This window comes from Sturnira hondurensis, unplaced genomic scaffold, assembly GCF_014824575.4.
Source record: "Sturnira hondurensis isolate 20B ecotype Veracruz unplaced genomic scaffold, ASM1482457v3 Scaffold0011178, whole genome shotgun sequence".
Lineage (NCBI taxonomy): Eukaryota > Metazoa > Chordata > Mammalia > Chiroptera > Phyllostomidae > Sturnira > Sturnira hondurensis.
The window spans coordinates 1,525,115-1,650,028 of NW_028083809.1; the positions used below are offsets into that span (position 1 = coordinate 1,525,115).

The 124,914-nt window shown below is 41.9% G+C and overlaps 2 protein-coding genes, 1 non-coding gene and 1 pseudogene across 7 annotated transcripts; 1 reads left to right on the forward strand and 3 right to left on the reverse strand.

Moving 5' to 3' along the window:
- Positions 1-4,439: 4,439 nt before the first annotated feature.
- Positions 4,440-78,207, reverse strand: SEC24A (SEC24 homolog A, COPII component). Of its 5 annotated transcripts, XM_037059521.1 has the most exons (24): positions 77,735-77,823; positions 76,703-76,787; positions 60,169-60,648; positions 55,311-55,481; positions 54,581-54,658; positions 53,488-53,648; positions 53,039-53,211; positions 52,134-52,236; positions 49,708-49,834; positions 47,144-47,253; positions 42,479-42,591; positions 41,140-41,258; positions 35,387-35,442; positions 34,107-34,313; positions 32,807-32,927; positions 32,339-32,497; positions 23,425-23,598; positions 20,242-20,352; positions 18,233-18,408; positions 16,753-16,890; positions 13,113-13,217; positions 12,693-12,785; positions 7,572-7,675; positions 4,440-7,303 (listed from the first exon to the last, which is right to left on the reverse strand). In XM_037059521.1, exons 3-24 carry the CDS (start codon positions 60,626-60,628, stop codon positions 7,189-7,191), a joined length of 3,174 nt encoding a protein of 1,057 aa, XP_036915416.1. In that variant the 5' UTR covers positions 60,629-60,648; positions 76,703-76,787; positions 77,735-77,823; the 3' UTR covers positions 4,440-7,188. The 5 variants fall into 5 exon arrangements, with proteins under 5 accessions (XP_036915416.1, XP_036915414.1, XP_036915413.1 ...); XM_037059519.1 differs by lacking the exon at positions 76,703-76,787 and having other exon boundaries at positions 49,708-49,831; positions 77,735-78,195; XM_037059518.1 differs by lacking the exon at positions 76,703-76,787 and having other exon boundaries at positions 77,735-78,195.
- Positions 78,208-79,981: 1,774 nt separating this feature from the next.
- LOC118996235 (uncharacterized) lies at positions 79,982-80,077 on the reverse strand (annotated as a pseudogene).
- Positions 80,078-82,355: 2,278 nt separating this feature from the next.
- On the reverse strand, positions 82,356-82,458 carry LOC118996237 (U6 spliceosomal RNA). The gene has a single exon (XR_005068453.1). It is a non-coding gene; the product is annotated as a U6 spliceosomal RNA (small nuclear RNA).
- Positions 82,459-89,236: 6,778 nt separating this feature from the next.
- On the forward strand, positions 89,237-113,216 carry SAR1B (secretion associated Ras related GTPase 1B). Its single transcript, XM_037059526.1, has 7 exons — positions 89,237-89,386; positions 99,093-99,168; positions 101,050-101,169; positions 105,337-105,402; positions 106,235-106,338; positions 107,628-107,759; positions 109,640-113,216. The coding sequence occupies exons 2-7, from the start codon at positions 99,111-99,113 to the stop codon at positions 109,754-109,756; spliced, it is 597 nt and encodes a 198-aa protein (XP_036915421.1). The 5' UTR covers positions 89,237-89,386; positions 99,093-99,110; the 3' UTR covers positions 109,757-113,216.
- Positions 113,217-124,914: the final 11,698 nt, after the last annotated feature.

Genomic DNA, 124,914 nt, shown 5'->3' on the forward strand with positions numbered 1-124,914 from the left:
AAAAAGATATTGTTTATTTTTCTTTAGAGGGGAAGGGAAGGAGAAAGGGAGAGAAATATCAATGTATGGTTGCCTCTCATGAGTCCCCTGCTGGGAACTGGCCTGCAACCTAGGCATGTGCCTTGACTGGGAATCAACCACGATCCTCTGGTTTGCAGGCCCGCACTCAATCCACTGAGCTACACCAGCCAGGGCTGATGCTGTAATCTTTTAAAAAAGATTTTCCTTATTTTTAGAGGGAAGGGAGGGAGAAAGAAAGGGAGAGAAGCATCCATTGGTTGCCTGTCATGCAGCTCCGCCAAGAGACTGAACCCAGAACCCAGGCCCCTGCCCTGACTGAGAACTGAACCCCCCACCTTTCACTTTGCAAGTTGCTGCCAGAGCAAGTGAGCCACACTGGTCACGGTGAATTTTTTCTTAATTAGTTCATATACGATATATGCTTTTGGTGTTCATAGTTATTAACATTTACATGATTAATGAAGTGACTGTACCATGAGTCTAGTATTGATAGGGGATTTAAGAGTTGGAAATTTTTAGTTTAAATAATGGCCAATAAGCTTAGGAATCAATGCATGTAAAAGCTTTTGTTCCAGGAACTGAAGGTATGACCCACCCTGACTCCAGGAGACCATAAGCAGTTCCACCTTTGTTCTTCAGGGGGACTGTAAGCAATTCAAGATGATATCTGAGCCGCTGTACTCCAGGGTGAGATGAACACGCACAGGACACAGCTAAAGACCACGGCCCAAAGCAAGAATGCTGGTTTTTTGTTGTTGTTAAATCCATTTAACTCCTCCCTGAATTTCAAAACCCCTTACCACACCTCATTTATTCCCTGCAATAAAAACCTTGGCCTGAAAAGAAAAGACAAGATGAGCTGTTACGCCATCTTTTCAGGTCACCAGCCGTCTCAATAAAGCACCCATAAAGATTCAATCCCTGTCTCTGCTTATTGAGCTTGGTAGTGACAGGCAGCCAGAACTCCGATGGCTTTTCCAGTTTCAATACCTATTCTCTTATCTGCCTTTTTCTGCTCAACCCTTACAATCCACTCCCAAACTAAATTTATGTATGTATTTTGGGGACTGTAAGACGCACCCCCCATTTGGGAACAATAATGGTTGTTTATGCTGCTATCGAGTTCTGTTTATATTTACATCAGTGCAAAATTATGTTATTTATGTTATTAAATATTTTACCATATTTTTTACTTCAAAAATTTTTTTTCCTATTTTCTTCTAAAACGTAGGTGCATCTTATGGTCCGAAACATGTGGTACTTACTCTGTTGACTGTCTGCTTCTCCGTGAAGATAAGCCTTGTGTTGTGTTCATGGCTGAAACGCACTTCAGTGTGTCAACCCAGTCTTCTTATGCAGTGTTTGGGGGCCACAACAGTCTTAGGAACTAAAGAAAATGTTTTAAATTTCTTTTTTTTAATGTATTTCTTGATAGTGATTTGAGAGAAAAAAAGGGGGAGAGAAACAGCGATTTAGTGTTTCACTTACTGATGCATTCATTGGTTGCTTCTTGTATGTGCCCCAACTAGAGATGGAGATCTGATCTTCAACGTTTAAGCACAACCTTGGCAGGCTGGGTCACACTCTAACCAAGTGAGCCACCTGGCCAGGGCTGTTTTTTAATGAGTCCAGCCTGGATTATGGTCCTTATTCCAACACAGTCAAAACATACAATTTTGAGTATGAGGTTTTTTTAAAGATTTTATTTATTTATCTTTAGAGGGGAAGGAGAGAGGGAGAGAAATATCAATGTACGGTTGCCTCTAGTGCATCCCCTGCTGGGAACTGGCCTGCAACCCAGGCATGTGCCCTGACTGGGAATCGAACCGAGATCCTCTGGTTCACAGGCCTGTGCTCAATCCACTGAGCTACACCAGCCAGGGCTCGAGTATGAGTTTTGTGGAGATAGGAGACCATGAAAACAAAGTGCCAAGGGCCTACCAATGCAGCCCTGGAGCTCAGTAATGGCTAAATGAATGAGTAAATGAAGGAACCGAATTCCATGTCAACTTTTGATGGGAAACTGCAAAGGTTGAAGCAGCCTAGTGCACCCCTGCAATGAAGCCAATCATACTCAAAATTAGCAAGCAGGTGAAACCACTTTTAGAAGGTGATAAAATAATATATTAACTGTTAGTCCCATCTAACCCTGCCCCAGACCAAAAAGGGGTTTCAGAAAAAAGTGTAAAAAACAAACAAAATTTACCTTTTGAACTCAACCATATAAGGAGCTCCAGTATAAGCACAACTTTCCCTTTTTATTAACATCCCAAGTTAATCATTTTAAAGCACTAAAAGAGGTCCTGTGCATGTACATACCTACATCTCTGAGACTTAGACTGTGTCTTTTAAAAATTCTACAATTGAACAAATTGTTAAGTAGTAACAAATGGGCAAAACTTGAAGTTCAATCCTGATGAGTCAAGACCAAATAATGGTTCCAGCATAAAAGATTTTTTATTTCAATTTTTTTTATTTGGGAGAGCCTCTAGAAGCCAATTTAAAAATTAAAAATTTGTTTTATTGATTGATTGCTTGATATGAGAGAGAAAGACATCAGTTGATTTGTTGTTCCACTTATTTGTGCATGCCTTGATTCCTGTATGTACCCTCCTCAGGGATGTTTGTGGAAACAGAATCATGGACACAGAGAACATTTTGATGATTGCCAGATGAGAGCAGGGTAGGAGAGAATGGATGAAAAGGTGAGGGGATTAAGAATTACAAGTAGGTATTTGTTGGGAACCGTTTCAGCAGCCGTGACCTCGCCGACAGGCAAGAGGGCCCATGAGGGCTGAGACCTTGGGACCATAAATCACTAAGGAGACAAAGCTTATCCTCCTGGCAGGTGCGCAGCCTCTGCCCCTTTACTTCACCCTGCTTGGCCCCTGAAGGGTGGCTGGACAGCCAATGACGGGTAAGATTCCTCAAGGGAGGGAAGACCTAAGGCACAGTGTCAAAGGGGCCATCAGGGAAGGATTTAGGGGACTATAGAGAAGGGGCAAAAGACCCTTACCCCTTGGCTTCGCCATAGCCTGAGTCCTTATTCTGTCTGTAAAGTCTCTTATTCTCTTGGCTGCTTTGCTTCCCCCAGCTGACTCAGGCCTGAAACAATGCCGGAGGTGGGTGCAGCCCTGTTCTGGAAAGGGCAGTCAGGCCTGAGAAAGAATGCATTAAATCCTGTGAAACCTGCTTTGTTAAGAATGCCCTGAAGTTAATGTATACTAAATGTTTAGGGTCCAAGCACAAAATGAGTTTGTTTCCCCAGGTTTCATGGCCAACTGGCATCACTGTCTTCCAGACTCTGACTCAAAAGGACCCTCTGACCCCAGAAGTGTTATCCGTAAGCCACACCTCCTTTCTCTGATGTGTGTGTGCCTGTGCAAGCTAAACTCATCAAAAGCCCAGGGAAAAGATGCCCAGGGCTCTTCTCAGATTAGCCAGCCTTTTCTCCCCAAACAGATTATCTTGGAGTCTCATTCCATCCACCACTCGGGGGGACACTGCAGAACGGGGTTCCCAACAGGTAGTCACAGAGGTCACAGGGATGTGCAGTACAGTATAGGACATGGAGTAGCAGAAGGACTTAGGTGCACGACCCATGGACCTGAACATGGTGGGGGCATGGCCTGAGGGAGGGGGGGGTGCTGGTTGGAGGAGGGCAAAGGGAAAAGTCAGGACAACTGTGATAACATAATGGAAATATAACTAAAATATTTAAAAAGAAAGTAGCTGAGAATATTCCAGAACTGATGTCGACACAAGGATCACTGAATTAAAGTGTCCTCTGAAAACCAAAGGATAAATAATAAACTCAGACTGGTAAAACTATAGATTATTAAGGATACAAGAAAAATCTTAAAAGCTATCATTATCCTCAAATAAACAACAATTAGACTGACAGTAGGTATTTTGTCAGTAACAACGGGGTCAGGAAGTCAGTGTAGTCCTTAAACATATTTAGAATTAAAATTTCAATCTCGAATTTTAAACCCAGCTAACCTTGAGGAGCACCAAGAATTCACTTTATACCCTCCCAGTGACTTACATTTAAAAGCACCTTCGGTAACAGTTTTCCACGAACGGGGATGCACGGCACAGCGCTACTTGACGACTGGCCAGCCAGTGAAATTACTTCGCCTGACTGCTGTGGCTCGGCCGGTTGGGTGTCATCCCGCAAAGGGAAAGGTCGCCCGTCGGATTCCCGGTCAGAGCGCGTACAAGAGGCAACCAATACATGTTTCTCCCTCACATCAATGTGTCTCTCCCTTCTCTTTCTCCCTCCCTCTCCCTCTGTCTAAAAATAAATAAAATCTTTAAAAAATGATTCATATGACTTTAAACAGCTAGTCACTGTATGTAAACTCTTTCGATTACCTTTATTGAATAGGCAAATTGATTAAATTAGCACAGTTCAAACCATTGTTTGCATGGGTTACAAATGATTTTTTTTTACAGGAATAAAACTGTGAAAATTACAAACTGTAAAAAGGAAGACAAATCTTGTCCCTAACATTTCAGAGGAGCAAGATTTAACACAGCACATTGAAGATCAATACATATTTGGATTTGAGAACAAGAGCTTAATGTTACAATATTATACACTACTTTACAAAATTAAAATTTCTATATAAGGATTATATTTGTAATAGTTAACAAAATCTTGAAATCACATTTGGTGGTCCCCTAGATAATAGCTGTTACGAATCTCTGATTAGAAGAAATAAGTCTTTTATCCTAATTACTGTAAAACAGTCTGTCGGACTCAGTACATTACATTAAAGTAAAACAGTGCCAGCTAAGGTACAGCTTGAGTGACTACTAATATGTCAGACTTACAGAAATGTTATTTTAAAAATCCTAGAAATTAGAAAAATAGAGTGCTTTTTTATGGTAGAACTGCCATACTCTGATTTAAATACCAAGATTGCCCTGGTCTGTTACTTTAGTAGTTGTAGACCTGTAGAAAATTCAAGGATCTTTCATAATTTACAACTACAATAAAAAAAATATGGCATAGTGTAAATTAGTTGCTTTGCATAAAAAAGTAATACAAGATAAGTGCCCTACTGCAAAAAAAATCAAACTAAAAAGCACTTTATTATTGCAAAACATAATTGTTTAATATCAATATTTCCAAAAGGTTCATTTGTTCCCTCATTATCCAGAGAACAAATATTGTGAATCCTAACTGAAGTTAATGGTTTTTAATGACCTGGCTACTCTAAAACTGTTCTAGATTGCACATGTTACACAATATCTAAAATAACTTTTTAAAGTAAGACTTTAAAAGCAAATCTGTGAAACACACTAACAAAGCAGGGAGTAATAACAAGAGCCACACCCTCAAAGGGATGAAGTGAGGCACAGGAAGACCACTGTCCCCAGAAGCACAGACTTTTCCCTCTGGGCTTTCCTCACCACAATTAAGAAAGGATCTACAAATATCAACATTCAAAATTCACATTAAGAAGAGAATTTTAGTTAAGAAACATCAGTGCATAATAATGACTGTTTCTTTAAAAGAGGGGAAATATACATTTTTATTTGCTACAGTGGGAAAACTGCTTCCTAATAACTGAAGCAGCTTTCAAGAATATTTCCAGTTCAATGTACAACTTGCATACTGAAAGTAAATCGTAACACTGCTTAAGGGAGATGATACCTTTATAAAACACAATTCATTATTCTTGTCTGGCTAATAAATAGTAGTGTATACTCTAGTGGGACCTGCTTTTTCCCTATCCCAAACAACTCACTTAAGTCAGCTCATATTGCTGTAAACCTGATAGTTATCATTTCATTGGTGATCATATGAGACCAAGATTGTAAACACATTTTTCTAACCCATGAAAACAAACAAAAATCTTTTCCTCAAGTATTACACATGAACATCTTTAATAAGTTCATACAAGATATAGCTGTGAAAACTGAGCCAAACTCTTTTAAACATATTCCCTCACAGCACTTTAAATATACAGATGTATAATTTACCTATTTGTAAACCTATTTAATGGTTTTGACTATTTTAATGGTTTTGAATATTTAATAATATTTCTCTGGCTGAATCAAAAAAGCAGTCTCTTCTTGAGCATGTTTCGAAATCAAGTTCCTAACTTCCATCTACTGAATTTGTGTAATCTTAATACCCATCAAATCAAACAGCAGCATTCATGCTTTAAGAAGTTTCACTATCCAAGAACAAACACCTTCTGAGTGGCTTTCAATTTCATTATTAAAACTCCTCAGAAAAATGTGACTGATGTATTTTAGACAGCATTTAAGAAAACTTAATTTCTTTCATTCATATTCATTTCACCAATATAACACTTTTATTATATATCACAGAGCAGACAAAAAATACCCACTCAAAGGACCAAGGTAACTAAGGTTTCCCATCTCCCTAATGTCATCGCCAGTCCCAACACAGATAATGCAGACGACTCAGGTTCTTTTCAATTCAGAGTAAGACAGTGTGTCCAAGTCTTTTGCAGTCAAATCAGAAAACCACTGAATTAGTTTTCACATCAAATCAAGGTGATTTTGTTCAAGTACTGAGAATACTGACAAATTTTAAAGCTTGACTGTTATTTCATAATCTTCTTTTCAAGCTAGACCAGAGTTAGTTTACTCTTAGTTCAGTTAACATGATGATCCTTTTTCTTCCTTAGTTAAGAAAAAGACAGGTGTGAGGAAATAGATTCTAGTTCTTCTATATACTATTTACTTCTGACACTTTTTTGAAAGATCATTATCACTTGATTTGTAACTTCCCTGCAACATGTTGTCTTGTGAGGTTTTAAATGCAGCAGCCAAAACTTGAGAAAACAAAAAAGAGAGAGAGAGAAATATACATTTGGAACACAAAAGTCTTTATTTTACAAAATGCTCTTTGCCTCTGCAATATTGTCTCATCTTATTTCAATCCTTAACAACTTAAACATAATTGGCGGCAAAGAAAAAAGGTATCCAATCATATTTAGGTATATTCTGATTTGAAGAGTACAGTATTTCAGAGTTGCATGTTTGATGCTCTGCTGTAGTCCTTTACTTGCTATAGTTTGTTGAAATCACAGTGAGAACATGTAATCATCACATCAGTCCACAAACCTAATAGAATAGGAAGGTATTTCCTTAGAAATAACTAAGCCAAATATCTTCACCTGTTCATTTATTCACTTGCTGTTGTATATGCAAGAGGAATTCATAATATGATAATGCAGATTCTGTTCTGTCTTCCACCATGTTTTGGAGGAAATCTGCTTTCATTGGACTCTCATCCCTTAGGAATAGAAGGAAAATATTTATATACATTAGATAAAATATAATAATAAAATAAACACAGGATTTGTCACAATGCTTTCTGCACACTGTTTACTTACCATGGGATGTAAAGCATAATTCAGTAATGTTTGAAAATTCTTTTAATTTTTTTCTATACTCTTCTAAAGGGTTTACTTAAGCAAGAGATCACATATATCTATGACTCAAAGTAAGTATTTGCAGGGTAAAACACACTGTCACTATTAGCAAATGAAAATTCAACTTACCTTATTACATAAAGTATTGGGAAAAATGGTCTTTGTTCTCTAAGCCAAGAGATGAAAGCTATTGTTCTGGCAGATTCTGGTGTATCAAGTTCCGGAAGGTCTGTCTATTAAACAGAAACCAGCAATAGTCAACTTAACTCTTATCATATGTATCTTCTACAGTAACTCTCAAATTTTGTCATGTACAGTAGTACCCCGTTATCCATGGGCGATGCATTCCAAGACCCCCAGCTGACGTCTGGAATCACGGATAGTACTGAACCCTGTGTTTTTCACACACATACATACATGCCTTTTCATTTAAAGGAGGGAAGCGCTTTACAGCTTGTTTTTGGCATATCCAAATTGCCAGCAGCACTGCTCTTGCACTTTGAGGCCATTAGTAAGTAAAATGATGGGCTCCTTGAAAACAAGCACTCTCACGCCCTGACAGTGGATCTGATAACTGAGACAGCTACCACGTGACTACTGGGCAGGTGGTGCATACACCGTGGATGCGTCGGAAAAGGGATGATTCACATCCCAGGCAATGAAGAGAGATGGTGTGGGATTTTATCATGCAACTCAGGATAGTGTCCAACTTAAAATTTATATATTGTGCCCTGGCTGGTGTGGCTCAGTGGATTGAGTGCCGGCCTGCGAACCAGAGGATCCCAGTTCGATTCCCAGTCAGGGCGCATGCCTGGGTTTCGGGCCAGTTCCTGGCGGGGGACGCTCAGGAGGCAACCATACATTGATACTTCTCTCCCTCTCTCCTTCCCTTCCCCTCAAGATAAATAAATAAAATATTTTTAAAAATTTATATGTTGTTTTAAATTTATTCTGGAATTTCCTGTTCATGTTTTCAGACTGGCTGGCTGTGGGTAACTGAAGCCAAGGAGAGCAAAACCACAGATAAACTACGGATTGTGTATCAGAGCACCGGGGATCTTCCTGAAACTGCAGACAGGGATTCGGGAGGCCGGGGAGGGGCTAGAGGTTCTGCCACCACTACTTTCTAGTAAGAGATGGGCAAACTTCTTGAAGACTCAGCTGGTAAATATTTCAGGCCTGCAGTTCGTTTAGTCTCTGCTGCAACTGCTCAACCCTGCCACTGTTCCACTAAAGTAGCCACAGACAACATACGTGTGACTGAACACACTCTATGTTCCAAGAAAAATTTATTTACATAAACAGGGCCCTGGCTGGGTAGCTCAGTTGGTTAGAGCATCAACCTGAAAGCCAAAGTGTGGCTTCAATCCAAAGCCAGGACACATACAAGAATCAACCACTGAATGCATAAAAAAGTGTAATAACAAACCAAGGTTTCTCTCTCTCTCAAAAATAAATAAATTAAAAAAACAAAAAACAAGTGGCAGGCCCTCCTGGGCATAGATTGCTTAGCCCTGATCTACAAGAAGATCCTACTTCTTTTCATTTTATTATGACATTTAGAACTGGTTCCTTCGGGCGGCTGTCACAAATATGACAATAACTCATCTCCTCATTAAAATGTCCAGTCATTCAGACCACTAGTTTTACTCAAAGCCCAAAGCTCCTGCTAATCCTAGCTATAATCCTGACATATGTTTAAATTTTTTTTAAAGATTTTATTTTTATTTATATTTAGAGAGAGAGGAAGGGAAGGAGAGAAATATTAATATGTGGTTGCCTCTTGTGTGGCTCCAAGTGGGGACTAGGCCTGCAACCCAGGCATATGCCCTGACTGGGAATCGAACCAGAGGCACTTCTATGTTTTAATTTCTTAATTATTTTTTTTTAATTTATTGACTTGAGAAAAAGAGAGAGCACTGACTTATTGTCCCACTTATTTATGCATTCATTGGTTGTTTCTTGTATGTGCCCGGACTGGGCATTAAAGCCGCAACCTTGGCGTACCAGGTTTAATGATTGTTGGTGTTGGTTATGATGCTCTTACCAACTGAGCTATCCAGCCAAAGCCTGACATTTTAAAAAAATATATTTTATTGATTATGCTATTATACTTGTCCCATTTTCCCTCCTTCATTCCCCTCCACCCTGCACACCCCCTCCCACCCACATCCCCCCAACTTTAGTTCATGTCCATTTGTCATAAGTTCTTTAGTTTCTACATTTCTCACACTATACTTGCTCCCCCATGTCTATTTTCTCCCCACCGTCTATGCTACTTATTCTCTGTACCTTCTCCCCTCTTCTCCTCCTCCCACTCCCCTGTTGCTAACCCTCCATGTGATCTCCATTTCTGTGGTTCTGTTCCTCCTCTAGTTGTTTGCTTAGTTTGCTTCTGTTTTTGTTTTAGGTGTGGTTGTTAATAATTGTGAGTTTGCTGTCATTTTACTGTACATGATTTTTATCTTCTTTTTCTTAGATAAGTCCCTTTAACATTTTATACAATAATAGCTTGGTGATGATGAACTCCTTGAACTTGACCTTATCTGAGAAGCACTTTAATTGCCCTTCCATTCTAAATGAAAGCTTTGCTGGATAGAGCAATCTTAGATGTAGGTCCTTGCCTTTCATGACCTGGAATACTTCTTTCCAGCCCCCTCTTGCCTGTAAGGTCTCTTTTGAGAAATCAGCTGACAGTCTGATGGGAACTCCTTTGTAGGTTACTCCTTATCTCTTGCTGCTTCTAGGATTCTCTCCTTCATTCTTATCTTGGCTAATGTAATTATCATGTGCCTTGGAATGTTCCTCCTTGGGTCCAACTTCTTTGGGACTCTCTGAGCTTCCTGGATTTCCTGGAAGTCTATTTCCTTTGCCAGATTGGGGAAGTTCTCCTTTATTATTTGTTCGAATAGGTTTTCCACTTGTTGCTCTTCCTCTTTCCCTTCTGGTACCCCTATAATTCAGATGTTGGAACGTTTAAAGATGTCCTGGAGGTTCCTAAGCCTCTCCTCATTTTTTTGAATTCTTGTTTCTTCATTCTTTTCTGGTTGGTTGTTTGTTTCTTCCTTCTGGTCCACTCTATTGAGTTGAGTCCTAGTTTCTTCCCATAACTATTGGTTCCCTATGCATTTTCCTTCATTTCACTTAGCATTGCCTTCATTTGTTCATCTAATCTGTGACCAAATTCAACCAATTCTGTGAGTATCCTGATCACCAGTGCTTTCAACTGTGCATCTGATAGGTTGGCTATCTCTTTGTCGCTTAGTTGTATTTGCTCTGGAGCTTTGATCTGTTCTTCCATTTGGGCCTTTTTTTTTTTTTTGGTCTTTGTCGTGCCTGTTACTAGTGAGGGGCAGAGCCTTAGGTGTTCACCAGGGCAGGTCAACCCGCATTGCTGATTTGTGATGCTGTATGTGGGGGGCGGGATCAGAGAGGGAACAATGGCACTTGGTCCGCTCTCGTATTTCAGTCCCCTCCCACTTCCCACAAGCAAACTGGGCCCTTCTGGTGCTGGTTCCCAGGTGGGTGGGCTTCTGTACATCTAGGACCCTGTGGGTCTCTCCTATGAACTCTGTTATGATGCTGGGAGCACCTAGAGGTGCTCAACCCCTACAGGTGTTTTCGATCTGTGTTTGAGACTTTACTTCCTGTTGCTCGGACCCTGGGTTATGTGGTCTGTCTTGTCCCCTAGTTTCGCCTGGTTTATCTATGTGTGAATGAGGGCCACCTGGTCAGCCAGCCACCTTGTGTGCCATGCCCTGCTTCACAATCCATCCCCTCGCTGGGTCTGCTCACTGCCATCCCACACCTGGGGTCTGCCAGCTGCCGTCTTGCATGCCCTGGGCCTGTCAGCTGCTGCCTTGTGCGCCTGGTGCCACCGTTTTTATTGCTATGATCCCTCTCTGTCTGACTGCCCAAATCCGCCCCTCCTACTGGTCTGGATGAATGTTTCTATTTTAACTACTTGGTTGTCGGACTTCCATACAGTTCAATTTTCTGTCAGTTCTGGTTGTTATTTTGTTTCTAAATTGTTGTTCTTATTTTCGTTGTGTGAGGAGGCACAGTGTGTCTACCTACACCTCCATCTTGGCTGGAAGTAGCAGCCTGACATTTTTTTTAAGTACAAGAATCTCCTAATGACTTCTATGAATGGAGTTAAGCCCAGAAATATGAAAAAATGCTGACATAAAGCACATACTCCAAAGTTGCTGACAAACTGATAGGAAGTAAAAAAAAAAACAACATTAAATAAGACCATGTTATAATTAATTCTTTTTTTTTCAATTTAAAACTATCCAAATGCCATATAATTTAACAAATGACTTCTCATGGATTATTTCAATTACTCTTCTCTATGCAACAACATTCTTAATTTACAAATGAGACTGTTAGTTACTTGTCCAAGGTCACACAGCTAGTGATAGAGTCCGTTATTACTTTCTTCGATAATCAATAGTGATCCAGCTGACACTGATCACAAGTCATTTGCTTATGTGGCAATTGCCTTAGTTGCCACTCCAAAGCAGCAGTTAAGAGAACCCTGCCAGGCCCTGGCTGGTGTAGCTCAGTGGATTGAGCGCGGGCCTGCGAACCACACGATCGCGGTTCGATTCCCAGTCAGGGCACATGCCTGGGTTGCAGGCCAGTTCCTGGCAGGGGACACACCAGAGGCAACCATACATTGATATTTCTCTCTCTCTCTCCTTCCCTTCCCCTCTAAAGATAAATAAATAAAATCTTTAAAAAAAAAAGAGAGAACCCTGCCAAAGAACAACAGAAGCTCATGCCCAAAACACGCGCAACAAAAACAACAACAACAAAAGCCATGAACTAATGCTAATAGCAGCAAGCTATTTCCTTTTCTTTTTGCCATCAATGAAATCCATGACTTTCTCTGAAGAAATAGTCTACTACCAGACAGATAAGAACAGATAAGTCATCAGGATGACCACTCATAAATTATGTAAATATCTAATCACCGTGTTGTATACCTGAAACTAATACTGTATGTCAACTAGAACTCAAAATTTTTTTAAAATTGAAAAAAGATAAGTCTATGATCAAAATAACCTATAAAATGCCTTCAAAACACAAAATGAGTATTTTCAGTTGAAAGAGAATTCGTGGGAACATTTTCTTTCTTCAAAATACTTTAGTATTATGCTATGATTTCAAAATGGGAAATTTGAGTTTTTTGCCACATCTGAAATGCTCTTTAAGTGCATTACAATTACTCTAAGACGGTCTTACCATAGTATGTGGAATTGATGCATAGCTTTGAACTCCTAGAACTTGGCTGAGAAAATTGTGTCCACAGTTTTTTCCAACCCAAAGCATCAGCACCTGGGGATAGGAAGAGAATCATTTTGAGATGTAGATTAAGAGTGAGTTGTTGACCCACCTTTCCCACTGGTAATGTTTTAAAAGATCAAAATGATTAGTAAGTTTAGTGATAATGTAGAGCCTTCACCTGAACTAATTAATAACTACTATTTACCAAGATGAAACATTTTATGCTTGGTATGAAAGGAGGCTGTGGAGGCAGAAGGTGGCTAATACAGAAGTACACGGACTAAGCAGCATACAACCCACTGAGGGAGAGAAATACCGAGGGCTGCGAAGGTACGGCAGGACGCAGACCTAAGGGTCGGAATCTGACAGGCTACTCACAGAGCCGGCGTCCAGGAGAAAAGCCCCGTCCCTACTCAACTTCTCCACCGAAAGCTGAAGGACAGGCGGCTGAGGTACAGTTCGGTCATTGACGTTGAGTGCTCCCTGAGGAATGAGACAAAAGATTAAAGCGTTTAGATACAGTTGTAATGTGGAGTCACAATTTACCAAAAACTGTTTATGCAAGTATTCATACTTAAGGTGAAGAATATTTATCACTTATTGAAACAAAGCCACTGTGAAACCCCAATAAAGCCAATAGGACAACTTCTGATCTTCTATTACTTTAAAAACTAATACAATAAATGAAATTGGACTTCTAGCTAAGATTGAGGCATAGGTGGAAACGCTGTGCCTCCTTGTATAACCAAGTTTAAAGACAACAAAGTTTTAGTAACAAAAACGCAAGCAAAACACGGAAAATTGAACTGTACAGAAGTCCAACAACAACGAACCATTCAGCTAGACCACTAAGAGGGGCGGAGCCAGTGACTGGCGGAGCCGGGTCACGCAGGAAAAAGTAGCCAGACCAACCCAGGCGAGCAGGCCGTGGTTGGCATATCCCAGGTATGAGGTGGCAACGGGCAGACCCAGTGGGGGCGCAAGGTGGCTGGCTGACCATGGCCACACATTCACACTCAGATAAACCAGGCAAAGGATGGAGCAGTGAGACAGACTGTGCAGGTTAGGGTCCCAGTGATGGAAATTAAAGCCTAAAAGCACCAATTGGAAAAATTTTCAGGGTCGAGGTGCCAGGAGAAGTTCCCAGGCTCACAGAGAATTTGTTGGAGAGACCCACGGGGTCCTGGAGGGTGCACAGGCCCACACACCCGGGAGCTGGCACCAGGGGTGCCCAGTTTTCTTGCAGGAAGCAGCAGAGGGGACCAAAATCCGAGAGCGGAACAAACACCATTACCCCTCTATGACCCCACCCCCACATACAGCGTCACAACCCAGGGACTGGGTCACCCCACCTTGGTGAACACCTAAGGCTCCGCCCCTCACTAATAACAGGCACGACAAAGACCAAAACATTATGGCTCAAGAAGAACAGCTCAAAGCCCCAGAGCCAATAATTCTAAGCGACCAAGAGATGGCTAACCTATCAGATGCACAGTTCAAAATACTGGTGATCAGGATGCTCACAGAATTGGTTGATTTTAGTCACAAATTAGAGGAACAGATGAAGGCTAAACTAATTGAAACAAAAATGCAGAGGAAACCAATAGCGATGGAAAGGAAACTGGGATTCAAATCAAGGGAGTGGACCAAAAGGGAGAAAAAAATGACCAAACAGAAAAGAATGAATAAACAAAAGTTCAAAAAAATGAGGAGAGGCTTAGGAACCTCCAGGACATCTTTAAACATTCCAACATCTGAATTATAGGGGTACCAGAAGGGGAAGAGGAACAGCCACAAGTGGAAAACTTATTTGAACAAATAATAAAGGAGAACTTCCCCAGTCTGGCAAAGGCAATAGACTTCCAGGAAATCCAGGAAGCTCAGAGAGTTCCAAAGAAGTTGGACCCAAGAGGGAACACACCAAGGCACATCAGAATTACATTAGCCAAGATTAAAATGAAGGAGAGAATCCTAGAAGCAGCACAAGATAAGGGGACAGTCACCTACAAAGGAGTTCCCATCAGACTGTCAGCTGATTTCTCAAAAGAGACCTTACAGGCAAGAGGGGGCTGGAAAGAAGTATTCCAAGTCATGAAATCCAAAGACCTCCATCCAAGATTGCTCTATCTAGCAAAGCTCTCATTTAGAATGGAAGGGCAGATAAAGTGCTTCTCAGATAAGGTCAAGTTCAAGGAGTTCATCATCACCAAGGCCTTATTATATGAAATGTTAGAAGGACTTACCTAAGAAAAAGAAGATAAAAAAATATGAACAGTGAAAGGACAGCAAACTCACAGTTATTAACAACCACACCTAAAACAAAAGCAAACTAAGAGGACAGCTAGATCAGGAGCGGAACCATAGAAATGGAGATCACATGGAGGGTTAGCAACAGGGGAGTGGGAGGAGGAGAAGGGGGAGAAAGCACAGAGAATAAGTAGCATAGATGGTAGGTAGAAAATAGGGGGAGGGCAAGAATAGTATGGGAAATATAGAAACTAAAGAACTTGTGATACATGGACATAAACTAAAGGGGGGGAATGGTGGGGGAAGGGGTGTGCAGGGTGGAGGGGAATGAAAGGGGGGAAATGGAACAACTGTAATGGCATAATCAATAAAATATATTAAAAATAAAAAAATTTAAAAAATAAATGAAATCGGTATCCATATATCCTGAACAGACAAATGATTCGTGAGATTCACATAGAGCCTGGAATTTAGTTAATGAGCATGGCTGGTGGCCTGGCCTGGGGATGTGCATGTCTGGCAGGAAGATAAGAGCATAATACAAACAAGAGTTTAATAGTTTATTATTTATTGAGGCCAAAAATGGAAGTTTCTCATTTATAAGTGAGTATAATACTGTTATCTAAAAACACACATGCACCTTTAAATATTCATAACTATCTGTTTGTAAGACCTCTGGCTGCAGGATGTTTGGGGAGCAGGAGAGACTGTAAACCAACCAGAAATTCCCCCTAGAGGTTTTCTAATATGAACTAAGAAAAGAGAGCCTTTTCCTTCTCTGGTGGTAAAGAAGGGAAGGCATCAGTGGCTGTTTTCTAGTCTTGTAGAGAAGACTGATCTGAAAGAACGAGGCATCGCAGAGTCTGAACCAGAGCCAACCCTGAGACCAGCTCCGCCCTGCCCGCCCCTGCGGTTGGTGGCTGAGCGCCGCCATCTACTTTCCTCCCTAGGCCCTTGTCCTGACACACACAGGCTGACATGCTAATGGTGCTTGTCTCTGAATGCAGCTAATGGGTGTTTTTCTCCTCCTTCCTTCTGGTGGCTTCCATATGATAGACATAGAATACATTACATTTATATTTTTATGTGAATTTGTCATTTTAATGTGAAAAAACATACACCTAACTATTTGAACTTGTCAAACACAGGATTAATCTTGAGTTATTATTTTTGTAATAGAAACAGTGTTTTTAACAGTTCTCATTTGCTAAAAGTTACCACAAGTTTCATAGACAAGTTTTCCCTTCTATATGCAAGATATCTTAAATTCTTTAAATTTTGAAAGGTTTTAACAAAAATATCACTTGCAACATCCTAATTTGATCACAATTTTAGAAAGAAAAATTATGATTCAACATTTTTGTGCTTGGGATTTTAACTCAGGTAAATTTCCTATTGTGGACAAATAATGTTACAACTTAGATAAAAATTTTTCTTTAATTTAAGAACACCGTTACACTGAACATTGACCTGGGGTGTTTAGATGTATTTGGATTCTCAGGATGCTCCTTTCAGATCAATCTGTTGAAAGAAATGAATCCTAGGTTGCTCTGGTCAATCTGACAATCTCTTTATTTATTTAGATCTGCTCTAGAAATAAATAAAGGCACCATTTTCAGAACTTCCCCAAAACCAAAATTTCTTTCCATAGACCTAGTAAAGGAATAAAATAAAAACCTTAAAAACACTTTGCTCATTTTTGCATAGGACTGAATATAACTAGGTACATAAACCTTCAAGTACAGGTCATTAAAAGACTAATTAATCTTACCTCATCTGAAAGATTGTCGACTCTGTACAGACTGGGGTGAGTGGTCAGCATAAGGTAAACCAAGGGCTGGTTTTTCACTTGACACATGGCAAAAATGCGTTCATCTAGACGTGTATTTGTCCCAGTCCGGAATGATTTCTATAACAAAAAAACAACCCAACCAAAAAAAAAGGTATTTAAAAAATACTTGTAAAACTTCACAAATATCAGTTGTTAAAAAAATATCTTCAGACAAAATCAGCAAATTTGCTGTTAGTTATTCTTTGAGATATATCTTTTAAGAAGTGGCACACAGGTACTAAACGGGGGGTTTATCCCCATCTAAAAGTCTTGAGAAATTAGTGACCGAACACGGCAGTCATTCTATCTCTCTGGCGTGTGTTTCCTCATCAGTGAAACAGATCTAAACACTCTCTCTACCATGTAGTGATAGTGATATAAAAACAAACACCAGAAGAAGGATAACGTTACACTACAGACGACAAACTAAACACACCTATGAGAAAATAAAATAAAATAAATAATGTATGAAGAACCAAAGATCTAAGTGGTCTGCAAACGCAGGGTGAAGGTTAATGGTGGTTAACTACCCTGGTTTCTCTCACAGTTAGAGAAATTAAACAATGCACAAAGTTTACATACAAACCAGGGAAAATAATAATACACATAAGAACTGTTACTCATCAGAATAAAATTAAATAGGTAATTGTAAGTTTTAATTGATATATTAGCTTCATGGAGAATAATGAAGTTCTTTTTGTTAAATATTTTATTTTTTAGAGAAAAGGAAAGAGAGGGAGAGAAACATATATGTGCGGGAGAAACACTGATCTGTTGCCTCTTGCATGCCCACGACTGCGGACCTGGTCCATAACCCAGGCATGAGCCCTACGTGGGCATCAAACCGCCGTCTTTCAGTTTACGGAACGGCACCCAACCCACTGAGCCACACCAGGCAGGGCAGAGAATAATGAAGTTCTGAGGTAAGGTTTGAAGCATTCCTAGTGATGGAAAGGAATAAAAAGAGGCAGCAAGATAACAGTAATGAAATTATACCTTAAAACAAGCACATTAACTATGAATAAAGGGAGACTTTAAAAGGGTTTTAAGATATTTTCAATTGGTATGTGGATAGTCACTAACAAAGAAGAAAGAGTACTGCAGAAAATGGAAGAAGGAAAGTTTCATTTATACATTCAGGAAATATTTACTTAGTGTCTACCATGTACTAGGAACTGTTCTAGGTGCTGGAACAAAGTGATGAGTGAAGAAGATAAAAACCCTGTGCTCATGGACAAAAACCCTAGTAAGGGAGAAGTAACAAAAAGTGTGGTGTCAGGTGTTAGTAAGTGTCAGGGTCCTCGCCCTCAGAAAACTTAGCTGGCAAAAAGTTATATGTGCAATGTTTACGGGGCTCAGATGAAAATATTTTGCCTTTTGACATTTTCACTGTGTTAATTTCTGGTTTTGATTCTCTTACCTGTTTAAGGAGCGCCAACACAAAGAGTGGAAAAAGCCGCAAAGAAAAAGGAACCATGAGCCCCGGCTGCTGGCTACTGAGGACCGAAGAACGGAAGGCTGAGAGGGAGTCTATGACGGCGTTCACAAGGGCATCCCGCGCATCACTCAGACTGGCGGTCATGGACCTGTCCACAGCTAGCAGACAGGACAGGAACGAGAGAAAAATAAAATAGATGTTTAACTCCCCCACAGAACAGAAAAACCAGTTTTCAGTTATACAAATTCTCTCTCCAATTTATCATGTATGCAAGGAGCCAAACATAGCAGTGAAAAGCAGATTCTTCGGACAATCCAACCAATGGCTGTGGAAAAGCTGCTCTGCTATTTCCTCGCTGTATGACGACTTGGTAAGTAACTTAACCTTCATAAGCCTCAGTTGTCTTATCTGTAAAGTAGGAAACTGCACTTCATAGATTCTAAGATGTTATTAATTGTAATCCACTATTTTATTGGATATACCACTGAGAAAGAAAAACTCTGCAATTAAATATACATGCATTTTTATTTTTTACTTCTTCTTCTTCTTATTTTGAGAGACAGAGCAACATCAACTCGTTGTCCCCACTTCCCCACGCACGAATTCATTCATCCTTGTATGTGCCCTGACCCAGGATCAGAACCACAGCCTTGGCATGTTGGGACGACGCTCCAACCAACCGACCCACCCAGCCAGCACTAAACATACATGCCTTTTTAATAGAGAATTTTTCTTATATTTACTGAAAGAACTCTTCAAGGATTAATTATGTTCATCATCCATCATGCTATTCTGTATATAGTCATTCTGCACACTCACAAGTTTTTTCAACACTAAAAACACTACACTTGTTTTGAAAACCTCTCAAACTACTACTAAACTCAATTCATGTGACCCCAAAACTATACCCAATCAGGTGATGCTACAAACCGCTATGACCAAGTCTGTACACAGGCAGGAGAAAGGAAGAGCACTGCTGCCTAGTCAACAATAACTCTAAGACTTCGTCCATTTAAGACAACCTGATTTTGATAAAATGTGAAAAATGTGCATGTTGGAATCAACCAAATTTAGTAACAGTGAAGAAAACTGTTATAAATTTTTTTTAAAAAATCCATAATACTGTCTGATAATATATTATAGTTGTTGGTGATAATAATAAAGATACTTAAAATGATAATACTGTTACCAAAAAGTATTAGGTTAAAAAATAAATGCAGTGACTCTCAAATTCCTTCAGTCACAATCTCTAACTTTTAAATACATGAGAATACTAATGAGGGTTTGGACCCTTTACCAGGCTCCACTAAAGAAAAATTTTCCCAGTAAGAAATGAAAAAAAAAGGGGGGTAAATATCCCAATTATATGCAGATTGAAGTTTGAAGCAAATGCATTCACTGACTTGCCTGAAGGAGAAAAAGAGCAAGAACTACAATGATGTGAAATGCTATGTGTATGAGAAAGGGACTAAAAAAAAAAGAGTCAGGAAGGCAACCACTGTGAAGATATGAACACATTTTCTGAGGACCCACAGGGTCTGGCCACAGCTGCACACTCGCAGGTGAAAGTGGTGGGTGTGCAGCCCGGGTGCCACGGCTCTGGGCTGGTGACCTTCGCAGTGCTGTCTCTGTAACCTCAGTTACGGGGCTCATTAAAAAGCTACTGACTGCCAATACCAGATATGATGTGAAAAATGGTTGCTTGAAGTCCACAGTAGGCAGATTATGAGGCAGAAAGCAGTTCAGTGTGGCCTAAGGCTGATGGGGGAAGGAGGAGGAGGTGGGCTGTCAATGGACATGAGGCTCTGGGGGGTGACAGAAATATTTTTAAATTAGATTGAGGTGATGGCCACACAACTCTGTAAACATACTAAAAACAATGAATTTGTACATTTAAAATGGGTTAAGTGACAAAGTACGTAAATTATATCCTAATAAAGCTGGTTAAAGTCACCTGCAAAATATTCACAATAGGTGATAACAGTTCTTACCCATATTGGCCAATAACCCTGAAATTGCTTGAACGTCAGCTCCAAGAAAGACCTCGTTCAGAGTTGACACCACCGGCAGACACAGAGTGTGAACACGGATTCTCCTTTCACCTTTGGGGAAACACAGAAGTGATGGGAAGACAGCTGTATTTAAAAAGTTTGCATTAAAGTCATTTCTTTTTGATTCAAAACCAAATAGGGATAGATAGTAAGTACAGAGTACCAAAACTTTAATGTGAAAGCTAAAGTTTAATTTCTATTTACTGTGAAATTCTTTTGTTTAATGTATTGCTGAAAAGCCAACAGAGATGGTATTCAAATGATGGTAACATACTAGCTCTAAAAAATCTTTTCTGAACTTTTTTGTTAATTTATCTACTTTATAATAAAAATTGAGTGTGTGTATATCTACATACACACACACAGAGATACAAATATATATGAAAACCCTAATCCAAAATGTGTTCTGTGTCTTTTTTGGTTGTTGTTTTATTTATTTTTAGAGAGCGAGAGAAATATCAACTTGTTGTTCCACTTTATGCATTCATTGGTAGATTCTTTTTTTTTAAGATTTTATTTATTTATTTTTTTACCTGGCTGGTATAGCTCAGTGGATTGAGCACGGGCCTATGAACCAAATATTTTATTTATTTATTTTTAGAGAGAGGGGAAAGGAAGGAGAAAGAGCAGGAGAGAAACATCAATGTGTGGTTGCCTCTTGCCTCACTGGGGACCTGGCCAACAACCCAGGCCTGTGCCCTAACTGGGAATCGAACTAGTGACCCTTTGGTTCACAGGGCAGCACTCAACCACTGAGCCACACCAGCCAGGGCCATTGATAGATTGTTGTATGTGCCCTGACTGGGAATTGAAACCGAAACCTTGGCATTATCAGGACGATGCTTTAACCAACTGAACTACCCGGCCAGGGCCTTGAATCTGTCTTTTTTTTTTTTTTTTTAATGTATTGATTTCGGGGAGAGAGAGAGAAAGACTGATTTGCTGTTCCACTTATGTATGCATTCATTGGTTGATTCTTGTATGTTCCTTGACCGGGGAACAAACCTGCAAATTTGGCTTATCAAGGCAATGCTCTAATCAACTGAGCTACCTGGCCAAGACTTGAGTCTGTGTTTTGATATTCAAAGTCCAGAAATAAATCTTATACTTTCCTCTTTTTAAAAAAAAATATTTTATTTATTTATTTTTAGAGAGAGGGGAAGGGAAGGAGAAAGAGCGGGAGAGAAACGTCAATGTGTGGTTGCCTCTCATGTGTCCCCTACTGGGGACCTGGCCTGCAACCCAGGCATGTGCCTTACTGGGAATCGAACCGGCGACCCTTTGCCTCACAGGCCCATGCTCAATCCACTGAGCTATATTACTTTCCTCTTTAATCACAGAAAAAAAATTAAAAATCGACTAACAGTCATAATACTTTCTCTCTGGCAATTTAACCACAACAAAAATCAATAAATTTAAGAAACAAAAATGAAAAACTTTTGACAACCATCAAATATAAAACATTATGTTAACCTTTTAAAAATTCCTGATCAGCAAGACCTTGAACACCAGAGAAAAGAACAAAAACCTAGAGATTAAAATTAAAACCTAAGACTAATGAAAATACACATATGAGAAACTCATATAAATTACTTTTAAAGAGAAGAAATGTCTGCATAAAAGGGTAACACTGTTTAGAGCGCCTATTCTAGATAAAGGCCAAAGTGAAATGCACACTTGAGGGGACTACAAATTAGTAAAATCTTTCTGAACAGCCATCAGACAATACCAAGATTTTTTTAGACAGTTCATCTCCACATTCTATATTTCCAATTCTGGGAGTCCATCTTAGGGAAATTATTACAAATGACAGATCTGTGTACATGCATATAAATTATAATCACATTTTCATAAAACAACCTAAGCTTCTAATAGTAAGCATATGAAAATATACCCAACAGTAGTTATTAGGGAAACACAAAATAAAACCAAAAGAGATATTATACTTCATTAAAATGATTAAAAACAAAAACTGCAAATGAAAAAAAAACACAACAAAAAAAACCAAACCAAAAGAAAACCTAAACACTGAAACCAGCAAACCTGCGTCCTGGTGAGGACGCAGAGCAGCTGCAGCCCTCAGGCTGCTGGTGGGAATGCACAGTGGTGCAGCTACTTTGGAATTAGTTTGGCAGGTTCTCAAAGAGTTAAACAAATACTTAACATACAACCCAGCAATCTGTCTCCTAGCTATTTAGCCAAGTGAAATAAAAACTTACTATGCTCACACAAAATCTGTACATATATATTTAGAGGAGCTACATTTAAAATTGCCAAAAACTCGAAACATCCGAAATGGACCTCAACTGGAAAGTGAACAAACTGGCCACAATGGAAAACTCCTTAGGAATAACAAGGACCAAACTGCTAGTTGGTGAACAACACAGATGAACCTTGGATGCACTATGCTAAGTGAACGAAGCTAGGTACAAAAAAACGCCTGCTGAAGGACTCCATTCGTACGACATTCTTGCAAAGACCAAACTAGGGAGTCAGAAAACTGATCAATGGTTGCCAGGAGTTGCGGATGGGAGAGAGGCTGACTATGAAAACACGAGAAGGGGTGTGTGACTTCCTCATAAATTCTGGAGAATCAATAGGCAGAAAAGGGACTGGGATGTTCTCCTGTCATATAATAATCACATCAAGAGACAAAATCTATCTTTTATATTTATGGCGTGTAGTGGGGATGTAAATGTGAGTAGACAGAGCATAAAAACACTCCTGAAACTTTAAGGAGGTGAAACAGTAGGTGAGAGTGGTAAATCTTTAAAATAAAAAATTAAATTTAGCCAACCTTCACATCATTTTTAGGACAAAACACATTAACCTGCTTTCTAGTTCTCCTTACTTAATAACATATATAACACTATATAACTATATATATATATATCACTAATATATATAACACTATATATATATATAACACTATATAACATACTATTATCTCCAAAGAAGAGAGAGTTTACCACAAGCCATAGAATACATGACCAAATCAAAAAACTTATCTCTATCACATTGTTCTTAGGGTGAACAATGCTGGACTGTACACTTAAAAATTTGTTGAGAAGGTAGATCTCATGTTAGGTGTGTTTCGCTACAATGAAAAACCCAACAACGCACCTTTGCTGGACGTGTATAAGAGCGCCGACTGAAAGGAAACCAACTGAGTGTCCGCAAGGCTCTCTTCCACAGACATCTGCACCGCATACCCGGCATCAGGGTTTACGTTGGGCAAAGAGAGTAAGTCTGTTGACCGAACAAAGAAGTTCCCGTGGAAAGTGTGAATGGAAAGACCTAGGAGAAAAGAATTTATCAAAATGATTTATATACACTTGGATATTTATATTTTACTTTTGTCACTTATCAAACAGGCAGACAGTAAATAAAAAAGTTTAGATGTGATACTGTGGTTTATAATAAAAAATAGGTATTTGGTCTTTGCCCATTTGTGGCACAGAGCTCCTAAAACCCTTAGAATTTCCCGAGTAACGAGAGTCATGAAGGTATTTTTTGCTATGTTAATGAGGTGACGTTTAGAAAGCACCTAGATTATCTAAGGTTGGGGGCTGGTTGCCAGAGGAACCCACTATGTGATCAGAGGGTCGGAACTCTCAGTGGGCCCCCTTCACTCAACACACATCGAAGGGAGGGCAAAGAGGCTGGAGGTTAAATCAGTCACCAACAGTAATTTTCCAGCAAATTAATGGAACCCAAGTAGGGGTTCATTGGAACTGCCAATCTATTATTACCAGACAATCAGAAGCACAGGCAGCAACCTGGACTCAAAATTAGCTTCTGAAGTGTATGTGCGCATTTGGGTGAGGGAGTTCGAGAGCCTTAACCTGCGGGATCTGATGCTATTTCCAGGGAGATGGTGTCAGAACTGAGGCCATTGCTTGGTGGTATGGGAAAAAGCAACCCACACATTGGAACAGGGAGCAGAATGGCATTAGGAATACACAGTATTTAGTGAGGATGAGGGAAAGGTAAGAGATATCTTCTCAAATGAAGGCAAGGATTCAAATTTTCAAAAAACTTTTTAGAAGGGTAAGGTGGCAATATCTACCAAAATTCAAAATGAATACTTACTTTAACCCTAGTAATTCCATACCTAAGAATTTATCCTAAAGATACACTCATTCAAGTGCCAAATTATTTATTAAAAATAATTAAGCAGTCCTATTTTTAGATTATAATAAAAAAATCAGAAACATCCTCAGTGCCAATCAGTAGTAAAGTATTAAGCTGTGATTTGTACATTCTACTGAATACTAGTAGAAATTTAACAAAATGAGAGAAATCTATATAAATGAGTATTAATGGATCTTCAAGATTTGCTGAAAACATGAACAATGTCACATAAAAATCAGGAGTGATATCTCAGGAATAAGAGGTCCCAGCCCCACACCAGGCCGCCCAGCCCAGGGTTCCAGCGCCAGGAATGTGAGTCTACATAAATCCTGGCTTAAACACTAGTGGGGAATGAGGCTCTAGAAGATAGAAATTTCTGGAATCTCAGGCAGTTCCTCTTAAAGGGCCCACACACAGACTTACTTAGACCCATTCCCTCTGAGTGCCAGCAGACTGAAAGACATCAGAGACACATGGGGAAGGAACTGAATGGTCCAGCATCAGATCAAGAGTTGGGGGGGCAGCTTTCTCCCAGACAGAAGTGCTGGCAGAGGCCATTGTTCCTTTTCTGAGCCCCGCCACTACAGAGCCACAGAGCTGGTGGGTGGGCACCATATCTGAGATTCCGCCAAATTAGTTAACACTATTTGCCTCATGCTGATGATTCTCTGAGGCCCTGCTCCACCCAACTTCAAGGCCCAGCAGAGCTGTTTTCTGTGGCAGGCATGTGCCCAGAGAGTCCCAAACAACTCACCCCAAGACACATCATTATTAAAATGCCAAGGTTAAAAACAAGAAGAGAATCTTAAAAGCAGCAAGAAAAAAGCAGTTAGTTACCTACAAGGGAGTACCCCTAAGGCTGTCAGCTGGTTTCTCAAAAGAAACTTTACAGGCTAGAAGAGATTGGCAAGAAATATTCAAAGTCATGAAAAACAGGGACCTACAGCCAAGATTGCTATCACCAAAGAGCAGTTAAAGAACTTGCCAGACAAGAAAAAGCTAAAGGAGTACATGAACACAAAACCAGCATTATATGAAATTTTAAAGGATCCTCTTTAAGAAGATCATCAAAAATACGAACAATAAAATGGCAACAAATACATATCTATCAACAATTGAATCTTAAAAACAAAATAAACAACAAGCAGAAGAGAAACAGAATCATAGATGCATTTTGATGGCCGCCAGATGGGAGGGGGCTGGGGGAATAGGCGATAGAGGTGAAGGGATTAAGTATAAACTGGTAGTCACAGAACAGCCATGGGGATATAAAGTACAGCACAGGGAACGGAGTAGCCAAAGAAAATGTACGCATGACCAATGGACACGGACAGTGGTATGGGGACTGCCTGAGGGAGTGGTGTTGGGGGAACGCTGAGTGGAGGGTGACAAAGGGGGAAAAATTGGGACAATTGTAATAGCACAAATAATAAAATACAATTAAAAAAAGAAAAGTGATAAACGTGATGCAACATATTAACAAAACGAAAAAAGCCACATGATCATCTCAAAAGAAAGTACGTACACACACAAGCTAATGCAGGAGGACCTCAGCTTTATCAATGACGCTATTACTCTACAAAAGGAAGTTACTACTTTTCACAAGAACAGATGTGCAAGATGGAAGCATGGGTAAGTAAGTATACCTTGCCTCTTCATACAACCACAGCAAAAATTACAATTAGACTACATACCAAACATCACCCAGAATCACCAGAATATCGAGCCGTATGGAAGTCTGACAACCAAGGAATTAAAGAAGCTACTACATTCATCCAGATGGGTAGGAGGGGCCAAGACGAGGAACACGCAGTCACACACCTACGTAAGGTATGTAAATATTGGGAGGGATACCTTGGGAATGAGAGACCCCAGTCCCACACCAGAGCACCCAGCCCGGGATTCCAGCCCCAGGCAGATAAGCTCCCGTAACTTCTGCTGTGGGGGTTGGGGCAGCAGAAGAAACTGCAGGATTCTCAGGAGTCTCCTCTTAAGGGGGCCTCAACAGACTTAAGACTTATGCAGAGTCACTGCCTTTGGGCTTTAGCACCACAGCAGCAACTGGCAGGGCACCAAGAGCATATGGGGAGAAACTGAAGTGACTGGCATCAGGGAGTGAGCTGGGAGATATCTTTCTCCTGGGCAACATTTCAGAGGCCAGGCAGCAGCAAGGTCCCCTCTGTGAGCCCTCCCCCACACAGACCCACAGAGCAGTGACACAGGTTGCTCCACCTGGGTGATTCCCTAAGGCTCTACCTTATCAACTTACTGGAGTGCTTTCTACAATAGGGAGTCAAAGCAGCTCCACCTAATACACAGAAACAAACACAGGGAAGCTACCAAAAATGAGGAGACAATGAAATATGGCCCAAATAGAAAAAAGGCAAAACCTAATAAGCAAGTGACCACAAAGATGTATTAAATTAAGCACTCTAGCAAGAAGGCAAACAGTTGGCATGCTGGCCTGCTCTCAAGCTCTTTATGCAAAATTAAGTACATGTAAAATAGCTTATGTCCTACAAATAGAAAAAGTTTTAAAAGCACCCTTAGGATATATATTTCCAGGACTGTATAGCCAGTACCTGTAGAAATAAATCATTTTTGAGATCCATCAATCTTGAATGAATGGAATACAACAAATGGGCCCTTTAAAACATAAACACTAAAAACTATCAAATTATTAAACAAGTTCAGCAAGGCTGCAGGACATGAAATCAGTATACTATTAATACTTTATAGAAAGTATTAATTTTCTTTATATAAAGTAGCAATGAAATTTTTAAAATAATGCCATTTATAATACCATCAAAAATATTTAGGAATAAATTTAAAGAAATGTAAAACTTATACACCAAAAACTATGAAACACTGTTGAAAGAAATTAAAGAAGACACAGATAAATGGAAAGACATACCACAGCTGTGAATGGGAAGACTTAATACTGTTAAGATGGCAACATTCCCCAAATGGATCTACCTATTAAATGCAATCCCTATCAAAATCCCAGCTAGCTATTTTGCAGAAATTGACAAACTGAACCTAAAATTAATATGGAAATACAAGAGACCCAGAATACCATAACAATCTTGGAAAAATTACAAAGCTGGCAACTCATACTTCCTAATTTGAAACTGACTAGAAAGCTACAATAATTGAGACAGTTTGAAATTGGGTATGAACAGGCATATAAATTTAAAAAATAAACGTCAGAACCCAGAAATAAACCCTCATATTTATGATCAACTGAATTCAACAAGGGGACAGGGGTCACAAGATAATTCAATGTGGGGAAAAATAGTCTTTTCAATAAATGATACTACAAGAATCATATATTCACATGCAAAAGAATGAAGTCAAATACCTACCTCAAATGAAATACAAACATTAATCCAAAGTAGCCCTGACTGGTGCAACTCAGGGGATTGAGTGCCAACCTGAAAACCAAAGGGTCATTGGTTCTATTCCCAATTGGGGCATATGACTGGGTTTAGGACTAGGTCCCCAGTTGGGGATGTGTGAGAGGCAACCACACTTTGACGTTTCTCTCACTCTCTTTGTCCCTCCCTTTCCCTCTCTCTCTCTCTTAGAAAAAAATTAACCCAAAGTAAATCAAAGATTCAGAATATAAGAAGTATAACTATAAAGCTCTTAGGAGACAACAAAAGTATAAAATGTCTGTGATCTTGGATTTAGCAGTGTTTAATGCTATAACACCAAAAACATAAACAGAAAAAGAAAAATATTGATGGGCATCAAATTAAAAGCAATTGTACTGCAAAGAATACCATTAAGAAAGTGAAAAGGAAACCTACCAAATGGAAAAGTTTGTTTGCAAATCATATATCTGATAGAAGTCTTCTATTTAAAAATATATAAAGAACTCCTACAACTCAGTATTAAAAAGATAAACCAAATTTTTAAATGGAAAATTAATCTGAATAGACAGTTCTCCATAGAAGACATTGAAGTAACCGATAAACCTAGGAAAAGATGTTCAACATCATTCATCACTAGGGAAATATAAATAAAAACCTCAGTGAGTGTTGGGAACTGCTCTGGCTAGCTTCAGAGCAGCAGCGCCCCCATGGCTAAGGCTGAGTAAAAAGACCTTGGGACCATAAGGTACTAAGGAGAGAAAGCTTATCTTCCCAGAAGGGGCGCCACCTCTGCCCCTTTACTTCACCCTGCTTGGCTCCGGGACAGATGACTGGTTGGACAATGATGGGTAAGATTTCTCAAGGAAGGCAAGACCTAAGACAGACATAGTCTTGAGGGAGCCATCAAGGAAGGACTTGGGAGACTATAAAAAGGCGGTGATGGACCCTCACCCTCATCTTTGACATAGCCTGAGTCCTCATTCTGTCAGCAAGAAGTCTAATCTCTTGGCTGGCTTACTTCCCCTGTCCAACTTAAGCCTGACAAAATGCTGGAGGCAGCTGTGGCTCTGTGTTGGAACAGGCAGGTTTCTGGGGCAATCAGGCCAAGGAAAAGAATGCATAAAATCCTGTGAAACCTGCTTTTCTAAGAATGCCCCCCATTTAAACAATAAGGATCCAAGCATATGAGTGTTTCCCAAAGTTTTATGGCCCTTTAGCTATCTGACCCTGACTCAGAATAAGCCCTCATAGTTCTTTGAATGTTATCTATTGTTTGACCATTACTGCCTGACAATGATTGATGAGCTTTACCTATACATATACGCCTTTGAGGAACAGGCTCAAGGTCCTTTTCCTTTGAGAGATTGGCCACCTTTCCTCCCTAAGCAGATCACGTCTTGGTAGAATTATTCTTAACTGTGACAGAAGGGGGCTCTGCTGGACAAAGCTCCACCACAAATGAGATACCCCATCAAATACACTACAATGGTTAAAATAAAAAAAAATAGCCCTGGGTGGTGTGGCTCAGTGCATTAAACGCTGGACTGCCAACCCAAAAGTTACTGGTTCGATTCTTGGTCAGGGCATATGTCTGGGATGTGGTCCAGGTCCCCACTTTGGGGCATGACAGAGGCTACTAATCAATGTTTCTCTCCTTCTCTTTCTCTCTCCTTTTCTCTACCTCTAAAAATAAATAAAATCTTAAAAAATAATAATAAAATACAGGACAATAACAAGTATTGACAGGAATGTGGAGAAATCCGTACTCATTTGCTGCTAGTGGGAATGTAAAATGGTGCAACTGAAACCACAGTCCACACTTCCTCCAAAAAGTTAAACATAGAGTTTCCTTATGACCCATGTAAATACCTGAGAGATACAAAAATATGTCCCTGAACCTCCACACAAATGTTCATAGAGGTATTATGCATAATTCCCCAAAGGTGGGAACAACCCAAACATTCATCAACTGATGAATGGATGAACAAAATGAAGTAATGTAGCTACACAATGGAATACTACTGGGCAATAAAAGTACATGAAATTTTTTTTAAAATTAATGAAATACTCATACATGCTACATGAATGATCCTTGAAAACTTTTTGCTGAGTTTAAAAAGCCAGTCATGAAGGAACTCAATATTGTAGGGTTCAAGTCCTATGAAATACCCAGAAGCAAATCCATAGAAACAGAAAGACGGGCAGTTGCTGAGAACTGTGGAGTTTATTGGGGAAATAAGTGACTGCCAATCAGTACAGGTTTTCTTTTGGGATGATGAAAATGTTCTAAGATCAGTTGTGGTAATATTGTGGTAAATATATTTAAAACCAGTGAATTCTACACTTCAAATGGGTGAACTGTATAGTATGTAAATGTTATCTCAACAAAGCTCTTCTACATAAAAATGAAAATAGAAGGCTACTGAGATAATTCATTGGTTATTGTGGGTGACAATAATACTGTGAGTTGTTTGGAGTTGTGGCAACCTCTTAGGTGTTTATTGGATACTTTACATAAGAGATTGCGTATGTTTTCTTTTCCATTGTTTCACTCAACCACCTTTTTCTTTTGATTACAGTAGTAGATAAAAACCACTTACTTCATTTGGCACACGGTTTGACCAATATATTTCGACATTTATCTAATAGATTTGTAGATACTTATCATTTGGTATCTATTTTTTAATGCATATTTCATATAAACTTTCCACTTTAAAAATGATTGCTTCATACCTTCTTCTGAGCAATAATATTTTAAAATCTGAATAAAAGATCAAAACCATGTTGAGAATGTGGAGAAATGAAGTATCAAGAACTACAACTTCCTATTTTAATAATAAAACAGTCACCACTTAGCAGCCACAAAATATTTACAATGAGAACCAGCCGGACACAGACATTCTGACGCTGTGAGACTATTTCCAAAACAACACAGCAGACGCATCCGTGGCAGGTGCAGGGTGAGAAGGGCGGACGCGAAAAGGCCTCCTGCTGATGGGAATGGGCGATGGCAGCGGATGCCCAACTGAGAATGGGCTTGATGCCACGCAACTGTATACTGACAAATGGTTAAATGGTATAAATTTTGTTATGTACCACAACTAAAAAGATAATTGTTTAAGTGAAATAAAAATCCATCAGTAGTGTTTTATCTCCTTGGGGGACATAATCTTTTTTCATTGACATATAATTCATATACAGTAAAAATCACCTTTTTAAGTGTATAATCCAGTGGTTTTTAGTATATTCAAAACACTCTCTTTTAAAAAATATATTTCTTTCTTTCTTTCTTAATTAAATGATTAATTTTAAACATCATTGTGTGGTTGCCTCTTGTGTGCCCCCAACCAGGATCCTGGCCAGCAACCCAGGCATCTGCCTTGACTGGTAATTGAACCAGCAACCTTTTGGTTCGCAGGCCAGTGCTCAATCCACTGAGCCACACCAGTCAGGGCTATTTCTTCTTACTTTTTTTTTTTTTTTAAAGATTTTATTTATTTATTTATCTTTAGAGGGGAAGGAGAGAGGGAGAGAAACATCAATGTACGGTTACCTTTTGTGTGTCCCCTACTGGGAGTTGGCCTGCAGGGAACCTGCCTGCAACCCAGACATGTGCCCTGGCGGGGAATCGAACCGCAATCCTCTGGTTCACAGACTCGCGCTCAATCCACTGAGCTACACCAGCCAGGGCTCNAAACCATGTTGAGAATGTGGAGAAATGAAGTATCAAGAACTACAACTTCCTATTTTAATAATAAAACAGTCACCACTTAGCAGCCACAAAATATTTACAATGAGAACCAGCCGGACACAGACATTCTGACGCTGTGAGACTATTTCCAAAACAACACAGCAGACGCATCCGTGGCAGGTGCAGGGTGAGAAGGGCGGACGCGAAAAGGCCTCCTGCTGATGGGAATGGGCGATGGCAGCGGATGCCCAACTGAGAATGGGCTTGATGCCACGCAACTGTATACTGACAAATGGTTAAATGGTATAAATTTTGTTACGTACCACAACTAAAAAGATAATTGTTTAAGTGAAATAAAAATCCATCAGTAGTGTTTTATCTCCTTGGGGGACATAATCTTTTTTCATTGACATATAATTCATATACAGTAAAAATCACCTTTTTAAGTGTATAATCCAGTGGTTTTTAGTATATTCAAAACACTCTCTTTTAAAAAATATATTTCTTTCTTTCTTTCTTAATTAAATGATTAATTTTAAACATCATTGTGTGGTTGCCTCTTGTGTGCCCCCAACCAGGATCCTGGCCAGCAACCCAGGCATCTGCCTTGACTGGTAATTGAACGAGCAACCTTTTGGTTCGCAGGCCAGTGCTCAATCCACTGAGCCACACCAGTCAGGGCTATTTCTTCTTACTTTTAATTGCATATTCTATCAGAGTAAAATATCTTGGAAGAGCCAGTTTTGAGATAAGACTAGGTAAAAGCATGTATATTTACTGGTGGTATCAAAAGCAATTTACTCTCCTATGTAAATGCAAAAAATAGTGCTCCCACCTTTGGTGCTTCGAATCCTCATGACTGCCTCAAAGCCAATCTTCCGAGTGAGGTATCTCTGTAGCTCCTTCTGCAATTTCTGTACTTGGACTGGGTTGTGCTGATGGTGGTAAGAGGGATAGTAATAGACACTGCCTGCTGAATACCGAGAAATACAACCTGGAAGAGAACACACACTCCTCTGAAATGCTGCCACTCACTACTATTACTACACCAAAGTAACCACAGGCACTTGAATCAATCTTTCTTTAACTTTCCCAGGCACTGTCAAATAGAATATTTCATTTCTTTAAACAGCACAGAAATCTCTCTATCATAAATTCTTAAAGTAGAAGACTATAGGGTTTATATTGACTAACTCTCCCAAGGAAATAAAATTTCTTTCACTTTGTCTTCTATTTAGAATCCCATTATACAAATAGCATTTTGACATTCACTTGAAAGAAATAAGCATTAGGAAAAACTTACACAGAGAAGCCAAGTCAGAATACTGTCCACTGAGAAGAAATAAGTCAACAGCCACCTGCTGACCAGAACAGTCCAAGGCTAATTTCTTATAGAAGTCAGTAGATGGTGTCAAGTGAATTTCCTATTAATGATAAATTAAAAACAGAAAAAAATTTAAATAATTATATTGTCATAAAACTTAAATTTCTATCTATATATACCCAGGTGTTAACAATTACCCTTGGGAATTCTACAAAAATCCTTGTGCTTTGGAATGTTTTGGGGTTTTCAGTAAGAAACATACGGCTTAAGAATTTTTTCTTTTGATTTACTTTTAAAAAGAAATAAATCTGCTCTGGCTGGTGTGGCTCAGTGGATTGAGCGTGGGCCTGTGAACCAAAGAATCGTGGTTCGATTCCCAGTCAGGGCACATGCCTGGGTTGCAGGCCGGTTCCTGGCAGGGGACGCATGAGAGGCAACCATACATTGATGTTTCTCTCCCTCTCTCCTTCCCTTCCCCTCTAAAGATAAATAAATAGTAATAAAAAATCTTTTAAAAAAAGAAATAAATCTATTATACTAATTTCAATAATCTATTAAATTCTTAGTATGCTGGAAATGTCCTAAACAATCCACAGGTAATACCTATTTAGTCCTTTTAACTACCATTAATAGGTGGGAACTATCATTATTTTCACTTTATAAATATAAGAAAACAGAGGGGCAAACAAATTAAGTAATTATTCAAGCTCACACATCTAAAAGGCAGTAGAATTGGGGCAGACTGACTCCAGGACCAACACCACAATCATTATAATGTATGGCCTTTCATAGTCTTTTAAGAACTACACATCTCAAACCAAGTTTACGGACATGAGGTGCTCAAAATCAATCCACGGCAGTCATGTACCAAACTGTGACTACTTTGTAGTGGTTACCCAGGTTCTACTTGGTCCCTAGCAAGCTTATTCTCTCATCCAAGGCAGGCTGCATTGCTAATGGCCTGCTAAAGATCAAAAAAATAAAGCAAGAGTGAATACTGTAATAAAATAGAAAAGTCTACATAAAAAAAGAAATGTTTTATCTATTTCCTCATATTCCCTCCTCTCCACAACTGAAATATAAATAAAAAACAAGCTGGGGGGGGGAGAATGGGGGGTGGGATGGGATGGGAGTAATAGACAGAAAACTGTACTTGAAAAATAATTAAATAAAAAAATTGGAAAAAATAAAATAAAATAAATAAATAAAAAACAAGCTGTTTGGTCAAAGAGACAGAGTGCCAGCATAAATTTTAACATGGATCTGATGACCTTCTAACCTTAGCAGATGACCTATGGTTGGGTTCTTCTCGCGGTTTCAGGGCTCCCACACCTAGAGTTGGGAGTTGTGTTTGAAAGACAGACATTCGACCACCACTTGCGGACATCAGCTTAAAGGCAGCCTGAAGCGCAGGACCCAAGGCACTCTGGGTCTCCAGGGTCTTGGTGAACATTTGTGGCAAAGTTTTCAGTAAATCTTGGACAAGCTTGTGAAATAAAGCAAGAAAATGCAAGAGTGTTACAATTAAAATTTTTCTTTACAAAAACTAATACAATAGACAAGACATTGAGTCATGATAATGGTCAGAGAATGTACAGACAGTACAGTAAACAATGAGGTTGGTCAAATGACAAGAAAGCTCGTTCATTATCAATTGGCAAGCAAGACAAAAACTGGGGCCTTATAGTTCTTGCACATGCAGTAGTCCAGCAAGACTATAAGTCCAAAATGTATCTAAAAGAACCATCGCAGATGAGAGATTTATTTTAATGCCATGAAATATGGCCTTCTCAATCACCCCTACACACTGTATTCTTTTGAGTTCCAAAGAGAGTTTAACTCTTCCCTATCACAAAATCTAAGATATCCAGTAAATTTGCCAACTAGTAATAATCACAACAAAAGAAAAACAAAACAAAAAACAACTACCTATTCAGGTTAGGTTGTACAAATAAAGAGAGTTAATGGGAAAAAAATACATCGCACCATGGCGAAGTCACCATTGCCAACAGCTGAGACCATAGACTTGCTAGTTAAAATGTTACCCTACGGCATATATGCATGTACAGGGTAGACAACATCCCCCCTTCAGACACATTCTGTTCACCTCTCACTGTATTATGTCATGGCAATTTCCAGGCAGGTAATAAGAGTTTCTTCTGAACTGACCCCAATGACACTCTGTGAATCAGAAAAGCAAAGGGCACTGAAAGCAGCCTAGCTAAAGTGCTTCTATGCAGTGAGCAGAAGCTATCTCAGCAACCCTCCCAATTTCCCAAATGGCTGGCAAGGCAGGTTTCCTTCAGGTTTTCCTCCTTAAAGGAGTAGGCTCATCTTCTAGTCTACTACAAATCACTTGCTACATTAGACTTAAAAGCAATCAGTTCAAGGGCAAACTCAAGAGTGGTTCTTCTGATGAGTTTTAATTAACAGCAAAATATAAAATACTACACATCTTAGAAATGTCACAGAAAGAAGCAAAATTTACTTAATGTCATTGCAAAAATATATTCCTTCAATATTGCAATTCAACATGTCAGATAGGAAAATGTGCCTTACCTCTTTACTTTCATTTAAGTTTACTAATAAGTTCTCTGGCATAGGTATAAAAACATCTGAAAGGAGAAACAAATATTTTTTAAACAAAACTTAGTTGTTAAAGGTGATTCAAATGTGTAAGACTGATATAAGTCACCATGCCCATACTTACAGAAAAGTTCTTCCTCCACTATAATAGCACTGTCTACGTGTGTTCAAAGATACCCACGGAGCACTGATTTGGGTATTTACCAGAAGCTGACTCTTACTGTGTAAAAGGTAAATAGCCTCCCAATCAGAGAATACTGATCTGTAAGCACTCCGTAAGGGTTTGCACAAGTACTCTGCTTATTAGGTTAAAGACAACAATTCAGAACCCTGCTTTATATTCTTGCTTAGCCCTGGAAGCCATTCAAAGGAACATTCACTTAAAAAAAAAAGGGGGCTGACTCAAATGACATACAAGAATACCACGTCTTTACATAAACGTAACATAGTCCACTGGCAGACTGTCACCCAAAAAGCAGGTGCTTTCTCATACAGAAGGCCCCCACCAGCGCCTCTATTTGTGGAACTACAAAATCAAGTGAATCAGAAGGATGCTGACCAGACACCACATCACGGCCTGCTCAGGATTCAAGTCTATTCTTGCGTAGGAATTAAATTCCTTTGCTGAGAAGGAAGAGAACTGGGAAGGAAATGTGGTGGTGGTGGAGGATTATGAGGGGTCTCCATCTACATCAGTGTACTGTTTGGTTTTTGTTACACATATTTAAGGTTCACTATGATGTTTATAAAAATAAACCACCAAATAATTTGAATCATTAAATATTGACTTTAGCTGTCATACAAAAATTCTGTTTCGATTTCTCCCCTTCTTTAAAATGAAAAATACGTTTTATTGAGATATACCTCACTCTTGTAGAAGACATAATTAGCGACGGTCAGCACACTCAGAGCTGAACGGCCATGAGCATTACCTAATCCCAGCTCCGCTTCACCACCCCCGAGAGAAAAGCCTCTCTGGGCGGCAGTCGCTCCTCATACCCTGCCAACTCCCGCAGCCCTAAGCAGCCTCCAGGCTTCCTGTCTCTGCATTCGCCTATTCTGCACATTTCATATCAATGGAGTCACAATAGGAGTTCCTTTTTGACTGCTTTCTTACACTCAGCATATTGTTTTCAAGGTTCCTCCATGTGGAAGCATTTACCAGTACTTTATTCTTTTCATTCTGCAGATATACCACATTTTCTTTATCCAGTCATCAAAAGGTGGGCCTCTGGGTTGTTTCTACTTCTTGGCTACTTTGCTATGAACATTCATGTATACGTTTTTGAGTGGACTATTTAATTGTCCTGAGTATATACCTACTGAGTGGAACTGCTGAGTCACACGGTAACTCTAACCTTGGAAGACCTGGCAGACTATTTCCCACGGACGCCGAACTGCTTTCCATTCCCACTGGCAGTATATGAGAGTTCCGGCTGTTCTGTATCTTTGCAAAACTTATTATCTTTTTTACCCCTATTTTAAAATCATTTTTATTTTTCAATTACAGTTGACATATATAATTATATTACTTTCAGGTGTACAGCCCAGTGATTAGACATTACATAGCTTACTTACTAAGAGAACATCCTAGAAATCTCACACTCATCTGACACCATAGTTACTAGAAGATTATTGACTATATTCCCTATGTTTTACTTTACATCCCCATGACTGTTCTGTAACTACTTATTCTGTAAATTTGTACTTCTTAATCCTTTCAACCTTTTTCACCCTTCCCCCAAAGCCTCCTTCCCACTGGCAACTGTCAAAAGGTTCTTTATACCTATGAGTCTATTTCTATTCGGCTTCTTCATTTGTTTTTTTCCTTTAGATTAAATTGATATGTATTATTTATTGTCATCTTCTTGTTTATATATTTTCTTTAATTTTTTTATTTTATTATTAGAAAGGAAATAATATTTCTAATATTTTCCTAATATTAGAAATAATATTAGGAAAGGAGACAAACAGGCAGGCAGAAAGTGAGAAACACTGATTTGCTGTTCAATTTATTTACACACCCAATGGGTGGTTCTCATATGTGCTCTGACTGAGGATCAAACCCACTGCTTTGGTGTATCAAGACAACACCCTAACCAACTGATCAATCCTGTCAGGGCTCTTTTTTCTTTTCTTCTTAAAGAAGAGTCTTCAACATTTCTTATAATACTGGTTTAAGGGTGATGAACTCCTTTAGCTTCTTCTCATCTGAGGAGCTCTTTATCTGTCCTTTCATTCTAAACAATACCTTCTCTGGGTAGAATAATCTTGGTTGTAGATCCTTATTTTTCATCACTTTCAATATTTCTTGCCAATCCCTTTTGGCCTGCAAAGTTTCTGCTGAGAGACATCAGGTGACAATCTTATGGGAGCTCCCTTGTAGGCAGGTAGCTGTTTTTCTCTTGCTGCTTTCAAGGTTCTCTGCCTTTAACCTTTTGCATTTTAATTATATGTGTTTTGGCATGGGCCTCTTTGGGTTCATCTTGTTTGGGACTCTTGGGGCTTCCTGGATTTGTATGTCTATTTTCTTCACCAAGTTAGGGAAGTTTTCTGTCATTTTTCAGATAGGTTTTTAATTTCTTGTTCCCTCTCCTCTCCTTCCAGCACTCCCATCATAGAAATTTGTACACATGAAGTTGTCCCAGAGGCTCCTTACACTCACTCTCCTTTTTGGATTTTTTTTTTGCTGTTCTGGTTGGGTGCTTCTTGCTTCCTTTTATTTTAATTTTTTTTATTTGTTGCTTCTTTATATTTTAAATCACTGATTTGATTCTCTGCTTCATCTACTCTACTGTTGATACCCTGTAAATTATTCTTCTTTTCTGACTGGTCTTTTTTATACTGTTGAGGTTCTCATTAAGTTCACTGAGCATCCTTATAATCAGTGTTTTGAACTTAGCATCTAGTAGACTGCTTATTTCGATTTTGTTATTTTTCTGGAGTTTTGTTCGTTCATTCCTAAATGAAAGAACAAACACTTGTCTCCTTGTTTTGATGGCTTTCCTATGTTTGTTTCTATGTATTAGGTTGAGCTGCTATATCTCCCAGGCTTGGTAGGTGGCCTAATGTAGATGGTATTCTGTGGGATCCTGTAGTACATCCTCCCCCATCACTCAAGCTGGGCACTCAAAGTGGGCTGTGTACACACTGCTCTTGTAGTCGAGCCTTGATTGCTATTGGCACATCAATGGGAGGGATTTACCCCCTAGGGCAATCACCTGCAAAGACTGGCTACAACCACTGACCACTGACCCCCCAAACAACATGGAGAAATCAGCTGTGCTGGGGCCCACCATGCAGAGCAGGACCTAGTTTACTGGGGCACTTATGCCTGCTGAGTGTGTCCTTTGAGTGTGCTGGTGGAGGTGGTTGGGTGGTAATGCTTCAACGTGATCTAAAGCTGTCAACTGGGTGCGAAGGCTCTGCAGCCTCATGAGAGGTGCAGACCAAGGTCAGCTGCCACCTGTATTCTCTGCGTGGGGCCACCTGGCAAAAGCTACAAAGCAATCTGCAGAGAGCTGCTACTTGTGCTACATTTGAAGGTGCCCAGACGAGGCCAAAGCCTACTATTGCTGGCGCCAGGCCTGAAGCCACACAGTGAGAGGTACAGGGCACGCTGAGGCCAGGCACTGCTTGTTCGAGAGATTTCAGGAAAATCTGAAACATGAGCCAAGACAGGCCATTTGTATGAAAAAGCCACTAGAAACAGCTTGGGTGGGCCAGCTTTTTGGGTGGGGTAGAGCCTCAGGGAATCACCGAGGGGAGCAAATAGTATCAGCCAAGTAGATGGAGTCTCAGATATGAAGCCCACCTCCCGGATCTGTGGGGGGAGGACTCGCCAAAAAAACAACAGCCTCTCCTCATTTTTTCCTAAGCCTCTCCTCATTTTTTTGAATTCTTGTTTCTTCATATTTTTCTCTTTGGTCATTTTTTTCTTCCTTCTGGTCCACTCCCTTGATTTGAGTCCCAGTTTCCTTTCCATCATTATTGGTTTCCTGTGCATTTCCCTTCATTTCAATTAGTTTAGCCTTCATATGTTCCTCTGATTTGTGACTAAAATCAACCAATTCTGTGAGCATCCTGATCACCAGTATTTTGAACTGTGCATCTGATAGGTTGGCCATCTCTTGGTCCCTTAGAATTATTGGCTCTAGGGCTTTGAGTTCTTCTTGAGCCATGTTTTGGTCTGTTCGCACCTGTTACATATGAGGAGCAGAGCCCTAGGTGTTCACCAGGGCAGGGCAACTCAGTTGCTGGGTTGTGATGCTGTATGTGGGGGAGGGGTCCAAGAGAGGCAATGGTGGTCCCCTCTGCTGCTTCCCACCGCTGGGGCCTGCTCGGTCTGTCTCACTGCTCGCTCCTTTGCTGGTTTATCTGCACGTGCGAATGTGTGACCGCAGTCAGCCTGCCATCTTGTGCCCTCACTGGGTACGCCCGTTGGTACCTCACACCTGGGATCCACCCACGGCTGCCAGTGGGCCTGGGTCAGGAGATCTTTTCTGTCCGACCCTGCTCTGCTGCTGGCTCCGCCCCTCTTACTGGTCTGGCTTAATGGTTCGTTGTTGTTGGACTTTCGTATAGTTCAATTTTCTGTGTTTTGGCTACGTTTTTGTTACTGAAACTTTGTTGACTTTAAACTTAGTTGTGCAAGGAGGTACTGTGTTTCCACCTACGCCTCCACCTTGGTGAAAGTCCTTTGCCTATTTTTGATGTGTTATTTTGTTGTTGTTGAATAGTTCTTTAGATGTTTGGGATATTATTCTTTCCTTAGATATATGATTTACATATATTTTCTCTCATTCTGTGAGTTGCCTTTTTAGTCTCTTGATAGTGTTCTTTGATGTACAATAGTTTTTAATATTAATGAAATCCAATTTTTTTCTTGTTGCCTTTGCTTTGTCATATGCAGAAAATCATTGCCAAATCCAATGTCATGAAGATTTCCCCCTATGTTTCCTTCTGAAAGTTTTATATGTTATAGTTTTAGCTCTTTTTTTAAAAAAGATTTTATTTATTTGTCTTTAGAGGGGAAGGGAAGGAGAGAGGGAGAGAAATATCAATGTATGGTTGCCTCTCATGCGTCCCCTGCTGGGAACTGGCCTGCAACCCAGGCATGTGCCCTGACTGGGTATCGAACCGTTATCCCTTGGTTTGCAGGCCTGCATTCAATCCACTTAGCTATACCAGCCAGGACTTAGCTCTTAAGTCTAGGTCTTTCAGCCACTGAGCTAGTTCTTTTAATCCGGTGTAAGATAAGGGTTCAACTTCTTTAATTTTCACACTCATTATTGCCATAACTACTTGTTAAAAACACTGTCTTTTCCTACTGGACGTTTTTGCATCCTTGTCAAAAATCAAATGAGCTTACATATAATGGTTTATTTCTGGGTTCTCTAATCTATTCCACTGGGCTCTAAGGCCATCCTCAAATACTTTTTGAATGAATAAAGGAAAAGAGAAAAAGAGCTAACCTAAGTTTTAGCTTCAATATTTTTGTTGCCTTATTCAGAATTCACTTTACTTCCCTATTTCCTCCTCTATTAAATGAGGGGTTGGACTAAAGGACCTTTGCAATTCCAACAACCTTATGATTTCATACTCAAGGTTTTTCTCAATATAGTGGAATTATACCATACACTCCTAATTTGTCAAATAGACATGAAATAGTTCTAGAACTGAAAATGACTAAGATAGTTCAATTACTTCAAGTGTATAATATATACCTTCAATATCTGAAACTATTAGCATCTGAGGTTGGGAGAGACCTTCTTGAAGACTGTAGAAGTGGATTGTACTATCGAATGTTATGAAGCCAATTTTTGTCCTAGTGTTGCCAGGCAGCCTAAAAATAAATTTAGAAGTTTATTTCATCAAGTTTTCCCATATACATATATATGCATTAAACATCTGCTAAGAGTTACATGCAAACATCTACTTTCACATTATATGAATTGTCTCAACATAAATGTCTAACCCACCCTATATTTCATCACCATGAAAACATACCCAACTTAAAGTGAAAACACTACAATAAGCCCATCAACAAAACGAAGCAATAATATAGCAATTCAAAACTCAATACATCTGAACAAAATTACATAATCACTTGGGAAATGGCATATAAAAACATCAGAAAACGTACCCAAAATTTTGTAGATAATTTTCATTTGTAGAAGTACATGATCCAATTACTATACATCCACTCTAAAAATGTAATATAAATGTCGGTACTGCTCATCTTTTAAAAATTTTACCCTCGCCTGGGTGAATCGGCAGACTGTCCCACAACAGACAGAACCCTACCCAACCTGCAACGTGAAACTGCGAGTGCAGGCAGGACACGGCCGCCCCTGATCGGCAACGTGAGGGGGTTAGTCTGCTTCTGGTGAGATAGGTTTTCCGCATTCTTCCACACAGCACAAGAACACCGTGGTTCAGTACACTAAAAGGTCACACGAGCTTTTATAGGTTACATTACGTATCTAAGCACCATGTAAAGTACAGATATTTTAAGGGACTTGAGAGATAAGACAACCAAATTCAATGTGTAAACCCAGTTAGGTTCTTATTCGAACAAAGCTACAGAAAAAACAAAACAAAAACATGACATTTTTGAGACAACCAGGAACAAAAACTGAACTGGTTTAAGTTCACACTATGAAATTATTGCTAATTTTGTTTGGCATGGTACTTGTATTTTAGTTAAGGCCAAAAATAATTCCAAGTATTTATAGGGAAGATGACAGGCTGATTGGGATTTACGTTAAAATACTCAAGGGGGAAAAAAGTATGTGTGTATGATTACATGAGGCAAGAACAGCTGAATGCTAAAAATGCTGAAGTTGAGGAATGGATATCTGGAAGAACTATTACTATATGTTTAAACTTTTTCCATAATAAAAAGTTAAAATAAAGTTTCTCAGAGAAAGCAAGGCCTAAAGTTCACAACTGATTTATGTAAGCTTTTAGAACATAATTACAAAGCTTTTGTTGTATTTTGAAACTACTTATCCATTTTGCAAACACTGTTGTTTCGAATTTAAACTGAATTAAGATACTTACAAATCCAGATTGTTTAGCAAACTCTGGCAAACTGAATTCAAGTATCCAGTTTCAACTGCATTATGAGACACGTCAAAGACAAAGAGGTACACTGGAGGCTGAGGTGGTCGAACCTGAAGAAAGAAGGGATCTCATTAAATACACTTAATAGGATTAAGTTTAAATTTAACATTTGTCTTGTCCACATACAGTAAAACAATAAAATAAGCATTATTTAGCCCTGGCTGGTGTAGCTCAGTGGATTGAGTGAGGGCCGTGAACCAAAGGGTCACCAGTTCAATTCCCAGTCAGGGCACATGCCTGGGTTGCAGGCCAATTCCCCAGTGAAGGCCACGCGAGAGGCAACCACACATTGATGTTTCTCTCCCTCTCTTTCTCCCTCCCTTCCCTTCTCTAAAAATAAATAAATAAAAATCTTAAAAAAAAAAAAACGAGCAGAGAAAAAAATTAAAAAACAGGCAGAAGGATATTATATTGCTTCAGATGCACACTTAAAAAAAGGGAGGATGTGACTGCCATAAGTCAGAAGAGTGTTTTCTCTAGGACAATAGGGGTGGAAAGGTAACAGCGGCTTTGGGGTATTAGCAGTGTTCAATTTCTTGACCTGGGTGGTGCTAACAGAGCATTTACAATTATTTGGTATCCTATATATTTATATTTTATAGACTTCTCTGTATATGCATTATATTTCAAAATTTAAGGGAATTACAGTTCTGAAAGGTATAAATTCCTAAGTTGTCTGAGCTGGTTATTTAACCAACACATTTCAGCCAAGTTTCTTAAAAATGTACAACTATATTTTTAAACTTCCAAATTCAAAGATCTGTTTTTAGTTCAACTAAGGGCATCAAATAACCACAACCAGAACTGAGCATATAGTGTACTATACTAACTTTTATTTTACTTTTTTGCATACTTCATTTGTGGAATCATAGAAATTATTGCCCAAGAGGTAAGTCAGGAAAAAGCAAAACCTCTTGCTACAGGCAAGTCCCAAAATTAAAGAAAGCCATTTTTGCAAAACCTGGAAGATTAAAGAAAAGAAACCCAGGAAGGTCAATTCAAAAGAACAAATGCTTCTGCACCTTTTGGGTTTAATTCAGCAAAGGGACAGCTATGCTGCAGAAAGGTATTTACCAACCATGTAAGCGTCACAAAAATGTTTTCTACTCTGAAATTTCTTTGTGGTGAAAACATACGAAACACTCATAATTTCTATACTAAAATGGCCCCAATGGCTCAGGTACAGAAAGACTATCTCACAAAAAAATACTAAAATAAAACATTAAAAGTTGGTGTTAAGGCCTATCTTCATACTCCCCTTTCCTTACAGGCAATTATGGCATGGTGAAAGAACAATCAGATCAAAAGACCTGGAATTTAATGTAAGCTCTACCACTTATTAAATGCTATTTCACAAGTCTCTTAGCCTACACTTAACATAATAAGTCTCTTTTCACATCTGTAAAACAGGACTAATTGTATTTCCTTAGCTTAGCTCAGCGACCTGTTTGTGATAAAAAATATAGTGCTTTGTGAAATGTGAACTGCTAATTAAACATTAGGCTAATTAAACATTAAAAATTATTTTTTTCAAGTATAGAAATGATTTATTTACACATATACAAGACTATTGCAGTTTATGTAAAGCATGCACTCCTTACATAATTTAAAGAAATGAATTCTTTAAGACTAATTTTCAAATATAAATAAATACAAACTTTAGTTGGTGTAGTCTCAGGGCACATAATTATATAGCTATGATAGCAAGTTGTTATTGAGATACTTTTTAAATGTTCTCATTATTATCTCTAATTTATTTATTATTTTTTAAATGTATTTTATTGATTATACCATTACAGTTGTTCTATTCCCCCTCTTCATTCCCCTCTACCTGCACACTCCCTCCCCTACCATTCTCCCCCCCTTAGTTTATAACCACGTGTCTCAAGTTCCTTACATTCTATATTTCCCCCACTATTCTTGCCCTCACCCCTATCTATTTTCTACCTACTGTCTATGCTATTTTCTGTACCTTCTCCCCTCTTCTCCTCCTCCCACTCCCCTGTTGCTAACCCTCCATGTGTTCTTCATTTCTACGGTTCCACTCCTGATCTAGCTGTCCTCTTGGTTTGCTTTTGTTTTAGGTGTGGTGGTTAATAACTGTGAGTTTGCTGTCCTTTCACTGTTCATATTTTTCATCTTCTTTTTCTCAGATAAGTACCTTTAGCATTTCATACAATAAGGGCTTGGTGATGATGAACTCCTTGAACTTGACCTTATCTGAGAAGCATTTTATCTGTCCTTCCATTCTAAAGGAAAGCTTTGCTGGATAAAGCAATCTTGGCTGTAGGTCTTTGGATTTCATGACTTGGAATTCTTCTTTCCAGCCCCTTCTTGCCTGGAAGGTCTCTTTTGAGAAATCCGCTGACAGTCTGATGGGTACTCCTTTGTAGGTGACTGTCCCTTTATCTCGTGCTGCTTCTAGGATTCTCTTCTTCATTTTAGTCTTGGGTAGTGTAATTATGATGTGCCTTGGTGTGTTCCTTCTTGGGTCCGACTTCTTTGGAACTCTCTGAGCTTCCTGGATTTCCTGGAAGTCTATTGCCTTTGCCAGACTGGGGAAGTTCTCCTTTATTATTTGTTCAAATAAGTTTTCCACTTGCTCTTTCTCTCCCCTTTCTGGTACCCCTATAATTCGGCTGTTGGAGTGTTTAAAGATGTCCTGGAGGTTCCTAAGCCTCTCCTCATTTTTTTGAATTCTTGTTTCTTCATATTTTTCTCTTTGGTCATTTTTTTCTTCCTTCTGGTCCACTCCCTTGATTTGAGTCCCAGTTTCCTTTCCATCGCTATTGGTTTCTTGGACATCTCCCTTCATTTCAATTAGTTTAGCCTTCATATGTTCCTCTAATTTGTGACTATAATCAACCAGTCTGTGAGCATCCCGATAAACAGTGTCTTGAACTGTGCTTCTGAGAGACTGGCAATTTCTCGGTCGCTGAGAGTTATTGGCTCTGGGACTTTGAGTTCTTCTTGCGCCATCTTTTGGGCTGTTCGTGCCTGTTAAGTAGCAGGATCGGAGCCCTAAGGTGTTCACTAGAGCAGGGCAACTAAGTAGCTGGGTTGTGACGTTGTATGTGGGGGCGGGGTCAAAGAGGAACAACTGTGTCCCGTCTGCTGCCTGCCGCCGTGGCCCCCACAGGTGCCGCAGCCACCACTGTCACCAGGCCCATGTGTTTCATTCCACTGCACGCGAGTGTGCCACCGCTCTCAGCCCTCGCCCCCTGGGGCCTGCGTGGTCCGTCTCACTGTGCGTGAATGTGCGACTGTGGTCAGTCTGCCCCATACCCTGACTGGGTCCGGGCCACTTGCGTGCCTAGGTTGGGGCATCTGTCCTGCCTGACCCTGCTCCGCTGCTGGCTCCGCCCCTCTTACCGTCCCCGTTGAACGGTTGGTTGTTGTCAGACTTCTGTATAATTCAATTTTCTGTTCTTTGGCTGTGTCTTTGTTCTCCAAACCTTTGTTGTATTGAAACTTGGTTGTGGGAGAAGGCACAGTGTTTCCACCTATGCCTCCATCTTGGTGGAAGTCCTAATTTTTTTATTTTTTAAAAAATTTATTTAATTATTCAAGTACAGTTTTCTGTCTTATACTCCCACCCCTCAGTGCTCCCCACCTCCCTCTCATTTCTGCCCCCTCTACCTTAGTTTTTGTCCATGTGTCCTTTATACTTCTTCCTGTGAATCCTTCCCCTTTTCCCCTGAAATTCTCTTCCCTCTCCCCTCTAGTCCTTGTCAGCCTGTTCTGTGTATTTCAGTGTCTTTGGTCATATTTTGCTTGCTTAAACATTATTATTATTTTTAAAATGCAAGACCTCAGACATTTACACAAGTGTATAAAAGTACTTGCAAGAGGATGTTTATCACACCATTATTTGTAATAAACCCTGGCTGGTGAGGCTCAGTGGATTGAGCACCAGCTTGTGAGTCAAAGGGTCACTGGTTTGATTCCCAGATCAGGGCTCATGCCTGGACTGTGGGCCAGGTCCCCAGTAGCGGGTGCATGAGAGGCAACCACACATTGATGTTTCCCTCACTCTTTCTCCCTCCCTTCCCCTCTGTCTAAAAATAAATAAAATCTTTAAAAAAATTGGAAGTGACTTAGAAGTAAATATGGTCCCAATATGATATTGTAAATTTCTGGATGAACACATAAGAACATAAATGGAACTTTACACACACTTTTCAGACTTACTCTCATATACTAATTAACTATTTTTATAATGAATGAGTCTAATGCCTATGAATTTTTTTTTCTGTTTGGAGAGTATGTGTATTAAAGTTGGGGCCACTGACACAAGGAAGGAGAGAAGTGACAGGAGAGCACAGGCAGGGCTGCTGTGACTCCCCAGAGAGTCAGAGAAAAGGGGACCCGGAGACAGGCTGGGGGTGGTGGGGCCGGGAAGAGCTACCGCTGCCCACTGCTCCCCTGGTTGCAAGTCTCGTGGAGATGCACACCTGAGGGGAAAAGAGGGGAAGGAAAAGGCACAAGCATGCTACTTTTATCAATTTAAAACCATAAAATTCCATTAAAGGACACTATATTGTCTCATTTAAAATCCAGTATTATCAGATGAATAAGCTGTACTAAAAACTGAAAACTTACCATGTATTCTGATGGAGCCATAAACTCAATAGTGGCATTTTGAACTTCAGGTCTTTTGTGAGGTTCTCCATAGATTCTGGTCAAAGGGTTGCGCATGAATTCTTCAGGAACTATGTAAGTAAACACCATATAGTGATAAAACTAAAAGATTAAGTTTACTAAACCCTGCATTTGGCTTTTGTCTTCATTTAGTAATTTATAAACACTTCAATATAGACTAAATATTAAGGGGTAACGCATACACCTTGTTTTGAAGATTCATTCAAATTCCGCATATACTGAATGGCCCTATGTATACCTTGTTTTTGTAACTAAATCACTTTCTAAGTGTCTTCCAGCATCCTCTTTGTCTTAATTCTTGCTATAACAGCTTTTCTAAAATAGCTTGAAAAATGATAAAAACTCATTAAATGCCAATTATTTTCTTACATGCAAGACTAAACTTTGTCTTAAATTTCAATGGTACAAGAACATTCACATTTGACATATAATATTCATGTATACAGACTCTAACTGCTCCTACAAAGTCTAAGGGTTTGTCGAATTTCATTAATTAGTGAGGCCACTGTGGAACGTCAGCTGCCCATCACTTATTATGATAAGGCTCAGATAGTGTCTTCTAAATGAATTATCATTGCATCTGTCTTCCCACTGTTTAGAAATTCAAATTCCTATGTAAGCTATGGTTCATGAAATGGTCTGGGCTACTCTGGGCTATATAAGAGTGACTTCAACCTTTATTACAATTTCATTTCACATACTGAAACACATACACATAAGATTTTAAAGGTGTATTAAACACTGTATACAAATTTTCTGAATTATTATAGAGAAAAATGAGTACTCTTAATCTATCCTCACTTTCCTCCACTCTTTTTTTTTTAAGAGAGGGAGAAGGGACGGGGAGAGGGAAACACTGATGTGCAAAAGAAACATCAATTGGCTGCGTTCTACAGGGGCCTCAAACCCACAACCCAGGCACATACCCTAACCAGGAATCGAATGGGAGACCTTTGTGTTTGTGGAATAACACCTAACCAGCTGAGCTACACCAGCACGCTCCTCTACTCTTAAAAAATGCAAATAATAAAAATGGCTTTTAAAAATATCTTAAATTCCTTTATTTCCCAATGCTTAATGAAATTTCCTTCCAAGCAGAGACTTAATTTTCTTTTTTTTTAAATGACTTTATTTGTTTACTTTTAGACCAAGGGGAAGGGAGAGAAAAAGAGGGAAAGAAACATCAACTGGTTGCCTCTCACATACACCCCAACCGGGGACCCGGCCTACACCCCAGGCATGTGCCCTGCCCTGACTGGGAGTCCAACCAGTGACCTTTCACTTTGCAGGACCATGCTTAACCAACTAAGCCCTGCAGGTCAGGGCCAGAAACTTAATTTGCAATGGATATCAGCATACCTTTTTTCTTTTACAATCCTATTAAAGTGCTGTTGGTTGGATGATATTCCTCAAAAATAAATTATGAGTTACTAAAAGAGATCTCCTCCTCCCTAGTTACTGAGAAAACTACATTTAACTAACCTTCTAACACTGCCCACATCTGCCTTTATACAGCAGTGAATGAAGCTAATGGCAGGTATTCTGTGGATTTATTTTCTTTTACTCTAGAACACCAATTTTCAACCTTTTTCATCTCATGGCACACATAAACTAATTTCTAAAATTCTACAGCACATCAAAAAAATATATTTTTTGAGGATCTAGTAAAAAAAATAGGTGTAATTTTGATTCATTCACACCAAACAGCTATCACTGTGTTGGCTGCTGTCATTTACTTATTTGACAGTCTAAGGAAAAAGAGGTCAGTGCCCATGATTCAACAGTTAGGTAGCGCATGTTTTAAAAATTCTTGTGGCACACTGTTGAAAATTGCTGCCCTAGAGTAAAGGCATCAAACAATTTTTAAATAAAATTTTTTAAAAAATTTTCTTATTGTTGTTCAATTATAGTTGTCTGCATTTCCCCACCCCGCCACCCCGCCCACCCCAGCCAAACCCACCTCCCTCCCTTGCTCCCACCCTCCCCCTTGGTTTTGTCCATGAGTCCTTTATAGTAGTTCCTGAAAACCCTTCCCCCCAATGTCCCCTCCCCCACTTTTTGGTATTGTTAGATTGTTCTTAATTTCAATGTCTGATTATATTTTGTTTGTTTTTGTTGTTGTTGATTATGTTCCAGTTAAAGGTGAGATTATATGGTAGCTGTCCCTCACTGCTGGGCTTATTTCGCTTGGCATACTAAATAAAAATTTCTTAAATTATAGTCTTAATTAATACCATAAAGTATATCACTTATTATCTACCTTATAGAATAAAATTTAAAAGTGGTATCAAAGTAACATTACCACTGTTTTGCTTTGAAAGTATGTAATTATTTATATGTAAGTATAAGTGCATAGAAGAAAAGGTAACAAACTAACTCTAAGTGGAATAATTGTAGGTAAATAAGACAGGGTTTTTTTTGTTTTTTGTTTTAACTTTACATCTGTATTATCTGATTTCCCTACAATGCAAGTAGAAACTTCTAAATGTTTAAAAAAAACATACCATCATTGACTTGATAACATATGTTACACTTCCATCTTCTTTGATCGAGAAAGCTGACGAAAGGGTTGATGTACGTCCTGCACCAACGGCATCGCACAATTGTGCTGGATGTGACCACAGGTGGCTGCTGGTGAAACAGAATTAATTGTTTAGCAGCAGCGATCATCATAGCTAAAGGTGAGGCATTAATTGTACGTTCCAAATTGTGGTTGGGATATTACAATTTTTTGAGAAAAAACCTAAGGTAAGAAGATATGTCCAAATTACCACACACAAAAATTACATAGCGGAAATGTATTGATTTGAAACCCTATTGCTTTTCTTCAGGACTAGGCTCTTAAAGCTTACCTTTTATTTACTTATTTTTTTCCTTTTTTTAAAAATTTTATTTATTTATTTATCTTTAGAGGGGAAAGAGAGAGGGAGAGAGACATCAATGTATGGTTGCCTTTCGTGCGTCCCCTGCTGGGAGTTGGCCTGCAGGGAACTGGCCTGCAACCCAGGCATGTGCCCTGACTGGGAATCAAACCGTGATCCTCTGGTTCGCAGGCCTGTGCTCAATCCACTGAGCTACGCCAGCCAGGGCTTATTTACTTATTTTTAATATGTATTTTAAAACGGATTTTAGAGAAAGAGACAAAGAGAGACAGGGAAGGAGGGAAACATCGATTTGTTGGTCCACTTGTTTATGCATTCACTGGTTGCCTCTTTATGTGCTGACCAGGGATCGAACCCATGTGTATCAGAACGACACTCTAACAACTGAGCCACATGGCCAGGGTTTAAAATCTACCTTTTAATAAGTATTTACTTTCTTATTAAACATTTACATTGCAAAACCAGCATAGTAGATTTTAAAAAAATATTTATTTACTTTTAGAGAAAGTGGGAAGGAATGAGAAAGAGAGGGAGAGAAACATCAATGTGTGAGAGCTACATTGATCAGTTGCCTCTCACACGCCCCCAAACTGGGGACCCGGGCCCCACCCCAGGCATGAGCCCTGACTGGGAATCAAACCAGCGACCTCTAATTTCATGGGCCAGTGCTCAATCCACTGATCCTTGCCAGCAAGGGCAGTGAACTTACAATGTATTTTTGAGATGGGTGGCAAAGGAATGATCAACATTCTAAAACAAAGAGCTAATGAAATCATTCAGAAGTTTCTTCTTGTTACATCAAGAGGCTAAGTTCTCATGAAAGAGGAGTCATATTTAAATATTCAATTTAAACTTTGCAATTATGTTCCTACTTAAAGTTTATCCTACACATTAAAAGTTGTAAAGTCTTCATATAAAAAAGTCCATAAAGGCAATACAATCTCCTCATCAAAAGGAGATTTGTTTGGGGAAAACTAATTTACTTACGCACTGATCCTCCCAAGAATATGTGGCCATATGTCCAGGTACCAGAGCTTTAGGTCGAAAGTGAAAGGGCTTGCCCTGGCCTATGTGGCCTGGGTGGAGCACTGTCCCATAAACCGAAACACTGCCGGTTTGATACCCGGGCAGGGAACATACCTAGGTTGCAGGTTCAATCCCCAGTTGGGGCATGAACCAGGAAGCCACCGATTGGTTTCTCTCTCTCAGCAATGAAAAAATGCTTCGGATGAGGATTTGAAAAAAAGCCCTTTAATGAATAGCTTTTTTTTTTTAAAAAGATTTTATTTATTTATCTTCAGAGGGGACGGGAAGGAGAGAGGGAGAGAAATATCAATGTATGGTTGCCTCTCATGCGTACCCTGCTGGGAACTGGCCTGCAACCCAGACATGTGCCTTGACCGGGAATCGAACCACGATACTCTGGTTTGCAGGCCCGAGCTCAATCCACTGAGCTATACCAGCCAGGGCTCATGAATAGCTTCTTAAATGAACAAATTTTACTCCAAGAATGGGAGAATGGGTAAAGTACATTAATAGGTAAATAATTTTACATCTTTTTTCAATGATATGGTTCATTTATTTATTTTCTTTTAGTATCTTTATTATATTCAGTACTTCTTGGATTCATCAACAATATGCTTATTTGACCATACTTCAAGAGTTTGGTTATATATACCATGGTTGAATTACAAACAAAAGCATCTGTCAACAGTCATATTCCTAAAGATAGTTTGAATCCTAAATAATTCAAACAGCCCTGGCTGGTGTGGCTCAGTGGATTGAGCGCAGTTCGATTCCCGGTCAGGGCACATGCCTGAGTTGCAGGCCAGGTCCCCAGTAGGGGACACATGAGAGGCAACCACACACTGATGTTTCTCTCCCACTCTTTCTCCTTCCCATCCCCTCTCTCTAAAAATAAATAAATACAATATTTTTTAAGAAAGAATTCAAACAAATTCTACATGTGATTCTTGCGCTACTACAGAAAACTCCTCATCACCAAGACAATTTTCTAAGGGACATGTACTTTCAGGAGTGAAGCATACCGCCGAGTCTTTGAAAGGGTGGAGCAGCAGTCCCAAAGGAAGCTTGGCTTTGTTCAGCAAGGCCTGAGTCTGGGGGATGTTACTCAGTGTGCATCGAAATAACCTGCATTGATGTAAAAATGCCGTGTCAGTTGGTGCTGTGACCATTTTTGAACCACAACAAAAAGATTTAAAAGGTACACATTTTAACACTGGATCAGATTACAGATAAAGTACTTCAATGGGCCCTCTCAAATTTTATCCCAATTGAATGTTTAAGTCCTATTCAGAAAGAAAGGGTAGATGGTCCCAATCTCTATCATATAATTAAGGAAAATCTCCTCTCTGCTGTGTGTAAGAGAGTCCAGACTATCAAATGACCTATTTCTTTATATAAATCTAAATATGTACATGCAAGTTAAGTTTATTAACAAAAAGTTCAGCTTTGCTAAAGGTTCTAAAAGACTATTTATTACAATTTATTACTATTTATTCAATTTATCAGAACATCTTCACTATATACATTTAAACCTACATGGTCAACTTTAGGGGAGAAAAAGAGTACTATAATCGTATGTGTTATGAAAACAATTTAAAATGAGAGCAAATAAAGGATTATATAGAATCAAATCTCCGTACTTTGTGCTGAAGAAATGGTACAGCCACCGCAATGACAGTGAATGCCGCACTCCCATTGGAGCTGGTAAGGGTAGCAGTCACCTCAGGTTACAAACCTATTTCTGAACTTAGGACATTTCAAAGACCCATTAAGTAAGCAACTAACAGAGTTGTTTTCTGCATGCAGAACCACTTTAATAAATTACTGTATTTTACAACTTGTTCATAATATATGAAGCTCAAGAAATCTGGAACATTTTTAGAATGAGTAAGAAGTCCTATTTAGCAAGAACACACTGAAGCCTTACTCTGGGTTACAGTTGAGCCTCTGGATGTCTTCATGCAGATTTGGAGCCGGAGGCTGCACAGGGGTTGATGGAAGGATGTTTCTTTCTTGAAGAAGATTCACGGCTCTTAGCCCCTCTGGATGTAGACTTAACCCACTCATGCTTGCAGTTAAATAATTAGCACCTAAGGGAGTCTAAAGATATATAATTTCAAAGTAAGCAGCCTTTATAATGTCTTCTGCTGAAGAGAAGTGCATAAGAACTTAGTTACTTAATTTCTCTCTAAATAAAACCATAATCTAGACTCTGGTCAACTTTTTGGTTCTAGAGATATGTAACAGAACCAAAGTCCTATGAAATACCCATTGTTATTATTCTAATTGGTTATACGCTTCCTAAAACTTTTTCATGTGCATATAGTTTAAACCAAAAGATGAAAAATAAGTAACAAAACAAAAGCAAAACTTTACCTGAGTAAAGGCCTGTGGCCCAGCTGGGAAACTCAGGGAAGAGGGCGGCATTCCGGCCGCACTAGGCGCTGTGGCGTTCTGATACCCGGGTGGTAAGGAGGGATACGAATACCCGACATTTCGGCTCACAGTGGTATTCTTATTAGTAAGCTGTGGTGTTGCTAGAAACAAGGTAACTTTTAAGTTCTATTTTATACTCCAGAATAGTTGCAATCAACACAGAGAGCCATGGAATTATAACTCCAAAGTCCTTTGGATAATATAGTGCTTTCACTTACTAGTTTTGTAAAATAAGTCAAATAAACACTAGTAACAAAGTAATAGCAATGATTAAATTCCATTTAATGTAGATTACAGCTATAAACAAAAATAAGTTTGGTACAGTTAATTTTTTATATGTATTAAACTTTGAATTCAGAAAAAAATTCTAATTCAAAACAACTTTAATGAAAACGTATTTCCCTGGCTGGTGTGGCTCAGTAGATGGAGCATTAGCCTGAGAACCAAAGGGTCGCAGGCCAGGTCCCTGGTAGGGGGCAAGTGAGAGGCAACCACACATTGATGTTTCTCTCCCTCTCTTCCTCCCTGCCTTCCCCATCTCACTAAAAATAAATAAATAATATCTTTAAAAAAAAACATACTCAGCCCTGGCTGGTATAGCTCAGTGGATTTAGCTCGGGCCTGCGAACCACACGATCGCGGTTCAATTCCCAGTCAGGGCACATGCCTGGGTTGCAGGCCAGTTCCCAGTAGGGGACTCACGAGAGGCAACCATACATTGATACTTCTCTCCTTCTCTCTTTCCCTTCCCCTCTAAAAGATAAATAAAATCTTTAAAAAAAAACATACTCAATGTTCAACTGCTTAAATAAATTTTAATAGCTCTAATTGATTTAAAAAACCCTATAGTCATAATGCAATAATAAAGCCCACAATCCCAATTCAAAGGAGATAAACTAATAAAAAAATCTATATGCATGGAGATAAAAGAAAACCAGAGTATATTGCTGAGGATCATGATTATGAAGATTTCTTCTTTGTTTCCAGGAATGAACACATACTTAGGGGAAAAAAAACTTTCATAGCATCTCACCCAAGAAGCCACCGCCTTCAATTTCATCATAACTATTGTGAACCACCATAGATCCATTATTGGTACTTGATGTAATACCTAAGAAGTAAGTTTACCAATATTTACATTAGAACATTGTTACAATATCTGCAAGAGTGTAGCTAATTTCAGATAACTTTATGAATGACAAATAAGGTTTCAACCACAGCCCAAGAAAAATGTCAAATGTTGAAATATAAATTTCAAACACTGACAGTTGTTAAATATACAATACACAAAAGTATCAAATAACTTTATAAACTTCTAAAAAGGATGGTCCTTTGTGGAGTTTATAAATGTATAGACTATCTGAAAGATTCCAGCATTTCTGAGAGCAACATTAAAAACTTCCAAAGTGCCCTGGCTGGTGTGGCCCAGTGGAGTGACTTCTGGACTGCGAACCAAAGGGTTGCTAGTGTGATTCCCAGTAAAAGCATATCCTTGGGTTACAGGCCAGGTCCCCAGTTGGGGACATACAAGAGGCAACTGAGTGATGTGTCTCTCACACATTAATGTTTATCTCCCTCTTTCTCTCTCCTTTCCCCCTCTCTAAAAATAAATAAATAAATAAAAATTCTGAAGGCCAACCCTAACCAAACAAAACAACTAAATTTCTGGAAAAATATGATATAGATGCACAGATTTCAGATAACATTCATCCTCCTACCCTAAGTCAAACTTTTAGGACTTGACTTGGTTTTGCCATGCTTACCTTCTTGTCTGACAGCTGAACTGAATGAGGGCTGGGGCCCAGCCCCCTGCGATGATTTCTGAGTAGTGAGAGCCCTCACCAGAGGTGGTCCTCCCATTGGAGGGGGTGCAAGAGGAGCTCCTGGTTGAAAAGTGGTAGGCAGAGGTGAATTCACCATGGGGGGTGCCGAACCTATGGAAACATTGGTTTTTCACACATTACTTAAGAATTTCAAGCCCTGGCTGGTGTAGCTCAGTGGATTTAGCTCAGGCCTGCGAACCACATGATCACGGTTCGATTCCCAGTCAGGGCACATGCCTGGGTTGCAGGCCAGTTCCCAGCAGGGGACTCATGAGAGGCAACCACACATTGATACTTCTCTCCTTCTCTCCTTTCCTTCCCCTCTAAGGATAAATAAATAAAATAAAATAAAAAAATTTCAGACAAAGGCCAAAACAGCCTTTTACCAAATCTGAGTAACTTTAAAATTTACATTTTAATTATAACTGCCAACAAATTACCAGAAATATATTAACTTCTTAGGTTTATGACTTAATTTATATGCATATTTTACACATTCCAAACTCTTTCCTACAATGCTTCTTACCTCTCAATTATTAAAGCAGTGTAAGTATGAACTCAGCATCAAATCATTTATAGGGCAGGTATAGTGTCCATCAGTAGATGTGTGGATAAAAAAACTATGGCTGCCCTGGCTGGTATGGCTCAGTGGATTGAGTGCCAGTCTGAGAACCAAGGGGTAGATGGTTTGATTTTCAGTCAGGGCACACGCCTGGGTTACAGGCCAGTTCCCCAGTAGGGGGCGCACGAGAAGCAACCACACATTGATTCTCTCCCTTTCTCCTTCCCTTCCTCTCTAAAAATAAATAAATATTCTTTTAAAAAGATAAAATATATATAAAATCTTAAAAAGAAAAAGCATTAAAAAATATATATTGCTTCCAAATTTTCATTTGCTAAAGAGGAGAAACAAAGTCTACAAAGTAAATTAAATACTATTGATAAGTATGTGATTTAATTTTGACCCCAAGACTTTTTTTATCCTTTGAATTTGTAAATAAAACAGATAATAAATTTTACGTATAATATATTCTATAGTTAATTCTGTATTTTGCAAAACTAAAGGAATAAAGATAGGCAAATACAAAAATTTTCAATATGCTTCCTCAATAATGTTCAATTCTCCAGGGCTGAATTGAAAAATTATCACATTACTAAACCTTAGAGCTCCTAACAAGACTAATCAGCGACCTACTGACAAAAGAGAAGACAAAGATTACTACCATGTAACTCCCTTATCAGAGAAGCACCCACACAGACCTTTGGCAATACAGACAAGTCAAAGGAACAAAAGGGCAAGGTACATTACCAACTCAACATGAACAAGAATGTATGGTACATCTGGCCATAAAAATGGAACAACCTAATGTTTAACAGCATGCAAGTGCACTTACAGAGATTTCTCGAGCTTTGAAAGGAGTATTTTTGAATCCAAATGTATGCTACATTTAATGGAATAGATATTATTTTTTCAAGCTGCATAAATCTTATTCATAACACTAATAACTAGAGCTTTAGAATCTGCCTTCTGAGATCCCTACAGCTAAAGTAAGGGTGGGGGAAAAAAGAATTTTAATATGTGAACTAGAAATTTAGTGTAATCTAGATACACAGTTTTGAAGTCAATCAGGCACCTACTATCAATGATTGGTTGAAAAACAGAGGTTAAAAAATGAAGAGCTTTTTTAGAGGTCTCATAATGAAAAAGGGTAGTCATACATTTATTTTAGGTTCATTTTATTAGTTTATATATCTGTCTCCTTCTTTTACATGGAAACCTTCGAAAATAAGTTTGACGCTGTGTCTCTTTCACCACACCTGTGCTGCAGTCAGGGCGCTCTCCCTGCAAGTTTCTGTTACAGCCAGAAATATTTCAGATTATCAATCATGTGCATTTAAACAAGAAGCTATACCTACTTTTAAATAGTTTTTAGAGACTACCTGTTCCCGAATTATTTTCTCGTGGCTTTGGGTAAATTATTCAAGCCTCAGATTTCTTGCTTGTAAAAGAGACTGTTGTGAAAATTAAGTAACATAACACATATGAAAGGTTGGTAAAGTGCCGGAAAATAATAAATATTCAGTAAATGTTACCTTTATTAATAATGAAGTAAATATTCATTATTTTAAGTGATTATGCTCACTCATGGTGTCAAATGAACGAGAATAAAAGTAACCAGAAGAACTTGGTGCTAACAATTGTGGGTCAAAAGATTTCTACAAAGAAACTAAATTTCTAGAATTAGCCTTAATGTTACAAGGCCAACATGCATTTATCAGGGCCAATGGCTAGTCAAGAAGCTAAGAGGTAAGAAACGTAAGTAGTTCAGCAGTTAACAAACTACAAGCCTGATGAAGGGTATATAGTATATCAATGCAGAAATACACATGAGTATAAAAAGGTAACTATTGATATTACTATTTAACTTGAATGTTCTCACTAGTTCATTTCCATAAGGATATCTGCTGAGCAGAATCAACCTGCAAATGCCAATACCGGATTTTAAATGCTTTTCAAAGTAACACTACTAATGTTGGTAAGTGTATAAGACAAATTTTAATAGTTTAAATAAACCTTCTTTTGAAAGCGATATGACCAAATACTGAGGTTAAAAATAAAAAGATCCAAGTCAATCCAAGAATATATAGATTTCTTCCTCAAGTGATATAGTTTCAACATATTTCCTTGTCAAAATCCCAGTTGTCTTTCTTTCTTTTTTTTTTTTTACAAAAATGGACAAGTTGATTCTAAAGTTTTTATGGAGAAAAGCAAGGAACCCAGAACAGCCAAATCAATCTTGAAAAAGAAAAAGCAAGTTGGTAGAGTCACACTTCCCAAATTCAAAGCTCACTACCAAACCTCAATAATAAAGATGTTTAGTACTGGTATGAAGATAGACACATAGATCAGTAAAATAGAACTCAGAGTCCAGAAATAAACCCTTACATTTAGGATCAACTGATTTTCAACAAGGGTGCCAAGATAATTCTACGGTAGAAAGAATGGCCTATCACATAGTCCTGGAACAACTACATCTTCACACGCACAAGATGAACCCCTACCTAACAACATACACAAAAATTAACTCCAAACTTATCAAAGAGCCCTGACTAGCATGTCTCAGTTGGTTGTGCAATGCCCCACAAAGCAAACAGTTGCCGGTTCAATTCCAGGTCAGGGCACATGCCTGGGCTGTGGGCCTGGGCCTTGTTGGGTCATGTGGGAGAGGCAACCAATTGATGTTTCTCTCCCTCTCTTTCTCCCTCCCTTCCCCTTGCTCTAAAAATAAATAAATAAAATTTCTTAAACAATTGATCAAAGACCTTAATGTGGGAGCTAAAACTAATGGGCTGACCTGAAAGTTCCTTTAGTTTTTTTCTGTACAGTGGCCCTAGAAATGCTTAGTTGTTTTCAACTTCATTCAAAATTATTTTGTTAGATTGTATTGTCACAGCTGTCACATCAGCGTGCATTAAAAAAAACTTATCAAAATTGGTGAATTTGTGTGCAGACATTTTAATAGTGAATATGGAAGAAGATATACAACATTTCAGTATGTTATGCTTACTATTTTATGAAAGGTAAAAATGCAAGTGAAACACAAAAAAAATATTTTGAGAGAAGGGGCTGTGACTGATCAAACGTGTCAAAAGTGGTTTGAGAAGTTTCTTGGTACTTGTGACATTCTGACCAAATAATTCTTTTTTTTTTAAAGATTTTATTGCCCTGGCTGGTGTAGCTCAGTGGATTGAGCGCGGGCCTGCGAACCAGAGTATCGAGGTTCGATTCCCAGCAGGGCACATGCCTGGGTTGCAGGCCAGTTCCCAGCAGGGGACACACAAGAGGCAATTGTACATTGATCTTTCTCTCCCTCTCTCCTTCCCTTCCCCTCTAAAGATAAATAAATAAAATCTTTAAAAAATATTTTATTTATTTTTAGAGAGAGGACGGAAGGGAGAAAGAGAAAGAGAGAAACATCAATGTGTGGTTGCCTCTCACATGGCCCCCACTGGGGACCTGGCCCGCAACCCAGGCATGCACCCTAACTGGGAATTGAACCTGAGACCCTTTGGTTCGCAGTTCACGTTCAATCCACTGAGCTACACCAGCCAGGGCCTGACCAAATAATTCTTTGCTGTGCAGCTGTCATATGCACTAGAAGATGTTCAGCAGCACCCCTGGCCTCTACCGACTAGAAGCCAATAGTGGGAGATAGCTGACATACTCAGAATATCCAAATTAATAAAGTTATTGGTGAAAATGAAAAATGTGTCTTTTATTTTACAGAAAAAACTAGCAGACTTTTTGGCCAACCTGATATAAAACTCTCAGAAGAAAACACAGATACAAGTCTCTGTCCTCACTCCAAAAGTATTACCTGTTTTGACATCCAGGATCCTACAGTTTCTAGGGCCAAAAACTGTTTATGCCATAACGAAAAGATAACCCAAGCCTCAGATCAAGACCAAAGAGAGACCACAGGGATTAAGCTTCCCTGGAACATCAAACAGAACCCAGCTACGAAAAGTGATGACCAGTCCTTAAGGAAGTGGTTCCACACGCATACCTCAATCCCTGAAATATCGGAAGCACCTCAAAGAAACAGAGGATAAGAAGCAAAGCAGGAACAACTCGTAATTTTAAGTTATCTTAAAGGTTAGAGAAGCAATTTATTCAAACGTTAACAATGGTTTAAAAAAATCAATAGTCTTCCATATGGTTTTAAGGCTTGAAGTATTAATTCAAACATCTGAGTAAGAAAAAGTTTCCCACTTCTATATTTTTGAAAACTCTCACCTGATTTTATGAAGTTGTTTTGAAGAGAAGGATCTCCAGAAGAAACGTATTGATGACCTGTTGTCAAATTTGTATTCCCGGACCCAGCTGGTCCGGATGATACATGAGGGCCGTGATTCGTCTGTAGTCCTGTGGGTGGGTAGTTGTATTGCCAATTCAAAGGCGGTGATACATTGGCTCCAGGATGAAAGCTACCAGAAGGCACTGGGGTAGCAGATGGATTCTGAGATGCATGATGTGGCATTCGGGGAACAGGACCACTATGGAGTGAAGGTGTTACCGGGTTAGAAGCCACAGGTGGTCGATGAAGAGTCTGCCCAGGTCCCTGATAATTACTTAATGGAGAAACAGTCTGAGAACCACCATACTTAGACTGTACAGAGATGGGATTCAAAGTCTTTGCTGGTATTAGATGAGAGTAGGACCCTGGGAGCTGAGAATTATATCCTTGTGAAGACATCAGTTCATTTTGGATGGGACCTTCCAATAAGAAGAGAAAAAAAACCCTCATTTTTGCAAACAAATAAAGCAGTACTTTAAAAATACAATAAAACATATGGTATTCTTACAACTCAACAATAAGGCAAATAACCTAATTTAAAAATGAACAAAGTAAATAGGTATTCAAATGCATTTCCAAAGAGATATACAATTATATGGCCAGTAAACACACGCAAAAAACACTTAATATTAGTCATTAGAGAAATGCAAATCAAAACCACAACAAGGGGGGAAGAGGGGCACAAGGGGACCAAATGGTAATGGAAAAATAACATAATATAGATATGTTTAGAGAAAAAAACACAGAATTAGAACTCTGGCCATAAGTCAGTTGGTCGGACTGCTGTCCTCATGTGACAAGGTTGTCGGTTTAATTTTGGGTCAGGGCACATACAAGAATCAACCAATGAATGAATAAATAAGTGGAACCATAAATCGATGTGCCTCAGTCCATGTAACCAACGTACAAATGTCATCAGACTAATTCCAATGCTTTCATAATTATACAACACTTATACAAACACACACAAGCCTATATACATGCAGCGAGAGATAACTCAGGAGGCCCACAAAAGCATACGTAGATATACAATGCAAGTTGGAGGGAGAGACTTAGTCTATATACATTGCTCTCTCTCAAAAAAAAAAGTATCCTTCCAGGACAAAAGAAAGAGATCCAAATACGTTAGCTGCAGCATTGTTTAAAATGATGAAAAACTGGAAACAAATGAAATATCCATCAATAGTAGATGAAACTGTACATCAGTCACACAAAATAGACTCTTTGTCAATAAAATGGATAAACAAGATGTACATCTAACAACAGGGAAAAGTACAAAAAGAATATTGACAGAAAAAAGAAAGTTACAGAAATAATTATGAGACCTTTATCATAAACCTTTTTATTAGGAAAAATTTCAGATATACACAAATGTATTAGACCACTTAAAGCAATCTCCCACAAAAATTGAAATGTTGAATGAAACTGCATTTGATTTATATCTTAATTTTGGATTATTGACATTTTTATGATAGAATACATTTCCCATTTAGAAACATGGTATAGTTCTTCATTTATTAGAAACTTATGTCTTCTAATTATATTTCATGCTTTTTTCATAAAGATGTCATACCTTATTTAAATTAAATTTTGTTAATTTCTTGGTATTTTGTAGCTTGCGAATAGTATGAATAGCATACTTAATTCCATTTCTAGTTAAAAGAAAAAAACTACTAATTATTCAAAGTACCACAAATGTCCAACTATAAGGTAAGATTTTCCTCAAAAATTATTTCTCAAAAAAGAAGTCATCATATATATGTCTGCACAAAGATTTTCATTATACAAGAATGCTTTGTCATAGGGGATTAACACTATTTGTCAAACAGTAGGTAGCAATCCATTACAATCCATTACATTACATGTAATGGGTCATGAAATTTATGACTTACAAACTGTTTTACAATGAGACAGAAGATAGTTAACAATTAAAATTATCATGACCTATTACATATAATAAGAGCAAATATTGTAGTTTCACCTATAAAAAATATATATATGAATATATTCACTAGGTCACAATTTAAAAAATATTTTTATTATAGAGCACACAGTCTGAAAGCCACATAACCACTGAGACCTTGAGTCCTCCCTTACCTCTCTATACACATTACCTTTTTAAAAATTATTATCGATTTTAGAGAGGGGGTGGGGGAGGAAGAGACACATGGGTCTGTTGCTCCACCCATTCATGCATTCATTGGCTGAGTCCTGTATGTGCCCTGAACTGGATTCAACCCGCAACCTCGGTGTGGCACATTGGGAGGATGCTCCAGCCAACTGGGGAACCCAACCAGGGCTACACTTTACCATATATTTTTTAAGGTTTTATTTATTTATTTTTAGAGAAAGGAGATGGAAGGGAGAAACAGAGGGAGAGAAACATTCATGTGCAAGAGAAACATCGACTGGTTGCCTCTCACACACCCCCAACCCAGGACCTGGCCCACAACCCAGGAGTTTTCCCTGATCTGGAAACCAACTGGGGACCTTTCCATTTCCAGGATGACACCCAACCCATTGATCCAAAGGGTGCAGGCTACACTTTACTTTTAAAGCACAGGTCATGCCTCACAGGCTTGGGTCAGTGGGTTGAGCGTGTCCTACAAAGCGAAAGGTCACTGGTTTGATTACCAGTCTAGGGCAAGAGCCTGAGTTGCAGGCCAGGTCCCCAGCAGTGGACATACGAGGGGCAATCACACACTGATGTTTTTCTTCTTCTCTTTCTCCTTCCCCTCCTTGCTCTAAAAATAAATAAATAAAACCTTAAAATAAAAAAAAACAAACCCATGAATCAACCTGGCCACATGGCTCAGTTGGTTAGAGCATCATCCTGATACACCAATGTGGTAGGTTCAATTCCTGGTCAGGGTACATAAAAGAATCAAGCAATGAACACATAAAAAAGTAGAATAACAAACTGATATCTCTCTCTTTCTCCCCTTTCCTCTCATTCTCTAAAATCAATCAATTAATTTTAAAAAACCAGATCTTATTAATTCCCTTAGTCAAAAATTCCAAAGTCCCTGGCTGGTGTGGCTCAGTGGATTGAGTGCCAGCCTGAGAACCAAAGGGTCACCAGTTCAATTCCCAGTCCAGGCACATGCCTGGGTTGTGGGCCAGGTCCCCACTGGGGGACGCCTGACAGGCAACCACACATTGATGTTTCTCTTCCTCCCGCCCTTCTCTCTTCTCTAAAAAGAAATAAATGCAATCTTAAAAACAAACAAACAAACCAAGTCCTTATCTTAAATGACCCTCTATGTCCTTGGCTTCTTTTCTGGTCTCATCTCCTACTTTCTTTCTTTCTTTTGTAAAAATATTCATTTTATTTTAATAGTGCCAAGATAGTATTTAATAGTATTAAGTAGTGCTAGAATAATACATATGTTCCTTCTGATCTGGAAGTAAGTATACTATATTCTTCTGATTCTATTTGTTTCTTACTCTCTAGGCAAATTTTAGTATGAAGTTCAATTTTTCTGTAAGGTTAGGTTTAACATAGAGCATGTCAACTCAGACAAGAAAGTGGCCAATGTTTTAAACTAGAGTCCCTCAAACTATTTTTGTTGTATTAATCAAACATGGCTTTTCTCTTATTAGGCTCCTCCAGTTCCAATCTGATTTTATTATCAGTTAATATTTGTTCATCTGTATAGACCATGGAGTTCTTTTACGAACCTCCGGTTCCGGAGCGGTGGCTACACTGCTGCGCTACAGGATGCCAGTGCCATTTGTCACTGTGGTGCCATTTGCCGAGCAAACCTATGACCTCGTTAAACAGGACTGCCATTTTACTCTTTGGAGCTTATGTCCCCAGGCCTGGAAATTACTGGGAACCAAGAACAGAATGTGACTAACCATCTTTCCCCACCTCCCACAGCCAGAGACAGAAGATAACACTGGAGCAAAGTATAGCTAATGCAAAACAAACTGATACCTCCTGTGTTACATCGCCCCCAACAGCCCAGAGGCCACCCAACAGCAACCCCCACATCCTTTTATAAGCCAGTAACAGCTCAAAGCTGGTGTCTCTCTCCGTACCACACTTTCCACTCCTGGAAAGGGAATAAAAAACTGTGCTCTCTGCATCTGTACTCTGGGAACTCTTTCACAGCCCCCGAGTCATCGGCCACCCTGACACTTAAACCAACTTGGAGCAGACTTGCAGTTCCAAAAAAATATATGCCTTTATAATTCTACCTTTTAACAGTTTGCAACACAATATAAAATGGCTTAGGAAACACTTTCCGCCAAAGACTTGAAAGTTCCTTTTAAATATGAATGTATGATGGAAACTGCCTTCTTTGAGTTCAGTAAATGCCTGTTGTGAGGTCACTGTGTCAGCTGACATCAATTACTCCACTTCATGGCTAAAAGTCTTCACTAGCAAGCTACCCACAGAATGTCCTACTCCCCTTTCTCTCTGCTCAGCTCCGGCCACACTCACCTCCTTATAGTTCCTTCAAGACGCTTAAATATGGGCATGGGCTGGGATGGAAGTAAAAGAAAACTGTACTTGAACAACAATTAAAATTAAAACAGCAAAAAAAAAAGAAGAAGAAGCTTAAATATGTTCCCACCTTAGGACTCTTTTATTCTGCCAGGAGTACTCTTCCCCTAGATACCAACACTCTACCCATTCAAGTCCCTCTCAGAAATAACCTCCTCAAAGAGACATTGCCTTAAAATATCTGCAATAGCACCATGTTCATTCTCTTCCCCTCTGACTCCGCCCTATTTTTCTTTCTAGTGTTTATCTGACTACATTATTTCTTTGTAGTCTGTCTACCCTACTATTATATAAGCCCCATGAAGGCAGGGGCTTTTTTGTTCATTACTGTATTCTCAGTGTCTAAAGTGTACCTATCACAGAGTTGGTGCTCAATAAATGTTTGTTGAATGAGTCAAAGAGTAAATACTACAGCGCAGTCTCTCATGTCAAACAATAGAGTACTCTCTGGGGAAAAGTGAGAATCAACTTGAATAAAAGCTCGTTTCAACCTGATTGATACAGCAGTCACCTGATGGGACCCTTCACATGATTTCACAGTACGGAACCATAATTAACTAAAGGAGCAAAATAGTCTCTTATCTGAAAAATTCAGTCCTGAAGACATGAGGCGGGATAAGCATCTATCAATCAACTGGGGGAAGCTGCAGTCGGATGGAGGGGGCAGCACCAGCAATGGGAGAATGGTCACATGCAGGGGAGCTGACCAAACAAATACACATAGGGTAACGGGAACAAGGCCTCTCCGGCTCAGAGAAGAGTGTTACAAACATGGAAAGAAGGAAAAACCAGAACGAACCTAGTGGTGGTGGGCCTGCACTAGGGGTTACAATCAAGACTCATGGATTTCCATATAAATAGGTAGATTCCCTAACTCTGTCTGCTGAGACTGTGCGCAGGGACACACTGATAGCACTTATGATATGTAGTACAGAAATCTTGGTCTCTGAATACTATGTTCCATTAAAAGGGATCATGGCTAATTCCTGAGCTCAGAGAGTACAAGATGAGCCTGCAACACCTTATGGTGCCAGAAAGCAAGAAGGTGCCCAAACATGATGAGACATGACAAGAGGACAGAGAGGGCAGCTAGAAGGGGCACCCACGGGCCCAATCTGAGACACAAGCATCAAAATACACAATGAATTATAACACAATGAATACAGAGTCTACACCAATATAAATAAATGAATCAAAGTCTAACAAGAAATAAGATTATTTACCTGGTCTGAAGGTACATCCCCATAACATATTTATTAATTACAAAGGGAAAAGAAATTTTCCCATGGAGAAGCTTGGCGGATACTGCCTTAATCAAGTGATTAAAGTGAACATCATGGATAATGGAAAAAAACCAAATCGGGCCCCACTGGATAGGACGGGATGAGAACTGAGCATCTCTTCTGTAACAGCCCTGCTCCACCCCACCGCCTCATCACCACAAAGGTCAGACGGTCAGAACTGAGGAACATACTACAGAGTAACTGGCTCGTAAACTTAAAAAGCTAAGGAGGGACTGGGGAACTGTTCCAGACTGAAGGACACCACAGAGGCATGGCAATTAAACGTTAAATGTGACTCCAGACTGGATTCTTTTGCTACAAAAGGGGTATATTAGGACAATTGGTGAAACGTGAACGGGGGTTTGAGGATTAGCATTAATGTTAGAGTTCTATTTTGATAGTGGTGGTGTGGTTATTTTTTAAAAACATTCTCATCCATTGAAAATACAAACAAACTGAAGTATCTGGGAGTGATGAAATATCCTGTGAACAACTTACTCTCAAATACATGGTTTAAAAACATGTCTTTGTAATGTACTTGCAACTTGTCTATAAATTTGGGGTTGTTCCAAAATAAAATGTTTAAAGCAATGCTAAGTAGTTATATTGCAGAGACTACAAATCATACCCACTTAATAAGTGAGAAAAGCTACTAAGAACTTAGTGGCTTAGGGTGAAATTTCCAAAGACAGCAGCTTACTCAAACTCAAACTGTGATATATCAAACAACTTTATTTCTCATTTATTTATTTATATTGTTTAAGCCGTTACAGCTGTTCCCACTTTTCTCCTCTCCCACTCCCTCACCCAGCCCACACATAAGTGATCTTTGGTTAACCCCTCACCACCTTGCAGCTCACTCCCCCTGCATCCTTTCAGGGAGCAGTCAGTCTGTTCTATGTACGAAAGCATCTGTTACTATCTTGTTTGTCAGGTTATTGTGTTCATCAGACTTTAAAGCGAGGGAAAATTATGCACTCTGGAAAGCTGTTCTAGTAGTACTGACAACGCTGATGTCAAAGGTTAACGTGAAAAACCATAATGAAATACCAACTCACACCGATTAGGGTGCCTATCATCCAAGGCTGACAATACAAAAGTGTTGACGAGGATGTAGAGAAACTGGAAACTAATACATTGCTAGTAAGGAGCTGCAGCCACTTTGGAAAAGTTTGCCATTTCTCAAAATGTTAAACACAGATATACATGCTCCATCAATTCCACTCCTAGCTATATATACTCAAGAGAATTGAAAATGGTAAACACTACCCCAACTACCTATCAACTGATGAATGAATAAACAAAATGAGGTATATCCATAAAATGGAGCATTATTTGGTCACGAAAGGAAAGTACTGACAGAGAAAAACAATATTTAGGGGATTATAGAAGGTCAGAAAATCAAAGACTGGCAGAATCACAGTCATCTGTCCAAATAACAGATGGTTTTTCCCAGTGGGGAAAAACCCCACCGGGACCAAAAGGAACAGTTAAAGTCATTTAGTTCTGGCTCCTGGCAAATGCATTGTCTCCACTAAGTACATTTCAGGTTAATTTCTTAATCTTTCTATGTTAATTACGCTTTCTTTTTCCTCACCAAAGGAAATGTTTTTATTGCTTTTAAAGAGAGAAGGAAGGAGAGAGACACCGATGTAAGAGAGAAATATCGACGGGTTGCTTCCCACATGCACCCTGATTGGAAACCCCAAACCCAGAATACAGAACCCAGGTATGTGCCCTGACCATAATAGAACCCGTAACCTTTTGGTGTGTAAGGGACGATGCTCCCACCAACTGAACCGCCCGGCCAGGGCTTAATTAGGGTTTTTCACTGATACCTGTCTAAAGACTGAAGAAAGCAATATATTTATAAAATGTGAAAAGTGACAAAATAATCCAATGGAAAAGCATTTAAAGTATTTAAATAGTGACCGAGGCCTGGAATCATTTTAAGATAAGCAGAATAAAAGATTGGCCAGAGAGAAAGAGACTACTATTCAATGGCACTACCAATGAAAATGCTAAATCTGTACTTTATTATTATTATTATTTTAATAACTATTTTTAAATCCTCACTCAAGGATATGTTTATTGATTTTTAGAGAGAGAGGAAAGGGGAAAGAGAAATATCAATGTGAGAGAGAACCATCAATCAGCTGCCTCCTGGACATACCCCAACCAGGGATTGAACCTGCAACCTAGGTGTGTGCCCTCACTTGGAATTGAACCCACAACCTTTTGTTGTACAATAATGCTCCAACCAACTGAGCCACCCAACCAGTGCCTAAACCTATACATTAGAAACGAGGGAGCATTCTGGGTACCATTACACTGACCCTACTCTTCAATATAATCAGAAAGCAGCTAAACAATGTGACTATCTTACCATACACAGGTTTAAAAGGTTTCACTTTCCCTAAATTTTACCCCCTTGATGTTGATATAACCCATTTATACAGTCATCTTGAATCCTTGGAATACATCGAGTAGGGAAGAGAGAGAAACCATAAATAAACTATATCTCTCACTGATCTGCAAAATATCAAATCGGAGGGATATATATGCTCTGGGAAATTAACTACTTAGGTTTTCCAAGAATACCCTGCTTATATATGTATGATTTATCAAACACTAATAAATGAAATACAGCATCTAAAGATTCTGGTACCCTGAGAAACCAGAGGCTTACAGCATTTAAGCAACTTGTCCCAAATCACACAAGTCAATGTAGTTCACTGAACTCAGTCATTTTCTATATAGTCAAATGCCATACTGTGGTGCATATCTGATTTCTGGGACTTAACTATAAAACACTATCTTCAAAAATGTCATAGCCCTGGCTGGTGTGGCTCAGTGTATTGAATGACAGCCTGTGAACTGAAAGGTCATGGGTTCAATTCCCAATCAGGGTACATGCCTGAGTTGCAAGCCAGGTCCCAAGTTGGAGGTGTGAATGGTGAGAGGCAGCTGGTGAATGTTTCTCTCTCACACATGGATGTTTCTCTCCCTCTCTTTCCCCCTCTCTAAAAATAAATAAGTAAATAAATAGAAATTCCACCAAGATGGAGGCATAGCTGGAAACACTGTGCCTTCTCCCACAACCAAGTTTGCATACAACAAAGGTTTGGAGAACAAAGCAACAGCCAGAAAACAGAAAATTGAATTTTACGGAAGTCTGACAATGACGAACCCTTCAACCTGGACTGTAAGAGGGGCGGAGCCAGCAGTGGAGCAGGGTCCGGCAGGACAGATCCCCCGACCTAGGCGTGCAGGTAGACCAGACCCAGTCAGGGTGTGGGGCAGACTGACCGTGGTCACACATTCGCGCACAGTGAGACGGGCCACACAGGCCCCAGGGGGCGAGGGCAGACAGCGGCGGCACACTCACGTGAGGTGGGATGAAATGCGCAGGCCCTGGTGACGGTGGCAGCTGCAACACCTGTGGGGGCTGCGGCAGGAGGCGGGAGGCGGCAGACGGGACGCCATTGCTCCTCTTTGACCCCGCCCCCACATACAACATCACAACCAAGCGACCGAGTTGCCCTGCTCTGGTGAACACCTAGGGCTCTGATCCTGCTACTTAACAGGCACGAACAGCCCAAAAGATGGCGCAAGAAGAACACAAAGTCCCAGAGCCAATAACTCTCAGTGACCGAGAAATTGCCAGCCTCTGAGAAGCACAGTTCAAGACACTGTTTATCAGGATGCTAAGAGAACTGGTTGATTATAGTCACAAATTAGAGGAACATATGAAGGCTAAACTAATTGAAATGAAGGGAGATGTCCAGGAATCCAATAGCGATGGAAAGGAAACTGGGACTCAAATCAAGGGAGTAGACAAGAAGGAAGAACGAAACATCCAACCAGAAAGGAATGAAGAAATGAGAATTCAAAAAAATGAGGAGAGGCTTAGGAACCTCCAGGACATCTTTTAAACGTTCCAACATCCGGATTATAGGGGTACCAGAAAGGGGAAGAGGAACAGCAACAAGTGGAAAACTTATTTGAACAAATAATAAAGGAGAACTTCCCCAGTCCGGCAAAGGCAATAGACTTCCAGGAAATCCAGGAAGCTCAGAGAGTCCCAAAGAAGTTGGACCCAAGAAGGAACACACCAAGGCACATCATTACATTAGCCAAGACTAAAATGAAGGAGAGAATCCTAGAAGCAGCAAGAGATAAGGGGACAGTCACCTACAAAGGAGTACCCATCAGGCTGTCAGTGGATTTCTCAAAAGAGACCTTCCAGGCAAGAAGGGGCTGGAAAGAAGGATTCCAAGTCATGAAATCCAAAGACCTACAGCCAAGATTGCTTTATCCAGCAAAACTTTCATTTAGAATGGAAGGACAGATAAGGTGCTTCTCAGATAAGGTCAAGTTCAAGGAGTTCATCATCACCAAGCCCTTATTATATGAAATGCTAAAGGGACTTATATAAGAAAAAGAAGATGGAAAAATATTAACAGTGAAAGGACAGCAAACTCACAGTTATTAACAACCACACCTAAAACAAAAGCAAACCAAGAGGACAGCTAGGTCAGGAGTGGAACCATAGAAATGAAGAACACATGGAGGGTTAGCAACAGGGGAGTGGGAGGAGGAGAGGGGGATAGAAGGTACAGAAAATAGCATAGACAGTAGGTAGAAAATAGATAGGGGGGAGGGCAAGAATAGTGGGGGAAATATAGAATCCAAAGAACTTGAGACACGTGGTTATAACCTAAGGGGGGGAGAAATGTGGGGGAGGGAGTGTGCGGGTGGAGGGGAATGAAGGGGGGTGGAATAGAACAACTGTAATGGTATAATCAATAAAATATATTTTAAAAATAAATAAATTCTAAAAAGAAAAGTCATAAATCCTACACAATAAACTTCCTGATAATACAAGGTCACTCTATATCAGGGATTTTTAATAGGTGTGATACAAGAATTTTTAAAACATGCAATATCTGACTAGTCAGGGGCACTGACCTCTTTTCCCTTAGACTGTCAAATTAAAAAATAACAGCCAACACAAAATAATGAATGAATGAATCAAAATTACACTCAATTTTTGTCAGACTGGAAAAAACATTTTTTGGTGTGCTTCAGATTTTTAGTAATTAGTTTATGTGTGCCCTGAGATGAAAACGGTTGAAAGTCGCCACTGTCTATGAAATGTTTATAGGAAGAGGCATTATAAAGGTGGGATTAAGAACACAGACTGGAATAACTGAGATCTAATTCTGGCCTTGAAATTTAGTAACTGTTTGTCCTTGAGCAAGATATTTAACCTTTATAGACCTTGGCCTCATCTGCAGAATGGGAATAGTAATAGGACCTACACTACTGTGTCAATGTGTATGGTAGTCAGAAAAATGACGCCCCTAAATATGCATGCTGTGTCCTAACCCCTGGAACTTGTATCTGTTAGTTTACATGGCAGAAAAGGAATTAAGACTGCAGATAGAATTAAGGTTGCTAATCAACTGACCTTGAGCGGGGAAGTCTGGGTGAGCCCAATGTGACGGCAAACACAAAAGAGGAAGGCAGCAGAGTCAGGGTCAGAGTGGTGCCAGGTGAGGAAAACCTCACAGGGGATTGCTGGCTTTGAAGATGGTAGGGGTCCAGGAGCCCAGGAACAAATATAGCCTCCAGGAGGTGGAAAAGGCAAAAACCATATTCTCTAATAGAGCCTCCAACAGGGAAAACAGCCCTGATGACCCACCTCAGACTTCTGACCTCATAACTATAGGATGATAAATGTGGTTTTAAGTCACTAAGTTTGTGGTAATTTGTTATAGCAGCAACAGGAAACTAATACAATGTGACAATGAGATTTAGTGAAATGTTTATAATGGCATTTCTCCTATAGTTAGGACTCAGTAAGTGTTTACTACTGTCATCACCTAAAAAACACATATTTGTATTCTTAAACAATTATAGCACTCACCAATTTTTCCATTACCAGTAAACCAAATAATTTCATCCAAACTATTGGTTTTTTTCCTAGTCTTTTATTTAATTAAAGACAGATCCTAGCTCTGGCTGGTGTGGCTCAATGGACTGAGCACCAGCCTGTGAACCAAAGGGTTGCTGTCTCGATTCCCAGTCAGGGCACATGCCTGGGTTGCGGGCCAGGTCCCCAGTAGGGGGCGCTTGAGAGGCAACCACACATTGATACTTCTCTCCCTCTCTTTCTCCTTCCCTTCCCCTCTTTAATAAATTAAAAATGAGCCCTGGCTGGTGTAGCTCAGTGGATTGAGCGCAGGCCTGCGAACCAGAGGATCGCGGTTCGATTCCCAGTCAGGGCACATGCCTGGGTTGTAGGTGGGTTCCCTGCAGGCCAACTCCCAGCAGGGGACACACGAAAGGCAACCATACATTGATGTTTCTCTCCCTCTCTCCTTCCCCTCTAAAGATAAATAAATAAATAAAATCTTAAAAATAAATAAATTAATTAATTAAAAATGAAAATAAAAGACGGATCCTATATTTAGGCTAATTGCTCACTGTTTTCCCCAAATGGTTAAGAACATTCTATTTTTCCCTGATTGAAAAGACAAATTTTACTATCTCCTGAAACACAAAGGTGAGACAGATCCACTCTATCCCTGCTCACAGTCCAAGGAAGACAAAATTTTGATTTAGGGAGAGCACCCTTTTAGTCTAGTTGCTAGAAGGTAGGGAGAATTTTCTTTCTGGAAAATTCCAGAAAGAAAAAATGCTTTTGATTCATGAATCACTTAATAAACCCAATTAGGAAAAAAAATTCAATTTAGAACCTCACCTCACACATCAAGATCTCTGATCTCTTAAAGAGTTGACTAACTAAAACTACAAATACAACAAATGGATGCCACCGCATGAGTACAATTTGTAAGTCAGTCACTAAAAAGAAGGGCTTTAAGAAAGCAATGGCCCTGGCTGGTATGGCTCAGCTGGTTGGAATGCCAACCCGTAACCAGAAGGTTGAAGGTTTGATTCCCAATCAAGGCACAAGCCTAAATTGCAGTTCAATCCCCAGGCCAGGTTCACTCAATCCCTGTTCTGGGCACATATGGGAGGCAACCAATCAATGCATTGATGTTTTGCTCTCTCCCTTCCTCTCACTCTAAAAGCCAAAAAAAAGTCCTCTCCTGGCTGGTGTGGCTCAGTGTATTGAGAACACTGGTTGGATTCCTGGTCAGGACACATGCCTGTGTTGCAAGCGGGTCAGGTCCCCAGTTGGGGGCGTGCAAGAGGTAACCAATCGCTGTTTCTCTCCCTTTCTTTATTCCTCCCTCCCTTCTCTCTAAAAATAAATAAGCAAAATCTTTTTTTAAATGTCCTCAGTTGAGGATTTAAAAAAAACACAGAAGGAATTAAAACAGAGGTAAGAGGCAATTTCAGGATCCACAAGACATTTATGAAATGTGATGTTGAAACAGCAAAGAAATGGACTAAATACTAAGAAAAATTAGGGTAAGGTCATGCATTAATTATAATCCAAATAAGCTAGGTGACAATTTCAAAAAATACTAACCAACATTTTCTGTAATGATATGTATCTATCCACACAAAGAAACCAAAGAGATCTTTGATTCAGGCACTCATTCAAGGAACTAAATCCTGGGATTGAGAGATAACAACCAGATATATTGAGTAACAGTGGTTAAGTGAGACTGCCTAGGTTTAAATCTAGGTTCCACAAATCTCAGTTATTAGCTGTGTGACCCTAAGTAGCTGCTTGACCACTCATCTCAGTATTCTTGTCAGTAAACATAACAGTTCTTTTTTAAAAGATTTTATTAATTTATTTTTAGAGGGAAGGGAAGGGAGGGAGAAACAGAGGGAGAGGAACATCAACTGGATGGATGCCTCTCCCACCCTCTCAACTGGGTCGTGGCCTGAAACCCAGGCAAGTGCCCTGACGGGAATCAAACTGGCGACCTCTCAGTAGGCAGGCCAGCACTCAAGCCACTGAGACATACCAGCCAGGGTCATAACAGTTCTAACCTCATAGGGCTGTTGTGAGGATTAAATGAGATGACGCATATAATGCAGCCTAGAACAGCGACTGGCCATAGAGTAAGTAAACAGTAAACATCAGTTCTTATTGCTAACATTTCTCTTTCAGGAGCTCCCAGTGTACCGGCAGAGACAAAAGGGAAGCTCAGTGCAGGAAGTTCTAAGGTTACAGATGGTATTAGGGTTGGGAGTCCAAAGTTACTTGTCCCACTGAAAACAGTCACAACAATCAGTGTTACAGACCACAGGCTGATTTTATTCACAGCCTGCTTTGGTCTTAACTAAAGATTTCCTATATTAAATATACAATCCTAAACATGGTTCACATCATAGTGAAACTAAAAGAGAGCTATACTTCTATCATGCCTAAAACAGACAAGTCTGTTTGAGTACAAGTCTAGTATTTCAGCTGATGACTAAACCCCCTCACACACATATTCTGTTGAGTGTCTGCTGACAGTATTATTCAAAAATTCACAGAAAATTTCACCAGAAAAAAAAGGTTGGAAGTGAGCTCTAATCTTACAATGAATAAATCAATACATGTTTAGTGACCTAAATTGCAAAATACCCCAATCTAAAACTTTCATTCAATAAAATCAGTAAGTCCTAAAAGACACCATGGGGGGAACTAGGGAGAGAATGATGCACAAAAGCAAATATTCTTGCCCTCGAAGGATTTATAGTCTAGAGGCAAATCGGATATTATTTTATAAAATTACAATATAATGAGAATCTGGGAAGAAGAGAGGATTGGGAATATTCTTCTCACCCCTGATCTACATGGGAAAGTATTACATAAATATTACCAAAATAAATTTATTAAAACTGCAGTTTCCAACTGCCTTGGCAAATGGATTCAAACAGTCAAAATAAAGCAGCTAATTAACAGTAGGAATTATGATTTGCTTTAGCCGTATTACATGGTAGTCAGATGAAGATGTGCCAGTTTAAATAGTTTTAGTTTCACTATCAATTTTTGCAAAGGAAATATACGTAGACAAATCTACACGGAAACAGAAAAACCTGTCTTGGCAATTTTGTTTTTTCTTTCTTTCTTTTTACTTTTTTGTTTCAATTTAAAATTATAATGCAATGTAACAATCTGCCACAGAAAGAAATGTCTCCATGTGTGAGGAATTGTGTGATATAAAGACACCATACAATACCATACGAAAGCAAGTTACAGAAAAGTGAAAAAGGTGATTACAGGGGTCCCCCTCATTCAGTTTCGTTGTCTGCAGTTTCGGTACCTTTGGTCAACATCGATCCAAAAATACTAAGTGGAAAATTCCAGAAAGAAAAAATTCCTTTGTTTTAAATTCCACGCTGTTCAGAATACCTCACTTCATCTTATGTGAGCACTGTATCATCTCTCATCATTACAGAAAGAAAGGTGAGTACAGTACAAGATATTTTGAGAGACCATATGCATGTAACTTATTACAGTATATTATTTAACTTTTCTACTTTATTACTGGTTATTATTGTTAACCTCTTACTGTGCCTAACTTATAAATTAAACTGTTTCACAGGTACGTGTGTGTAGAAAAAATATGGCATACACAGGGTTCAGTGCTATCCACAGTTTCCGGCGTCCACTGGAAGGCACCCCCCATGATGGATACGGGGGACTACTGCATTTGGTCTTTTGATTACAATCTAAAAATACCTGAAGACCCAACTGAACCATAATATGTCATTTAAGCAAGCTATATTACATCTGAAACTTAAGAGTATTTGCCCTGGCTTGTATGGCTCAGGGGATTGAGTGCAGGCCTGCAAACCTGGGAGTCAAGGGTTCAATTCCCAGTCAGGGCACATGCCTTGGTTGTGAGCCATGTCTCCAGTTGGGGGCGTGTGAGAGGCAACCACATGTTGATGTTTCTCCCTCCCTTCTCCTCTCTCTAAAAATAAATAAATAGAAATTTTTTAAAAAGAGCATTCAATAGATTATTTAAGGAGCAATAACTGCCTTGAAAGAGTTAACCAAAAAAAACACACGAAAAAACACTACATTCCAGCATTGAACTTCTGTTCACCTAGAAAAATACCTTCCCTTCTAATTCTCCATATCAGTACTCTCTTTGTTATTACCAGGATGTACAAAAAAGTAATCCAATCCAGGACATTAGCAATTTTGCTGAGACTACCTCTACAAAAAACTTTAGAAATGGGAGTATAAAAAGACTGTCAGTTATAGCTTTTAAAAGGTATGTATTCATGCGGTTCTATAATTTCCTTCCCTATATGAATTCCCATTTGTCTCTGGGTGGCCTGTGTACAAGCAGCAGGCTGTACCCTGGGTTTTATTTTCCCAAGGACAGAACTTAGAAGGCATGCCACAGATGTCTGGACTGTATCAAATCAGTATCATGCCATCTCCAATACAAATATCAGTGGCTACACACCTTTGACATTTCAAAATTAACAGACCTCTAGTTTCATATCAGCTTACAAGCATACTTGCAGTATTTGCCATTTAAAGTATATGTAAAATTGTAATTTATAGATAAAAAAGCCACAGCCACGATACCTTAAGTTATTTCTTACCTTAAATTTCTTAAAATGATTTCATCCTCAGTATATTAGTAAATAGTCTAAAGTAAATGTAGTTTTACACAATGTTACCATAAATTTGAGAAAGAACAACTGATTCATTCAATTTAATGCCATTTCAATGCTTACCCCTACTTATTCTTGCTTCTGCCCCCACACACACATTTTTTAAAGTCTTTTAGAGCCTTCTTTGTAAAAAAGACAGCAATCTTCCCTAAAAATAATGTAAATTAGCTATTTTAGTCATTGGCTACATTCTCGAACTTCACAGCAATTTTAGATTCCCAAGGGCAATTTAAGTATTTTTTAGTATTATTCTACCTTTGTTTCCATGAACCAAAAATGTATAGGTTAACTGGTAATTTGGAAAGATGTAGGCAGACAGTCCATCTTTATTATAACATTAATAATAAAATCGCAACACAGGACAATTTTTAAAATCCTAGAAGAGGTAACAAACGACTCTCAAATGACACCAAACGACACCAAATGACAAATTATAGTGCCACATGCACACTCCTCAGAGGTTCGGAAAGTTGGGTCCAACCACTCTCCGAGTGCCGTCAAGACCTCTGGAAATCAATCAAACAGGAGGTGCTCCCCTCTATGTGGTTCTTCCAAAGCAGAACTACTGAACAGGTGGCCCAAGTACAATTCCAGGGAAGTTCTAGGAAAGATGAGCGGGCCCTAAAGGGATCTCCAGAAAGCACAATCATTCATTCATCTCTGTATATTCCGACTGAGTATGACCCCCATCACATTGCAGGCCCAAATGAATCAGACCCCAAATTCTGATGTCTAGAAGACAGGCTAGGTGGCGCGGAGTGGGAAGGCACATAAACAACTATGAGCTTTGTATGCGAGTTTTGCGGTACGGGTAGAATCTATTTTTCACCCAGGTATACACAGGCGTTGCTTACAGCAAGTGCTCACTGTCTGCTAAACAAATGAATAAATAAACAAACAAATATGAAATGCTAAAATAATCCGGGGGTTGCGGGGGTATCCGCCTGGGTCTCTGTGGCCCAGCGGCCCACCGCCACGGGCCCCAGGTCGGGAGGTCACCCTCTCCTCCTCTTGTTTCAGGCAGCGGTAGCAACCAATCTTCAGCTCCAGCCGGCCCCAGGCTGCGCCCTCCCCGCGCCCCGAAGCGGCACCTACCATTGGTGTAGGGAGACCGGGAGGCCGAGGCGGCCCCGTTTTGGGCCTGGAGGCCGGTTAGGGCACCGCCGGAGGCCGGTATTCCCGGCTGGGACATGACGACGGTGGTTATCGGGTTGGAAGGGGATGGTCGGGATCTGCCGACAGCTCCAAGTAAAAAGGTGAAAGACGCCTGCTAGAAGCAAAGGGAAAGAACTAACGACTCAGGACTGAAGGCGGGGAAGAGAGACTGCGGCGCATCAAGCCCTAGGCCTGGCACCACATTGTCCCCAGCCCACCAGCGGCCACCGGTTGGCCTGGGAGCGGAGGGTAGAGAGTCAGCCGTGGGGCCGGAACGCCGGGCTGGAAGGAAGCAGCCAAGCTGAGACAGGGGAGAGGCCCCCACCGGAAGTGTCTGTCAGCCCCTGGCTGCGCAGGCGCAGTCAGGACACGTGGCACTTCCGGCTCCGGGCCGGTGCCTGCCACCGCGTTCAGTACTCTCCCAGCGGGGCTGCCCAGGGCCCACCTGACAGCTCTGGGTGTCCTGGCCCTAAGGACTGTGCTCGGCCTCCTCTGCCACGTCACTGACTCGCCCCACCAGCCGGAAGTGGCGTGTGTCACCTCTACGGAAATCCCCGCCGTAGACGTCATCTGGCCCATCTGGCCCGCAGGGTCAGAATCTTAGCGCAATCAGGGCTTCACCGGCTGCTTTCATGGACAGGGACTGACAGTTCCTCTCCTCGGGTTTTTGTGAAGATTACCTGAAATTGTAGACGTCATCGTCCTCTGTTGAGACTACATCTCTGGTAGCTGAGCTGATTAATGTTCATCGCAATATTTCATTACACATTTAGTCTGCATATCCCAGATGTAAGTTATAAGGGAATTTTTAAAAAGAGTTGGTTAATTATGTACCTGTGTTAAAAATGTATTCAGCGTGAAGAAAGCCTTTGCTTTTTGGCCTGAGAATTCAGAAGTAATTTTAATTGTGAAACTAAGATGTGAGACTATGATTCATAGCATAGTCACGCTAAGTTCATTGATAGCACACTAATCAGCATGTTTAAATGGCAGTTTTATTTCCTCATCTAAGAGTTTATATTCAAACTTCCTTTCTGGGCGAGTAGACCTTTTTTTTTCTTTCTTGTTTTTTTTCGGCCAAAGGGAGATAGAAACTGGAATGATTACTCAATATAGTTAATGGATGATCTCAATAATCAACTTAGCTATCTCCATTCTAGGTAGATTTTTCCTGCTCTGAGCTAATGGTAAGGTCCTTTAAACTACAGATTTGAACTGTTGATTAAAATATATTGTCAAAGTTTTCACAATCTCTGAAGTGCATCTTACTTTAATATCCAATACCTGCTATAAAATGTTAGATTACATACAAAATGAGCAAGCCCTATACCACTGTACAGGTCTGAAAGCAAACAGTAAGAATTCAAAAGTATTAAATTTTACCTAACCCTATTCAATCATTTGTGTGAGAACCTATCTAAAAATGTGTTTGCTCTGTGTGCCATTACACGACTCCTTTGTACAAGTTACAAAGTCTTAAGTTTTCTTTGGGATGAAGGTGACACTTTCCATCACACTGTTTTCATCATATAGCCCGAGAACACTGAAAAAGATGCACAAGCACAAACGTCTCAATCTTTTAAAGTGAAAACAGACCTCAAAGAGAAGCTGAACCTTCCTGAGGTCAGACAGAAAATCAAGTGACTCTTCAACTAGGCAAATGTTTAATTCTGTTCTCAAATTTGCATTAGTTTCTCTCTTTTTTTTAAATTTTATTTATTTATTTATTTATTTATTTATCTTTAGAGGTGAAGGAGAGAGGGAGAGAGACATCATGTATGATTGCCTTTCGCGTGTCCCCTGCTGGGAGTTGGCCTGCAGGGAACTGGCCTGCAACCCAGGCATGTGCCCTGACTGGGAATTGAACTGCAATCCTCTGGTTCGCAGGCCTGTGCTCAATCCACTGAGCTACGCCAGCCAGGGCCAGTTTCTTTCTCTTTTTTATGCAACTCCTTAATAATCTGGGTTTGTTGACCTTGACACAGGAATTTGATTTGACTAAAACAAGCTTCTTTGAACTTTGTTCTGTTTAAGCAGTATCTGTGTTCAGAGGAGGAAAAAACCCTGCTGGAGAGGATTAGCCATTTAAAAAAGTAAATAACCTCATTGGTTAAATCAGGTTAAATATACAAATAATTTGCTAATAAGTAAACATTGTTTTTCTCTAAAATTTTTTCTACCCTTGTTGCTATTACTCCTCCCAAAATTATAGTTAAGTTCCTTAATTTTCTGTTTACATTTTTAGTAACAAACTATAGAAATGATCCCTGAAAGTATAGTCTTGTTTACATTTTTAACATAGTCAGCTTTGAAATATTGAGAAGAAAAGCAGCATTTGTCATCCTCAGGGACAATAGGAAATTAAGTTTAAGTATCTGAGGTAAGACAGCATATTTTTAAAGTTTAGTATTGTCCCCACATTGTCAAATCCTCTGACTTCTAAAATGTGGTCACACAAATCTCAATAAAAAAATTGTAGTGCTATTACCAGTTGTTAAGGGCACTGATATTTCTTTGGTCAACTTCCTGTTCTACCCCACACTACCCTACACTTTTCTAAACTGATGTCAGTAATATGACAACTTTTTCATCTGTTTTCCAGAACAACAGAACCATTCTGCCACATCTGCACCCTTCATATATATTATATGTGTCAGATTTTCTGTACATTATTTTCAGAGCCTTCATCTCTGTCTGGATAGCTCAGTTAGTTAGCATGCTACCCTATGCCAAAGTTGCAGATTTGATCCTTACTCAGGGCATATGCAGTAATCAACCAATGGTCCTAACAGGGTGGCTTACGTGGTTGGAGTGTCACCCCATACACCAAAAGGTTGGGGGTTCCATCCCAGGTCAGGGCACATACCTAGGTTACAGGTTGGATCCCTGGTCCAGGCAGGGCACATATGGGAGTCAACTGATCACTGATGGATGTTTCTCATATCAATGTTTTTCTCTCTCAGATCAGTAAGTATATACCCTCAGGGGGGAGGGATTTTAAAAAAAGAATCAACCAATGAATGCATAAATAAGTGGAACAACAAATAAATGTTTCTCTCCCCACCTCTCTCTTTCTCTAAAATAAATAAAAAAAGAAAACAATAAAGTGACATCAAAGTGTTTGAGTCAGGAGACAGCACTACGCAAAGAACATTCCATTAAAGGTTATTATTAATTTAGACCCACCAGAGAGAGAGAGAGAGAGAGAGAGAGAGAAGTCGCTGATACACGAAAGTGGACTTAGGCTCACAGCAGGGCCCCTTTGCCTGCCTGCTCATAACTGTTGAATTGTCAGCTGATAAACATAACCAATGTGTTTACTTTTCAGGGCAGGGAAATTATTTTAAAGCCTTTAATTATTTTACTTTATTTTATTTTTAAAAAGATTTTATTTATTTTTAGAGATGGAAAGGGAGAGAGAAAGAGGAAGGAAACTTCAGTGTGCAAGAGAGACAGTGATCAGTTGCCTCTCATCCCTGCCCCAACTGGGGATGAAACCTGCAGCCTAGGCATGTGCTCTGATCAGGAATCCAACTAGCGACCTTTTCTTTGCAGGACAGTGCCCAACCAACTAAGCCGCACGGGTCAGGGCTGGGCTTCATTACTTTTGAACATTTTGTTCCATGTCAAGCAAACAAAAAAATGAGTTCAATTATGAACAGCAGGTTTGTTCTGAAACTCTCGTGGCTCCCTGTTATGAACAGTTCTTTTACCCTCATTTGCCTCTGAGAGGATATCTGCTTGTATCTGAAGTCAGCAGCTCCAAAGCTGCAGGACAAGTACACTCATCTCACACCACACCAGGCAATCCTTTTGCTTTCTTTGAAAGCCTCAGTTTTGTGTAGTTCTTGCCTTTCTCTCTGCCCACTGATTGCTTTCATCTTGCACTTGAACTGTTGGGATAGCCTTTCTGGTCTCCCTCTCTTGATATATCCTACATGTTCGATTGAACTCCTCAATACTGATTCTGTTTATTTTCCTGTAGCCCAAAACCTGTTGCTTCATGTGCCTGCTCCATCAAGTTAAAGGTTGTCTTCATGGCCTTTCTCATCTCATACTAAGGAAAATCCAAGTCCTACCCATGGCCTTCAAGGCCCCACATGACCTGGTCTTGTTAACCTGCTGTACTCATCTTTTTCCATACCACTTCTCACTCACTCCACTCCAGACACACTTACTCTTTCTCTTGCCACCCAAGTAGAAGCCTGCTTTATATATATATTTTTAGGTATTCTTCTTTTTAATTATATTTTATTGATTATGCTATTACAGTTGTCCTGATTTTTCACTTTTTGCCCCCTCCACCCAGCACCCCTCAGGCAATTCCCCCACCATTTTGCATGTCCATGGGTCATGTGTATAAGTTCTTTGGCTACTCCATTTTCTATACTGCACTTTTCATCTCCATGGCTCTTCTGTAACTACCTATTGTACTTCTCGTATGTATCTGTGATTCCATAAGATTAGTTTTTATTTTAGTTTTTCTCCAGGGCAAATTTACCCAATCATTTTTATTGATCTGTGGGACATAGTTGTCATTGTCTATAATAGTCCAGTTACTAAAAATATGGAATGCTTCACGAATTTGCGTGTCATCCTTGCGCAGGGGCCATGCTGATCTTCTCTGTATTGTTCCAGTTTTAGTATATGTGCTGCCCAAGCGCGCACCCTATTGTACTTCTTCATCCCCTCACCTCTTGACTCATTCTCCTCCTTGCCCCTCCCACCTGGCAACTTTCCAGTAACTAAATTTTCTCTTGCTTTTAAGAACTTCTCTTTATCTTTAACCTTTGGCCTCTTAATAATGAAGTGTCTAGGAGTGGGCCTCTTTGCATCCATCATAATTGGAACTCTCTGTGCTTCTTGGACTTGCATGTCTATTTCCTTCACCAAATTAGGGAAGTTTTCTTTCACTATTTTTTTCAGATAGATTTCCAAATTCTTGCTCTGTCTCTTCTCCTTCTGGCACCCCTATGAGGCAAATGTTGTACCTCTTAAAGTTGTACCAGAGGCGATTTATACTCTCCTCATTTTTTAAAATTATTTTTTCTTTTCATTTACCTGTATGGTTGTCTTTTGCCTCCTTATGTTCCAAATCATTGATTTGATTCTTGGCTTCATCCACTCTACTGTTGTTTCCCTGTAAATTGTTCTTTATTTCAATTAGTGTATCCTTCATTTCTGACTGAGTCTTTTTGTGCTGCTGAGGTCCTCACTAAGTTCTTGGAGCATCCTTATAACCAATGTTTTGAACTCTGCACCTGATAGATTGCTTATCTCCATTTTGTTTAGTTCTTTTTCTAGAGCTTTGTTCTGTTCTTTCATTTGGGCCATGTTTCTTTGTCCCCTCATTTTGGCTGCCTCCCTGTGTTTATTTCTGTGTATTAGATAGAGCTGCTTTGACTCCATGTCTTGGTAGTGTAGCCTAATGTAGTAGGTGTCCTGTAGGGTCCAGTGGCACAGCCACCATTATCACCCAAGCTGAGTACTTGAGGTGTGCCCTTTGTGTGGGTTGAGTACACCCTCCTCTTGTAGTTGAGCCTTGGTTGCTGTTGGCAGATCAATCAGAGGGGTTTATCCAGGCCAATCAGCTGCAAGGAGTAGCCATGAACGGTGACTACCAACCTCTGCCCTCTGTGGAGGATCAGCTTGTACAGGGGCAGGGTGGTATTCTGATGTGGTCCGTAGCTGTCCATTGGGTGCATTGGCCCTGGGTTTCCCTGGGTGGTTCAGACCAAGGTCAGCCCACATCTGTATTTTTCCTGGGCCACCCTGCCTGAGTTGTAAAGCAATCTGAGATGGTGACTGCTTGTGTGGAGCTTGGAGATTCCCAGGTAAAGCCAAGATGTGACTCAACTCTGGCTGCCACTAGGGCTCACTGAAGCCAGCTATTGCTTGTTTGTTAGGATTTAGGAACCAAGGCCAGCCATTCATATGGAAAAGCAGCTTGGGTGGGCAGGTAAATTGGGTGGGTTAGAACTTCTGTGGATTTCCAAGGCGGGTCACATAGCATTAGCCAGGTTGATTGAGTCTTAGATATGGCACCAGTCTACTGGCTCTGTCGGTGGGGAGGGCTTGGCAAAGAGATAATGTCCTCTGCTCACCCTGATGCCAGACACTTCAGTCTCTCCTTGTATATCACTGGTGCCCTTCAAGCTGCCACCCTGGGGCTGCTGAGTCCATGTGTCGGTTCCCCAAGAGGAACTGCTTAGGGCTCCAGTAGCCTCTTCTACTGATTCAGTCCCCACTGGTTTATACAGCCATACATTGTGGGGACTTATTTTCTTGGCACTGGAATCCTGGGCTGGGGAGCCTGATGTGGGTCTAGGATTCCTTGCTCCTGAGATATCTCTTCTGAATTTTTATCCATGTTGGTGAGGGACGAGCATGTTCCATGTCTGCACCCCTCCTACCAGTCTGGATGAATGTAGTTTCTTCAATTCCTTAGTTGTCAAACTTCCACTCACCTCGATTTCTGACGTTCCTGAGTGATGGTTGTTCTGTATTTTAGTTGTCATTTTGATGTGGCTGTACGAAGAGGTGAGCTGTGTCTGCCTACACTGCCATCTTGACCAGAAGCCCCTGACTTTTACACTTACTTCCATTATCTGGGTTCCTCTTCCCCAAGACACACATGTAGTTCAATCTCTCACTCCCTCTGCCTTTATTCAGGTGTTACCTTATCGAAGAACCCTTCTCTGAACACCCTGTGCAACAGCGTACTCTCCCTGCTCACTATCCCTCTTACCTTGCTTCCCCCATAGCACTTCCAATTTTGTTATATATTTGCATCTATGTTTATCTTTCTTCGGTGGAATACAATTGTATTCATATCCCATCGATTCTACAGGCATCATTGTGGTTTCACATCTGCCTCCTTGTTTAGATGTTACAGAGGAGAGGCTGGGTACCGTGTCCTCTTTACCTTTGTGTTCTCAGCCCTTGGCTCGGGGCCTCAAACTTCGCAGGTGCCCTATGAACACTTTCAAATGAATACATTTCAAGCGTGATCTCTTCTAATCTTCCATTCTGACTATTTTGACCTTCTTCATTCACTACGATAAGATCATATTGCACTTAGAGTCTAAACCACATCACCTGCACTTGTTACTAAACTATGTTAGTCTCTTATTCTTTTAGGTTTTTAATTATTAGGCTACCTGGTGTCCCATCTGATGCAGACCTGGCAGTGTCATTGGAACAGTGTCAACCCCTGGTCAGGCCCTGTCTTTCCTGGGCGGCACCGGAGGCACAGTATTTGGTACAACATCGAATGCCAATCCTTTTTCCCCCTTAACCCTAGATTCACCCTTTTGCCCCCACCTCCTCTACAAGCATTCTGGCACCCGAATAGCAGAGATCTGAGATGCAGCATCTCCTCTAAACTTACCTTTCAACATATTTTCTGCTGAATGTCCTCACCAGCTCTTTCATTCATTGATTAAGTAATTCATTGATTAACTAATTCATTCAACAAATATTGACTAAATGTCTTTTATATGCCAGGCACTCTGCTAAATACCAAGCAAAAACAAAACAGAACATACAGGGTCTCTTCCTTCTGTGTAGTTTACACGGGAGGAAACAAAATTAAGTTGTAAATTAATATACATCTTAAATTTAAAATTGGTAAGAGCTAGTGAGGTATTTGTTACTAAGATGGAGACTAGCAAGCAGAAATCAGGTTTGGATAGTATAGTTAGGACAGGAGGGGATATTTATTTATTTTTAAAAATATTTAATTCATAAATGTTTAGAGAGAGGGGAAAGGAGGGAAAAAGAGAGGGAGAGAAACATCAATCACCAGCAACCTTTCAGCCCACAGGTCGGCGCTCAAGCCACTGAGCCACACCAGCCAGGTCAGGATGGGATATTTAAGTTACAATCTAAAGTAAGAGAAAGCTGAGCCCTGGCCAGGTAGCTCAGTTGGTCAGAACATCGCCCTCATACACCAAGGTTGTGGATTTCATCCCCAGTAAGGGCACATACAAGAAGCAACCAATGAATGAATAAATAAGTGGAACAATAAATTGATGCCCCCCTCTCTCACTCACCAATAAATTTAAAGTTTTTTAAAAAATAAAAGAAGGGAAAACTAACTATCTACACAAAGAAGATGGGGAGGAGGAGGGATCTGGGCAAACGAAACAGCAGCTACAAAGGCCCAGAGGCAGCCCTGAGCTTGCTGTGGTGAGCAAGGCAGAATGGCAGGATACGTGACTGCGGAAGAAGAGCTGGGCAGAGCAGTGAGAGCCTTATAAGGCAGTGCAAGGGGAGTAATTGATCCAACTCAGGCTCAGAGATGAATCCATTTTTCCAACAGTTAGTCCAACGGCTGTGAGAACAATTGAACGGGAGGCAAAGGACAGAACTGTTGTAACCCAGTCCAGAGCCGACGATGGCCTGTGGTAAAGTGCGTAGTGGAGACAGTGGACTCACTAATCCAAGTTAAAACTTTGACCTTTGCTATCTCCTTTACGGCAGCTACCAACATGCACGCTGCCATAAAATCGTATAGGTTCCAGCCTTCACCCTTTCTCACATGTGACTCCTTACGTCTCTGTTCCCACCGGCCCAAAGCAGGTCCGTGTAACCGCTCACCTGCGTGACTGCAGCAACTTCATTGCCAACCTCAGCTTTCACTCTGGACTTGTTCCAGCCCAACCTGCACAATGTTGCCAGAGCAAACTTTCAAAAATGCAACTCTGACCATGTTTCTCTTCTGCTCAAAATCCTCCAAAGGCTAATAAATAGTCTGGGAGTCAAGGTCCCTGAGAGTTCAGCCCAAATCCAGTCAAACCTGGTGCTTTTCCTGTCTCTATTCCTTTCTGCGTGTTATTCTCTCACTATGATACATCACCCTTTCTGGATATTAATCCCCAGTTTACAGCCCACTGTAACTTTGAGTGCCTAGTAATGTTAGAACCAGAGTCTCAAGCTAGAGATTGTACTCTAAACTATTATACTCTATTTAAAAATGCAGCCATTAAAATTCATATTTAGAAGAATACTTAACGTATCGTATAATACATTGCGGAAGTGCCCATCTGAAATAATTAAGATTTAAATTTTAAATGTGTTGCAAAACTATGTGTAGTATAATTAAAATCTTATAAAATTGATTATATTTGTGAGGTGTAACTGGGGGTGATTTTTGTTTCCATTTTATTTTTCTTGTCTTTCCAAATGTTTTATAATTACTACGTGTTACTTTTATAACAACAATAATGATCAAGACAATTAGGGAAATATCCCATGTATCCTTTCAGGCTTTTCTCAAACACTGGCATCTCCTACCTCTCCCCTCTCTCACCCCCACCACCACTTGTACCTTCTTGCCTTTTCTCTCCCCTGTCGTCTTTTATAATTGTGACCTAACACATCTCCCTGCCAAACCACGAGGTCCTTGAGTGACGACACTATGTCGTGCGTATTGTCACATTCCTCTGTTCCCAGTTATCATACAATACATTGCTGAAGCCAGTCTGAACCATAATTTAGATCTTTAAAAGGCTGACTAAAATGCCAGAAATGCCAGGAAAGAAAGGCTGTCCAGATAAGAACTACAGGATTATCTCGAGAAGCCCAGTGAAGTGCCTCAGGCCACCTATTAACCCAAACTGACTATAAAAGTAGGTGAGGGAAGGCAGACTAGAACAACAGGATCCTATAACTCAGATCAGTGGACTCTCAGAAAATTCTTCTACCCCTTGAGGACAAAAATGCACCTAAGAGTTCTTCATATTATGAATAATCACTTGCTCACATGTACTGAGCACCTGTTGTGTGCCAGGCACCGACAATAGGTTCAAGAGGGGAAAAGGCAGGTAGTGTTCTCAACTTCAGGAAGCTCACAGAATGTCTGTCGAGGCAGAGGTGATATAAATAAACATATATACAGTGGTACCTTGGTATTCATCGTTAATTCATTCTGGAACTAGTGACACGTTCCAGAACTAGTGACAAGTGCCAAAAGTGATGAGTACTGATCGATGAAGCATTTTCTCTAACAAGGCGGTGTCATGACTCATGAAAGTCCTAGCAAGTGCAATGAATCCCAAGCACACACCAAGTACTGAAACCTTTTTTTTCTTGTCAAAATGGGATGAGTGGGGGGTTTGACGAGTTCTGAAGCCAATGAGTACTGAGGTACAACTGTACTTAGTTGTGCAATTAAAAGATAATTTCAAGGATAAAGAAAGCTGTCCAGGTGCTGGGGAAATCTGTAAAAGAAGACTTAACCAAGTCTGAGAGAGAGGCTTAGATGAGAGAGGGCTGTCTGTGCTGAGAGCTGAATAGTGTTCAGGAGAGAAGCCTGGAGAAACCTTTCTGGCAGAAGGAATGGTAAATGGTAAGGGAGGAGACATAGAATGAAGCATTTCCTGAGATCGGAGCAGAAAGGAGAAAATCTGTCAGAGCTGATTATAGGCCTTGTTGAGAATCTGTTGAATGATGTGATTTGGTCTCCAAACAGCTCTTCCTTCTGTTCCCATCACTTAGAATTCTAGGCTTGAAAATTTAGATGAAACGGGGGTTTTATTGAAAGTAATTTCATAGGATGATGTAATCATAAATTCCTAACTGGGAAGGTCAAGGTGGGTAGTCACAGCCCAGGCACATAACCTGTTAGTATAAGGTTTACTCTTTGCCTTATGCAAGCAAAGGTATTCTGTTTGCTCTCCTTGTTCTTGTATACCTAGGTTAACACACTTTTAAAATGCCAGAGTAGTCCTTTTTCTTTCAAACACCTAGGAGGCATAATCACCCTCAAGGGAGATTCTTGCAGAATCTTGCTAACTACCCCATAATCCAACCCTCACCTTGCTTTCTCCCACTTCATTTAATCTTCCTTATGTCCCCTTCTTAATTCCAAATTCAGGAAGGAAACTGTGAACAGTCATTCTCGAAAGCATTTTTTCCCCTCAATATGTTGAGAACTTGCTTCTAGTTGTATCCTGTTTGGCTCAAATATATAAAAATACAAGTTTGGACTTTGTTACAAGAGCAATCTTAGAAGCACTGTCATCTCACCTTCCATGCAAGGCACCCAAATATTCCCATTTTACACACATTCAAGGAAGGTAGTGGAACACTAATCTATAAACAATGAGCTGCAGAGCCAACACAGTCTTGTTAAAGCTCAATATCCGGCATCCAATGCACTGCCTGGCATTTTGCTACATTTTGTAAATCACTTGTGGATTCAAGAAACAGGTATACTTTAAAAGCATATTCTTTAAAAATGATGTCACGGATAATTTCCCCAAGTTACAGGCTGGCATTTCCCTCTCTGCTTAGGCCCGTTGGCCCCTGAAGCCCCTGAAGCCCCTTTGGCCCAGTGTGGAAAGGCCAGGTTGTAGGGAGGCACTCCCCCACGCACAGGGGCGTGCTCAGCCTGGGATTTGGTGGCGGAACCCTTTTGAGGCGGAACTTGGGCCGCGCGGTGCCACAGTCCAGCGGACAATCAAGAGTGAAGCACCCCGCCGGTCGGGAAGGAGCTGACGCCAGCTGGGCCCCGGCAGCCATCAGCCACCGTGCTTAGAGGATCGGTTTCGACTCCAAGCTAAGGAATTGCATTCTCTCCAGTTGCAGGTGAGTGATGGCCTCACCTCCCGGGAGAACCGGCGGGCAGCAGCTTGGATCCCAGGGAAGGTGCACTTTTGGGGGTCCTGGGCCCACCCAGCGCCGCTGCCCGTGGTGGGGCGCCCCTTTTACAAGAATCCGGAGGCGTGAGGCAGGACGCGTTCCTTTTCCGATGTGTGGGGGCCACTGTGATGGTCCTCTGAGCAGGACACGGCCGCTGTCCATCGGTGGGTTAATTCAGGAAGAGCAAGAAGGCTCTAAACTTCAGGCAAGCCCTTCCTTCCCCTCGGCCTCAGTTTCCTTACCAGGTGAGGTGAAGGCGGCGGGAACCTTTGACAGCTCGAGAGGCTGTGACTTGGTGGGTGGCTTTCAGGTCTCCCAGTTAGTGTCTTGCCCTAGCCCAACGCCCATTTTAGCGGGGAAAAGATACAGTACTGGGGAAAGCTGTAATGACTTGTAAATTGTTCCAGTATTTTACAAAAAGACAGAAATTTGTTTTGACAGCAGCGAAAACTCTGACACCGTTGGCTTAAAGAACCACACTCGTCAGAAATGTAGGGTATTTGGTACATGGGGCAAAATTAGGTGAAGGTAAAAATTCTTTTATCTTGAAAAATTAAGACTAGTATCATTGGCATGTTTGTATATCAAGATCTGTATTACTACACACCTTACTCTGAAGAGTGTTCTCTGTTCAGTGCTAAGTATGAGTTAAGAGTAAGTCACACTGATACAAACGAAAGAAAAAGAAAGGAATGCTGACTGTGTGTAAGGCGCTACGCATACAACAATGCAGTAAGGAAGGTGGTGGTATCACTTCCATTTCACAGACGAGGAGTGAAGGAAAACGTACAATTTGTCAATGATTAATGGTGATTATCAAAGGAATTTGTAATTTACGTAATATATGTTTAGTGGATTTGTGTTTGTTACCAAAATATTTTGAACTTTAAAAACTTTAAGATTGTGTAGTTCATGGGCATTTCTTGAGTTTGCAAAAAAGGAAGGTATTACCTTTATTTTAGAAATGCTAAAGGCGTGTTTTCAATAATTGTGAAGATTAGCAGTTTAAATAAGGAACACTTTTAACTTTCCTTTCCCTGCATTTCAAGCAAGAATTGAGTCCAAAGATTAGGCTATCGGAAATAAAAGTCACTGCCACATCATTTGAATCTTACAAATCAAAATTCTATAGTAATGATTCATTATTTCTCCACCCTCTTCTCTTGGCTGACACTCACTTAGATTATTTCTACAAAACATTGCTAAGCAAATCGTTTTAAAATTGCAACGTTGAAAAGTTTCTCTTCCTTGTGCATAGCTTTTAGAACTTCAATTAAAAGTATTTAAAGGATTTAATTTTTCATTGCTTATGTCAATTTTCATTTTATTAATTTAGAATGAGCAAGTTCAGTCTCAGACTCACAGCTTTTTATCATAATGTAGAGTTTTTTTCCCTCTTAAAAAAGGAGAAAAAAACCTATTTCTATTTGTCAAAGTTTTAATCATCTTTCAATGGAATGCCACTTTTCCCTATGGGAAACTTGAGTACTTGTTGTTACTTACATGAGCCAAAAGGTCTTGTTCCATTATTGTGAGTGCTATGCATTCAATGCTAAAATACTTTCTTGAGTTTATTTGCATCACTGCTTCAAAACTTTAAAGGCCTTAGAAAGGAAATCTAACAATTTTAGGGGAGAATATTGATAAAGTAGCAGTGTCTTGAGACATTGAACGTGGTTACCGTCCACCCTTGGTAATGCATAGGGCCTTGCTGAAATTTTGCAAAACATGGTCAAGAAGAGTTTCTGGCCTCTTTTTTAAAACATTTTTATTTATTGATTTTTTTAGAGAGAGAGAAAGGAAGAGGGAGACAGAGAAACATTGATTCGTTGTTCCACTTATTTATGCGTTCGTTGGTTAATTCTTGTATGGGCTCCGACCTGGGATTGAACCCACAACCTTGGGGTATTGGGAGGGCACTCTAACCAACCGAGCTGCCCAGCCAGAGCCAGATTTTGGCCTTCTTTGTCTTCTGGTATTTCAGTTCGAGACAGAGGTGTGCATAATTCCTAAATTAGCTTACAGAGAGTATACCTATCTTATGAATTTTGTACATGTTTCAGTCATAAATCTGGTACAGTTATGTAGAAAATTATAATTAATCTCTTGTAGTGAAACATTTTTTTAAAACTTGGAGTGTAAAGAAACTAGTCTAGTGCCTTTTCTGGAGCCAGTCAATGACAGTGTTGTTTGGAGTAAAATCAGAATATCATTACAAATTTTTTCATATTAAAAGTTGTTAATGTTGAAGTTCATTAAAAATTACATTTAAAGTTTTGTGCATTGAATTTAGCCTGACTGAGTTAAACTACCTTATATTGTATACTATTCAAGGTGTTTTCAAGTGCGTTATCATATTTAATCCTTCTTTCCACTCGGTAAGGCACATGGTGTTCCCATTATATGTAGGGGGAAACTGAGGCCCAGAGAGAGTGACTTTCCCTGAATGAAATAATAGTATTGATACTTCAAAAGACACACATTAAATTCATATTTTTTAAATTCTAGGATATGTACTCTGTCCATTTTTCCTCAGCTCTACCATTCTTTCCTTCCCAATTTATTATTAGTTGTATAATCTACTCTAATATTGCATTTGTTGTATTTAGACTACCATAGCTTTCAGTTTCCCCCAGCCATACTTTCTGGAGTATTTGTATCTTGTTTATGTGTATTTTTTCCCGTAAAGTACATACCTAACTGGTTCTGCCTCATTACTTGTATAAACCTGTTGTAAATATTAAAAGGTCATGTAAATTTGACTTTAATTTTTTTATAATAGCTTTACTGAGATCATATATCATAAATTCACTCTTGTAACCCCAGTGCACGGCTCTCCATGCACGCAGAACGTTGTGCGACCACCACCACGTGTAACCCAGAGCATCTTGTCACCCCCAGATCGGACCTAGGGCTCCGTAGCACTCACTGCCAGCTACCCCTTCCCCTCCTGAAAAACACTCTTCTGTTCATTCTAAGGATTTGCCTCTTCTGGACATTTCACACAAATGGAATCATCCACATAAGTTTAATGGAATGAGGCTTTGAGAAGTTATTTTTAATCTGAGAGGTCTGTTCCATTATACCCTTAGCACTGATTTTCATGTTACTTGAGCAGATCACCTTTCTAACCTGCATAGGGCCTTTTCCTGTTTGGTGTTCATGCAATAAATAAATCTGCTGACGTGCATGTGTTTCCTTGTTCTTGACCTTTGCTCTTCACATGTCTTAATATGGTGTTCATGGTGTTGTGTAACCTGTGCTCAGGGCTCGGGTATCTGTTTGTGGCTAAGTAACTTGTATTCTTAGTTGGGCATTTTTACCTCTATTTTAAAATGACTAATGAAAGCTCCTAGCTTGTTTTAATGTTCTTGGAAGCCACGTTTATAGAAATATAAATATCTCGTTATCTTTTAAAGCAGAGTTGCCCCATATAGGTTATTAAATTATTTCTCTTGGGATAAATGTTACAGCAGCCAATAGCCACCATTCTTATACAGAGAAAATCTTTTTTCCTCCAAGGTTTACCCCATTCTACCCTCTCTATAGTCCTCACCCACCAAAGTCCTCTTTAGTGAGGACCTGGCTACCTGATTCAGTCTTGGGTTTTGGAGCAGAGCCCTCCCTTCTTCTAGGTGATCCCACTGGCCATCAGCGTGGACAGTGAATCCTATAGTTTGGCTTCTCCATCTTTTGCCCCAGCTCTCCTCAGCTGTCTACGCCAGTGCCAGGCCTTGGAGCTTGCCGCCACCCAGACCTCATCCTCTCTTGAATTCTTGAACCCCACCTTCTCCCCCACTTCGCTAGCACAGCTGTGGCCCACCTTTCACTTCTCTCACTCCTTTACTGCCCCTGGGCCTGCTTTCCCACTAAAGGCTTCCCCCCTTTCTCCCAGTTCGGTGTTGTGAGAACCCCACTGTTGATCCCCATCCCATACACCTTTGTCCACCAGCCTGAACTTCTGATTAGATCACATTAGTCTCACTCGTACTCCCAAATTCCTGTTCTCCTTTTCTTTTTTTTTAAGATTTATTTGTTATTTTTTAGAAAGAAGGGAAAGGAGAGGGAAAGAAACATCAATGTGTGGTTGCCTCTCACTCACCCTCAACTGGGGACCTGGCCCACAACCCAGGTCTTAACTGGGAATCGAACCAGCAACCCTTTGGTTTGCAGGCCAGTGCTCAGTCCACTGAGCCACATCAGCTAGGCTTTTTTTCTCTTTTTTTTTTAGTTTCTATCCTGAAAGTTCCTAATTCTATTTTACTCAGTGTTCTCTAAAGTTAAGCACTGCTGGAGAGTGAGGGTGGAGAGGAGGGGGGTGGAGGTTGGAAATCAGTGCAGGTTGGCACTGCTCTGATGGTTTTCATTTCTCTACATGCCCTCTTCGCTCCGGGAGTCAGGTTCCTGCCACCTCCACTATGCATTCCCTGCCCCTTCCTTGTAGTCTTGGGGGAAGAGATGTGCTCTCAGTCCAGGCTCTTCTTGAAACTTTGCCCTTTTTGGTCAACTCCTTCCTTCTCCTTCTCTCTGATCTTTAGCCTCTTTCCTTCAGTTTATCAACGTACTTGAGTCTCACCCTTTCTTAAGAAGAAAATCTCATTTCCCTCATTTCACTTAGACTGTTCTGAAAGAGAAATCTCTCTTCACTGCCTCTACCTGTTAACCTCCGTCTCATCCACTTCTCAAAAGAAGTGGATGCTGTATTTAAAAACAGCAACTAAATATTAAACACTGACTTTGTGCGTTGTGTCTCGTGTGGCCTTTACAACATCTGGGAGATTCTGCAGAAGAAACTTGTAACTCATTCAGGGTCACACAGTTAATGGATTGTGGAGATAGGCTTTCCTATACGGCAGCGCCACCACAGGCTGCTCATGTTCTCAACAGTTGTCTCCTTGTCACCAAAGCCAGCCATGACATCTCTGCAGCTGTATACGATGGGACTCAATTCCTTTCCAGTTTTGCCACTGCCTCTTCTAGTTCCACCCTTCAGGCGTTCGTTCCACTGGCTCTTCCACCGCACCCGTCCTTTAGAGGCCATCTCGGTCGATGGCTCCCTTCTACAGCCTTGGGCTGGTGCTTAAAGCCAGGAGGGCTCTAGGCAGAGATGGTGGGAGAATATTCTCATGTTGGGAAGGACAATGCATAGAGGCTCTAAGGCGGTAAAATACAGCTCACCAGCGGTGAGTGGCAAGCAGTTTACTTTGGCCCAGGAAAACTTACAAATACGGAAGTAACATGTACTAAGCTTGGAAAGGTAGCTGGAAGGAAGACAGTGGCAGTTCTGGAGTAATGGACTAGGGGTTTGACTGAATCCTTTTTCAGCTAACAAACCTCCAGTGGCTCTCTATCCACATGTGTGGGGTGACCACATAATTTCACACTGAAATCAGAACCATTTTGAGAGTGAAAAAGGCGGTATTGATCATCACACTGAGGTAACTGCTGAGACTGTCCTCAGCACACTAGGGGGTATAGTCACGCTGACTATGCAAAAAGTGGAGTCCAAGACGACCCCTCCTCTTTTTAATCCCCACCCAAGGACACTTTTTAGGGAGAGGGGAAGGGAAAGAGACGAACATTGATTTGAGAGAGCGAAGTGCCAATTGGTTGCCTCCCATACGCAGCCAGACCAGGGATCACTTGTGCCCAGAATGGGGACTGAACCTCAGCCTAGGCATGTGCCCTGACGTGGAATCAAATTTGCAGCCCTTCAGTTATGGGACAATGTTCTGAACAACTGAGCCACACTGGCCCGTGCCAAGATGACTTTTTAAAAAATCCTCACCCAAGGACATGCTTATTGATGTTAGAGAGAGGGGAAGGGAGGGAGAGAGAAAGGGAGGGAAACACTGACCGGCTGCCTCTCATGCACCCCCAACTGGGTACCCAACCTGCAACACAGTCATGTGCCCTGACCGGGAATCGAACCCCTCGCAACCTTTCAGTTTATGGGACAGTGCTCCAACCAACTAAGCCACACTGGTCTGGGCCCTTGATAAAATGTTGATGAAACCATTCTTGAGGGTATGTACAAATGGGTAGAAAAAAATTTTGAGGTTAAGATAGCAGTTTAGGAATGTGATGTAAGGTTCTTGACTCGGCAACTCCTGTGGAAATCAAAGAAAGTTTAAGACTCCTCCAAGGAAGTTGGTAGAACTGGGGAGTGACTGGGTGTGGAATGGGAGGGAGAAGAAGGATTACATGTCAGAGCCATGAGCTGAAGAGATTAAAAAATGGTACTTAATACTTTAAGCAAATTTTGAACTTTAAATCTGTTTGTTGTAAAGCTTTTAGAGTCCCTCCGTGGGAAAGGGGATGGACTTGGAAGCCAGAAAGACACAGGTTTGAAACTGTGATGTGCTGGTCATTAACAGTTGAGTTTCAGTTTCTTTTTGTGTAAAATGGGGACAGTAATGTGTTTACTTTGAAAGGTGGTTGGGTGGTTAGTGGTGATACATGAATGTAAAGCGCCTAGTACTGTGGGCCACGTGGTAGAAGAAATAGCAATAACAGCAGCTGATAGTGAATGCTTACTCCGTGCCGGATGTGTAACAGGAATTTATTGAATCTTTACAACAACCCTCCTGGGTAGCCACTGTTTTCCCCACTTTACAGGTGGAGAAAGTAAAGTAACTTGCCTCAGGCAGATAGTAGGTGGTAAAGTCCTGGCTCCAGAGCTCCCGCTCTTACCCCCCAGGCCACAGGGGGCAAACACAAGGCCCATGGGCTGAATCTGGCCCTCCACCTTGTTTTATCTGGCCCCACACCTTGTTTCTACGAGCAGCAGCACTGAGCTCCTTACCCCTAGTTAAAGAGTAGTGACATTTACACAGTCCTAAAATTACATTTGGCCCTTTGAAGGCAACCTCAAGGCTGATGTGGCCCCTGGTGAAAATGAGTCTGACACCCCTGCTCTAGACCATAATGCTCATGGGGGCTCAATAAGGGATAGCTGATTTTTTGTTTGTTTTGCTTTGTGATATTAAACGAAAGATTGATTTTGTATCCTTGTTTGTTTTGTTTTCAGATTCTATTTATTTATTTTAAGAAAGAAGGAAAGGGAGGGAGGGAGGGAGAAAGAGAAACATCGATGTGGTTTTCTCCCAACTGGACCTACAACCCAGGCATGTGCTCTGACAGGAAATCAAACCAGTGACCTTTTGCTTTGCGGAACGACGTCCAACCCACTGAGCCACACTAGCAGGGATTCTGTATTGTTTCATATATATATATATACATACATACACCAAATGCCTAGCCTTGTCTCACATTTGTTTATCATTTTGGCATCTGCCTCACTAATTAGGACCCATTGATTTTTACTCTCGGTTTGCAGGTTTTACCTCAGTCATACTGTCTAATAATACCTGACTTTTTGCTGTCCCCGTTTAATTTTCACCTCTGCACATGATAGAACCTTCACAAACTTTTAGCAAACTCTTACTCTTACTCAGTCTTCAGGATTTGGGCCAAACATGCAGGAAACTCTTCCTTAGTTGCGCCTTGTCGCCATAGAACCAGGGGAAAGGACTGTGGATTTAGAGACAAGCAGGACTTGTGAGCATACGTCTGTCCAGAAGGTACCCAGCCATGCACTATGAAAGAGAGAGGCATTTACTGAAGAAGATACAAGAGACAAGCAACACTGCACAGAACAATGATGCCTTAGTCCTCTTCCAAGTAGGCACCTTGGGAGTTCACACAGTGCTCCCAATTGCCATCAGCTGCCCCATTGTATTTTCCTGAATCTCACTGATAGTCTGAGATCTCTTCCTTGTCAAAGATGACTTTAGTTTTGGGAAAATCCAGAAGTCACAGGGTGCCAATTCTGGGCTGTAGTAGGGTTGAGTCACCTAGGTGATTTGATGTTTCTCAAAAAAACTCTGTACGAACGTGATGCATGAGCAGGCATGTTGTCATGATGAAGCTACCAGTCACCAGTTGCCCATAGCTATTATCTTCTGAATCATTCAAATAGTTGTGGTGGAGGAATGTTCAAGCTTAGCACAAAATTTGATGCTGATCTGTTGCTCTACTCACTCAGTCATTTTGAATGTTCCAGCCACACAGTGCACATGCTCAGTCAGTGGCATCTACCACCCCCACTGACTAGTACAGTGAAGTCGTCGTTGTTCATGCGTGCTCATGCCAGTCCACTCTCCGTGGCTGCCAGGTTATGTCAGTGTCTTGCAGACCATTCCCGTTACATTAACAATGGCTGGACTTTTTCCGACAGACAACCACCTACAATTTTTAATTTCTGCATGATGTAGAATGATAATACTAAAAGAAGGTATAATTTCAACTTGAGTAAAACAAGAACTATTAGACTTTTGTATATGTAAGTTACTGTCATAGATCTCATTCTTGCGATCCCGAAACTTCATAATTTACCAGTCACTGTCTTAATCAGGAGCCATCTGGTTGCAGGAACAAAATTCTGCTCATGGTAGTTCATGTAAGGGTGAGAGGCTATTTCCAGGACCCAGGGCATCTCCTAGTTGACACTGCTAAGCCTTGCACAGAACCAGGGCGGGCTGCCTCTGTTCTCTGTCTCCTACTCTCAGGGATGCCGTCTCTTACGGCCTTACCCTCCCGGCATTCTGGTTTGCTGGGCGCGGCGGTGTCTGAGTGGCAGCCCACGGGACTGGGGAGCGGGCAGAGAGGGCAGAGCTGTGCGTCACACTCCGTCTGAAGAATGTCAGAGGTAGTGTGGCCTGTCAGCATTTTGGATTTGGTCCAAGTTTTGGGCCTGAGTTTTTTTGTTTGGCTCTAGAAAATGAACTTTACTGACCTGAAAGTATACCTTTATATACAGTACATGATCTTTTCTCAACAGGCTTTTCTTAATTTCCAATGTAAACCCAGTGGAAATTAAGAGAAAGCACTATTAGTTTATCAAGCACATGCCAATTAAATGCTGAGTTGAACTACGCCCTGTATTTTCTACTGTGATTTAAGATTCTTTTAAGCATTCAGTAATATAATTAAAATTTGAAAAATGCAGAAAGATAAAGCCAGAAGTTAACCACTTGGTTCCAACTGCTCCAAAAGACCAAAAGAAATAGAAAAGGGGGTTTTATTCCTTTAGGTATAACCGGTCTTTGAAACTTCATTATTGTTAACTTTCTTCTCTTCCTCCCCAACTCCATCGCTTTGGTATATATTCCGTAGGTCATACATACTAGAATTAATTTAATTTGAACTAGATTATCTCCAAATTTATCTTATGTAACGTTTTGATGCACATCTATAAGTAAAGCTTTCCCATATTTAGGACAATTTCTAAAAGTGCAATTCTTGGGTCAAATGGTATCAACAGATATATTATTGCCAAGCTGGTTTTGAGAAATATTTGTAGACATTTATACTGTCGCTAATAGTGCCTCTTTCACCACACCTTTCACGGTCCTGGCTGTTACAGTTCTCTTTCACATCTGTTCCTTGGATGGAAGAAAAGTGGTCTCTCCTTGGTATTTTAATGGCATTTTGGTTTTTATGATCAGTTTAGATGAGGTTAGACCAGCCTGAATAAGACTGTTTAATTCTTTGCAGTAAGGTTGTTATAGGTTCATTTACTCAGTGTTGGCATTTAATGTATATTGGCATTGAATGTCGATTACTAAACTTGAACACTTTTGTTTTCCAGACCCTGTAAGATTTGGATATGTCCTTTATATTTGACTGGATTTACAGTGGTTTCAGCAGTGTGCTACAGTTCTTAGGTAATGTTGGCCCATTTGATTAGCCATTTAAGCCTACTTTTATAAAAGTACTGATTTGTCTAGAGCCACTTTATAATATACCCAGTAGTTATGAGTGTGGGCTTTGCAATTGTACAATCATGTTTAATGATTTATTGTATCTCTTTCTTCCTCTCCATAAAAATATTGAACATATAAAAAATCTTTTTTAAAAAAGGAAAGAAATGAGCTATTAAGCCATGAAAAGACATGAAGGACCCTTAAGTGCATATGACTAAGTGAAAGAAGCCAGTCTGAAAGGACTGCATGCTATGAGATTCCAACTATATGACATTCTTGAAAAGGCACAAGCATGGAGACAAAAACAGAGGTTGCCGGACAGTGGGGGTGGGGTCGGGGCAGGATGGACAGGCAGAGCACAGATGGTCTTCAGGGGACTGGAAGTGCTTTGTATCATGTTATAACGACATTATAGAGTTGCAGTGACAAAGGGATGCCATTATACCTTTGTCCAAACACAGAGTGTGCCTCACCAGGAGTGAACCCTCAGGTAAACTTTGGGTGATTATGGTATGTCAATGGAGGTTCATCCTTGGTTAAAAAGATACCGCTTTGGTGAGTGACATTGACAATACCTGGGGGTAGGGGAGTATATGGGGAATTTTTGCCCCTCTGTTGATTTTGTTGTAAACCTAAAACTGCTCTTAAAAACAAAAAGTCGGGCAGGGGGCAGGCAGGGCTGGGAATATAAGACAGAAAACTGTACTTGAACAAGAATTAAATTTAAAAAATGATTTTAAAAAAAGTCTTTGATAAAAGTCAGGGTGGGATTTGGCAGTAAATGCCCATCTACTACAGTGTGGTCCCTGCTGCCTTATTTCTATTTACCACATTATCAGTGCTTAGTTGATACATCTGAAATTATGTTTTTTCTTAGGTTTATGAAACCATGTGAATGGTTTAACCTTATTCTAAGGGAAATTTGACAATGAATCAAACTTTCACTGAAATACTAATTTTTGTCAAAATACTTAATTTCATCCATCAAATTTGTTTTTTTTTAATCTAACTTCATAAATACTTGATTTCAACTACTCTATGAATGTTTCTCTAGTAGAAGACACATAGATTTTCCCCCAAATTGTCAAGGGGATGGCATTTTAGCACTGCAGATAAGTTTAGTTTTATAATTATTTGAATTCCCAAATTATAATGCATTTAAAATAGCTCTTCAAAACTAAAAATAGGTCACAAATCCAAGCTTATTCAGGACAGTTTATAAAGTCTTAAAAGTTCAAAACGTATTTCTTTCTTTTCTTTTTTTAAAAAACACTTTATTTAGTTTTAGAGAAAGGGGAAAGGAGGGAGAAAAAGGGAGAGAAACATCGATTGGTTGCCTCTTACACGTGCCCCAGCTGGGGACCTGGCCTGCAACCCAGGCATGTGCCCTGACCAGAATTGAACCAGTGACCTTTCGTCCCGCAGAATGAGGCCCAACCAACCGAGCCATACCAGTCAGGGCTAAAAAGGTACTTCTTTATCAAAAATCTAGAGTAATTAGGAAAAATATCTAAATAACTAAACTGTTAATGTACTTTTACTGATGGTCATTTTGTTTTTTGTTTTTGTTTTAAATTTTATTTAATTATTTTTAGAGAGAGGTAAAGGGAAGGAGAAAGAGTGGGAGAGAAACATCAATGTGTGGTTGCCTCTCATGTGTCCTCTACTAGGGACCTGGCCTGCAACCCAGGCATGTGCCCTGACTGGGAATCGAACCAGCGACCCTTTGCTTCACAGGCCCGTGCTCAAACCACTGAGCTATACCAGCCAGGGCATGAAGGTCATTTAATTTGGATAACTTGTGTCAGATATTACTTTGACTAATCATAGCTCTCTCCACAGGATTATATAAGAAAACTGGTAAATTGGTGTTTCTCGGACTGGATAACGCAGGAAAAACCACCTTGCTGCACATGTTGAAAGATGACAGACTCGGGCAGCACGTCCCGACGCTGCATCCCAGTAAGCACCCTCCCCCGTGCTGTGCTACCACTTGTCAGCGATACGACTCATAGCTGCAACCAAACTATTTCTGTTTGGGGGGTTTTTTGGTGGGTAAATTATAATCAGGTGACTTGACCTGCTTTTAAATAGTAAGTAGTAGGTGACCCAATTCCCAGAGAGTATATTTGAATCCTGAAACAATACTCATATGTTTCTATCAGTTAATACACCCTTCTCCAGCCAGAGGAGTTGAAAAGTTATTGTCTCAGGGACTGTGATGTAATCGAGGCCTGTCTGACCAGATGTCACCGAGGCTGCATAAGTCCCCATAGCCTTGTTTGCATGAACAAGGACTGGACACATACCGTCCTGTATATGGGGTTGTGTAATAGGTAGCTTTTGAAAAAGTGAAGTTAAACTGACAAAGTTATTCCAAAGAAGCTTAACTTATCAATAACTGGAATCTCACTTTGACTGTTGAAAAGACTATGAGTCAAGTAGACACAGAGTTTAGAGACAATTTAATCCACAGATTGATTATGAAATAATGAGTGTGGCGTTAGTAATAAGTATAACATTGAGAACTGGACCAAAAAATAGATAATACAATAGTTACCTAGTTCAGTAAATAATTGAAGAACAAGGAGTGAGAACAGGACAGAACAAAGTACCATTTTAGCTATAAAACTATTAGTGAAGTGGGAAAAGGGAAGATTTCATAAAATTGACAAATCTTTTTTTATATTAGGAGAAGAGAGTGGGACTTGGCAAATAAGATTGTGATACGAGAACAGTACTGTTAAAGGAAATTGATCATGGTGAAATTGAGTTTATAAAATTGTCTGCAAAACAGCAGAATTGGAAGAGACTATATTAGGTGTAAGTCGCATTTTAATTTTTTGATGTTGCTGTCTCGTGTCTTCGACAGACACCTCCTGAGCGCCTGCTTTCTGTCAGACGTTGCTCTGGGTGCCAGGAGTGAAAGCAGCGGCGCAAACCAGTTGCTCTCTCTGCCTTCCCGCTGCTCACGTTCGCCTCAGTCTGTACCTCTCAGTTCATCAAAAGTATGCATGATACATGTAATGTGTCTACCCTGTGAGCTGGCAGTTCCACTGTTGGGTATTTATTCAAGAGAAATGGAAACATATGTTCACCAGAACTCCTGTACAGGAATGTTTATACTAGCGTTAGTTGTATAGCCCAAAACTGGAAACAGCTCCGAAGTTCACCAAAAAAAAAGAGTGGATAACCAGTGGGATTCTAGTCAGCAAGAGGAATGACTGCTGACGCACATACTAGCGCACGGCACACTGCAGAGAAGAAGCTGGTTACAGGAAAATTGCACACTGTGTGCTCCTATTTCTGTAATTCCAGAACAGGCCAGACTAACCTGTGGTGGCCGACTCAGGTCAGCAGTTGTTTCTGGGAGTGGAGGTGAGGGCTGCGTGGGAAGGGGCTAGAGGATGCTTCCAGGGATGTTCAGTGTTCCGCATCTTAGTTAATCACATGGGACTTTTTAAATAAAGCAGGGAGTATAACCGTGGAGGTAGTTTGCAAACCACGTCCAAGCATTATCTTTTCCTATGGAAAGGAACACTTGGACCACAAATTGCATTAACTGTTTATTGGCACACTGTGTACAGAATTTTTAACAAGATAAACTACTCTGGGGCCTTAGCAGGTACTGAATAGTAAACAGTTACACCGAACCTTTCATTGTATTGTAGGAGACTTCTGCTTTTGGCCATGAGGGAGTAACAGAGGCTGGAATTACCTTCCCACTGTAAATAACTAGGAAACGGGACAGAAGTGTAACAGATAGGGGACAGCAGCGAGCTTATGACCATGACTCCTGACAGAAGGAACACAAACCCTTCTCCAGTCAAGCTTTATCACAGGAGACAATCCTCAGACCACGGTGCAGGCAGTAGAAACCAAGCGAAACCCAGAAGTCTTGCCGAGTTGAGGAGACGGAGACCTGCATTTGGAGAGGCAGAGGTGACTGGCTGGGCGAGAGTTCCAGGGAGGACGGAGCTCTGTAGAGAGAGAACTCCAGGAATTGTTGTGGCCGAATACCAGTCTGTGCATGCAGAGGGGTCAAACTCCACGTGGCCAAAGAATAGTTTCTGGAGGAAAGGTTTGATGCGTGCACTGGCTTGTAGTGCCTGTGCGTCATTGATGAGACATCAGACAAATTCAAATGGACTACCGAGTCCTGTGGAGGAAAAGGGATGGCATGGCTACTCCCTCAAGTGGGGAGCGCCTCAGAATGGCCTGGCCACTCTTTCAAGGGGAGAATGCCCTGACCCTTGCCTGGACAAGCTTTTATTGTTTTTTTTGCACAGGAGTTCAGATACAATTTATTAATCATTGTCAGGCAGTAAACAGTATAGTATACAAAGAACCATTAGGGCTTCTCCTAAGTCAGGGTCTGTCAGCTAAAAGGCTACAAAACTTTGGGAACCTAAACTCACTTTCTGCTTGGGCCTTTATCATTTAACTAAAAGCCTTCTAGGCAAAGCAGGCTTCACAGGATTGTTAGGAATTCTTTCTTTTGCCAGATCACCTAGGGAACTCGCCCTTTCCAGCACAGGGCTGGACTGCCTTCCCCATCATAGGTTTTCAGGCTTAAGTGGATTAGAGCCAGGAAGCACTTCTCCCAGAGGACATGGGGACTTGGGCTTCGTCAAAGCTGGGGGGGCAAGGGTCCATCACCCCCTTTCTGTTACAGCCCCCTGAGTCCTTCCATGATGGCCTCCCAAGTGATAGTGTCTGGCTTAGGTTGCCCCCCTCTGAGGGGTCGCACCCATCTCTGACTAACCGACCAAGCGTTGGGGGTAGGGGATGAAGCAGAAGCAGCGCTGCTGCCAGAGACAAGCTTTGTCTCCTTAGTGGCTTATGGTCCAAAGGTCGCTCACTCAGCCTTAGCCATAGGGGGTTTCAGCTCCTGAAACCAGGCAGGGTGATCCCCAACAAAGGTTGTAGCGGAGCTGTTAGCCAAGTAGCTCCTAGTGCTCACGTGGCCCTGAGAGTCTTTCACGTTCCCATCAGCTGCGATGGACAGATCTGGTTGGATACACAGGACATTTGATAGAAACTCCAAAAGAAAGGATCAGCCCTTAGTAATGGGTTAAATCACCTCAAAGTAAAGGCTACTTTAGATCTGCCCTAACAAAGCTTAAAAACTGATCTTCGATCAGTTTAACTGCCTGTCAGAACAAAGGCCACTTCCTTTAAAAGAATATTAACAAAATCCACCATCTAATCAAAAAGTTATTAGACATGCAAAAAAGCAGAAAAGTATAATCCATACCCAGGAGAAAAATCAATCGGTAGAAACAGATCCAGAACTGACAAAGATGATGGAATTTGCGGATGAGAAAGTTAAAACAGCTGTTCTGAATGTGCTCGAGTATTTAAGGGAAATGTGAACATAATGAGAGAAAGGAAAGATGTAAAAGAACCAAATGGAACTTCCAGAAATAAAAAAATAGAGTATCTGAAATGGAATTTTCACTGGATGGGACAAACAGCAAACCAGTGCCAGAGCTGCAGAAGGAAAGGCCGGTGAGCGTAAGTCGATGCACTAGAAACAGAAGATGAAGCACTGAGGGCAACAGGGACTGAAACACAAACAGGTCCTCAGTCGCTGTGGGCGATACCGAGCCGCCCAGCAGGCCTGTGACTGAAGTCCCAGGAGGAGAGGGTAGGGAGCGGAAAAAACATCTGAAGAAATAATGGCCAACTGTCTTTGGTTATTATTGTGTTGTCATGAAAGACTGTCCCCTGTAAAATTTGACAGCCATGAGAGCGCACCGTGTATTTCACCTGTATCGTGTAAGCTGACTCAACTTGCAGGAAAAGTTATTAGGTTGGAAGAGTCACTTGAATTCACAAAAAAATAATTGTCTGAATAGATTGTTTCCAGCAGGAGAAATGGGGAAGGAAAAATAAGTAAGTGGTGGATTTGTCATAGGCAGTAAATGCTAGAACTGAACGTTACCTTCACTGGTGGCACCTGGTCACTGTGAATTGGAGTACATCTTAAGTCCGACAGAGAATTCTTTATTAGTTCCTAAATGTTTGATTTGACCTTAATTGCCATTAAGTCAAACATTAAGCAGTATATACCATGAATGGATTTCTGATGTTCATGTTATAAAAATACGTTTTTTAATTATTTAGCTTCAGAAGAACTAACCATTGCTGGCATGACCTTTACAACTTTTGATCTGGGAGGACATGTTCAAGGTAAGATTCGATTCCTCTTACAGTGGCTTTATTTCAACCTAATGAAAAGTTGACCATGATGTTCCAGTGTGTGAAGTCTCCTGCTCAGGGAAGGCCAGAGAAGACTTAACATTTAGGAGTTATTACCCCCAGATAAATGTTTTAAAAGCAAAGGGTGATTTTTCATGAAACTCCATGTCAGTTTAAATCGGAAGAGCTTTTGGAGTGAGGCACGCGAGTCAAAGTGAGCCTGCATTCCCTCTCTGCCCTCACCCGCCTCTCACTCACTGTCATGGCATGTAGTGACTGTCACTGCTCTGTATGAAACACCTTCACTGGCTAGATCTTCACCTACAAATGAAAGGCCAGACTCGTAGATCTGGCCTATAGACTAAGTTCTGTTATGAATGGAACAGTTTGCTTTTATTATTTTAACTTAAGTCTGTACCTGGTACTAATTTCCTTCTGCCACTGAATCCAAATTTACCATTGGCAAAAACCCCAAAAAACTGATAAGCTGGAAGTGTCAAAAACCGAATATGCATAAGAAAACAGGAGCAGTTCTCCAATGAACTTAACGAGCATCACGTTGTCCATTGGTAACAGATGGGAATTCTTCTAACGTGGGGAAACTGGGGCACAGTACAGCGTCGACTTGCCCACCATCAAGGAAAGCCTGAAATTTCTTCTTCTGGAAAGATCTTGACAACACTGGGTAAAAGATTAACTTGAGTATATAGTGAAGTAGCAGCAGCTAAGGGATAATTACATTTGGTATCTTATTGGACTTTCATCAAACCACCTGCTAGCTTTGCCCAGCGAATGAAATCTAACTCCTGATTGTTTTTGTTAGCTCGAAGAGTGTGGAAAAACTACCTTCCTGCTATCAATGGCATTGTATTTCTGGTGGATTGTGCAGACCATGAAAGGCTGTTAGAGTCAAAAGAAGAACTTGATGTAAGTTAAATGATTAAAACGAAACACAGTTGAATTGCTAGGAAGCCTGAGAAAATAGGTTGGCGATCTAGGTGTCAGAGCGCAGCTTTCCTGTGGTCTCCCATGTACCTGGTGGCAGTCGGTGGGGCGCGGTGACCACTCAGAGTGCAGGGTGGCTGTTGGGGAAGTGCCAACGCAGCCTTCATTCTTGAAGTGTCACGCTCCTGTACAGTGTGCCCTGTAGTGTATGTCATGTCGCTCCATTCCTGGAGTGGCTTGATCTTGAGTCCTGGTCATACTAGGATGCCAGCTTCTTAAGGAGTGGGCTAGAACCTGGAAATGGNGTGTCGGAGCGCAGCTTTCCTGCGGTCTCCCATGTACCTGCCGGCAGTCGGTGGGGCGCGGTGACCACTCAGAGTGCAGGGTGGCTGTTGGGGAAGTGCCAACGCAGCCTTCATTCTTGAAGTGTCACGCTCCTGTACAGTGTGCCCTGTAGTGTATGTCATGTCGCTCCATTCCTGGAGTGGCTTGATCTTGAGTCCTGGTCATACTAGGATGCCAGCTTCTTAAGGAGTGGGCTAGAACCTGGAAATGGTGTAACCTACTATCTTGGTCACCTCCGCCAGGAAGGAGCAGGGCCATGTGCAGCTACTTCCCCTAGATTGGATGCTTCTAGAAGGGGCTCAGGAGCAGCTGGCAAGGCCAGTGCTAGATCTAGGGCCTCAGAGAGAGCAGGTCCGTGATTTGTCTGAAGGTTGGCGTGCTCGTGCCTCTGCCCAGAACAGGCACCCAGATTCTTGTTCCTGTGGAAAGTCCGGGTGCGCTCTGTGGTCGTGAAACAGGGTCAGGCAGTTCCTGAGTTGCCACCTGATGCCGCACCCAGTGCATATTAGCTCATTTAACCCTAATTTTCAAAGCACCTCCATAACGTAGGTGCTGCTGCTCAAACTCTCTTTGAATCTCAGAGAGACCTACTTGTCCAAGATCTCCCAGCTCAGAAGCAGCAGAACTAGAAACAAAAGCAGTCTGCCCATTTTCAAGGCGTTGGCTCTGGTCCCTGTACCTCCCTGATGCACAGAGCAAGCAGTGTGAGCGTCTACAGAAGGAGCTTTAGGGAGACGGAAAAATTGAGCTGGTGGCTCACTGAGCTCACTTTAAACAGGGGAAAAGTTTGCCAGAAAAAGTTGGCAAAACTGGCACGTTGTGATGGAGAACGAGCCCTTCGTGCCAGTTTGTTGTCTTGTCAAAACAGTCCTTCGGAGGGTTTCATATTGACATTTTGTGTTTCTTTCTGTTTTGATTGTTTTCAGTCACTAATGACAGATGAGACCATTGCTAATGTGCCTATACTGATCTTTGGGAATAAGATCGACAGACCTGAAGCCATCAGTGAAGAGAGGTTACGAGAGATGTTTGGTTTATACGGTCAGACAACAGGAAAGGTAAAAAAGAAGTTTGACAAGTGCGAATATCTTATTCAACAGTATGTTTTTATCTTCTGAAATAGTTTATTTCACCCCCTAACAGTAATCATGTTATTAGTCTAATTGGTACAGTCTGGCTTCATTTTTTTTTAAATTAAGGTATAATTGACATATAACATTACGTTAGTTTCATGTGTACAACAAAATGTGTTTTTACATTACTATCGTCCAACTACAAAAGCCCATTATTTTTTTCTTAAAAACTACCATTTACTGAACAAAACTAATAATTAGGGAAATGCGAATCAAAACCATATGCACACCAGTCAAAATGGCTATTATCAAAAAGTTAACAGACAGCCCTGGCTGGTGTGGCCCAGTGGATTGAGCGCCGGCCTGCAAACCAAAGGGTCGCTGGTTCAATTCCCAGTCAGGGCACATGCCTGGGCTGCAGGCCAAGTCCCTGTAGGGGGCGTGCAGGAGGCAACCACACATTGATGTTTCTCTCCCTCTCTTTCTCCCTCCCTTCCACTCTCTAAAAATAAATAAAATCTTTTTTAAAAATTTAAGGAAAAGTTAATAAATAACATGTGTTGGCAAGGATATGGAGAAAAGGGAAGCCTTGGGCACTATTGATGGGAATGCAAACTGGTGCAGTCACTGTGGGAAACAGCATGGAGGTTCCTCAGAACATTAAAAATAGAACTGTAGTATGACCCAGCAAGTCCGCTTCTGGGCATTTATCTGAATTAGTTGAAAACACTAATTAGAAAAGATCTGTACACTTCTATTTTCAGAGTGTGTGTGTTAGGCAGCAATTAGAGAAGAAATGTTGCCACGTGCAGCAACATGAGTGAACCTAGAAGCCACTGCACCAAGTGAATCAGAGTGAGACAAGCACTATATGGTTTTACTTCTATGTGGAATCTAAAAAACAAAACAAAACAGTGAACAAACAAAACAAAGCAAAAACAGACTCACAGAAACAGACACCAAAGGGATGGTTGCTGAGGGCAAGAGGCAGGGGATGGGTGTAAAAACTGAAGGGGAATAAGCCAGTAACACTGTGAAAAGTTTTCATGGTGACAGGTGAGGACTAGAATCGGGGGGGACCCACACTGAGGTACACAAATGTGGAATTACTATATTGTACACCTGAAATGAATAGAACTGATATAACATTGTATGCCACCTACAGGTAAATAAAAATGCCTGTCATTTACACGTTTGGGCCTTTTTTAATGTCCTCACTTGTTTTCTTTCTACCACTGAAGGAGACCTTCTCTTAGTGATGAAAATGTCAAAGCTCGTGTCGTAGGAAACTAAATGAAAGCTTTCAAATTTTTTAAAAAATAAGTTTTCAGAATTAACTACCAAATAATACGCTTGAATGTTTAAACATACCTTTAGTGTATTTAGGCCCCCAGTTCAGTGTTAAGGCCCTGAACTCACTAGAGACAGAAATAGAGCATAAGAAAACTTGGGCCTAGGAGTGTTTTCTGAACATATACTTAAAAAAGATGTATTTTTTGCATTCATTTCTACTAGTATTTGTTTGGGAGAGGGACTTTCAGTAACTCAAGTCCATGTTAATTTTAGGAAATGCCTTGTTTTGTATAAAACCTTGGCTCAGAGAATATTCATCCTTAATGTTTGTGAAGCCAGTTGGAGTAACCTGAATTTTTTCCAAGCCAGTCAAAGATTGTTAGTATTCTGTGTGCCTCCCGAGCCGACCTCTGTCTCATTCTGTCCTAAAGCAAAACGAGAGGACGCAGGTGCCGGCTGTGGCTTGATCCCTGCCACCTGTTGTTCTGAGGCGTGGAAACTGCCCCTCTCCTGGGGAGCGGAGCTTTCGTTTCAGGAGGGGTCTCGGCATAATGTCTTGTCTTCTCTACCAGGGCAACGTGCCTGTGAAAGAACTGAACACCCGGCCCTTAGAAGTCTTCATGTGCAGCGTGCTCAAAAGGCAAGGCTACGGAGAGGGCTTCCGCTGGATGGCCCAGTACATCGATTAACCGCCGCCGCCGCAGCCCTGGTCCAGCCTCGCACACAGGCCTGCTCCGAGATTTGGTTGCTGACCATGCATAACTTGAATTCAATAGACTTTCATTGGTTAGAAAACAGATATTTTTAGATTATTAATATTATATCAACTTAATTTGAGTGAGAATTGAAATCCGATTCAAATAAGTTTGACTGTCACAATGTTAGCTTTCTAATTCCACGGAGATACTCGGTTTTTACTCTTTGTATCTGACACGCCCCCCAGCGCCCTTTATGAAGAGCAGCTTCCCAGCAGGACAGTCGAAGCCGTTTTTCACGATATGAAACTGCAAATATAAACCACAATTAAAAGCTCATCATGTTAAATTTTTATGTACTTTTTGAAACTAGTTTTTCAATTTTAGATTATGTACACCCACCTACCCAAAGTGTGCAGCTAATAATTAGCCTATTGATGATTGCATGATGCCTTACAGGTTTCGGTATTTTTTCTTATGCAAACATCATGCAATAAAACAGACCGTCATGTTTGGCATCGCTGCTGGACAGATGTTCCGTTCGGTGTCTCACCTGGCCAGCGTGCTCGAAACCTGGAGTATTGACAGTGTACGTGGAGGTGGTTGCCGAGAAGGAGGCCTGCCTCAGAACACTCAGGCAGATGTTGCAGCCCTGGGGACGTCCCCGCTTGCCAGAGGACGGGCTGCGCTTGGTTGTCCCTCACGCCACATTTCTCTCTGAACCAGTGAATTTTTGCAGCAACACTGGCGTCCCCAGTACCGAGGGGGCTCGTGTCCCAGTCCCCATGGGACTGCCTTCTGGAGGAAAACGCTGCTCCCGGTGCGGCAGGAGGCCCCTCCAGTAGCCCCATTCCAGTTGGCTCTTTCTGGAGTGCGCTGGGCTTCCTGGTGCCTGGTTTGGTCATTTGTGCCCTGTCACCAAACGTGGTGACAGGCACCAGTCTCTCCACATTCATACTTCATGGCACTTCCCAGGGCAAGTGACCCGTGGGGCCTGCGGGGCTGGAGGGGAAGGGAGGCCTGTCCTGCCACAGCAGCCTTGCAGGGCAGGTTGCAGGAATCGGCCCCACCCTGAACCGCGTTTGCATCCTTCGCCATATTTCACTTCTTGGAAAGAAAGTGAACGCTTGTGGTTCCTTGTCCTTTTCCTCAGTGGCTCTCAGCCGGCGGTTGGCAGTGGGGCACAAAGGCTTTTATGTTGAGAGGTGAGGCTTGTCCTGTGATCACGTCCACGAGCCTCGCCAACGGCCTTACCACCAAAAGCGTGGCTAACTTTTTAATGCATTCTACTTTCCTAAGACATTGAGTTCTTTTTCCATTTACGATCCCTCTAATTAGTAAAGTCAGATGAAAGATAAGTGCCAACTATGTATCTTTACAGACTCAAGCTTAAGATTTCTCTGTTGGTTATAGGCCAAGATTTTACAGTGTATTTAACCGACTGCATTGAGAATCTATTGCTCCAATGCCATTGAGAATAATTTAAGTATTAAAATTAGTGTTTTCTCTAGCTGTTGTCCAAATCAGTTTCTCTTGTCCTCTGGTCAGCGATGGGAGACAGGAGCCGACGAGGACTGAGGGCCTGGCTGGGACTTGCTGAGCACAGCGTGTGGGTGCAGTAATTTGGCCGTTCTACTTCTCTGTCAGCTTCCTCCCTGCTTAGAAATATCAGTAGCACCATGGGAAAAGTAGGAAATGACATTTCAGCCTGTTGGTTTATTTTGCCAGATGTGTTTAAGGTCCTTACTTTTGATGCCCTGGCTACACAGAACTGGGCCTTATTGGAAGTGACTGCCTCTTGTTGACGGAATGCTCCTTCAGTTCGAGTATTATTTCCTAAAATCTGTTGTGATGCTTCAGAAGTCAACTACTGGTCTCATAGATTGGTAAGAAGGCAGAAGCTTACCAGTTTCTCCAAAGGGGGAACAATGCTTTTTGGTACAAACTGCCTTGCTCCAGAATTCTCATTCTGGTTCTGACTCTGGGATCAAAGAAACCAAGTCACTCTGTGGACCGCATCTAATAAACTGTGAGTGTTTTCCCATTGACATGTGGCCTGAACCCCTAGGAAGAGGTGCATGTGGCAGCCACATCTGTTCCCTGAGCACCAGGGACACAGGCCTGCAGAGTCCCCAGCCAGGGGCCGCACTCCAGCTCCGAGGCTCCTCAGGCACTCACCCTGAGCCCCACTGCCCAGGAGGGCGGCAGGGAGTGATACAGCACCCCGGGGAAGCCTGTGCCGCGTGCGCACACCTTGGGGGTCTTGCAGGTAGACGGCCCTGTTGGGGGTGCAGATAATGTGCCTCCACTGCAAGGTGTGGAAATGTGCTTGTTAATCCTCGTGTGCAGGGTAAGATTTGGTTCCTTCTATATTGGGCATGTCCAAAAGATGTTTTAAAATCTTAATTCCAAAACCAAAAATACAAAGTCTTAGCCCACTTTTGTATTTCTAAAGAGATTCTCAGCCCCACACCTATTTCAATGACTGCCATTAATGCTATTTGGGTAACTGGTTAAATGGATAGATTCCAGTTTGTCTTTATCTTATGGAGAGCACAACATTTTCTGAATCGGGGCATAGACACTTCCTAAAGCACAGTTGTGCCCCCTTCTCTCACAGGAGACAAGTTCCAAGGCTGCCTGCCGGGGTGCCTGAAACCGCAGACGGTACTGAGCCCTCTCTGCTGTGTTTTGTTTTTTTGCAATGCATAGACAGCTTTTTGCTTTAAGGAAGCACTTTATGGCTCCTCTTTGGCATGTCTGAATGCCAGCACCATTACTCCGTCGCTTCGGGGCCGTTGTTAAGTAAGAGAGGGTCAGTGGGGCCCAGGCGCTGACACACTCTCGCACCAGCTGCTGAGTGACCGACAGGCAGGTTGTGTACCGAGTGGACTCGTTGGACAGAGGGATGGCTCACATCTCAAGTGGAACAGAGCGGGCGGCGTGAGATTTCACCACAGTGCTTTACTCAGAGCGGTGCGCAGTTTAAAATGTGTGGGGTTATTTTTGGAATTTTCTATATAATATTTTTAGATCATGGTTGGCCGCTGGTAACTGAAACCTCAGAAAGTGAAACCGCAGATACCAGGGGGGGACTACTGTGTATGAAAAATATTCTTTACCATTGCTTAGTTAACCCAGTATCTTCGAGTGCCAAAGACATGTGAATTTAGGTACTGCCTGCACTGACCTAAATTTTAGTTCCGTTGCCTGTGTACGTGAGCACCATGTACTGTGGTTTACAACATTTGAGAAGAACGTTGTTGCTTTTTCTTAGTCTTCAGCTGGCTCACACCTCTCTACAGCGCTTCCCGGGATGTGGACCCCTTGTGAACCAGCAGGGTGGGGCGCTGGCTGTGCTGACAGTGTAGCTCGCCTTCTGCAGAATGAGCTGATCAACCACATTCAAAATCCAGCATTTTCCCGAGTCCCACCATTAAAAACTATACTTTTACATCAGTGTGTTTTCTTTCTTTCTCTCTAAAATAAACATATCCTCTAGTGAGGATTAAACACAAACAAGTTCTTCCTTGACATGAGTTGAGAGATTCGGGAGAAAGATTCACGTGTTGTAGAACTGTGAGCAGTGTGCAGCCAGTGTGGCCTTTGTCTCGTCAGTCACACACGTGACTGAAGTGTGTGAGAATTCATTGCCAGGTATTTTTTTACCACAGGATAACAGCCAATATAAAGGAAGTCTCTCAAAAAATCTTGTGTTCCTTTTCTTTAGTGGATAAGGTTTGGATCATCTTAAACATATGTCAAAGTTGGTGAAGCTTCAAAAAAATCTCCAAGAAAACATGGAAAGTAGAGAGTAGCAAATACAAATTCCTTAATTTAAAGTGAATAGAAAGTTAAAGGTTTTCTGTAAGCCTTTGCTATATTTTGATGTAAGTATGGATTCAGGAAACAATAAATCTTCAGTGAAAGAGAAAATTCTCAAAGCTCCACCTTGATGCTTCTGGTCATTTCCATCATTGCCCTTCTATTGAAATTAGTGCTTTGTAACCAAATAACAAAAAAGAAAAAGAACAAGCCCTTGTAATGCGGGGCTGTCCCTCCGTGTACAGTGATGGGGATTTTGTTAAAACCACGCCCCCAGTCCTGAGCCCTCACACACACCCCTGCCCCACACCGAGGCAAAAAGATCCCTGAGTGGGAATGGAATCTCCCGTCTATCGAAGATGCTGCTCGGCAACGACCAGTTCTTATCCTCGTAATTTAGAGCATTGAGTAGCTGGCACGTGTAAAACCCCTGGCTGGTTGCTCGGGGCCTTGACCACACTTTCGAATAGAGTCTGAAATAACTGGTCAAGTAAGCAAGCTTATGTGAAGCCCACTTTGTCTCAGGGGTATTCTCACCCCAAACTGATTTTAGGGCAGGAATGGGAAAGGCTTGTGTGTGATTTTACATGGAACTATTTTTGGAAACCATTGGAGTGGATGAATTCGTCAGCGTGTACTTCAAATAGGGGAGGGAGTATTAGGTTTAATGTTAGTTTAAAATTGGAGGTAAGCCCTGGCTGGTGTGACTCGGTTGGAGTGTCATCCTGTAAACCAAAAGGTTGCAGGTTTGATTCCTGATTGGGGCGCGTGCCTGGGTTGTGGGTTCGTCCCCAGTCAGCATGGGTTCAAGAGGCAACCAATCCATGTGTCTTTTTCTCTCTCCCTCTCTCTAAATATCAATCACCATGTCCTCTGGTGAGGATTAAAAAAAATCCCCTCGGAGGTTAAAAAAAAAGATGTCTTAAAAATGAGTGGAGGAAAAGGGGGGACAGTTCTGCAGTGTCTGCCATCCAAGTTGTCTTTGGGACATTTTCGCTATCAAGTGTGAGGGTTCCCGTGGGACCGGCCAGCACTGCACAGGTTCCTGACTCCAGTTCCTGGTGCCGCCCCTCACCTGATCCAGTCGGCCGCCACACTCAGGCCGCAGGGCTCAGGGCACATGGAGCGGAGAGACTGAGTGATCAGTGTTTCCCACGGTGAGGCCTCCAGGTCCTGGCTGAACGCCGTGTGCTGCAGCGGGGAGGTGGCGACACGCCTCTCATCACCGACCCCGTCTGCACTTTGTACACCGCTTGCACGAGCATCTTAGTGTGGTTTTAACCGTTGTTTTACAGTGCGTACAGATTGGTAAGCATAATTTATAGAAGGATGTTTCTGTTTACCTTGATGTATTTTACAAAGAACTGTCAATACAATAGATAGTAAATGTTCTTGGATTGTGTTTGTATGTTATTTTATTATGCTCTATTACCCCTTCACCCCATATGGATCTGTCAGGAGGAGCAAAATAAAACACCAACCTGGACTCTGAAAAACGCTGCTATCAAGTGCCATTTTAACCGTCCAATTGTAATTTTCATTTTACTCATTAGATCGTGGAATTGGAAAGATAACAGGACTTTCCCTTTGTACCAGGATCCCACGGGAACTGCTGGAAGCACGGAGGGTTACTCTGCCTTGTGAGACCGAGACGACTGTGGGCAAACCAAAGCAGGACCCCCACAAAGCCGCCCCTGTTGGAATGTGAAACGTAAGGCGGCCAATTGGTTTTCCCTCCGTGAGGGTTCTGCTACTGTGCATCAATCTCCTGGGGCTCTTTAACACACACACACACACACACACACACACACGCAGGGGGAGAATCCCCACCAAAGCCTGACTCAGCAGATAGAGGGCCGGCGGGGGTGGGGGCAGCGATCTGAACCTGTGACAAGCTCCGCGCCTTTTCTGGGACCGGTGTGGGCTTTTCATTCAGGAGAGGCAGTGCCATAACAGTCCTAACGACTAACAACCCTAAATGATCATTAGCTGATCAGAGAAGAAAAAAATCATTTTGGTAATGATGGTCAAAAGCTCCTTTTGGGACTTAAATGCAAAGGTAAAACCTTCCGACAGCCATCCCTCCAGCCTTCCCTCGCCCCACGTGCAGGACGGTGACGGCTTCGTGCTGGCTTCCCGACAGAACCCCTCACTCTGCCGGCCCTGTTACAGTCTCCGTCAGATGGAGACTCGCCTGTGGACTCCGGTTATTTGTTGAATTGAAACGAAGGAGACAGAAATCGTAACTGCATTGAAGGGACAAATGCTAAGAAAGTCCAGTGTACTCTGCTCTCTCTTTTTTTTTAATTGAGCTCCATAATCGTCAACTAAAACGTCTGATACTTGTACCAAAGGTACCAGGAATGCGAGCAACAGCCCCCAGCAGGGGATGAGAAGCACCTTGGTGGGACAGGGAAACTTCCCAGGAAACGATGCAGACACAACCCTTTGGGCACTGGCCACTGTCCTTGAAACGTGAGAACAGCAGCGTGGACACCAAGTGAGTAACAACAGACGTCCTCGACAGACGACCTCGGACAAACCGAAGGTCCTCACGCGAGGCTGATGGCTCCCCTCGGGGTTTGGTTCATTCACAAAGGTCATGGCCCCTGTTCACAAAGCCTCTTATCTCGTCTTATTTAAAATTAGACACCAAGTCTCAATTTTGTCTATTACTTAGTAAACAAAGGAAGCCTTACTTTGGAACTCGGAGTTTGATTTGGGACATTGTGGTGAACAACTGAAGATGTGTATTAAAGTCGCTGTGACGTCAGAGGTGGCAGTGTGCCCCTTCAGACAAGCTGATAATGATGCTGAGAGCGACTGAAGCGCTTTCCCCCTGGGCCACAGTGAGAGGGGTCGGGGGATGGGAACGCACCCCCACAGTTGGAAAGTGAGATGGGGCGGGAATAACTGAAGGTGGGTGCAGGGGCACAGGCAGGGAAACACCTGGGGGTCGCCACCGAAATTCTCTACGCTGCTTTCCTGAGCTAAAAGGAGCTGCACGTGAAATTCCACCGTGGAATCATAGCCCCATTTCATCTGGAATTAGCAAAATCTCAGACACTAGAGCGATCACAAATAATTATCAAGCACCGTTTTGAGGTTAGCTCCCAGGATGGGCAAGGATTTGGGCGGAAGTCTCTCTAGACCCACCTCGTGGTTGGCAAGTCACACTGCGTTGATTGCAGCCCGGAGAACAGCAAGTCGACTTTCTTCCATCCTAGGGATGTCCCTTTTGAGACCTGAGTGGCTGGGAGCCCCTCTTTGGGTAAGGGACAGACCGGGGCGTGCAGGCCCCATTCTCAGCTTGTTTGTGACGAGGGGCTCTGTGGCAGGGACCCAGTTCCGAATGGCGCCCAGAGGAAGCCTGCAATGATGCTGCCTTTCCTAACGCAGGGCAGCAGACGGCAGGGCGCAAAGCTGTGCAGGGAGTTGTCTGAGTTTTTCTCCAGCCCAGCTTCCGGCTGGGGCTGAGCTCAGAATCCCCAGTCCTATGACAGTCGGGTGGCCATGGGTGCCTTCCGGATTCCCCATGGCACTGCCCTAAGGTTTCGGGTGGCCTTTGCCTGCCCCTCCAAGGGCTAATGCCGGGGTGGGCACCACAGTGGTGAGTGGGCACTGGCCTCACCACTCACCAGGCTCACCAGGCTTCTCTCTCCCACACAAAGCCTTACCCACACAGGAGACCATTAGTTATCACCAAGCATTTACTGAGGGTTGTGCTGGTGATGGATTCAGGTTGCGGTGCTCAGCCTCACTGCCTGCCTGCCTGCCTGCCTCTCCCCTGCAATCGCGCAGTTAGCGGATATTTCCCCAACACCTGCCTGCCAGGGGCTGGCATCGCATGATCAAACCTGGGCAGAGATCTGCTGAAGGCACCTTGGGAGGCAAAAAGGAAAAGGCCCCAAACTCTTGAGGAGGTTTCTAGAAAGGGGGCACCAGCGCTGAATCTTAGAGGAGCACGAACTGTGGAGAAGGGTCGAGAGAGGGCATCCAAAGTGCAAGAGCAGCAGAGTCGTGGCAGAAGGGGCTCCGTGGGACCACACGGGCCGGCTGGCAGAGAGCCCAGGGTCCGAGGAGGTGGCAGCTGTGGCAGAAGGGGCCCGAGAGCAGGGAGCGCCCGCGGAGCAGGAAGCCTGAACCAGGGAGCAGGCTGGAGAGCCCGGCCACTCCTCCTTGCTGTTTGACCTGCTTCTCCCCTGCAGTGATTGGTACATCAGTGCTCACACCAGCTCCAAAACCAACATTTCGCAACACACGGCCATGTTTCCCAAGGCTAGGTGACAGCTGGGGAGCCACCGGGGCAGCCTGCTCGAGGGGCCACTGTCAGGACGATGGGGGGGCCATTGCATGAGGGTGGGACCTGTGGCCTGACACGCATTTTTCTCAGAGCGCCCCACAGACCACGTAGCTCATGCTCTGGACAGGGTGGCACCTACGAAGGGGGCGGCCAAACTCAACCAACCACAAAAACACTGAGGCGTCCTGAACCAGGGCACTGCCAGCCACGGGCTGGAAGGAAGACACAGGAGGGATTGATCTGTCCGGGACTGCAGGGCATAACCGACCACAGGCCGCTCACGTTCCTGCATGAGTGTGTGTGTGTGTGTGTGTGTGCGTGTGCGTGTGTGCGTGTGTGTGCATGTGTGTGAACTTGGAATCACCTCCTGGTGCCTACTGCTGTGATTCTCTAAAGGAGAAGAACCCAGGAGCTGACCGTGAGGAGTCACAGACCACCACACTCCTCCAACCAGCCTTGCGGCCCCCAACCTTTCCCGACCGCTGCTCCCAGCTGCTGCCGAATAGCAGGCATGCCTCCCCCAGGACTCACCCTGCTTCCCCTTCTCCCACCCTCTTTATCTGCAGCCAGAGCTTCCCAACAACTTACACCTTTCTCCCTCAGACTTGGGGTGCCAGCAGCTGGTCATCTGCAGGACGGCAGCCACGTTGTCGCCTCCACCCAGGCCTGCGGCCGCCGGCTCAGACCAAGAGCCTCTGGACCGGGTTCACTTTCTGGCTAGCATGTGTCTTTAATAAACCCTTTTGTGGAAGAAAGCTTTCAGCTGTGAAGCTTTTACTTTGTTGTTTAACAGGGAAGATTGTTAAAATTAGAACACGTGCTGAAGCTATTGAAACAGCCGGGATTGCCAACCTTCCTGTCACCTGGCTGAGGCTGCGGTGGGGTGGGGGGCTCTCTGCGGATCCTGCTGGGACAGAAGGCAGCTGTCCCCTCTCTGACCCTTCTCTCTGCAAACCTCTGACCTGGGGTGGGCTCTGCCTGCACAGTGTGGGGACCTGGTGGTCCCTTCCAGCGAGCACAAGGGCAATGGAAACAGAGGACCCTGCTCCCAGGAAAGCCTGGAATTTGCAGAGTTACGTGGGCAGGGGGTCAAACTCATCAAATAGCCCCGAGTGGACTGGGTGTGGTCTCTGTGGCCCCAGGGCTCAGGACGACTATGAACGAAACTACCAAGTTTCAAGGAAACGGCTGCAGTTGAATTCAAGGAAGATTTTTTTTTGTTTTTGTTTAGCACAGTTGGCATAGCATGGGGGTGCTTTCCAAGTGACACGCTCTCTGTCACTGGAATTTGGAGGCTGTCCTAGAGAAGGTAGTTAGTTGGGCACAAGCTTTTCTTCCTCCCCCCACCCTCAGGACCCAGGACTGAGGAGGCCCAGGCGCCCCGTACCCTTTCTTGACTAGAAGGCAGTGCTCCGGCGGGAGCGGGGTCCCAAAGATTCGAGCATGTCCTCCTCCGACTCCAGGTCCGCTCCCTTTGACGGGAGCACACCTGGGAGTCTTGCACGGGAGGAGGCAGCGGTCCCGCCGCCCGGCGGACAGTCTACCAAGCCTCCTGGGCTTCCTTCTGCAAAGCGGCGCGCAGGAATACTAGAGCTGGCACAGGGAAGCGAGGCCTTGTGCACCGTGCACCTGTCGCCAGAACCAGGCACTCGCCTGGAGCCCCAAAATAGCAGTTCAGAAGCTTTCTTTTGCTGAGTCACTCTTCCCCCTCAGTTTCTCCTGCAAATCCTGGCTGTGCTGAGTTTGCTGCGGATCACAACATTAGACATTCGATCCCTAGCAAGGGGACACTCTTTCTTTGCTAAACGGGGCAGGGGGTGGGGACAGGAAAGGCGTGCTCTTCAGCGGCCCCCGGGCTCTTGGGTTACAAGGGGTCAGGTGTACAGGCTGGCCCCAAAGAACCCAGAGCGGGCAAGGTGGGTGTTCTGAGGTCCAGGCAGCTGATGGTCACATGAGGCATCGTGTGAGCTGCTTCCTGGATGAGCACCAGCTGTTTACAACCGGGGCAGGAAGGCACCGGAGAGCTTGTCAACCACAGGCTTACGGGCTCCGCTGCCAAGAAGTGCTGGCATCCGGGTTCCCTGGCCTCCTGCTCTGGAAGCTGCCTCACTCAGCAACTCTCTGCTTCTCTCAGCCTCTGACACCTTCCTGGGCTCCTCGCTTTGCCCATTTCACGCCCCTGCCCACTGAGCGCCTTCAGCCGCCCTGCATGGTAGGCCCAGCAGCACCTCGCAGCCTCGTTTCACAAGTGAACACACTAAGGCCCAGCAAGGGCCAGCACACAGGCTGCGAATCCCCATTATTACCCCCAGGCCCTTGGGCTTCCATTCCCAGTGTTGCCCCTTCCTGGTGCATTCACGGATACGGTCTCTAGCCCCCAACGGCCGCGTGTAGCTCGCATTAGCTGAGGACGCAGAGAAGCGAGAGTCACCCACCGCACACAAACCCCCAGACCCAGGACCAGCCCACCTGGAACTGCTGTGACCCCGGGCACAGAGGCCGCCAGCCCCGCCCCTGGAGGAGCCCCGCCTCCTCTTTCTCCCAGTGCCTCGGGCCCTCCTGCGTGCTGAGCCCCGTCACTGTCTGCGCCAATCCCGGACTCTCGTCCCGTGGTCACACCCGCGGCTACCACTATGCGCCTCCTGTCCCTGCCTCTGGTGACAGGAGCATCCGCAGCAGCCGATGGCGTCCTGACTGGGTGCCAAGTCGGTAAAGCTTCCTCCTGCTCTCCCTTCGCCCAAGTCCAGCCTGGGGCTCACCTAGCCAACGCGCCAACCACCCCACCTCACCCAGCGGACCTTGACTTAGAGGGCCTGCAGGCTCTCACTAGATCCTCACTAACCGCATCCTCTCACCACAGACCCTCCCCCCAGGACCTGGACTTCAGAGATCCCAGTACCGCCGAGCTCTTCTCCCATTGTTCAGATGGGAAAACAGAGGGGCATTAAGTTGGTGGCAGAGAGAGGAGTCGACCCCTCGTCTCCTCACTCCTGGGTCAGCCCTTTTCTCGACAGCACGGTGGGAAAAGCCTTGGGGAGAGAGCAATGATAATGAAAAGAAGCCTGGGCTTGTGTTTGAGTTGGGGACGTAGGGGAGTCCTGGGAGCCCCAGGAAAGGCAGAGGCCCAACATGTGGACTCTTTTTTCTCTTTAATGTTTTAGAATAGCACCTTTTGTTTAATATTATGTCTGCTGTTGCAACAAAGAAGTTGTATGTTACTGAATGTAGCAGAGCTTTTTTTTCCCTGTATAGTATTCTTTTTTTTAAATTGTGGCAGAAAAGCACAAAATGAAATTTACCCTCCCAACAATTGCTGTGCCCCAGGTTCCCAGCACCCCACACCCTTCCGCTGCACCCACGGGGACCTCACACCGCCTCCGCCCCAGCCCCTGCCAATCACCATCCTACTTCCTGTGTCTATGAGTTTGATACGTGGTAGGAAGTGTAGATGGCTCACATAAGGGGAATTGTGCAGGATGCGTCTTTTCGCCTTTCTGTGACTGGCTGATTTCACTTAGCAGAGTGTGTTCAATGTCATGCACGTTGCCGCTTGTGTCAGAATCTCCTTCCCTTTCCAGACTGAATACTATTCTGTTGTCTGCATCTACCATGTTTTCTTTATCCATTTATCTATGGATGGGTTGCTCCCACCTCTTGGCTCCAGTGAACAGTGCTGCAGCCAACCCCGAGTGCTTTCAAAGGCTGCTGACCCGAGTCAGCAAATACATGGGCTGGGGGCCTCACGGAGCTGCAGGGAGCTGGGCCCCTTGCAGGGCTGTCCAAGTTGGGAAGTAAGACGCGGCGGGCGCTGTAGCACACACAGTGATACAGGTGTGGGCTGGGCTCTATCTGTTCTGGCCACCGCCACGGCCTCCTTTCCACTGCTTTCACACTGCAGGGGTGAGCATCTTCTGGGGCTGTGGCAGTGGTCTCGGATTGGCTGCCGTTTGTACATGACGGTAAACCCCACATCAGTACCAAGCCTCTGCCAGGGCCCAGGGCAGTAGAGGACACGAGGCCTCCCGATGGGATTGCCAGGAAAAATACAGGATGTGGTGTTCGGAACGGACGTGTACTGAAGCATTCTTCGTGTGTGTCCGGTACTTTTATTTGCTACATCGGGTCACCCTACCGTCTAGCCCACTGGAGGCCTCCCCGACAAGCCAGCACCAGGGCCTCTGTCTCCCAACCCAGGTTCCCTCAGAATGGATGGTGTGGACACTTCTGCACTTCAGGCCTGGCTCAGAGCACTGGGGCTGGAGCAGCCCCTGATCCGTCCAGCTTGCCCCTTAAGTCACGTGCTTGATGAATCCCTCATCCCTTCCTTTCTTTCTTTGACTCCTGGCAACGAGTCTGTCTGAACCCCCAAGGATGCCCTTAAATTAATATTTTGAAAATTTACATTTATTTTTAGAGATAGGGGAAAGGAGGCAGAAAGAGGGAGAGAAACACTGACGTTCGAGAGAAACATCCATCAGTTGCCTCTCCCACGCCCCCACCTGGGGACCTGGCCCACAACCCAGGCATGTGCATGGACCAGGAATCGAACTGGCAACCTTTCAGTTTGCGGGATGATGCTCAACCCACTGAGCCACACCAGTCAGGGCTAACATTCTTATTTTTGAAAAGATTTTATTTATTGATTTGGGAGAGAGAGAGAAACATGGATTTGTTATTACACTTATGTATGCATTTCATGGGTTAATTCTTGTATGTGCCCTGATGGAATTGAACCCAAAACCTTGGTGTATCAGGGTGATACTCTAACCAACCGAACTACCTGGCCAGGACTAAAACTTGTATTTTATGATCTCTCTCTCTTTTTGTTTCAATTGGGCAACGCCCCCTGGTGATCGTGCAGCCTGGTGTGCCTCCCCTGAGTCTCTCTCTCATCCTGGGGGATGAAGAGTAGGTGGCGGGGCAGACACACACAGGGGGAGGTGGGGGGCTGGCTCAGCCGTCACAGTGTGAAGGAGTTGGCTCTCCGATTGCCCTTAAGAACCGGGCCAGGTGAGGCTGAAGCGCGGGGGTCTCCTGTGAAGGGGAGGGCGACTGTGAGATCACTGTGAGCAACCTGCTGTTCAGCCAGAAGGAGCCCTGAGATGTCTCCAAGAAAGGGGGCCTTTGCTGCCCCCCTCTGGCAGCTCTGGGCACAGACACAGGTGCAAGAGGGACTGGGGCCCACGCTGCGGGCGGGGAGCGCTTCCTCTCCAGCCCGCGGTGGACTTCTGCCTTTCTTCTTCCCCTGCGAGAAGTCAGAGCCTGGGTCTCCTTGGCCTACCCACTCCACCCGGGGTGGGCACCCAGCAGGCCTCAGTCAACGCCTGTTCTCTCAGGAGGCCTCTGGTCCGTGAACTGCCTCCCTGTTCCAGAAGCTGATAGAGAAGATCCTTCTCTGCACTGGGAGGCGCTGGCGTGCAGGGGACCGAGCGAGGGGACTGGAGTTCCGAGATAGGGGAATGCGGGGCTGGCACCCGCCCCGTGGGCCTCGACTCTTGGAGTTTGAGGCATCGGGGCCGAGGCCTGGCGGGCGGTAGATGGCGCCCTAGAACCTACTTACGGGAGTTTAGTGAGAACAGGGGAAGTCAGGGCGGGCAGAGACCTCCCTCCCCGCTGGCCTTGGGCTCACTGGCAGCACAGAGCCTTGGGATGCTCTGGTTCGTCTTCTCTCACTCTGGCCTGGTTTCGGAACGGGGCGCCTGTGGTCATCCTCACGGCCTCAGGCACTCGGAGGGCTGAGTCAGTGCAGTGAGACTGGTGTGGGGATGGGCTGACAGTCCCCTCCGGGGAGGCGCTGGCAGAGAACCGGCCCTCTGCAGGGCAGAGCTGGGGCAGGGGGATGGTGGCTGCAACCAGGCGGGTCCTACCCTTGTGCGGTCCTGGGCTCTCTCCGGGCAGGGACCGCAGAGGCAGTGACGGGAGTGCAGGCCCAGGAGCACGATCAGATAGACAGGAGACCAAGGTAGTCCAGGGGGCAGCTGAGGGCACCTAAGGCCGGGCCAACCAATGGAGAGCTATTAACTACATAGCTGTTGACCTTGAGATGTGACCCGTCTGAATTGAGATGTGCTGTGAGTGTAAGACACACACTCAGTGCAAAGAATAATGTAAAGTGGTTCATTAATTTTTTTATATTACTCACACGTTTAATCACAATGGACTTAAATGAATTAAATAAAAATTTTTAAATCACTTTTTCCTGTACTTTTTACTCTTTAAATGTGTGACTACCAGAAGCACTCACACTGTGCTTCTGTGTAATGTTGCTGCCTCAGACACCCAGGGGCACACCCCAACCAGCTGGGCTGCTGTCAGGCGCAGGTCCCACCGGGGGCTGGGGGGACCCCTCCTCACTCTTCTGAGCACTAGGGCATTGGGCTGGCCAGGAGAGGAGGGGCAGGCCGGGGTGCCAAGCCAGGACAGCAGGCCAGAGCTGCTCCACGCCTCGGTGGGGTGGGCTGGCTCCCAGGATCCCCAGGTTCACTTACAATGCTTTCCGCATTGTGGGGTCACAGAATTTTGGCTCTAGACGTGCCTTTGGGGACTTGCCACTTACTGCACATGGGGCAATTCTCTGCCTTAAAGGACTCAGTGGGTCCGGAAGCTAGATTCCCTGTTCAACCCTTTCCACAGCCTCCCCTCGGGCTGAGGTTTAAGACCCCTCCATGCAGAGTTTGACTGGCCTTCCCCTGACCCACGCCCTCTACCGGGAACGCTTCTGGTCTCTTCCTTCTACCCAGCTCCCCTGGGACGAGCAACTGCTTATTTTTCAGGTCCCATTGGCTGGAAGCTCTGAGAGCAGGTCCCAGGGCAAGGCATAGCCGAGGAGCCAACACACTGGCAGAACCAGGTGTATGGTCAACAGATTCCTTGTTTAGTGAGTGAATGAATGAATGAATGAACGATGTTGCTTCCTGAGTGTCCCCCTGACCCAGACCAGCCCAGGCCTGCACAATGACTCCCAGTTCCTCCCTCCTGCCTGTGTCCCTGCTGGACTGTGAGCTGCCCTAGGCAGGGATGGTGA

What these genes read in the sequence shown, in the direction of transcription:
- SEC24A (XM_037059518.1), bottom strand. Translation starts at nt 77,831, where the DNA reads ATGTCCCAGCCGGGAATACCGGCCTCCGGCGGTGCCCTAACCGGCCTC. An exon ending in TTCAGCTGTCAGACAAGAAG is followed by an intron (nt 54,659 to 55,310) that starts GTAAGCATGGCA and finishes CTTACTTCTTAG; the next exon opens with GTATTACATCAAGTACCAAT. An exon ending in AGGCTCAACTGTAACCCAGA is followed by an intron (nt 52,237 to 53,038) that starts GTAAGGCTTCAG and finishes ACATCAATGCAG; the next exon opens with GTTATTTCGATGCACACTGA.
- SAR1B (XM_037059526.1), top strand. Translation starts at nt 99,111, where the DNA reads ATGTCCTTTATATTTGACTGGATTTACAGTGGTTTCAGCAGTGTGCTA. An exon ending in CAGTGTGCTACAGTTCTTAG is followed by an intron (nt 99,169 to 101,049) that starts GTAATGTTGGCC and finishes CTCTCTCCACAG; the next exon opens with GATTATATAAGAAAACTGGT. An exon ending in TCTGGGAGGACATGTTCAAG is followed by an intron (nt 105,403 to 106,234) that starts GTAAGATTCGAT and finishes TGTTTTTGTTAG; the next exon opens with CTCGAAGAGTGTGGAAAAAC.